The sequence below is a fragment of the Pecten maximus genome, chromosome 13 (assembly GCF_902652985.1).
Source record: "Pecten maximus chromosome 13, xPecMax1.1, whole genome shotgun sequence".
Classification (NCBI taxonomy): domain Eukaryota; kingdom Metazoa; phylum Mollusca; class Bivalvia; order Pectinida; family Pectinidae; genus Pecten; species Pecten maximus.
This window is the reverse complement of record NC_047027.1, coordinates 308,981-410,367: the sequence shown is the minus strand read 5'-3', so window position 1 is coordinate 410,367 and position 101,387 is coordinate 308,981. Positions and strand designations below refer to the sequence as shown.

The 101,387-nt window shown below is 41.0% G+C and overlaps 1 protein-coding gene and 1 pseudogene across 2 annotated transcripts; both read right to left on the bottom strand.

Moving 5' to 3' along the window:
- Positions 1 to 22,325: 22,325 nt before the first annotated feature.
- On the bottom strand, positions 22,326 to 38,756 carry LOC117341279 (annotated as a pseudogene).
- A 4,729-nt stretch (positions 38,757 to 43,485) lies between these two features.
- Positions 43,486 to 99,871, bottom strand: LOC117340339 (vascular endothelial growth factor receptor 1-like). 2 transcript variants are annotated; one of them, XR_004535440.1, is made up of 21 exons: positions 99,526 to 99,871; positions 80,748 to 80,935; positions 78,309 to 78,537; positions 77,393 to 77,543; positions 73,793 to 73,932; positions 72,931 to 73,085; positions 68,585 to 68,816; positions 68,298 to 68,445; positions 67,214 to 67,359; positions 65,592 to 65,711; positions 64,028 to 64,147; positions 63,127 to 63,281; positions 61,270 to 61,341; positions 60,608 to 60,791; positions 60,138 to 60,248; positions 56,177 to 56,355; positions 55,542 to 55,664; positions 52,619 to 52,730; positions 50,780 to 50,876; positions 44,987 to 45,218; positions 43,486 to 44,951 (listed from the first exon to the last, which is right to left on the bottom strand). XR_004535440.1 is itself a non-coding variant. In XM_033902101.1 (20 exons), the coding sequence occupies exons 1-20, from the start codon at positions 99,536 to 99,538 to the stop codon at positions 45,041 to 45,043; spliced, it is 2,853 nt and encodes a 950-aa protein (XP_033757992.1). In that variant the 5' UTR covers positions 99,539 to 99,870; the 3' UTR covers positions 43,486 to 45,040. The 2 variants fall into 2 exon arrangements, 1 of the variants encoding a protein (XP_033757992.1); XM_033902101.1 differs by having other exon boundaries at positions 43,486 to 45,218; positions 99,526 to 99,870.
- Positions 99,872 to 101,387: the final 1,516 nt, after the last annotated feature.

Genomic DNA, 101,387 nt, shown 5'->3' with positions numbered 1-101,387 from the left:
AATGATACCCGTTTTGTAACCAGGGAATTAAGACCATGTCTAGTTTACAAACATGACACAGTGAGACTATAATCATAGAGTAAATAAAACTACTGTCGATGTAACATAAAACAATTCTAAAAATGTAATTCATTAGCGAACACTTGTATACCACACAAGTGTTACTAAACGTAGTATTTAGTCTGTTCCTCTTAAAATGGTTGATTATTGCTGAATTAATAACTGAAATGAATAATACTAGCACTAGTTCAATAATACTAACACTAGTTCAATACTAACACTAGTTCAATAATACTAACACCAGTTCAATACTAATACTAGTTCAATAATACTAACTCTAGTTCAATAATACTAAACTATTTCAATAATACTAACACTAGTTCAATAATACTAACACTAGTTCAATAATACTAACACCAGTTCAATAATACTAACACTAGTTCAATACTAACACTAGTTCAATAATACTAACACTAGTTCAATACTAACACTAGTTCAATAATACTAACACCAGTTCAATAATACTAACACTAGTTCAATAATACTAACACTAGTTCAATAATACTAACACTAGTTCAATACTAACACCAGTTCAATAATACTAACACCAGTTCAATAATACTAACACTAGTTCAATAATACTAACACTAGTTCAATAATACTAACACTAGTTCAATACTAATACTATTTCAATAATACTAACACTAGTTCAATACTAACACCAGTTCAATAATACTAACACTAGTTCAATAATACTAACACTAGTTCAATAATACTAACACTAGTTCAATAATACTAACACTAGTTCAATACTAACACCAGTTCAATAATACTAACACCAGTTCAATAATACTAACACTAGTTCAATAATACTAACACCAGTTCAATAATACTAACACTAGTTCAATAATACTAACACTAGTTCAATAATACTAACACTAGTTCAATAATACTAACACCAGTTCAATAATACTAACACTAGTTCAATAATACTAACACTAGTTCAATAATACTAACACTAGTTCAATAATACTAACACTAGTTCAATACTAACACTAGTTCAATAATACTAACACTAGTTCAATACTAACACTAGTTCAATAATACTAACACTAGTTCAATAATACTAACACTAGTTCAATACTAACACTAGTTCAATACTAACACTAGTTCAATACTAACACTAGTTCAATAATACTAACACTAGTTCAATAATACTAACACCAGTTCAATAATACTAACACTAGTTCAATACTAACACTAGTTCAATAATACTAACACTAGTTCAATAATACTAACACTAGTTCAATAATACTAACACTAGTTCAATAATACTAACACCAGTTCAATAATACTAACACTAGTTCAATACTAACACTAGTTCAATAATACTAACACTAGTTCAATACTAACACTAGTTCAATAATACTAACACTAGTTCAATAATACTAACACTAGTTCAATAATACTAACACTAGTTCAATAATACTAACACTAGTTCAATACTAACACCAGTTCAATAATACTAACACTAGTTCAATACTAACTCTAGTTCAATAATACTAACACTAGTTCAATACTAACACTAGTTCAATAATACTAACACTAGTTCAATAATACTAACACTAGTTCAATAATACTAACACTAGTTCAATAATACTAACACTAGTTCAATAATACTAACACTAGTTCAATACTAACACCAGTTCAATAATACTAACACTAGTTCAATAATACTAACCTACTTTAAGTCTACTTAACTTTAATGATAAAATACTTGTCTATCCTCTTGACACCGCTACGGCCTTTAATTATTTCTTCACCTCGATTATATCTGACAATGCTCACTCCAATCTTCCCGAGTTACCTCCCCTTAGGCCTTATGAGTTTTCTGAAATAATCATTACTGAACAAGATATAAACCTGCTGGTCCTGATGGATTTTTACACCGATCATTAAAAATTATCAACGTCACTAATTTATCCTCTCACGTCATCATTGAATCTGATACTATATAAAGGCGAAATTCCTGACATTCTTCAGGCCGCTTATGTAAATGTTCTACATACAGGTAATGGTGATATTAAAGTTACAGACCCATAACGATTACTTCTACTTTATCAAAAGGTCAGAAAGAATATGTTTTAATATACTTATAAATATAAAATGAAATATGACATGTTAAGTGAAAACCAGTCTGGGTGTCAACCGGTAGACTCAACTGTCAATCAACGTGTTATTTACAATAGAATTCAAAAGAAATGTAAAAAAAAAAAAAAATGGCGTAAAAACAGAATTATTCGAGTAAAGCTTACTTATCTAACAGGAAACACAGAGTGATTACTGATGATGTTTTATTATATGGTGTCAGTGACTTGCCTACTGATATAAATATAATCATTCCTTCCAACACTAGTTCTTATATTTAAAAAAATGCTTTTCAATTTATAAATTATATACATTGTATGTCTAGATTAATTTACTTATATAAAAGTTCTATCCATACAAAACAGCAACCAACACAGAAACCCAACTATCGTGATTTTTAAAAAAACATGTCATTTTATTCGCAAATTAATATTCAAATAAACATACCAACAAAACAACAGTTCTGGATACTCTGGTTTGTGTGACAAGACGATACACACGTACAGTAAAGTTATGTATTGTATTATATAGATTCATAGTGTGATCTACAATAGACTTAATCTCTCCCGTATCAAAACCAGTGTTGGAACCTACAACGTACTTCTACAGATACAGATCAATTTTAAACAATTCTTCAAGTGGATTTCCAACGTATCCATTGCTGTTTTGGCTAGTAAGAATTCAAATTCTTCAGCATTTATTTCACATCATGTATGAATTGCATTTTAAACTTCTATTACTAGAAGTATTATAAGCGAAATAAATATTTGTGTGCAACAAACCTCATAATAGAGGATATAATATTAATGTAAGTCGTTACATATGTTGTAACGGCCCGTTATAATAGAACATTATTCTAACGTTATACATGTTATATACGACCCGTTATAATAGAACATTATTCTAACGTTATACATGCTATATACGGCCCGTTATAATAGAACATTATTCTAACGTTATACATGCTATATACGGCACGTTATAAGATGATACTCGTCGTATTTGGCCCGTTATAATAGAAAATAAGTAAGATGTTACAAGTTGTATACTGTCAGTTTTAAAAGAAAATTATGTCCCTGGTTTCGGTAGCACTTGTTATTAACTTATTCACAAATATTACTCAAAACGTTTATCCAGCACTTACAAGATTTTGGTCTAATTTTTTATAAATTGCAGGCACGTGTTCACGTTTGATTCTATATATTTTCTTTCTGGCGGCTCTGATTCCTTTAAACCTGTGACGTCACAGGTCATAGGTTACCGAAACGAGGTCAACGACTTTGGGCTTCAGGTGTGTTTTCGAGAAAAATCGCAATAACTCTAAAACTAAAGTCGTCATAAAAGTCGCACTTTCAGCATTTTTAGTTTCATCCTAAATTATAAGCTAAATATAGCAAATCGTTCCGGGTACACTAGCTTATTATGACGAACAACCTACTTAAAAGTTGTCTTCGCAACTTTTATATATCACACTAGCGACTTAAATGAAGCTTCTATATCATGATATCGTTTTCATTATATCAGTTAAGTTGTTATGTGACTTAATTATGTAAATTTGGTGATAACCGAATTTCCATATCGCGATAACGAGAAAAAAGAACTCGCAAGTTAGATAGTTCAAACCAGAAATAATCCCGTATATACGAGAAATAAAGTCGTATATACGAGAAATAATCTCGTATATACGAGAAATAAACTCGTATATACGAGAAAGAAACTGATATATACGAGAAATAAACTCGTATATACGAGAAATAAACTCGTATATACGAGAAAGAAACTCGTATATACGAGAAATAATCTCGTATATACGAGAAAGAAACTCGTATATACGAGAAATAAACTGGTATATACGAGAAATAAACTCGTATATACGAGAAAGAAACTCGTATATACGAGAAATAAACTCGTATATACGAGAAAGAAACTGGTATATACGAGAAATAAACTCGTATATACGAGAAATATTCTCGTATATACGAGAAATATTCTCGTATATACGAGAAATAAACTGGTATATACGAGAAATAAACTCGTATATACGAGAAACAAACTCGTATATACGAGAAAGAAACTGGTATATACGAGAAATAAACTCGTATATACGAGAAATATTCTCGTATATACGAGAAATAAACTCGTATATACGAGAAATAAACTCGTATATACGAGAAATAAACTTGTATATACGAGAAAGAAACTGGTATATACGAGAAATAAACTCGTATATACGAGAAATATTCTCGTTTATACGAGAAATAAACTGGTATATACGAGAAATAAACTCGTATATACGAGAAAGAAACTTGTATATACGAGAAATAAACTCGTATATATGAGAAAGAAACTCGTATATACGAGAAAGAAACTGGTATATACGAGAAATAAACTCGTATATACGAGAAAGAAACTCGTATATACGAGATTTTCTATTTATTTTTTAATGATACCAAGTAAGTTTAATTTTTTTCATTGGTCCTATTCGGCTTCCGTACTATTTTGTGAACAAAGGAAATTAAAAATAAAATACATACAGTATGTTTGATGTCGCATTGTAGCTGAAAATAAACCTGATCCTGAGTGCACATAAAACAAAATTCTATCCATTAAAATACATCATCGATACTTGGTAGTATGAGAGTAAGTGAGAATGTGGTTTCGTTGATTATATCCAATTTTAGATAATGAACTTATATCATTTTCCTACCACAAAATACTTTTGCTTTATATTTTATCAAACTGGAGAGGACTAATGAAGACTATGTCTATTTTCTATGTAAAACATATTTTGTTTTATATTGTTTGTGTTGACAATAACATTTTTTGAAATGGAGTATATAAAATAAATTGTTCTCCTTCTCGTAATGATATAAAATGTCTATATTACATTCGCTACAAAATACCAAACATATTACTGCTCTTATTTATTTATTGATAAAACCAAGTTATAACAAAATGATTTAAGAGCATTAATGTATACAATCTTAGATACGTTTATTAGGAAAACCAAAATCTTATTAAGAAGCTTGTAAATATATTTTAATATCGTCAGTCATTTTTGTGACGGAACTGTGGTTTTCCGTATTAAGAAGACATCTGTGATCGGGAGGTACGACGTATAACTGACCTTTGTCTACAGCGTGTATGTCTATTTCACTAAATTACCATAGTATGTCTCGTCAAATCATATCGTAGCATTCTACCTGACGGGTTAGATTTTCTAAAACAAGAAAAGAAATATGTTTATGATTTTAAGGTTTGGCACGGTGAACCAGGAAGTAGACCACAGTAATAAAATATTATCAAATGTGTACCTTACAACTATATATACGTATGATCAATGAATAGTTCATGGTAAAACTTTACTAAGCAGGAACAGGTCAAACAAACCTCACGCAATCGTATTTAGTGGAGAGTCAGTCCCATAGTTAATCGTTAGCTAATGTTGAATGGAGTGTAATTAGTCTAACAGAATGGTGATATTACTGAGGGATTTTTATTAAAAGCATGAAACTTGGCATGATTGTAAGTGGTATTAATTGATTTTTGATATGGAGCCAATAAAAAAATTCCAAGATGGCCGCCATTTTTGACAAATCCGTAAGATATTGACTGTTACATATTTATTATGTATGGTATATAGTAAAAACTTGTACACATCGTTACTAATTGTTGATTTTGTCTTTTATGTCGGGGCTGAATTATCTGTAATGACTGACAAAAGACAGTAAAAGGAAATCATTTATAGATGTGGATTCTTTTCAGTGGTAGATTAAAGCAGTACTCAAGCCATCATCAGTAATGAAAAATGACTCGGGTAAATGTTGTTTATGTCAACAAACAAGAGAGCCGCAAAGATGCATTATAAGCGTAAAGAGAAAATACATTGAAGCTAGTTATGTTTATAAGACAATAGCACAGCATGTAGAGGCATTTCAGGAACTGAACTCCTTGCCAGAAATCATAAATTTTGACAGGCTAGCGTATAAAAAGGAATAAAACAATACATAGAGCGAAATACAATTAAACATATACAGACCAGCTTAATGGCACAAAGCTCCAACCGATACAACTAAAGGACAATTAAAAAAAAATGAAAATGTTCAGGATAATACCCACAGAAACTGAGAAGGCTATAGAACCCTTTAACTCCAAAGCTGACAGAGAAATCACACATACAGGACCTTACATAGAAACATTCACTGTTGACGTATTCGACAGGTGGCTACTTTATTACAAGGCGCGTGGTGAAGCTTAGTTCGGCAGATTTGAGGCACAAGACTCAACACATCGTTTTAACTGCTCGGCAACATTTCATCGAAGAGCTGAAGACGTCAACAACAGTAAAAACACTGATGTGACAAAAACAGATTCCAGGGCATTGCCCCGGCAGAACATTTATAATGGAAACTTTAGGAGAAAACAACGACCTTGTTCCATGTTTAAGGCTATCCAAAGTTGTCTCCATACATGTATATACTTCACGACTTTTTAATAACTTGTAAAACGAGAGCAGCATACCTTCTACTGACTCAAAGAAAAGAAGTTTAGATCACTTTCCATCCATAAATGCTCACAAGTGTAGAGGTCTTGCTGTGTTTCAGATAGCACGCTGGAATAATTCTGATGAATAAGCCCTAATCTCGTCAAAGACAACTAACATCATACGAAGTGATGTTATGAGATCGAGGAGAAGGTTTCACGAGAAATGATCAGAAAATTCTGTGCCACAGTCACTTATGATATTATTTTAAATGATTCTTAAAGGTTCAAACATCAATAACCAGACGAGTAACAGGTCACAAGCCTCTCTCGCTATAACACAACTTTTGCTTTTCAACCTTTCAATTTGTCGTCGTGTTGGGTCAACTGCCAACTCCCATTCAACAGAAATAGTGCCACCGTTACCAGTGTATCTAGGTATGAAACAGCACGCAGAAACACGAAAAGGGGGAAAGTTGAAATAATTTTTAAAATGGGCATTTCAGTTTCATACGACAGAATTCTTACGTTGTAACATACATTGGGAATGCTGCCTATAATAGATTTGAAGAAAAAAATGTGCGACATTCGATGGTACGTAAATACCTGTTCACTACTGGAGTAGTATTGCATTGAATTCCGTACAAACACATATCATCCCTTGTAATAGGTGATACCATACAGGTACTGGTACTGTTTGTCATCATTATGTATGGCCGTACAGGTACTGGTACTGTTTGTCATCATTATGTATGGCCGTACAGGTACTGGTACTGTTTGTCATCATTATGTATGGCCGTACATGTACTGTTTGTCATCATTATGTATGGCCGTACAGGTACTGGTACTGTTTGTCATCATTATGTATGGCCGTACAGATACTGGTACTGTTTGTCATCATTATGTATGGCCGTACATGTACTGTTTGTCATCATTATGTATGGCCGTACAGGTACCGGTACTGTTTGTCGTCATTATGTATGGCCGTACATGTACTTGTACTGTTTGTCATCATTATGTATGGCCGTACAGGTACTGGTACTGTTTGTCATCATTATGTATGGCCGTACATGTACTTGTACTGTTTGTCATCATTATGTATGTCCGTACAAGTACTGGTACTGTTTGTCATCATTATGTATGGCCGTACAGGTACCGGTACTGTTTGTCATCATTATGTATGGCCGTACAGGTACTGGTACTGTTTGTCATCATTATGTATGGCCGTACATGTACTTGTACTGTTTGTCATCATTATGTATGGCCGTACAGGTACCGGTACTGTTTGTCATCATTATGTATGGCCGTACAGGTACCGGTACTGTTTGTCATCATTATGTATGGCCGTACAAGTACTGGTACTGTTTGTCATCATTATGTATGGCCGTACAGGTATTGGTACTGATTGTCATCATTATGTATGGCCGTACAGGTACTGGTACTGTTTGTCATCATTATGTATGGCCGTACAGGTACCGGTACTGTTTGTCATCATTATGTATGGCCGTACAGGAACCGGTACTGTTTGTCATCATTATGTATGTCCGTACAGGTACTGGTACTGTTTGTCATCATTATGTATGGTCGTACAGGAACCGGTACTGTTTGTCATCATTATGTATGTCCGTACAGGTACTGGTACTGTTTGTCATCATTATGTATGGCCGTACAGGTACCGGTACTGTTTGTCATCATTATGTATGGCCGTACAGGAACCGGTACTGTTTGTCATCATTATGTATGTCCGTACAGGTACTGGTACTGTTTGTCATCATTATGTATGGTCGTACAGGAACCGGTACTGTTTGTCATCATTATGTATGGCCGTACAGGTACTGGTACTGTTTGTCGTCATTATGTACGGCCGTACAGGTACTGGTACTGTTTGTCGTCATTATGTACGGCCGTACAGGTACCGGTACTGTTTGTCATCATTATGTATGGCCGTACAGGTACTGGTACTGTTTGTCATCATTATGTATGGCCGTACAGGTACTGGTACTGTTTGTCATCATTATGTATGGCCGTACAGGTACCGGTACTGTTTGTCATCATTATGTATGGCCGTACAAGTACTGGTACTGTTTGTCATAGTTATGTATGGCCGTACAGGTACCGGTACTGTTTGTCATCATTATGTACGGCCGTACAGGTACTGGTACTGTTTGTCGTCATTATGTATGGCCGTACAGGTACTGGTACTGTTTGTCATCATTATGTATGGCCGTACAGGTACTGGTACTGTTTGTCATCATTATGTATGGACGTACAGGTACTGGTACTGTTTGTGATCATTATGTATGGCCGTACAGGTACCGGTACTGTTTGTGATCATTATGTATGGCCGTACAGGTACTGGTACTGTTTGTCAACATTATGTATGGCCGTGCAAGTACTGGTACTGTTTGTCATCATTATGTATGGCCGTACAGGTACCGGTACTGTTTGTCATCATTATGTATGGCCGTACAGGTACTGGTACTGTTTGTCAACATTATGTATGGCCGTGCAAGTACTGGTACTGTTTGTCATCATTATGTATGGCCGTACAGGTACTGGTACTGTTTGTCATCATTATGTATGGCCGTACAAGTACTGTTTGTCATCATTATGTATGGCCGTACAAGTACTGTTTGTCATCATTATGTATGGCCGTACAGGTACCGGTACTGTTTGTCATCATTATGTATGTCCGTACAGGTACTGGTACTGTTTGTCATCATTATGTATGGCCGTACAGGTACCGGTACTGTTTGTCATCATTATGTATGGCCGTACAAGTACTGGTACTGTTTGTCATCATTATGTATGGCCGTACAGGTACCGGTACTGTTTGCCATCATTATGTATGGCCGTACAAGTACTGGTACTGTTTGTCATCATTATGTATGGCCGTACAGGTACCGGTACTGTTTGTCATCATTATGTATGGCCGTACAGGTACCGGTACTGTTTGTCATCATTATGTATGGCCGTACAGGTACTGGTACTGTTTGTCATCATTATGTATTGCCGTACAGGTACTGGTACTGTTTGTCATCATTATGTATGGCCGTACAGGTACCGGTACTGTTTGTCATCATTATGTATGGCCGTACAGGTACCGGTACTGTTTGTCATCATTATGTATGGCCGTACAAGTACTGGTACTGTTTGTCATCATTATGTATGGCCGTACAGGTACTAGTACTGTTTGTCATCATTATGTATGGCCGTACAGGTACTGGTACTGTTTGTCATCATTATGTATTGCCGTACAGGTACTGGTACTGTTTGTCATCATTATGTATGGCCGTACAGGTACCGGTACTGTTTGTCATCATTATGTATGGCCGTACAGGTACTGGTACTGTTTGTCATCATTATGTATGGCCGTACAAGTACTGGTACTGTTTGTCATCATTATGTATGGCCGTACAGGTACCGGTACTGTTTGTCATCATTATGTATGGCCGTACAAGTACTGGTACTGTTTGTCATCATTATGTATGGCCGTACAGGTACCGGTACTGTTTGTCATCATTATGTATGGCCGTACAGGTACTGGTACTGTTTGTCATCATTATGTATGGCCGTACAAGTACTGGTACTGTTTGTCATCATTATGTATGGCCGTACAGGTACTGTTTGTCATCATTATGTATGGCCGTACAGGTACTGTATGTCATTATTATGTATGGCCGTACAAGTACTGTTTGTCATCATTATGTATGGCCGTACAGGTACTGGTACTGTTTGTCATCATTATGTATGGCCGTACAGGTACTGGTACTGTTTGTCATCATTATGTATGGCCGTACAAGTACTGGTACTGTTTGTCATCATTATGTATGGCCGTACAGGTACTGGTACTGTTTGTCATCATTATGTATGGCCGTACAGGTACTGGTACTGTTTGTCATCATTATGTATGGCCGTACAGGTACCGGTACTGTTTGTCAACATTATGTATGGCCGTACAGGTACTGGTACTGTTTGTCATCATTATGTATGGCCGTACAAGTACTGGTACTGTTTGTCATCATTATGTATGGCCGTACAGGTACTGGTACTGTTTGTCATCATTATGTATGGCCGTACAGGTACCGGTACTGTTTGTCATCATTATGTATGTCCGTACAGGTACTGGTACTGTTTGTCATCATTATGTATGTCCGTACAAGTACTGGTACTGTTTGTCATCATTATGTATGGCCGTACAGGTACTGGTACTGTTTGTCATCATTATGTATGGCCGTACAGGTACCGGTACTGTTTGTCATCATTATGTATGGCCGTACAGGTACTTGTACTGTTTGTCATCATTATGTATGGCCGTACATGTACTTGTACTGTTTGTCATCATTATGTATGGCCGTACAAGTACTGTTTGTCATCATTATGTATGGCCGTACAGGTACTGGTACTGTTTGTCATCATTATGTATGGCCGTACAGGTACTGGTACTGTTTGTCATGAGTATGTATGGCCGTACAAGTACTGGTACTGTTTGTCATCAATATGTGTGGCCGTACAGGTACTGGTACTGTTTGTCATCATTATGTATGGCCGTACAGGTACCGGTACTGTTTGTCATCATTATGTATGGCCGTACAAGTACTGGTACTGTTTGTCATCATTATGTATGGCCGTACAGGTACCGGTACTGTTTGTCATCATTATGTATGGCCGTACAGGTACTGGTACTGATTGTCATCATTATGTATGCCGTACAGGTACCGGTACTGTTTGTCATCATTATGTATGGCCGTACAGGAACCGGTACTGTTTGTCATCATTATGTATGGCCGTACAGGTACTGGTACTGTTTGTCATCATTATGTATGGCCGTACAGGTACCGGTACTGTTTGTCATCATTATGTATGTCCGTACAGGTACTGGTACTGTTTGTCATCATTATGTATGGTCGTACAGGAACCGGTACTGTTTGTCATCATTATGTATGGCCGTACAGGTACTGGTACTGTTTGTCGTCATTATGTACGGCCGTACAGGTACTGGTACTGTTTGTCGTCATTATGTACGGCCGTACAGGTACCGGTACTGTTTGTCATCATTATGTATGGCCGTACAGGTACCGGTACTGTTTGTCATCATTATGTATGGCCGTACAGGTACCGGTACTGTTTGTCATCATTATGTATGTCCGTACAGGTACTGGTACTGTTTGTCATCATTATGTATGGCCGTACAGGTACCGGTACTGTTTGTCATCCTGATGTATGGCCGTACAAGTACTGGTACTGTTTGTCATCATTATGTATGGCCGTACAGGTACCGGTACTGTTTGTCATCATTATGTATGGCCGTACATGTACTGTTTGTCATCATTATGTATGGCCGTACATGTACTGTTTGTCATCATTATGTACGGCCGTACAGGTACTGTTTGTCATCATTATGTACGGCCGTACAAGTAAATATCAGTGTATCAATGAAGCACGTGAGGATTGATTTACCAAGAAAGACAAGACAAAGGAAAGGTTACCTTCAACATCTACAGATCTGATGGGGCATGCAAATAGAGCTGTGTACTAAGCAGGATATGCTTCAACTAATGAATAAAATACCAGACATAAGAATAGGAGAACTGTAGAAAATGAAAGTAAAATAAAGCCGAACTGTTTCATACAAGGAAGCCGATAGATGGTGTTCGTTATGTATTTACCATAGTATATTTATACAATCGTAAGAAAAGGAGGCCATCTTCGTTTTTGCATCAAGTAATTACTATTTAAACTATAATTAGCATGACTGTTTTATAATTAACTGTTAATTAATTTGATCAATTCCATTACTTAATATGCCAAAATTGTACAACTTGTAAAAATTGTATACCATTAACGAAATTCAAAATTTGGCAGGTATATGACAGCCATCTTGAATTTGGCAGCCATATTGTATATGGCGGCCATCTTGTCAGCATGATTGTTTGATTAAGAAATAACCTTGTTGGTTTCTGTTCATATATTGTTTAGAAAAAGTAAAATATATGCAAACTTTTGACGACATCTAAAACTCACCATATACATGGCAGCCATCCTGGATTTGATAGCTATATTGGTTTTGGCGGCAAATTTTGGAAAAAGGGCTTGGTCCCATATCTTATTCAATTCAGATGTCCTGCCTATATACACACTTTCATGATTTGACTAAAAGGCGCATAACTCCATTGATATATGAACCATCCTGCCGGACTTATTGACCATCAACAGTCGTGAGAAAATGTGTAGAACAATATGTTATTGTTGGTGTGTAATTAAATGTACACAGTGTGGCCACGCGTATTCTGCTGATAATAGTTTGTAATTTACAGAAAGTTTTATTTTTGACATTTTTCTTTTTATAACGGAGATGATTCACACCTTTTTACAGTAGAGTACCTGTTTCATTCACACCTTTTACAGTTTCTTTTACCTGTTTCTGGTGTTTTTTGTTTTATTCGACTTTCCCTCTAGATTTCCTCACTATGAATACCCCGAAGAGTCCTGGCCGACTAGACAGATGGTAGTTTTACTAACCAAAGTCTTGTGTGTAGTCTATCTATCACGTGATCTAGGGTGTTATTGCTTTGTCTTTACAGTCGTTTGTAGTTTTGTAGTTAAAGCTCCTTAATTTACAGGATATTGGTCCTAATGACCCTTTGTGTTGATGGGTCACAATGAATATTACCAGGAGTATTTGTTTACGTAGACAGAGAACACAAACATTGTAATGATCCTCACATGTACTACCACGAGTATGTTGTTATGATCCTCATATTTGTAATCTGATACCAGTGGAACACAGTGACAAGGCTGGAAATACAAGGGTCAAAAGTAGGTCATATTCATTACAAACGAGTAAGGTATTGATGAATGTCGATGAGTCGGAATAATCTTAGCCATATATAGGTACACTTTTATCTAGACACATGTTCAGCCACGTTTCAGGGTTTTATTAAAAAGCAATGATTCTAAAAATATCCTCGGTTGTCTCATTTTAAGGAAACACGCCCGTATTATATCGACAAAGCTAGTTAAGGAATGTTGTTTATTACGCAATATGAAATACCAGTAACGCTTGATTGATATAACGACAAAATACACAGTTACAATTTGATTTTATGAAACATCGAATAAAAACATACATTTAATGCGCGTTCTTTTAAGGATAAATTGTTCTTCAACTCGTTATCACGGCATCAGTACTTAAATAAACATGTCTTCAACAATAGTTCAACACCGAATTTTGCTGTTATCTTTTGCTGATGAAAATATGTTAATTGATCAACAAAATAGATTATTAACAACATTCGTAAAGAACAGAGTCGTGATATTGTGATATGTCAATAGATGAAATATCGACGACGGACGATTTTCTGTTTGTTTTTGCTCGATGGGTTTAACGCAACAGCCAAGGTCATATGTGGACGGCTGTCAAGGAGACACAAACAGCCAGGGTCATATGAGGATAGGTGTCAAGGAGACACCGACAGCCAGGGTCATATGTGGACGGCTGTCAAGGAGACACAAACAGCTAGGGTCATATGAGGATAGGTGTCAAGGAGACACCGACAGCCAGGGTCATATGAGAACGGTTGTCAAGGAGACACAAACAGCCAGGGTCATATGAGGACGGGAGTCAAGGAGACACAAACAGCCAGGGTCATATGAGGACAGGTATCAAGGAGACACCAACAGCTAGGGTCATATGAGGACGGGAGTCAAGGAGACACCAACAGCCAGGGTCATATGAGGACGGGAGTCAAGGAGACACAAACAGCCAGGGTCATATGAGGATAGGTGTCAAGGAGACACCGACAGCCAGGGTCATATGAGGACGGGAGTCAAGGAGACACAAACAGCCAGGGTTATATGAGGACAGGTATCAAGGAGACACCAACAGCTAGGGTCATATGAGGACGGGTGTCAAGGAGACACCAACAGCCAGGGTCATATGAGGACTGTTGTCAAGGAGACACCAACAGCTAGGGTCATATGAGGACGGGAGTCAAGGAGACACAAACAGCCAGGGTCATATGAGGACGGGAGTCAAGGAGACACCAACAGCCAGGGTCATATGAGGACGGGTGTCAAGGAGACACAAACAGCTAGGGTCATATGAGGACGGGAGTCAAGGAGACACAAACAGCCAGGGTCATATGAGGATAGGTGTCAAGGAGACACCGACAGCCAGGGTCATATGAGGACGGGAGCCAAGGAGACACAAACAGCCAGGGTCATATGAGGACGGGAGTCAAGGAGACACCGACAGCCAGGGTCATATGAGGATAGGTGTCAAGGAGACACCGACAGCCAGGGTCATATGAGGATAGGTGTCAAGGAGACACCGACAGCCAGGGTCATATGAGGACGGGAGTCAAGGAGACACAAACAGCCAGGGTCATATGAGGACGGGAGTCAAGGAGACACACACAGCCAGGGTCATATGAGGACGGGAGTCAAGGAGACAGACACAGCCAGTCATATGAGGACGGGAGTCAAGGAGACACACACAGCCAGGGTCATATGAGGACGGGAGCCAAGGAGACACAAACAGCCAGGGTCATATGAGGACGGGAGTCAAGGAGACACCGACAGCCAGGGTCATATGAAGACGGATATCTAGTAGACGCCTTATAACACAGAACGTAACAGGACTGTGTGTCCTTTACTCATGATAGAAATATCAAAAATGATAATTAAGTATTATAAAATGATAATTAAGTATTATATTTTCCCATCAATATGATGTCGGTATGTAAAAATATCGAGTTAACCAGGAAAAAAACCGACACTAACTTGTCAGGTGAGCACATTTTTTAAACCTAAACATTAGTACTTAGATAATGGCGATTCTCGTGCTTTGTAATTCTTTGTCTCATTGAAACTATTATTTCCCTGAGAATCTTTACAATGTGTCCAATGGAGGGAAACAATCGTCAAACGAAGTCATCAATGGCGACTTGGCAAAGGTTGGTGTGATTACAGACCAATTGGTAGGACGTGTGACATTCTGTTACTATATATAGAACAGAATATTTGGGAGTTGACCAGGAAGTTATTCATTAACAATAACAGATGTTTAAATGCACGTGATGATTTTTATAGAGATTCCCGAAACATTGGCACACGGCGGAACGTTCGTAATGTCGCCCTGAATGGTAGTCGGTCCTTAATGAATGGCTTTCTGTCATTAATAATATATGTTTAAATGAAAATTACATCGATCTTAAATAGGTCAAAATGCTGATCTGATAGTCTATTCATCACCAACTCCTAAACTCCTACAAGAAATCAAAATAAATATTGTTAATTCAGAATAATTAAGTCCGAGTTCTGTCTATTCTCAATTGAAACGAAGATGATGTAAAACTGAAAACGGGGAAATGTTAATTGAGAGGTCTGTACCAAGTCACATCATTCTACTGTGGTGGAGATAAAACACTTTATATGATGTTTAGTTTTCTCGACTCGTATCTATTCTCAATAATGTTTAACTGTGTTGTTTATATGACAGCATTGATATGACTACAGACAGAATGTTTTCTGTATTTAGGTAGTCAAGCTAACAAAAATGGACCTTTTGTAAATTTACACATGACTGGATTAGGAATGTTTTCTGTAATTAGTGAGTCAAGCTAACAATACCTGGACCATTGTATATTCAGTCACGTCCCCGAAATCCAGATGTTTATCGTAATGAAGAGGACCAAACACGAGTGGATATATTTTTTGGAAAGAAACAATTTAATACGTCACGTGTCTATAGGTCACGTGCCTATCGAGTTACTTAACGAGACAGTGTCACGAATGTAAGATTCCGTTGATCACAAAACTGATATCTATGATACATTTATTGTAATTGAAAACTCAAAAAAAAATAAAAAAGACAGGAATTTCCTCTCCGGTGGTATGTTTTTCTCGTGTTTTTTTTTTTTTTTTTTGTAACTCTTGAAAAACATTTACTCGAGAAACGAAAATTTATACAACAACCACTCGTTGTGTCACCTCTATATACAACAACCACTCATTGTGTAACCTCTATACACAACAACCACTCGTTGTGTAACTTCTATATACAACAACCACTCCTGTAAACTCTTTATACAACAACCACTCGTTGTGTAACCTCTATATACAACAACCACTCGTTGTGTAACCTCTATATACAACAACCACTCGTTGTGTAACCTCTATATACAACAACCACTCGTTGTGTAACCTCTATATACAACAACCACTCGTTGTGTAACCTCTATATACAACAACCACTCGTGTATATATATATACAACAACCACTCATTGTGTAACCTCTATATACAGCCACTCGTTATGTAACGACTATATACAACAACCACTCATTGTGTAACCTCTACATACAACAACCACTCATTGTGTAACCTCTATATATAACAACCACTCGTTGTGTAACCTCTATATAACAACCACTCGTTGTGTAACCTCTATATAACAACCACTCATTGTGTAACCTCTATATACAACAACCACTCGTTGTGTAACTTCTATATACAACAACCACTCGTTGTGTAACCTCTATATATAACAACCACTCGTTGTGTAACCTCTATATAACAACCACTCATTGTGTAACCTCTATATACAACAACCACCCGTTGTGTAACATCTCTATACAACAACCACTCGTTGTGTATTCTCTATATACAACAACCACTCATTGTGTAACCCCTATATACAACAACCACTCGTTGTGTAACCTCTATATACAACAACCACTCGTTGGGTAACCTCTATATACAACAACCAACCGTTGTGTAACCTCTATATAACAACCACTCGTTGTGTAACCTCTATATACAACAACCAATCGTTGTGTAACCTCTATATAACAACCACTCGTTGTGTAACCTCTATATAACAACCACTCGTTGTGTAACCTCTATATACAACAACCACTCGTTGTGTAACCTCTATATACAACAACCAATCGTTGTGTAACCTCTATATAACAACCACTCGTTGTGTAACTTCTATATACAACAACCACTCGTTGTGTAACCTCTATATACAACAACCACTCGTTGTGTAACCTCTATATACAACAACCACTCGTTGTGTAACCTCTATATACAACAACCACTCGTTGTGTAACCTCTATATACAACAACCAATCGTTGTGTAACCTCTATATAACAACCACTCGTTGTGTAACCTCTATATAACAACCACTCGTTGTGTAACCTCTATATACTACAACCACTCGTTGTGTAACCTCTATATACAACAACCAATCGTTGTGTAACCTCTATATAACAACCACTCGTTGTGTAACTTCTATATACAACAACCACTCGTTGTGTAACCTCTATATACAACAACCACTCGTTGTGTAACCTCTATATAACAACCACTCGTTGTATAACCTCTATATACAACAACCACTTATTGTGTAACCTCTATATACAACCACTCGTTGTGTAACCTCTATCTACAACAACCACTCGTTGTGTAACCTCTACATACAACAACCACTCAATGTGTAACCTCTATATACAACAACCACTTCTTGTGTAACCTCTATATACAACAACCAATCGTTGTGTAACCTCTATATAACAACCACTCGTTGTGTAACCTCTATATAACAACCACTCGTTGTGTAACCTCTATATACAACAACCACTCGTTGTGTAACCTCTATATACAACAACCAATCGTTGTGTAACCTCTATATACAACAACCAATCGTTGTGTAACCTCTATATAACAACCACTCGTTGTATAACCTCTATATACAACAACCACTCGTTGTGTAACCTCTATATACAACAACCACTTATTGTGTAACCTCTATATACAACAACCACTCGTTGTGTAACCTCTATATACAACAACCACTCGTTGTGTAACCTCTATATACAACAACCACTCGTTGTGTAACCTCTATATACAACAACCACTCGTTGTGTAACCTCTATATACAACAACCACTCGTTGTGTAACCTCTATATACAACAACCACTCGTTGTGTAACCTCTATATATAACAACCACCCGTTGTGTAACCTCTATATATAACAACCACTCGTTGTGTAACCTCTATATACAACAACCAATCGTTGTGTAACCTCTATATACAACAACCACTCGTTGTGTAACCTCTATATACAACAACCACTCCTTGTGTAACCTCTATATACAACAACCACTCGTTGTGTAACCTCTATATACAACAACCACTCGTTGTGTAACTTCTATATACAACAACCACTCCTGTAAACTCTTTATACAACAACCACTCGTTGTGTAACCTCTATATACAACAACCACTCGTTGTGTAACCTCTATATACAACAACCACTCGTTGTGTAACCTCTATATACAACAACCACTCGTTGTGTAACCTCTATATACAACAACCACTCGTTGTGTAACCTCTATATACAACAACCACTCGTGTATATATATATACAACAACCACTCATTGTGTAACCTCTATATACAGCCACTCGTTATGTAACGACTATATACAACAACCACTCATTGTGTAACCTCTACATACAACAACCACTCATTGTGTAACCTCTATATATAACAACCACTCGTTGTGTAACCTCTATATAACAACCACTCGTTGTGTAACCTCTATATAACAACCACTCATTGTGTAACCTCTATATACAACAACCACTCGTTGTGTAACTTCTATATACAACAACCACTCGTTGTGTAACCTCTATATATAACAACCACTCGTTGTGTAACCTCTATATAACAACCACTCATTGTGTAACCTCTATATACAACAACCACCCGTTGTGTAACATCTCTATACAACAACCACTCGTTGTGTATTCTCTATATACAACAACCACTCATTGTGTAACCCCTATATACAACAACCACTCGTTGTGTAACCTCTATATACAACAACCACTCGTTGTGTAACCTCTATATACAACAACCAACCGTTGTGTAACCTCTATATAACAACCACTCGTTGTGTAACCTCTATATACAACAACCAATCGTTGTGTAACCTCTATATAACAACCACTCGTTGTGTAACCTCTATATAACAACCACTCGTTGTGTAACCTCTATATACAACAACCACTCGTTGTGTAACCTCTATATACAACAACCAATCGTTGTGTAACCTCTATATAACAACCACTCGTTGTGTAACTTCTATATACAACAACCACTCGTTGTGTAACCTCTATATACAACAACCACTCGTTGTGTAACCTCTATATACAACAACCACTCGTTGTGTAACCTCTATATACAACAACCACTCGTTGTGTAACCTCTATATACAACAACCAATCGTTGTGTAACCTCTATATAACAACCACTCGTTGTGTAACCTCTATATAACAACCACTCGTTGTGTAACCTCTATATACTACAACCACTCGTTGTGTAACCTCTATATACAACAACCAATCGTTGTGTAACCTCTATATAACAACCACTCGTTGTGTAACTTCTATATACAACAACCACTCGTTGTGTAACCTCTATATACAACAACCAATCGTTGTGTAACCTCTATATAACAACCACTCGTTGTATAACCTCTATATACAACAACCACTTATTGTGTAACCTCTATATACAACCACTCGTTGTGTAACCTCTATCTACAACAACCACTCGTTGTGTAACCTCTACATACAACAACCACTCAATGTGTAACCTCTATATACAACAACCACTTCTTGTGTAACCTCTATATACAACAACCAATCGTTGTGTAACCTCTATATAACAACCACTCGTTGTGTAACCTCTATATAACAACCACTCGTTGTGTAACCTCTATATACAACAACCACTCGTTGTGTAACCTCTATATACAACAACCAATCGTTGTGTAACCTCTATATACAACAACCAATCGTTGTGTAACCTCTATATAACAACCACTCGTTGTATAACCTCTATATACAACAACCACTCGTTGTGTAACCTCTATATAACAACCACTCGTTGTATAACCTCTATATACAACAACCACTCGTTGTGTAACCTCTATATACAACAACCACTTATTGTGTAACCTCTATATACAACAACCACTCGTTGTGTAACCTCTATATACAACAACCACTTATTGTGTAACCTCTATATACAACAACCACTCGTTGTGTAACCTCTATATACAACAACCACTCGTTGTGTAACCTCTATATACAACAACCACTCGTTGTGTAACCTCTATATACAACAACCACTCGTTGTGTAACCTCTATATACAACAACCACTCGTTGTGTAACCTCTATATACAACAACCACTCGTTGTGTAACCTCTATATATAACAACCACCCGTTGTGTAACCTCTATATATAACAACCACTCGTTGTGTAACCTCTATATACAACAACCAATCGTTGTGTAACCTCTATATACAACAACCACTCGTTGTGTAACCTCTATATACAACAACCACTCCTTGTGTAACCTCTATATACAACAACCACTCGTTGTGTAACCTCTATATACAACAACCAATCGTTGTGTAACCTCTATATACAACAACCACTCGTTGTGTAACCTCTATATACAACAACCACTCATTCTGTAACCTCTATATATAACAACCACTCGTTGTGTAACCTCTATATATAACAACCACTCATTCTGTAACCTCTATATATAACAACCACTCGTTGTGTAACTTCTATATACAACAACCACTCGTTGTGTAACTTCTACATACAACAACCACTCGTTGTGTAACCTCTATATATAACAACCACTCGTTGTGTAACCTCTATATACATCAACCACTCGTTGTGTAACCTCTATATACAACAACCACTCGTTGTGTAACCTCTACATACAACAACCACTCATTGTGTAACCTCTATATACAACAACCACTCGTTGTGTAGCCTCTATATATAACAACCACTCGTTGTGTAACCTCTATATACAACAACCACTCATTGTGTAACCTCTATATACAACAACCACTTATTGTGTAACCTCTATATACAACAACCAATCGTTGTGTAACCCCTATATACAACAACCACTCGTTGTGTAACCTCTATATACAACAACCACTTATTGTGTAACCTCTATATACAACAACCAATCGTTGTGTAACCCCTATATACAACAACCACTCGTTGTGTAACCTCTATATACAACAACCAATCGTTGTGTAACCTCTATATATAACAACCACTCGTTGTGTAACCTCTATATACAACAACCACTCCTTGTGTAACCTCTATATACAACAACCACTCGTTGTGTAACCTCTATACAACAACCACTCCTTGTGTAACCTCTATATACAACAACCACTCGTTGTGTAACCTCTATATACAACAACCACTCATTGTGTAACCTCTATATACAACAACCACTTGTTGTGTAACCTCTATATACAACAACCACTCATTGTGTAACCTTTATATACAACAACCACTTGTTGTGTAACCTCTATATACAACAACCACTCGTTGTGTAAACTCTATATACAACAACCACTCGTTGTGTAACCTCTATATATAACAACCACTCGTTGTGTAACCTCTATATACAACAACCACTCGTTGTGTAACCTCTATATAAGAACAACCACTCGTTGTGTAACCTCTATATACAACAACCACTTATTCTGTAACCTCTATATACCTGTAATACAAATCCAAATTTCTTACAATGGCGGCTAGAAGGATAAAATGAAAATAAAAAACTTTACAAAAAGTACAGCTCGTTAATTTTATTATACAACCATGAAAACAGCCACAGATAAATATAAAATGTTAATGGTTAGTATGACCTTCCTCAAAAGTCTGATATATCATTAAATTTTCAAATTAGCAATTAATTAACTCTCTTAGGTCTTTTAATAAATAACCTTTTCATTAAGTCATTAACTGCCATGGCAACGTTAATAATTCAAAAACACAATTTTCATTATTTCATTTGAAACATATATATAAGATACCAGAAATGTTGATGCAAAAGGAGGAAAACCATGATATAACAAAATGTCGAATGTGTTTTTTAACTCCAATGCAATATCATGGGATTTAAGGGTTAAAAGACATTTGATTTCTGGAGACTTGCTACCTCTAACTCCAGCTACACATGTGACTCCTTGATGTTTGAAGGAAACAATACTACTCATTTGTTTGCTGTGTCTGTCGGCCGGACAGCAGCCAGGGTCTCATAGAGGCGGGGTTTTATAGTAGTTGGTGACTACCTCACTGAGCAGCATACGGGAGGCCCGCCGCATGTCATCTAGAGCAATAAAGGGTAGAGTGTCCTGCCCACTATAACACGGGTAAGGAGCGTCGAACGACACATCTCACAAAATGTAAAATGGAGTATAATCGGAATCACCGTTACGGTTCTGAAGTCAGGCCTCTGTTTCAATAAGAGTATCTACAGATAGCACTACTCCAGTATCGTCATGCTCAGTTCTGTTATCAGCGATGGAACCACAATCACCGATTCCATCGCCGACGGAATGTTTGATGTCGTTTTTATTGTTAACATATTCTGTTTCCCCTACAGGGTCATCGCCAGAGTTACTGGACATCGTGTCTTTACTGATATAATCACACTGACTCCTGAGGGAGTTACACTCGTCTGTACCTTCATACTGACTCCTAATGGAGCTACACTCGTCTGTACCTTCACACTCACTCCTGATGGAGTTACATTCGTCTGTACCTTCAGCATTCTTGATGATTTCCGTGGTAGACGTTACAGATATATTACATGGGAAGGACGCCGACCTGTTGGGCGACATTGCGTCGTCATTGTCGGAATCAAAGCCTTCATTCTGGAAGGTTTCCCTGGCAGTGTTCCTTGACGTTACCCTAGTCGAGGACGAATATGTTGTCGTCCGACTTCGTGAAGAACTCCCCGTGTACATCGATCCAGGTCGGCGTCTGTTTTTCCTTCTTTTGAAATTTGTCTTGTTCAAGTATAGAACCAAACCACCCTGGGAAGCATTTACGAACGTGACAATGAATGAAAAAACTGACAATGGGAAAAATCCATCGACGATCTGTAAACTCCACGATAATCCGCTGAGAATGAAGAGTTTGGAAAACAATCCGAGAGAGAATTGACTGTCTTTTTTCACTGAACTGTCGTTAATGACGTTTCTGGTGTTGTGTGTCTCCTTGCTGATGTACCGGTAAGTGACGACAAAGAACAGTGTATTCCAGACACAGATCAGAATCACGGGAACAATGAAGGCCAGCACCTTCCCGGTCAGGGAGGACATGAAGCAACCTTTCCCGCCATAGCCGATAGATGTCGCCCCGGTAATGGCCGGCGGTTAGTCCGATATTTACTATCACTAAAATCAGAGCAAAACATCCGGCAAACATAACATAACGGCGGAACTGTCCGTACCTCCGGGAATCGTCTGAACAGTAGTCATCGGATACGAATACTCTGTACATGTGGAATGTCCCTACACCTGTCATGGCGAAATACGCGAGCCACAGCACGTGCATCACTATACCTAATACGGTACAGGCGGCTACGTTGTCTGCCGATGTTAATGTTTGGACTATGAACATAAACTGTACCAAAAACAATGACACCATGAGACCGACGGTGTTCAATCCGGGCAGAGTTCTAAGGTAGGGGAACCGTATGTACGGAATGAATGTTACCAGTAGACAGAACAGGGACAAACATACAAACACCAGCGTGAAAATACGTAAAGCATTCTCCATGTCGTTACCAACACTGTCCACGGCGATTCTAGTCGGCAGTTTACTCTCACATATTCCTACGCTGCCATTTGTCATCAATTCAAATTCAGGATATTTCACCACTTCCTCGCTGTCTGCAAAGGTCAAGGTCATTCCATCGTCATCGATCACGTATTCGTCCACGTCCAGATGAACTTGTCTGCACTGAAGAAGTTGATTTACCTGTGACCGTCTATACGACCTAAGTGGTCTGGACCGAGATGCTGCAGTCTGCCCTACATGACACTGGACATGGCGACTGGTTTTATGTATAAGAATCGGTAATGTGAAAGCTTTCTGGTTTTCCGAAATTTTGAAATGAAATAGTTTTCTTCAAAAACGTGACGTCCATCATCTGACCCGGAAGTTGTATAAGTTTGTTTTCTGTATCAAATCGATTGACATATTCCGACTTGATTTCAAAATGAGTGGAAAAAATGATATCAAGGAGCGCCCCGCGCTGGATGACTGACGATCGGTGTGGACACGCGATATTAGAGAGTGTAAGAAATGAGGACACTGTTATGCTCCCGTAACTGATGTTGAGGATGCGCGCGAGGTACTCCTGTACGAGGTGGGCCATCCCCTCCAGTAGATCAGTCATCCGTATCTCGGTGTGGCTGACCCGGCCCTGTAGACCTAGTGATAGCGAGTAGAATAGATTGGTGGTTGTCTTCAGCAGTGGTAGACAGGTACTGTTGTAAATATGGCGGCCAGGGCTACATTTCACCTCCCGACATTTATTCTGTGGAGAGAAAAACAAAACAACAATATTACACTGTATTGATCCAAACAAATACATGATGGTAGAACAGTTTTTTTGTATTTCCATTTGGCAAAAGAGAATGATTAACCGTTTTAATAAAGATACAGTGAGAGTGATACTAGGTGTTCCAAGGGAGTAAACGTCTTCTGCGTCGACGACAACCGCAGATCAAATCAAGGTCGAATCCAGGGTACGTAACACCCTAACAATTGGACCAGAGTGACGACAACTTAGCTATCAGAGGGGACGACACCCTAACAATTGGACCAGAGTGACGATAACTTAGCTATCAGAGGGGACGACACCCATCTAACATGTCTCCCTAAACATATAGGAAAACGTTACTATAGATAGGCTTACTGGTCACTTTAATTGTACGTCTATTGACGGTCTGACTACTTCTCCTGTTATTGACGGTCTGGTTACTTCTCCTGTTATTGACGGTCTGACTACTTCTCCTGTTATTGACGGTCTGACTACTTCTCCTGTTATTGACGGTCTGACTACTTCTCCTGTTATTGACGGTCTGACTATTTCTCCTGTTATTGACGGTCTGGCTACTTCTCCTGTTATTGACGGTCTGACTATTTCTCCTGTTATTGACGGTCTGACTACTTCTCCTGTTATTGACGGTCTGGCTACTTCTCCTGTTATTGACGGTCTGACTACTTCTCCTGTTATTGACGGTCTGACTACTTCTCCTGTTATTGACGGTCTGACTATTTCTCCTGTTATTGACGGTCTGACTATTTCTCCTGTTATTGACGGTCTGACTACTTCTCCTGTTATTGACTGTCTGACTACTTCTCCTGTTATTGACGGTCTGACTATTTCTCCTGTTATTGACTGTCTGACTACTTCTCCTGTTATTGACGGTCTGGCTAATTCTCCTGTTATTGACGGTCTGGCTACTTCTCCTGTTATTGACGGTCTGGCTACTTCTCCTGTTATTGACGGTCTGGCTACTTCTCCTGTTATTGACGGTCTGGCTACTTCTCCTGTTATTGACGGTCTGACTACTTCTCCTGTTATTGACGGTCTGACTACTTCTCCTGTTATTGACGGTCTGACTACTTCTCCTGTTATTGACGGTCTGACTACTTCTCCTGTTATTGACGGTCTGACTACTTCTCCTGTTATTGACGGTCTGACTACTTCTCCTGTTATTGACGGTCTGGCTACTTCTCCTGTTATTGACGGTCTGACTACTTCTCCTGTTATTGACGGTCTGACTACTTCTCCTGTTATTGACGGTCTGGCTACTTCTCCTGTTATTGACGGTCTGACTACTTCTCCTGTTATTGACGGTCTGGCTACTTCTCCTGTTATTGACGGTCTGACTACTTCTCCTGTTATTGACGGTCTGACTACTTCTCCTGTTATTGACGGTCTGGCTACTTCTCCTGTTATTGACGGTCTGACTACTTCTCCTGTTATTGACGGTCTGGCTACTTCTCCTGTTATTGACGGTCTGACTACTTCTCCTGTTATTGACGGTCTGGTTACTTCTCCTGTTATTGACGGTCTGACTACTTCTCCTGTTATTGACGGTCTGACTACTTCTCCTGTTATTGACGGTCTGACTATTTCTCCTGTTATTGACGGTCTGACTACTTCTCCTGTTATTGACGGTCTGGCTACTTCTCCTGTTATTGACGGTCTGACTATTTCTCCTGTTATTGACGGTCTGACTATTTCTCCTGTTATTGACGGTCTGACTACTTCTCCTGTTATTGACGGTCTGACTACTTCTCCTGTTATTGACGGTCTGACTACTTCTCCTGTTATTGACGGTCTGGCTACTTCTCCTGTTATTGACGGTCTGACTATTTCTCCTGTTATTGACGGTCTGACTACTTCTCCTGTTATTGACGGTCTGACTACTTCTCCTGTTATTGACGGTCTGACTACTTCTCCTGTTATTGACGGTCTGACTACTTCTCCTGTTATTGACGGTCTGGCTACTTCTCCTGTTATTGACGGTCTGACTACTTCTCCTGTTATTGACGGTCTGACTACTTCTCCTGTTATTGACGGTCTGACTATTTCTCCTGTTATTGACGGTCTGACTACTTCTCCTGTTATTGACGGTCTGACTACTTCTCCTGTTATTGACGGTCTGACTACTTCTCCTGTTATTGACGGTCTGACTACTTCTCCTGTTATTGACTGTCTGACTATTTCTCCTGTTATTGACGGTCTGACTATTTCTCCTGTTATTGACGGTCTGACTACTTCTCCTGTTATTGACGGTCTGACTACTTCTCCTGTTATTGACGGTCTGACTACTTCTCCTGTTATTGACGGTCTGACTACTTCTCCTGTTATTGACGGTCTGGCTACTTCTCCTGTTATTGACGGTCTGACTATTTCTCCTGTTATTGACGGTCTGACTATTTCTCCTGTTATTGACGGTCTGGCTACTTCTCCTGTTATTGACGGTCTGACTATTTCTCCTGTTATTGACGGTCTGACTACTTCTCCTGTTATTGACGGTCTGACTACTTCTCCTGTTATTGACGGTCTGGTTACTTCTCCTGTTATTGACGGTCTGACTATTTCTCCTGTTATTGACGGTCTGACTATTTCTCCTGTTATTGACGGTCTGACTACTTCTCCTGTTATTGACGGTCTGGCTACTTCTCCTGTTATTGACGGTCTGACTACTTCTCCTGTTATTGACGGTCTGACTACTTCTCCTGTTATTGACGGTCTGGCTACTTCTCCTGTTATTGACGGTCTGACTACTTCTCCTGTTATTGACGGTCTGACTACTTCTCCTGTTATTGACGGTCTGACTACTTCTCCTGTTATTGACGGTCTGACTACTTCTCCTGTTATTGACGGTCTGACTACTTCTCCTGTTATTGACGGTCTGGCTACTTCTCCTGTTATTGACGGTCTGGCTACTTCTCCTGTTATCGGTTTATAAGCGTTTGACTTTACAGACAAACCAGCCTTTGTTAATGATCACCAGAATTAAGTGACACCCTCCCACACGTGACGTCCACTTCCAATGTTTACTATACAATTTACCTGAACATGGATAAAGAGACCACGTGTCATGTGTGACCTATTTATTGCCTCCCCTGGAAGGTCACGTGTGACAGGTTTAACTGTATAGTTTTCTATGACATGTACTGTAAACCTCATCGTTACTCACATCTGTTATAACTTTATTATCCGCTACAATTTGAGTTCGCCAAAAGTAATGTTTTATTAGTAGTCATGTGTTAGATATGATAAATACGTTTATATTGTACAGATAAATATGTATAACAATTAGTTACAGGGATTCGGTTACAAAACTATAGAGTTATCGCACTAGACAGACATAGATACAGAGAAATATATAGCCTACCTTCCAGGTGTCATATATCTGGTGTTGTTGACATTTCTCGCGGACTCCATCTTTGTCAGGCGGCTGTTCGTAATACGTGGTGAAGAAACTTCGAATGGTATTCTTAGGTGATAAGTGACTCACTAATGACGGAAACTCGCTCACAGATCCCACTGTCATAGAGTTAGTCGTGAAACCTCGGGACCATGTAGGATCATTACATCTCTGGCAGAGTCCGTTTTTATACGGTAATGTTTTTTGGATGGCAGGGTAGGACCTACAGGCGCTGGCTAAACCCTGCTGTGGGTGTCTCCACTCACCTGTCCTGTTGCACACCGTATACAGTAATGGAAATGTGTGCAGGGGAGTACAGATATCACAGAATATATTCCCAATGTCTTGATAGCGCGGGAAAAAATCCATGCTCTCGCAAGCCCACTGAACATCCGGGTCTTTTTCTGTCCACAACTTAACTTTGTCGCATTGCCCTTTCTGTGCGTCACACTTGACCGGAAGTCCCGCGGGTACGTATTGGATGACACAGCCTTCTGTTTTAGCACGTGACACGATACGATCTATTGATATTTCATTCTGAAATGGAATCGGCAACAGACACACAAGTCTCAGCGTGAAGAACACAAACTGTGTCAGCAGCTCGTCATAGGAACCAGTGGTGACGTCACTGTTTAAGTGACAAATTGCACAAAAAATGTTTTTGAAGACTAATTTTGATTTGTTACTTTCAACAGGTATGGACCCGTAAGTAGAATCATTGTTTTGGCAGAGATGAACCATGACGTCATCAGCATAGTCTGTCGGACATTCGCTGATTACTAGCAGTTTCGTGGAGTTCTTTTCAGGGGGGTTTGTAGAAAGTTCGAATTGGTCGATACATTTGGTGTATAGAAACGCAATATCCGGGCAACAGACATTTGTGTCGCTAAATATACACGTGATGTCACACGAACAATTTGACCTCTCGGTAAATGTTACGTTCAGGAGTGAGGAGGTACATATCTCGTACGAACCTGTCCTCAAATACACATTAAACAACAGGTTGGTGATGTTTACTGTCACCCCGTTAATATCTATCTCACCATTGTTCGCCAAGATTTTCTCTTCCCTGCTTTTCACCTCCATGTTTGTCGTGGTTTTTAGTTTGCCCTGTAGCTGAAGTGATTTCACAATGTTGTCGATGTCCAAACTCTGGACCGTGACGTCATACTGTTGAGCAGGGTTTCAGATTCCAGTCAGCGACCGTTTTGTACTCCAGAGTGATACTTCCCGTCCAGTAAACCGAGCGAGGACGGGTCGGAACTATCTACATTACACATACGGCAGAACCAGTTTTTGTACGGCTGTTCACTGTGAACAAGAGGGTAGTGTTCACAAGCTTCTCTCAGACCCTGATCCACCACGTGCCATTTCCCTGTCACATTACACGTCGATATCACGCCTGTAATTATAGGCTCGCTAGGATTACACATATAACAAAAGACATTGGAGTGAGTCAGAGAATGCCTTCCCATTTCCGGGCCTATATTCGCACAGAGTTTGTCAACGTCAGCATCATACGTATCCCAGAATCCCGTGACGTTGCACGTGCTAATAACAGCGTCAGTTGTTGGTGTGTAGCTCGTCACTGTGTCTTGCGTATACGTCACAGTGCAATTCGCGGCGTGTAATGTAGCCGAAATTTCCTCAAAGGAAGAGCAAAAGTTCAGGTCGTAAAAGGAAGTACAGTTGATATCGAGGTACCACTCCTCTGTGACGTCATATCCGTTACATTTCGCATAACACCCACTCCGAAATGGTAGACTATATGGTCCAGCGAATACTGGAGCATTAGAGACCAAGTCGGTTAGCGTAGTCCCTACTTCACAGGAAGTATCTTCAGACGGACACGTAGTAACCATCGGCTGGGATATATATGTCGTAGACCCGTTCATAGGTACGACTTTGTTTGTTTTGACCTTCACAAAGTCCGGAAATGATAGGTACACATCCGGACAACAGTTCTTTTTTATCCAACAGTTGATATCACACTCACAGTCCGGACAGCTGGAGCTAGATGTGTAATTCAGTTCCGGTTTGATGGCGAGTATTGATGTATTACACAACATCATACCACATACACTGACATACTGCTCCAGTATTCTCCTTTGGTCCCGAATTTTAACCGCAGATACGGTAGTTATGAATGCCAGACAGAAAACCATCACTTTAGCTACAGACATCGTCGATTGTCTGGTGACAGTCAGTGTCTGAAAAATTAAACACTCGAGTAAATTAAAATCTGAAAACAGTGAAGGTATTATTAATGTTGTTCAATAAAATCTGAAAACGTATTTCTAACTAACAGGTATCAGGTAACATCTACACGTCCGTCTCTCTATCATTGACAGGTAACATCTACACGTCCGTCTCTCTATCATTGACAGGTAACATCTACACGTCCGTCTCTATCATTGACAGGTAACATCTACACGTCCGTCTCTATCATTGACAGGTAACATCTACACGTCCGTCTCTCTATCATTGACAGGTAACATCTACACGTCCGTCTCTATCATTGACAGGTAACATCTACACGTCCGTCTCTATCATTGACAGGTAACATCTACACGTCCGTCTCTCTATCATTGACAGGTAACATCTACACGTCCATCTCTATCATTGACAGGTAACATCTACACGTCCGTCTCTCTATCATTGACAGGTAACATCTACACGTCCGTCTCTATCATTGACAGGTAACATCTACACGTCCGTCTCTATCATTGACAGGTAACACCTACACGTCCGTCTCTCTATCATTGACAGGTAACATCTACACGTCTCTATCATTGACAGGTAACATCTACACGTCCGTCTCTATCATTGACAGGTAACATCTACACGTCTCTATCATTGACAGGTAACATCTACACGTCCATCTCTCTATCATTTACAGGTAACATATACACGTCCGTCTCTCTATCATTGACAGGTAACATCTACACGTCCGTCTCTATCATTGACAGGTAACATCTACACGTCCGTCTCTATCATTGACAGGTAACATCTACACGTCCGTCTCTATCATTGACAGGTAACATCTACACGTCCGTCTCTCTATCATTGACAGGTAACATCTACACGTCTCTATCATTGACAGGTACCATCTACACGTCCGTCTCTCTATCATTGACAGGTACCATCTACACGTCCGTCTCTCTATCATTGACAGGTAACATCTACACGTCCGTCTCACTATCATTGACAGTTAACATCTACACGTCCGTCTCTATCATTGACAGGTAACATCTACACGTCCGTCTCTCTATCATTGACAGGTAACATCTACACGTCCGTCACTCTATCATTGACAGGTAACATCTACACGTCCGTCTCTATCATTGACAGGTAACATCTACACGTCTCCATCATTGACAGGTAACACCTACACGTCCGTCTCTCTATCATTGACTGGTAACATCTACACGTCTCTATCATTGACAGGTAACATCTACACGTCTGTCTCTCTATCATTGACAGGTAACATCTACACGTCTGTCTCTCTATCATTGACAGGTAACATCTACACGTCCGTCTCTCTATCATTGACTGGTAACATCTACACGTCTCTATCATTGACAGGTAACATCTACACGTCCGTCTCTATCATTGACAGGTAACATCTACACGTCCGTCTCTCTATCATTGACAGGTAACATCTACACGTCCGTCTCTCTATCATTGACAGGTAACATCTACACGTCTGTCTCTCTATCATTGACAGGTAACACCTACACGTCCGTCTCTCTATCATTGACAGGTAACATCTACACGTCCGTCTCTATCACTGACAGGTAACATCTACACGTCCGTCTCTATCATTGACAGGTAACATCTACACGTCTCTATCAATGACAGGTAACATCTACACGTCCGTCTCTCTATCATTGACAGGTAACATCTACACGTCTCTATCATTGACAGGTAACATCTACACGTCCATCTCTCTATCATTGACAGGTAACATCTACACGTCCGTCTCTCTATCATTGACAGGTAACATCTACACGTCTGTCTCTCTATCATTGACAGGTAACACCTACACGTCCGTCTCTCTATCATTGACAGGTAACATCTACACGTCCGTCTCTATCACTGACAGGTAACATCTACACGTCCGTCTCTATTATTGACAGGTAACATCTACACGTCTCTATCAATGACAGGTAACATCTACACGTCCGTCTCTCTATCATTGACAGGTAACATCTACACGTCTCTATCATTGACAGGTAACATCTACACGTCCGTCTCTCTATCATTGACAGGTAACATCTACACGTCCGTCTCTATCATTGACAGGTAACATCTACACGTCCGTCTCTATCATTGACAGGTAACATCTACACGTCCGTCTCTCTATCATTGACAGGTAACATCTACACGTCTCTATCATTGACAGGTAACATCTACACGTCCGTCTCTATCACTGACAGGTAACATCTACACGTCCGTCTCTCTATCATTGACAGGTAACATCTACACGTCTCTATCATTGACAGGTAACATCTACACGTCCGTCTCTATCACTGACAGGTAACATCTACACGTCCGTCTCTCTATCATTGACAGGTAACATCTACACGTCTCTATCACTGACAGGTAACATCTACACGTCCGTCTCTCTATCATTGACAGGTAACATCTACACGTCTCTATCATTGACAGGTAACACCTACACGTCCGTCTCTATCATTGACAGGTAACATCTACACGTCCGTCTCTATCATTGACAGGTAACATCTACACGCCCGTCTCTCTATCATTGACAGGTAACATCTACACGTCCGTCTCTATCATTGACAGGTAACATCTACACGTCCATCTCTATCATTGACAGGTAACATCTACACGCCTCTATCATTGACAGGTAACATCTACACGTCCGTCTCTATCATTGACAGGTAACATCTACACGTCCGTCTCTATCATTGACAGGTTCCATCTACACGTCCGTCTCTCTATCATTGACAGGTAACATATACACGTCCGTCTCTCTATCATTGACAGGTAACATCTACACGTCCGTCTCTATCATTGACAGGTAACATCTACACGTCCGTCTCTATCATTGACAGGTAACATCTACACGTCCATCTCTATCATTGACTGGTAACATCTACACGTCCGTCTCTATCATTGACAGGTAACATCTACACGTCCGTCTCTCTATCATTGACAGGTAACATCTACACGTCCGTCTCTCTATCATTGACAGGTAACATCTACACGTCCGTCTCTCTATCATTGAGAGGTAACATCTACACGTCCGTCTCTCTATCATTGACAGGTAACATCTACACGTCCGTCTCTATCATTGACAGGTAACATCTACACGTCCGTCTCTATCATTGACAGGTAACATCTACACGTCCGTCTCTCTATCATTGACAGGTAACATCTACACGTCCGTCTCTATCATTGACAGGTAACATCTACACGTCCGTCTCTCTATCATTGACAGGTAACATCTACACGTCCGTCTCTATCATTGACAGGTAACATCTACACGTCCGTCTCTCTATCATTGACAGGTAACATCTACACGTCCGTCTCTCTATCATTGACAGGTAACATCTACACGTCCGTCTCTATCATTGACAGGTAACACCTACACGTCCGTCTCTATCATTGACAGGTAACATCTACACGTCCGTCTCTATCATTGACAGGTAACATCTACACGTCCGTCTCTATCATTGACAGGTAACATCTACACGTCCATCTCTATCATTGACTGGTAACATCTACACGTCTCTATCATTGACAGGTAACATCTACACGTCCGTCTCTATCATTGACAGGTAACATCTACACGTCCGTCTCTCTATCATTGACAGGTAACATCTACACGTCCGTCTCTATCATTGACAGGTAACATCTACACGTCGGTCTCTCTATCATTGACAGGTAACATCTACACGTCCATCTCTATCATTGACTGGTAACATCTACACGTCTCTATCATTGACAGGTAACATCTACACGTCCGTCTCTATCATTGACAGGTAACATCTACACGTCCGTCTCTCTATCATTGACAGGTAACATCTACACGTCCATCTCTCTATCATTGACAGGTAACATCTACACGTCCGTCTCTATCATTGACAGGTAACACCTACACGTCCGTCTCTATCATTGACAGGTAACATCTACACGTCCGTCTCTCTATCATTGACAGGTAACATCTACACGTCTCTATCATTGACAGGTAACATCTACACGTCTGTCTCTCTATCATTGACAGGTAACATCTACACGTCCGTCTCTCTATCATTGACAGGTAACATCTACACGTCCGTCTCTATCATTGACAGGTAACATCTACACGTCCATCTCTATCATTGACAGGTAACATCTACACGTCCGTCTCTATCATTGACAGGTAACATCTACACGTCCGTCTCTCTATCATTGACAGGTAACATCTACACGTCCGTCTCTATCATTGACAGGTAACATCTACACGTCTCTATCAATGACAGGTAACATCTACACGTCCGTCTCTCTATCATTGACAGGTAACATCTACACGTCTCTATCATTGACAGGTAACATCTACACGTCTCTATCAATGACAGGTAACATCTACACGTCCGTCTCTATCATTGACAGGTAACATCTACACGTCTCTATCAATGACAGGTAACATCTACACGTCCGTCTCTCTATCATTGACAGGTAACATCTACACGTCCGTCTCTATCATTGACAGGTAACATCTACACGTCTCTATCATTGACAGGTAACATCTACACGTCCGTCTCTATCATTGACAGGTAACATCTACACGTCCGTCTCTCTATCATTGACAGGTAACATCTACACGTCTCTATCATTGACAGGTAACATCTACACGTCTGTCTCTATCATTGACAGGTAACATCTACACGTCTCTATCATTGACAGGTAACATCTACACGTCCGTCTCTATCATTGACAGGTAACATCTACACGTCCGTCTCTCTATCATTGACAGGTAACATCTACACGTCTCTATCAATGACAGGTAACATCTACACGTCTGTCTCTCTATCATTGACTGGTAACATCTACACGTCTCTATCATTGACAGGTAACATCTACACGTCCGTCTCTCTATCATTGACAGGTAACATCTACACGTCCGTCTCTCTATCATTGACAGGTAACATCTACACGTCCGTCTCTATCATTGACAGGTAACATCTACACGTCCGTCTCTCTATCATTGACAGGTAACATCTACACGTCCGTCTCTATCATTGACAGGTAACATCTACACGTCCGTCTCTATCATTGACAGGTAACATCTACACGTCCGTCTCTATCATTGACAGGTAACATCTACACGTCCGTCTCTATCATTGACAGGTAACACCTACATGTCCGTCTCTATCATTGACAGGTAACATCTACACGTCCGTCTCTCTATCATTGACAGGTAACATCTACACGTCCGTCTCTCTATCATTGACAGGTAACATCTACACGTCCGTCTCTATCATTGACAGGTAACATCTACACGTCCGTCTCTATCATTGACAGGTAACATCTACACGTCCGTCTCTATCATTGACAGGTAACACCTACATGTCCGTCTCTATCATTGACAGGTAACATCTACACGTCTGTCTCTCTATCATTGACAGGTAACATCTACACGTCCGTCTCTCTATCATTGACAGGTAACATCTACACGTCCGTCTCTATCATTGACAGGTAACATCTACACGTCCGTCTCTCTATCATTGACAGGTAACACCTACACGTCCGTCTCTATCATTGACAGGTAACATCTACACGTCCGTCTCTATCATTGACAGGTAACATCTACACGTCTCTATCATTGACAGGTAACATCTACACGTCCGTCTCTCTATCATTGACAGGTAACATCTACACGTCCGTCTCTATCATTGACAGGTAACATCTACACGTCCGTCTCTCTATCATTGACAGGTAACATCTACACGTCCGTCTCTCTATCATTGACAGGTAACATCTACACGTCCGTCTCTATCATTGACAGGTAACATCTACACGTCTCTATCATTGACAGGTAACATCTACACGTCCGTCTCTCTATCATTGACAGGTAACATCTACACGTCCGTCTCCCTATCATTGACAGGTAACATCTACACGTCTCTATCATTGACAGGTAACATCTACACGTCCGTCTCTCTATCATTGACAGGTAACATCTACACGTCCGTCTCTCTATCATTGACAGGTAACATCTACACGTCCGTCTCTATCATTGACAGGTAACATCTACACGTCCGTCTCTATAATTGACAGGTAACACCTACACGTCCGTCTCTCTATCATTGACAGGTAACATCTACACGTCCGTCTCTCTATCATTGACAGGTAACATCTACACGTCCGTCTCTCTATCATTGACAGGTAACATCTACACGTCTCTATCACTGACAGGTAACATCTACACGTCTCTATCATTGACAGGTACCATCTACACGTCCATCTCTCTATCATTGACAGGTAACATCTACACGTCCGTCTCTATCATTGACAGGTAACATCTACACGTCCGTCTCTATCATTGACAGGTAACATCTACACGTCCATCTCTCTATCATTGACAGGTACGTGTATCAGCTATTGTCACCTACCGCGTTCCTCCGATTTTCAGATATTTTAATTTCAGTCTTCATCTCTATGTAACGCACGTTCGATAACCGGATTACCTTGGTTCTGGCTATGAGATAATTCTATAGAGACACTACTGGTTGTTAGTGTAATCCTCTGATCAATCTGGCACTCTAACACGGGTAATGTTTTATCTCGTCAGCATCTAATCGACACCCATTAAATTGAGTGTTAATGGAACTAGAAATCATCAACAGGCAGAAAAATACAGTGTAGATAGGTACAATGTGTCTAGTAGATTAACTGGATGTCTCCTGCCCTCTCTGTTGTGGGACAACCATGGCAAAGCCTGTATAACTTGTCCACTAAAACATGTTTATTTGTAGTGTTTTAATTTCAGTACTGGTTTGCTGGGATAATCATAACTTGTCCACTAAAACATGTTTATTTGTAGTGTTTTAATTTCAGTACTGGTTTGCTGGGATAATCATAACTTGTCCACTGAAACATGTTTATTTGTTGTGTTTTAATTTCAGTACTGGTTTGCTGGGATAATCATAATTTCTGTCAATATTTTACAACATTTGTAAAGTGTCATCCTCGACATTCACACAGAGTACAGTGACGTACCCGATCATATTATAATCCGATTAATATACCATACGATAATCTCATAAAGGATTATAAATCACTTGTTAAATAATCGTGAAGTATATTAACATTATAGAGATAATCTATATTTGTCTGTTTCTTCATTAAAACCCCACATATCTATATAGTTAATACTATTTATGACGTCTCCTGTTTTGACGAACGATTTATTTGTAACTTAGCAATCGCGGTAATAACTGACGTAATTCATCTATTTCTTTATTTATACATTTATTTATTTTTATGTATTTATTTGTTTTTATATATTTATTCATTTTCATTTATTCATTAGACAATCGAATATATGAATATTATATTGTTGTTGTATGGTAAGTAATACATATTGTAAGTAGTTTGTAGGATGAATACATTCCTATTGTTTAATATAAACCTTTACGGTAAGCCGACGTTTATCCGGACATAAAACAATAGATAACATGAGCCCCCAGTACATATCGAGAACATGTAAAAGTAAACCGTCCAAAGCACGCAACAAACACGACAGGTTTAAACCTTGTTTAAAGCCAAAATATGAACAAATTGGACATTTGTAGAACCGATCCGAATTCAAAACCACATTACAAAGGAAAAATCCTCATCAAAGACATTCAATATCGATTGGTGAAGGAATATTTGTCACAGAGATCGACGTTTGTACCTGTATGACGGAGACACGTGACTTGTTACGGCTACATTCACTAACTAGAAACTTACCTTACTGCTCCAATGTTGAATCGTGAAAAATGTCCCTGTATACCAGGAAAAGTCGTGAATATGTGTCCCTGTATACCAGGAAAAGTCGTGAATATGTGTCCCAGTATACCAGGAAAAGTCGTGAATAGGTGTCCAATGATATCTGGAAACTTCACTGTAAGCCGGGTAGTGTCGCTAACCAGGCCAATCTCCCAAGTGTATGTTTCTTTCTCATGGTGTTTTCAAAAACTCTGTACGGTACAGGTGATCAAAAGTTAATAAATCGATATAGTATATAAAGATAGTTGTCACTGGTCGTACTGTCGGGGATAGGATTGGGGAGCGAGGCACAAACATGCCTTATAACAATGGTTTGTGTGTAAGACTGCATGTCAGAGCCAAACTTCCTTGTCGAGAGACAATGGCGAGGTACACGGACTAGGTTTGTAATTACACCGATAATAATCTCGGTGTCCTCGCCTTACATAACAAAACCGAGGAGCTACCGCAGAATATGTCTCAATACCCCGACCGACAACTAACAATACACATATTACCCGTCATACATCAACATACCCCGACCGATATAACAGTCAGTACCGATATAACAGTCAGTACCGATATAACAGTCAGTACCGATATAACAGTCAGTACCGATATAACAGTACCGATATAACAGTCAGTACTGGTATAACAGTCAGTACCGATATAACAGTCAGTACCGATATAACAGTCAGTACCGATATAACAGTCAGTACTGATATAACAGTCAGTACCGATATAACAGTCAGTACCGATATAACAGTCAGTACTGGTATAACAGTCAGTACCGATATAACAGTCAGTACCGATATAACAGTCAGTACTGATATAACAGTCAGTACCGATATAACAGTCAGTACTGATATAACAGTCAGTACCGATATAACAGTCAGTACCTGATATAACAGTCAGTACCGATATAACAGTCAGTACCGATATAACAGTCAGTACCTGATATAACAGTCAGTACTGATATAACAGTCAGTACCGATATAACAGTCAGTACCTGATATAACAGTCAGTACCGATATAACAGTCAGTACCGATATAACAGTCAGTACCGATATAACAGTCAGTACCGATATAACAGTCAGTACTGATATAACAGTCAGTACCGATATAACAGTCAGTACCGATATAACAGTCAGTACCGATATAACAGTCAGTACCGATATAACAGTCAGTACCGATATAACAGTCAGTACTGATATAACAGTCAGTACTGATATAACAGTCAGTACCGATATAACAGTCAGTACTGATATAACAGTCAGTACCGATATAACAGTCAGTACCGATATAACAGTCAGTACCGATATAACAGTCAGTACCGATATAACAGTCAGTACTGATATAACAGTCAGTACCGATATAACAGTCAGTACTGATATAACAGTCAGTACTGATATAACAGTCAGTACTGATATAACAGTCAGTACTGATATAACAGTCAGTACCGATATAACAGTCAGTACTGATATAACAGTCAGTACTGATATAACAGTCAGTACTGATATAACAGTCAGTACCTGATATAACAGTCAGTACTGATATAACAGTCAGTACTGATATAACAGTCAGTACTGATATAACAGTCAGTACCGATATAACAGTCAGTACTGATATAACAGTCAGTACCGATATAACAGTCAGTACCGATATAACAGTCAGTACTGATATAACAGTCAGTACCTGATATAACAGTCAGTACCGATATAACAGTCAGTACTGATATAACAGTCAGTACCTGATATAACAGTCAGTACTGATATAACAGTCAGTACTGATATAACAGTCAGTACCGATATAACAGTCAGTACCGATATAACAGTCAGTACTGATATAACAGTCAGTACCGATATAACAGTCAGTACTGATATAACAGTCAGTACCGATATAACAGTCAGTACCGATATAACAGTCAGTACCGATATAACAGTCAGTACCGATATAACAGTCCGATATACAGTCAGTACCGATATAACAGTCAGTACCGATATAACAGTCAGTACCGATATAACAGTCAGTACCTGATATAACAGTCAGTACCGATATAACAGTCAGTACTGATATAACAGTCAGTACCGATATAACAGTCAGTACCGATATAACAGTCAGTACCGATATAACAGTCAGTACCGATATAACAGTCAGTACCGATATAACAGTCAGTACTGATATAACAGTCAGTACCGATATAACAGTCAGTACCGATATAACAGTCAGTACTGATATAACAGTCAGTACCGATATAACAGTCAGTACCGATATAACAGTCAGTACTGATATAACAGTCAGTACCGATATAACAGTCAGTACCGATATAACAGTCAGTACCGATATAACAGTCAGTACTGATATAACAGTCAGTACTGATATAACAGTCAGTACCGATATAACAGTCAGTACCGATATAACAGTCAGTACCGATATAACAGTCAGTACCGATATAACAGTCAGTACCGATATAACAGTCAGTACCGATATAACAGTCAGTACCGATATAACAGTCAGTACCGATATAACAGTCAGTACTGATATAACAGTCAGTACCGATATAACAGTCAGTACCGATATAACAGTACATACTGATATAACAGTCAGTACCGATATAACAGTCAGTACTGATATAACAGTCATATAACAGTCAGTACCGATATAACAGTCAGTACCGATATAACAGTCAGTACCGATATAACAGTCAGTACCGATATAACAGTCAGTACCGATATAACAGTCAGTACCGATATAACAGTCAGTACTGATATAACAGTCAGTACCGATATAACAGTCAGTACTGATGCCACGGTTCTTTTACATTTAGGTCAGTCACTTCCGGAAAACGATATGTTCAATCAATAGTTGTGTGTTCTTAATAACAATAAAATTCAATTTATTTTTGCCGGTCTTTTCTTTTAGTTTAAAAATATCACAGTGCAGCATTAACACCAACTAACGAGCTGCCTTTCTGACTCATCACTGATCTAAACATGTCAATCATTGATATAGGTGTACCAGGATAGGAGAAAATGTAGCGGCCAGACCGGGGTTCGAACCCGGGACCTCCGAACACTAGCCGGATGCTCTACCAATTGAGCTACCTGGTCACCGATGATCGACCCAGTCCAGTGCCGCTACACATCTCCCTCCTTTTTTCCAAGTCTTTGCCCTCAAAGACACACGAGACCCTTATACCACCATCGTGGGTATTTTAGTTGGGCGCCAATTTTGTAGCAGGAGAGGAGAAAATGTAGCGGCCAGACCGGGGTTCGTACCCGGGACCTCCGAACACTAGCCGGATGCTCTATCAATTGAGCTACCTGGTCACCGATGATCGACCCAGTCCAGTCCCGCAACATAGGTAGGTCGTGACAACCAATGAAATGGCTGACGGGATTTCCACTTGCTGTACCAATACGTGTAGAAACAAGGTGGGAGATATTCTTTGTTGTATTTACCCGAGGGGAGATAGTCTTTGTTGTATTTACCCGAGGGGAGATAGTCTTTGTTGTATCAACTCGAGGGGAGATAGTCTTTGTTGTATTAACTCGAGGGGAGATAGTCTTTGCTGTATTTACCCGAGGGGAGATAGTCTTTGTTGTATTTACCCGAGGGGAGATAGTCTTTGTTGTATTAACCCGAGGGGAGATAGTCTTTGTTGTATTTACTCGAGGGGAGATAGTCTTTGTTGTATTTACGCGAGGGGAGATAGTCTTTGTTGTATCAACTCGAGGGGAGATAGTCTTTGTTGTATTAACCCGAGGGGAGATAGTCTTTGTTGTATTTACCCGAGGGGAGATAGTCTTTGTTGTATTTACCCGAGGGGAGATAGTCTTTGTTGTATTTACCCGAGGGGAGATAGTCTTTGTTGTATTTACCCGAGGGGAGATAGTCTTTGTTGTATTTACCCGAGGGGAGATAGTCTTTGTTGTACCAACTCGAGGGGAGATAGTCTTTGTTGTATTTACCCGAGGGGAGATAGTCTTTGTTGTATTAACCCGAGGGGAGATAGTCTTTGTTGTATTTACCCGAGGGGAGATAGTCTTTGTTGTATTTACCCGAGGGGAGATAGTCTTTGTTGTATCAACTCGAGGGGAGATAGTCTTTGTTGTATCAACTCGAGGGGAGATAGTCTTTGTTGTATCAACTCGAGGGGAGAGGAGGACAGGTTATAAAGGTCCCTTATTGTAGAGTGAGAGATTAGGGGAGGTAATAGAGGTCTCTAATTGTTGAGTGAGAGAGGAGGGGAGGTAATAGAGGTCTCTGATTGTAGAATGAGAGAGGAGGGGAGGTAATAAATGTCTCTAATTGTAGAGTGAGAGAGGAGGGGAGGTAATAAATGTCTCTGATTGAAGAGTGAGAGAGGAGGGGAGGTAATAGATTTCTCTAATTGTAGAGTGAGAGAATTGGGGAGCCAATTAAGGTTTCTAATTGTAGAATGAGAGGGGAGGGAAACAATTAAGGAGAGGTGATGTAATAAAGGTGACTCGTGTGGGAAAAGGGTGAAAAGTGTTTGGACATTCATTCTCTGCTACACGTGTGTCTGGTCACTTCGGACATTCGGTCTACACGTGTGTCTGGTCACTTCGGACATTCGGTCTACACGTGTGTCTGGTCACTTCGGACATTCGGTCTACACGTGTGTCTGGTCACTTCGGACATTTGGTCTACACGTGTGTCTGGTCACTTAGGACATTCGGTCTACACGTGTGTCTGGTCACTTAGGACATTCGGTCTACACGTGTGTCTGGTCACTTCGGACATTCGGTCTACACGTGTGTCTGGTCACTTCGGACATTCGGTCTACACGTGTGTCTGGTCACTTAGGACATTCGGTCTTCATGTGTGACTGGTCATTTATGTATGTAAATGTAAATACGATCTTATCGCTTTACTTTAATTAGAATCACACACACTGTCAGTGACGCATACTTCTTCACTTTTATCTTTAGAATTCGTGATATATTGAATTTAAAAGTGAAAACAAACATGTATGATCGAAAGTAAAATTAACTTTTTATTCACGGTATTAATGCGTTTATCCCAGAAATTTCATTCTCGACGTTAAAGACTTTACACAAAGTACATTATATGCTGGATTTATTATGGTAAATTCATACAAGTGTTGGTACTCCACAGCAGATAACTGATACCGCTACTATCCCTTCACGCGGCAGTATACTACAATTACTACAGGTATAATTACTACAAACATTCACACAACCTCACACTCACACCGATAACCCTGTACACACCAGCACTTTAATGTCATAAATATAGCGTACTACATGTCCAGATATCACTCATGATTTCAAAATATACGCCACATTTTACCGGAATTATTAGATCTCACTGTAGCCACTGAGCACACTGATATATATATATTGTTTGTTTGATGACTGAATTGTATTTGTTTTCTAACGCGCTGTTTAGGTAGTTTTATCCCAGCAGGAGTTATGTCCCCTCTCTAGAGGAGTTATATACACTTTCTCAGAGTGACACCCCTTCTCAGGAGGAGTTATGTCCCCTCTCTAGAGGAGTTATGTCCCCTCTCTAGAGGAGTTATGTCCCCTCTCTAGAGGAGTTATGTCCCCTCTCTCTAGAGGAGTTATGTCCCCTCTCTAGAGGAGTTATATACACTTTCTCAGAGTGACACCCCTTCTCAGGAGGAGTTATGCCCCCTATCGGGAGGGGTCACGCCCCCTTCATAGAAGAGGTAAATGTCTCGTTATAAGGCTGTGAGTCGATCACTACCTACCACACGTCACTAATCTATAATGGTTGATGACACACATAACAGATTGAGAATCACAAATCTCTCGATAGTTACACACCAATAGTCTATAAATGGTGTGGTATATAAAATATCACAGTTAGAGAGCCCACTCCTACAGTACCATGTCTCCTGATTGTGTTTCCGCCTATGTTGTTTCCTTGTCTGTGTATAACAATAGATATAACACTGTCTAGTAGTCAGACAGATCAAACATCTCACTCTACATCAAGTATAAATAACAGAACACAAATTTACAAATGTTCAACAACATTGTTTCCGGTGAGTCTTTAGTACTGTTCTAAATCTCCCGTAGACGGAAGTGGTAACGCTGTTCTAAATCTCCCGTAGACGGAAGTGGTAACGCTGTTCTAAATCTCCCGTAGACGGAAGTGGTTACGCTGTTCTAAATCTCCCGTAGACGGAAGTGGTAACGCTGTCCTAAATCTCCCGTAGACGGAAGTGGTAACGCTGTCCTAAATCTCCCGTAGACGGAAGTGGTAACGCTGTCCTAAATCTCCCGTAGACGGAAGTGGTAACGCTGTCCTAAATCTCCCGTAGACGGAAGTGGTAACGCTGTCCTAAATCTCCCGTAGACGGAAGTGGTTACGCTGTCCGGAATCTCACGTGAACGAAAGTTATTACACTGTCCTAAATCTCACGTGAACGGAAGTTATTACACTGTCCTAAATCTCACGTGAACGGAAGTTATTACACTGTCCTAAATCTCACGTGAACGGAAGTTATTAAACTGTCCGGAGTTCCATGAAGACGGAAGTGGTTACACTCGTTCGTCGACCTTGTCCGGATCTAAGACGCCGTACTCAGATTCCTCTAGATTATCAAACGATAAATAGTCTGTTTCACTCTCGATAAAAACTTCCAACTCTTTGGCGATCTCACTGAAACTTGGTCTCTCCTTGGGCTCCATATCCCAACATCGAGTCATAAGGCTGTACCTGGAAAATCACCACAATGTCCGTTAAACCTTACACAGTGACTCTTCACAAGATCTAACTTTACAGGCTATCTCAATACATCGTGATGGTGTGGCTACATGTCAGACTAGTTTATTTAATTAAAGTGTGTTTGATGATCACACTCAAACATCAATGAATAGAATAGGTCTGTCTCAATATAACTAGTAGATGACACTGCAGAAGACAATCAAATGTGTATCTCTCAACGTTACAGGTGAGAGGTTTACTGTAGGTAAGGTGTGTGTATCTCTCAACCTTACAGGTATGTGTATCTCTCAACCTTACAGGTGAGAGGTTTACTGTAGGTAAGGTATGTGTATCTCTCAACCTTACAGGTGAGAGGTTTACTGTAGGTAAGGTATGTGTATCTCTCAACCTTACAGGTGAGAGGTTGTACTGTAGTTAAGGTATGTGTATCTCTCAACGTTACAGGTGAGAGGTTGTACTGTAGTTAAGGTATGTGTATCTCTCAACCTTACAGGTGAGAGGTTTACTGTAGTTAAAGTATGTGTATCTCTCAACCTTACAGGTGAGAGGTTTACTGTAGTTAAGGCATGTGTATCTCTCAACCTTACAGGTGAGAGGTTGTACTGTAGTTAAGGTATGTGTATCTCTCAACGTTACAGGTGAGAGGTTGTACTGTAGTTAAGGTGTGTGTATCTCTCAACGTTACAGGTGAGAGGTTTACTGTAGTTAAGGCGTGTGTATCTCTCAACCTTACAGGTGAGATGTTGTACTGTAGTTAAGGTATGTGTATCTCTCAACCTCACAGGTGAGATGTTGTACTGTAGTTAAGGTATGTGTATCTCTCAACCTTACAGGTGAGATGTTTACTGTAGTTAAGTTATGTGTATCTCTCAACGTTACAGGTGAGAGGTTTACTGTAGTTAAGGTGTGTGTATCTCTCAACCTTACAGGTGAGATGTTGTACTGTAGTTAAGGTATGTGTATCTCTCAATGTTACAGGTGAGATGTTGTACTGTAGTTAAGGTATGTGTATCTCTCAATGTTACAGGTGAGAGGTTGTACTGTAGGTAAGGTGTGTGTATCTCTCAACCTTACAGGTATGTGTATCTCTCAATGTTACAGGTGAGAGGTTTACTGTAGGTAAGGTATGTGTATCTCTCAACGTTACAGGTGAGAAGTACTGTAGTTAAGGTGTGTGTATCTCTCAACGTTAAATGTGAGAGGTTTACTGTAGGTAAGGTGTGTGTATCTCTCAACGTTACAGGTATGTGTATCTCTCAACCTTACAGGTGAGAGGTTTACTGTAGGTAAGGTATGTGTATCTCTCAACGTTACAGGTGAGAAGTACTGTAGTTAAGGTATGTGTATCTCTCAACGTTACAGGTGAGAGGTTGTACTGTAGGTAAGGTATGTGTATCTCTCAACCTTACAGGTGAGAGGTTTACTGTAGTTAAGGTATGTGTATCTCTCAACGTTACAGGTGAGAGGTTGTACTGTAGTTAAGGTATGTGTATCTCTCAACGTTACAGGTGAGAGGTTTACTGTAGTTAAGGCATGTGTATCTCTCAACGTTACAGGTGAGAGGTTGTACTGTAGTTAAGGTATGTGTATCTCTCAACCTTACAGGTGAGAGGTTGTACTGTAGTTAAGGTATGTGTATCTCTCAACGTTACAGGTGAGAGGTTGTACTGTAGTTAAGGTGTGTGTATCTCTCAACGTTACAGGTGAGAGGTTGTACTGTAGTTAAGGTATGTGTATCTCTCAACCTTACAGGTGAGAGGTTTACTGTAGTTAAAGTATGTGTATCTCTCAACCTTACAGGTGAGATGTTGTACTGTAGTTAAGGTATGTGTATCTCTCAATGTTACAGGTGAGAGGTTGTACTGTAGGTAAGGTGTGTGTATCTCTCAACCTTACAGGTATGTGTATTTCTCAATGTTACAGGTGAGAGGTTTACTGTAGGTAAGGTATGTGTATCTCTCAGCCTTACAGGTATGTGTATCTCTCAATGTTACAGGTGAGAGGTTGTACTGTAGTTCAGGTATGTGTATCTCTCAACGTTACAGGTGAGATGTTTACTGTAGTTAAGGTATGTGTATCTCTCAACCTTACAGGTAAGAGGTTTACTGTAGTTAAGGTATGTGTATCTCTCAATGTTACAGGTGAGAGGTTGTACTGTAGTTAAGGTGTGTGTATCTTTCAACGTTAGATGTGAGAGGTTTACTGTAGGTAAGGTATGTGTATCTCTCAACCTTACAGGTGAGAGGTTTACTGTAGGTAAGGTATGTGTATTTCTCAACGTTACAGGTGAGAAGTACTGTAGTTAAGGTATGTGTATCTCTCAACCTTACAGGTGAGAGGTTGTACTGTAGTTAAGGTATGTGTATCTCTCAACGTTACAGGTGAGAGGTTGTACTGTAGTTAAGGTGTGTGTATCTCTCAACGTTACAGGTGAGAGGTTGTACTGTAGTTAAGGTATGTGTATCTCTCAACCTTACAGGTGAGAGGTTTACTGTAGTTAAAGTATGTGTATCTCTCAACCTTACAGGTGAGAGGTTTACTGTAGTTAAGGTAAGTGTATCTCTCAACGTTACAGGTGAGAGGTTTACTGTAGTTAAGGTGTGTGTATCTCTCAACCTTACAGGTGAGATGTTGTACTGTAGTTAAGGTATGTGTATCTCTCAATGTTACAGGTGAGAGGTTGTACTGTAGGTAAGGTGTGTGTATCTCTCAACCTTACAGGTATGTGTATCTCTCAATGTTACAGGTGAGAGGTTTACTGTAGGTAAGGTATGTGTATCTCTCAGCCTTACAGGTATGTGTATCTCTCAATGTTACAGGTGAGAGGTTGTACTGTAGTTAAGGTATGTGTATCTCTCAACGTTACAGGTGAGATGTTTACTGTAGTTAAGGTATGTGTATCTCTCAACCTTACAGGTAAGAGGTTTACTGTAGTTAAGGTATGTGTATCTCTCAATGTTACAGGTGAGAGGTTGTACTGTAGTTAAGGTGTGTGTATCTTTCAACGTTATATGTGAGAGGTTTACTGTAGGTAAGGTATGTGTATCTCTCAACCTTACAGGTGAGAGGTTTACTGTAGGTAAGGTATGTGTATTTCTCAACGTTACAGGTGAGAAGTACTGTAGTTAAGGTATGTGTATCTCTCAACGTTACAGGTGAGAGGTTGTACTGTAGTTAAGGTATGTGTATCTCTCAACCTAACAGGTGAGAGGTTGTACTGTAGTTAAGGTATGTGTATCTCTCAACCTTACAGGTATGTGTATCTCTCAACTTTACAGGTGAGAGGTTGTACTGTAGTTAAGGTATGTGTATCTCTCAACCTTACAGGTGAGAGGTTTACTGTAGGTAAGGTGTGTGTATCTCTCAACGTTAAAGGTGAGAGGTTGTACTGTAGTTAAGGTGTGTGTATCTCTCAACGTTACAGGAAATTGTGGATAAGTTTTGTTACCTGGGTTTGGTTTTTAATTTTAACGGCAGATTTTCTGTAGCGCAAGATACTTTAGCTTCTCAAGGCAGGAAAGCATATTTTCAATTAAAAAGAAAAATGAAACACTTTAACCTTAACACGGAAACAAAACTCTCCTTATTTGATACATATGTTACATGTATTTTGAATTATGGGTGTGAAGTTTGGGGACAAGATGTTTCGCCACAAGTAGAAAAAATTCACCTCCTTTTTCTTAAGGATTTACTTAACGTTAGAAAAACAGTCAATACCTCTATGGTATTTTTTGAAACCGGTAGATATTCATTGTATGTGCAACGTAAAACATCTGTTATGAAATATTGGTTAAAAATATTGAAATCAAAAAATTGTATTTTGAAATCATGCTATGATGCTCTAGTCGAATTGAATTGCAGAAAACCTAATTGTAAAACTAATTGGGTCTATCATATTAAGTATGAACTTTGTAGTTTAGGATTTGGATATGTTTGGAAAAATCAATGTGTTTTAAATGAAAATAATTTTTTGCAAATATACAACCAACGTATTCATGATGTTTTTGTTCAAGAATTGTATAATGCTTTTGATGTATCCCCCAAATGTTATTTGTATAAACATATTGTGGATTCCTTCTGTACTCAGTTCTATCTAATTAAACCTATCAATCATATATTTAAGAAGTTATTAAGCCAATTTCGTATGCAGTGTCACAGTCTCAATATCGAGTCTGGGCGTTATAATAACATCCCTAGAAATCAGAGGATTTGTACTGTCTGTGATAAAAATGACGTAGAGGATGAAGTGCATTTTGTACTTCTCTGTCCGGCATATTCCGAATTAAGGGCGACATACATCAAAAAGCATTTTTATTGTCGACCAAGTGTGTATAAGTATATTGAATTATTCTCGAGTAAAAGTGTTAAAATTTTGAATATGTTGGGTAAGTATTTGTTTCGTGCTACAGCGAAAAGAAAAGCCCTGCTTGCAAGTAATTAAATTGATCTTAGTTTGTTGCTATTATTGATTCATCATTTTTCATCAGTGTCACTGTTGCTTCTGTAGCTTTTTATATAGTATGACGTCATCCGTTATGACGTGTCGTTACTATGTATGACGTCACGGTTTTGTCGTATTAATTCAATTAGTTGAAACTGGTGAGTTTACAGTGTATATTGATAACACAATGTAGATACAACATGTCTTGTACATCTCATTACAGTAGTATTGATGGTAATATTGTCCTCCGCCATCTTATGCTTGTCTATGTCATGATAATTATGAAAATGTTTGTACTGTTCCCTATATGCTTGTTTTGCATTTGGATGAAATAAAAACTTGTGTCTACAAGTGTATTTATAACAGGTGAGATGTTGTACTGTAGTTAAGGTATGTGTATCTCTCAACGTTACAGGTGAGAGATTTACTGTAAGTAAGGTATGTGTATCTCTCAACCTTACAGGTGAGAGGTTTACTGTAGTTAAGGTATGTGTATCTCTCAACGTTACAGGTGAGAGGTTTACTGTAGTTAAGGTGTGTGTATCTCTCAACCTTACAGGTGAGAGGTTGTACTGTAGTTAAGGTATGTGTATCTCTCAACGTTACAGGTATGTGTATCTCTCAACTTTACAGGTGAGATGTTGTACTGTAGTTAAGGTATGTGTATCTCTCAACGTTACAGGTGAGAGGTTTACTGTAGGTAAGGTATGTGTATCTCTCAACCTTACAGGTGAGAGGTTTACTGTAGTTAAGGTATGTGTATCTCTCAACCTTACAGGTGAGAGGTTGTACTGTAGTTAATGCATGTGTATCTCAACTTTACAGGTGAGAGGTTGTACTGTAGTTAAGGTATGTGTATCTCTCAACGTTACAGGTGAGAGGTTGTACTGTAGTTAAGGTATGTGTATCTCTCAGCCTTACAGGTATGTGTATCTCTCAACCTTACAGGTGAGAGGTTGTACTGAAGTTAAGGTATGTGTATCTCTCAACCTTACAGGTATGTGTATCTCTCAACTTTACAGGTGAGAGGTTGTACTGTAGTAATGGTACAAATAGAGCTAGCCTTAATCACTATATATATACTTTATACATATTATCCAGTTGTACTCACTGTTCCTGTTGACAGTGGAGTGGACACTGTAACCATTTCCCGATTAGTACTGACTTGATTACCTCCCTTGCTGTCATACCAGGGTAGGGCGTGGCACCTGTGTACAAAAGTTTTTATTGTTTGAACACAACATTTTTTGTTACATATTTCTGACAATAACATATACTTTTAGTAAAATTCTATTAGATAGTATGATTGGTGGACACTTCCGTACCACTACCGGAACTTACCCAGGGCAAGGATTACAAACTTATAGAATATGCTATTGGCCTACTTAACCACACAACTACAATGTTAGCTACCTGATATCGCTATTGGCCTACTTAACCACACAACTACAATGTTAGCTACCTGATATCGCTATAATCTTACTTTACAGACAACTACAATGTTAGCTACCTATTATCGCTATTAGCTTACTTTACACACAAGTACAATGTTAGCTACCTGATATCGCTATTAGCTTACTTTACAGACAACTACAATGTTAGCTACCTAATATCGCTATTAGCTTACTTTAAACACAAGTACAATGTTAGCTACCTGATATCGCTGTTAGCTTACTTTACACACAAGTACAATGTTAGCTACCTAATATCGCTATTAGCTTACTTTACACACAAGTACAATGTTAGCTACCTGATATCGCTATTCACTTACTTTACACACAAGTACAATGTTAGCTACCTGATATCGCTATTAACTTACTTTACACACAAGTACAATGTTAGCTACCTGATATCGCTATTAGCGCACTTTACACACAAGTACAATGTTAGCTACCTGATATCGCTATTAGCTTACTTTACACACAAGTACAATGTTAGCTACCTGATATCGCTATTAGCTTAATTTACACACAAGTACAATGTTAGCTACCTGATATCGTTATTAACTTACTTTACACACAAGTACAATGTTAGCTACCTGATATCGCTATTAGCTTACTTTACACACAAGTACAATGTTAGCTACCTGATATCGCTATTAGCTTAATTTACACACAAGTACAATGTTAGCTACCTGATATCGCTATTAACTTACTTTACACACAAGTACAATGTTAGCTACCTGATATCGCTATTAGCTTACTTTACACACAAGTACAATGTTAGCTACCTAATATCGCTATTAACTTACTTTACACACAAGTACAATGTTAGCTACCTGATATCGCTATTAGCTTACTTTACACACAAGTACAATGTTAGCTACCTAATATCGCTATTAGCTTAATTTACACACAAGTACAATGTTAGCTACCTGATATCGCTATTAGCTTACTTTACACACAAGTACAATGTTAGCTACCTGATATCGCTATTAGCTTAATTTACACACAAGTACAATGTTAGCTACCTGATATCGCTATTAGCTTACTTTACACACAAGTACAATGTTAGCTACCTGATATCGCTATTAGCTTAATTTACACACAAGTACAATGTTAGCTACCTGATATCGCTATTAGCTTACTTTACACACAAGTACAATGTTAGCTACCTGATATCGCTATTAGCTTACTTTACACACAAGTACAATGTTAGCTACCTGATATCGCTATTAACTTACTTTACACACAAGTACAATGTTAGCTACCTGATATCGCTATTAGCTTACTTTACACACAAGTACAATGTTAGCTACCTGATATCGCTATTAGCTTAATTTACACACGAGTACAATGTTAGCTACCTGATATCGCTATTAGCTTAATTTACACACAAGTACAATGTTAGCTACCTGATATCGCTATTAGCGCACTTTACACACAAGTACAATGTTAGCTACCTGATATCGCTATAATCTTACTTTACACACAAGTACAATGTTAGCTACCTAATGTAACGATCTCCCACAGGAGAACTCCGAACGACCAGACGTCGCTCTTCCGAGTGAAACATTGGTCCGAAAGTGACTCTGGTGCCATCCAACGGATAGGAGACGGGCCCTGTAAACATACGAGAACGTGTAAATATAACAGTACATGTTTGGGGTGTAACAATGTTAAACGTTATCGACACAGTGATCATCTTACTGCGCATGCTTTATATCAACCATTATAGGAAAATCTGTATGACTTAATACAATAATGTTAGATGTTGATCAGAATTTGCTGTAGTAATATACATCTGTATAACATACTAACAGGGTTACGGTATAATGTGACCGGTAGGGGTGTCCTGTTGGGTGTATTCGGTAGTATAGTTCAGTGTCATGGCACTATAAAATCAGATATCACATGGAGACAAACATAACAAACCGCAGCCTTTCAAAGCACATACCCTACACAAATACACTACACACATACACTACACACATACCCTACACACATACACTACACACATACCCTACACACATATCCTACACACATACACTACACAAATACCCTACACACATACACTACACACATACACTACACACATATCCTACACATACACTACACACATACCCTACACATAATACCCTACACACATACCCTACACACATACACTACACACATACCCTACACACATACCCTACACACATACACTACACACATACCCTACAAACATACTCTACACACATACCCTACACACATACCATACACATATACCCTACACACATACACTACACACATACACTACACACGTACACTACACACATACACTACACACATACACTACACACGTACACTACACACATACACTACACACATACACTACACACGTACACTACACACATAGCCTACACACATATCCTACACACATACACTACACACATACCCTACACACATACACTACACACATATCCTACACACATACCCTACACAAATACACTACACACATACACTACACACATACCCTACACACATACACAACACACATACCCTACACACATACCATACACACATACCCTACACACATACACTACACACATACACTACACACATATCCTACACACATACCCTACTCACATACACTACACACATACCCTACACACATACACTACACACATACACTACACACATACCCTACACACATACACTACACACATACCATACACACATACCCTACACACATACCCTACACACATACACTACACACATACCCTACACACATACCATACACACATACACTACACACATACACTACACACATACCCTACACACATACCATACACACATACCCTACACACATACCCTACACACATACACTACACACATACCCTACACACATACACTACACACATACACTACACACATACACAACACTACACATACACTACACACGTACACTACACACATACACAACACTACACATACACTACACACATACAATACACACATACCCTACACACATATCCTACACACATACACTACACACATACACTACACACATACCCTACACAATCACTAAACACAACCCATACACTACACACTACACACACATACACTACACCACACACATACAACACACACATACACCACACCCATACACCACACACCAACACTACACACATACACTACACACTACACACACACACTACACACACACTACACACACATACACTACACACATACACCACACAACACCACACAGACACACTACACACATACTACACACACACACTACACACATACACCACACACACATACACACACACATACACTACACACATACACACAACACACACACACAACACACACACACAACCATACACACATACGCCTAACACACATACACTACACCACCATACACACTACACACACAATCCGACACAAACCACAACCCTACCACATACACTACACACATACCCAACTACACACCATACACTACACCACATACACTACACAACACATACCCTACTCACGACACACATACCATACACACATACACTACACAACAAATACACTACACACATACACTACACACATACACTACACACATACCCTACACACATACCATACACACATACCCTACACACATACCCTACACACATACACTACACACATACCCTACACACATACACTACACACATACACTACACACATACACAACACTACACATACACTACACACGTACACTACACACATACACAACACTACACATACACTACACACATACAATACACACATACCCTACACACATATCCTACACACATACACTACACACATACACTACACACATACCCTACACACATACACTACACACATACCCTACACACATACACTACACAAATACACTACACACATACACTACACACATACACTACACACATACCCTACACACATACCATACACATATACCCTACACACATACACTACACACATACACTACACACGTACACTACACACGTACACTACACACGTACACTACACACATACACTACACACATACACTACACACATATACTACACACATACCCTACACACATACATTGCACACATACAATACACACATACAATGCACACATACACTACACACATAAGCTACACACATTATCTAAAATTGATATTGAAGATATAACAGCAGTAGCCGAGTGGTTAAGGTGTCCCGACACTTTATCACTGGCCCTCCACCTCTGGGTTGCGAGTTCGAAACCTACGTGGGGCAGTTGCCAGGTACTGATCGTAGGCTGGTCGTTTTTCTCTGGGTACCCGGCTTTCCTCTACCTCCAAACCTGGCACGTACTTAAATGACCCTTTCTGTTAATACGACGTTAAACAAAAACAAACCAAACAAACCAAATAACAACAAAAGAAACAATTGTTAAGGAATACCTTGGATGTACGTTCGTACATATCAGAGCCCTCCACATCCCGCGCCAGTCCAAAGTCACAGATCTTAGCAATTCTGTTTGGACCGACTAAAATATTCCTCGCCGCCAGGTCACGATGGATTATCTGGTAAAGTAAATACTACAGTTAAAAGTCGATGTAACATAAAGTTTTAAACCAACAAAAGTGACAACATAGTCATTATTATATAAGGCGAGGTCTCAATTCAAACCATTATAGGATTTAATATGGAAATCAGCAGTTTGGTCCACAGTTGTCACGTGATATTTTCAAATTCATGCGCGATGCACAGGAATGTTTAGTCCATTATGTTTAATGATGAATCGGTTATGGAAAGTGCGATCAACACCCTTTAGGGATGGTAAGATAAACACCCTTTAGGGATGGTAAGATAAACACCCTTTATGGATGGTAAGATACACACCCTTTAGGGATGGTAAGATAAACACCCTTTACGGATGGTAAGATAAACACCCTTTATGGATGGTAAGATAAACACCCTTTATGGATGGTAAGATAAACACCCTTTAGGGATGGTAAGATAAACACCCTTTAGGGATGGTAAGATAAACACCCTTTATGGATGGTAAGATAAACACCCTTTATGTTACACTCACCCCTATAGAAGACAGGTACACCATTCCCTTGGCCACGTGGAGGGCGTGGGTCTCCAGCTCCTTCACTGTGGGCGTGTTAATGTCCTCACCGGATGACGCCAGCTGACTTGGGCGGCACTTCCGGAGTTGGGACTGAAGATTGCCACCAGGGACGTACTCCATCAGTATATATAGCGGGTCTGTGAGAGAACAAGATCGTGGGTTTATATATAGATAGCAGGTCTGTGTGAGAACGAGGTCGTGGGTTTATATATAGATAGCAGGTCTGTGTGAGAACGAGGTCGTGGGTTTATATATAGACAGCAGGTCTGCGTGAGAACGAGGTCGTGGGTTTATATATACATGTAGATAGCAGGTCTGTGTGAGAACGAGGTCGTGAGTTTATATATATATAGCAGGTCTGTGTGAGAACGAGGTCGTGGGTTTATATATAGATAGCGGGTCTGTGTGAGAATGAGGTCATGGGTTTATATATATATATATATATATATAGCGGGTCTATGTGAGAACGAGGTCGTGGGTTTATATATAGATAGCGGGTCTGTGTGAGAACGAGGTCGTGGGTTTATATATAGATAGCGGGTCTGTGTGAGAATGAGGTCGTGGGTTTATATATAGATAGCAGGTCTATGTGAGAACGAGGTCGTGGGTTTATATATAGACAGCAGGTCTGTGTGAGAACGAGGTCGTGGGTTTATATATAGACAGCAGGTCTATGTGAGAACGAGGTCGTGGGTTTATATATAGACAGCAGGTCTGTGTGAGAACGAGGTCGTGGGTTTATATATAGATAGCGGGTCTGTGTGAGAATGAGGTCGTGGGTTTATATATATATAGAAGGTCTGTGTGAGAACGAGGTCGTGAGTTTATATATATATAGCAGGTCTGTGTGAGAATGAGGTCGTGGGTTTATATATAGACAGCAGGTCTGTGTGAGAACGAGGTCGTGAGTTTATATATATATAGCAGGTCTGTGTGAGAATGAGGTCGTGGGTTTATATATAGATAGCGGGTCTGTGTGAGAATGAGGTCATGGTTTATATATAGATAGCATTATTACGGTAATAAACCTATACAAATATACATATAATACAAAGGGAGTACATTTATAGCTTGTATATATATATTGACATGTTAACGAGTTATACAATATATTGGTATATATCTAATATATATTGACATGTTAACGAGTTATACAATGTATTGGTATATATAATATATATTGACATGTTAACGTGTCATACAATGTATTGGTATATATAATATATATTGACATGTTAACGAGTTATACAATGTATTGGTATATATATAATATATATTGACATGTTAACGAGTTATACAATATATTGGTAAATATATAATATATATTGACATGTTAACGAGTTATACAATGTATTGGTATATACAATATATATTGACATGTTAACGAGTCATACAATGTATTGGTATATATACAATATATATTGACATGTTAACGAGTTATACAATGTATTGGTATATATATCAATATATGGACATGTTCAACGAGTTTGTTATACCAATGTATTGGTATATATATAATATATATTGACATGTTAACGAGTTATACAATGTATTGGTATATATATAATATATATTGACATGTTAACGAGTTATACAATGTATTGGTATATATATAATATATATTGACATGTTAGCGAGTTATACAATATATTGGTATATATATGATATATATTGACATGTTAACGAGTTATACAATATATTGGTATATATATAATATATATTGACATGTTAACGAGTCATACAATATATTGGTAAATATATAATATATATTGACATGTTAACGAGTCATACAATGTATTGGTATATATAATATATATTGACATGTTAACGAGTTATACAATGTATTGGTATATATAATATATATTGACATGTTAACGAGTTATACAATGTATTGGTATATACAATATATATTGACATGTTAACGAGTTATACAATATATTGGTATATACAATATATATTGACATGTTAACGAGTCATACAATATATTGGTATATATATAATATATATTGACATGTTAACGTGTCATACAATGTATTGGTATATATAATATATATTGACATGTTAACGAGTTATACAATATATTGGTATATACAATCTATATTGACATGTTAACGAGTTATACAATGTATGGTAAGGATAGTGCCTGCTAGAATCAACTATATTGAAGGCTCACATTATCATATTTGCAATTTATTTTCAGGACCATGTCGTAGTCACATTGGCATGATATCCTCCTTTAGGTAGGACCACTATAACACTGTAGGTAGGGTCACTATAACCATGTAGGTAGGGCCACTATAACACTGTAGGTAGGGCCACTATAACACTGTAGGTAGGGCCACTATAACCCTGTAGGTATGGCCACTATAACCCTGTAGGTAGGGCCACTGTAACCCTGTAGGTATGGCCACTATAACCCTGTAGGTAGGGCCACTATAACCCTGTAGGTATGGCCACTATAACCCTGTAGGTATGGCCACTATAACCCTGTAGGTATGGCCACTATAACCCTGTAGGTATGGCCACTATAACCCTGTAGGTAGGGCCACTATAACCCTGTAGGTAGGGCCACTGTAACCCTGTAGGTATGGCCACTATAACCCTGTAGGTAGGGCCACTATAACCCTGTAGGTAGGGCCACTATAACCCTGTAGGTAGGGCCACTGTAACCCTGTAGGTAGGGCCACTGTAACCCTGTAGGTAGGGCCACTATAACCCTGTAGGTATGGCCACTATAACCCTGTAGGTAGGACCACTGTAACCCTGTAGGTAGGGCCACTATAACCCTGTAGGTAGGGCCACTGTAACCCTGTAGGTAGGGCCACTATAACCCTGTAGGTAGGGCCACTGTAACCCTGTAGGTAGGGCCACTGTAACCCTGTAGGTAGGGCCACTATAACCCTGTAGGTATGGCCACTATAACCCTGTAGGTAGGGCCACTATAACCCTGTAGGTAGGGCCACTGTAACCCTGTAGGTAGGGCCACTATAACCCTGTAGGTAGGGCCACTATAACCCTGTAGGTAGGGCCACTGTAACCCTGTAGGTAGGGTCACTATAACCCTGTAGGTAGGACCACTATAACACTGTAGGTAGGGTCACTATAACCCTGTAGGTAGGGCCACTGTAACCCTGTAGGTAGGACCACTATAATCCTGTAGGTATGGCCACTATAACACTGTAGGTAGGGTCACTATAACCCTGTAGGTATGGCCACTATAACCCTGTAGGTAGGGCCACTATAACCCTGTAGGTAGGGCCACTATAACCCTGTAGGTAGGGCCACTATAACACTGTTGGTAGGACCACTATAACACTGTAGGTAGGGTCACTATAACCCTGTAGGTAGGGCCACTATAACCCTGTAGGTAGGGCCACTATAACCCTGTAGGTAGGACCACTATAACACTGTAGGTAGGGTCACTATAACCCTGTAGGTAGGGCCACTATAACCCTGTAGGTAGGGCCACTATAACCCTGTAGGTAGGGCCACTATAACCCTGTAGGTAGGACCACTATAACACTGTAGGTAGGGTCACTATAACCCTGTAGGTAGGGCCACTATAACCCTGTAGGTAGGGCCACTATAACACTGTAGGTAGGGCCACTATAACCCTGTAGGTAGGGCCACTATAACCCTGTAGGTAGGGCCACTATAACACTGTTGGTAGGACCACTATAACACTGTAGGTAGGGTCACTATAACCCTTTGAGTTATATCCCCTGTGAGTTATATCCTTTGAGAAAGCCTTTGAGTTATATCCCCTGTGAGTTATATCCTTTGAGAAAGCCTTTGAGTTATATCCCCTGGCCAATAGATTTCAATATGATAATGTATAAGTTGATCTCACCTTGTTTTGTACAACACCCCAGGTAGCTGACGATGTTTGGATGTTTGTGGATGTAGAAGTTAATCTTACCTTGTTTTGTACAACACCCCAGGTAGCTGACGATGTTTGGATGTTTGTCGATACTCCTCATGATTTCTAACTCCTGGTACAGATCCTCTTTCTCAAGGTCTGACGCACTGTCTGTTTTTGGTAAGAAACATGTAATATACATATGTATCATAAAACATATTATATATATATATTATACAATCTTATCTACATATTATTAGTTACACTCTTTTGATGCTGGCAATATTTGAAAATAAAGTAATAGTCTGATTTAAAAATAATGATAAAATAAAAACTAGTAAGTATCTGAATACGTATGTCTCGCGCCGTTATAGAGATGTCTATCTACTGTTTATGTTCAAATGATTATTTATGAGTTGTTTTTTTCTAGCGTTAATATTCATCTAGACGCCCATACCCTAACCTTACTGTAATCAATAAAACATGATAATTGAACATTTCACAATTATAACGAAATAACAATAACTTACCTCTACACGTTTTCACAGCGACCATTTCCCACTTGCCGAAACCGGAAACATTCAAAGCTCGTGCCATCATGACTTTTCCGAAGCGACCTTGACCCAGATCGATACCGAGCTGAAGCCGCTGGCGCGGGAATTCATCGGCTGGGGATATCTTTGTGTCCTTAGTGTTTGTGGAGTGGTACTTTGTCTGTAATGTGTAATGACAATAAGAGAATTACCATTGTTTAACCATGGTCGGTAGTAAAACGTTCTTCACTTTCAGTTTAAGTATGAAATATTATCACACGGAGGTAAGAAAAACAACGCAGTTAGTAAAACACGGACCTAATTACAAAGTTAGTAAAACACGGACCTAATTACAAAGTTAGTAAAACACGGACCTAATTACAAAGTTAGTAAAACACGGACCTAATTACAAAGTTAGTAAAACACGGACCTAATTACAAAGTTAGTAAAACACGGACCTAATTACAAAGTTAGTAAAACACGGACCTAATTACAAAGTTAGTAAAACACGGACCTAATTACAAAGTTAGTAAAACACGGACCTAATTACAAAGCCGTCATTCTAACTAAAACTGGATAAAACGAAGGCGGGAAATGAACAAAATATAAAGATTTGCATTGAAACCTTCTATTTAACCAAGTGTTAAGTAACAACTTACCATATTCATTTCGGAGCTTGATCCACTATACCCAGTGTTGACAGAATACACGGCTTTCATCGGCATCTCCTCCTGGGGATAAAACAGAATCAGTACAGGCCACGTCTATAATATCACAACCAGGCCACGTCTATATCACAACCAGGCCACGTCTATAATATCACAACCAGGCCACGTCTATATCACAACCAGGCCACGTCTATATAATATCACAACCAGGCCACGTCTATATCACAACCAGGACACGTCTATATCACAACCAGGCCACGTCTATAATATCACAACCAGGCCACGTCTATAATATCCTAACCAGGCCACGTCTATATCACAACCAGGCCACGTCTATATCACAACCAGGCCACGTCTATATCACAACCAGGCCACGTCTATAATATCACAACCAGGCCACGTCTATAATATCACAACCAGGCCACGTCTATAATATCACAATCAGGCCACGTCTATAATATCACAACCAGGCCGCGTCTATAATATCACAACCAGGTCACGTCTATAATATCACAACCAGGCCACGTCTATAATATCACAACCAGGCCACGTCTATAATATCACAACCTGGTCACGTCTATAATATCACACCAGGCCACGTCTATAATATCACAACCAGGCCACGTCTATAATATCACAACTAGGCCACGTCTATAATATCACAACCAGGCCACGTCTATAATATCACAACCAGGCCACGTCTATAATATCATAACCTGGCCACGTCTATAATATCACAACCTGGCCATGTCTATACTATCACAACCAGGCCAAGTCTATATCACAACCTGGCCCCGTCTATAGTATCACAACCAGGCCACGTCTATATCACAACCAGGCCACGTCTATATCACAACCTGGTCACGTCTATAATATCACAACCAGGCCACGTCTATAATATCACAACCTGGTCACGTCTATAATATCACAACCTGGCCACGTCTATATCACGACCAGGCCACGTCTATATCACAACCTGGCCACGTCTATAATATCACAACCAGGCCACGTCTATAATATCACAACCAGGCCACGTCTATAATATCACAACCAGGCCACGTCTATAATATCACAACCAGGTCACGTCTATAATATCACAACCTGGTCACGTCTATAATATCACAACCTGGCCACGTCTATATCACGACCAGGCCACGTCTATATCACAACCAGGCCACGTCTATAATATCACAACCTGACCACGTCTATAATATCACAACCAGGCCACGTCTATAATATCACAACCAGACCACGTCTATAATATCACAACCAGGCCACGTCTATAATATCACAACCAGGCCACGTCTATATCACAACCAGGTCACGTCTATATCACAACCAGGCCACGTCTATATCACAACCAGGCCACGTCTTTATCACAACCAGGCCACGTCTATAATATCACAACCAGGCCACGTCTATAATATCACAACCTGGCCACGTCTATAATATCACAACCAGGCCAAGTCTATATCACAACCTGGCCCCGTCTATAGTATCACAACCAGGTCACGTCTATAATATCAGAACCAGGCCAAGTCTATATCACAACCTGGCCACGTCTATAATATCACAACCAGGTCACGTCTATAATATCACAACCAGGCCACGTCTATAATATAACAACCAGGCCACGTCTATAATATCACAACCAGGCCACGTCTATAATATCACAACCAGGCCACGTCTTTATCACAACCAGGCCACGTCTATAATATCACAACCAGGCCACGTCTATAATATCACGACTTCCGTTAGACCATTTCTCTATGTTATATAAACACTAAGATTGTGTAGTCCCTGTTTGATGACGTGTTAGTATGTACACTAAGGTTGTGTTGGCCTCACCTCGTCTTTCTTCCGTCGACACCAAACGATACATAATATCAGGAGTATGATGATGAGTAGGGCCCCGGATGTAGCTCCAACGATGGAGTAGATCTCTTCTGCCTGAATGGCTTCGTCGTCTGGACTCTCGCCGGAGTTATCGTTCGTGTTGGTACCTGTCGTAATAAACATCGTGTAATTTAATCTATCGGACAAAGTCCTGTCACGTGTATCGAAAAAAAATAATACATTTGGTTTTCATAGACAACGTCATGATAGATATACCGGAAGTCCACAAAGTCAACCCATATGTACCGAAAAAATATAACTCTTGATTGTCATAGACAACGTCATGATAATTATACCGGAAGTCCACAAATTCCTACCACACATAGAATTACTACCTTCTGTTGAAGTGAGCCTCATCACTCTAAATCCAGTGTCAGTCTGATGTCTGTTACAACTACCTACGTAGTCCTAACTCATGGGAGGATATCGACACCGTGGACAACAGTAGGATGTTTATAACACAACCTCCATTACCTGGACTCTCTGACGCTATATTCACTTGTTAAAACATCGGTCTTTAACATCGGCTGTCGTGATTGACAGATTGACCTATGTTTTAAGGAAACCCATGTTCTAATTGAATAAGGTATATTGGATTATTAAGGCTCCCTGTGTTATTTTCGTTTCCACGATTCTCTAATACGTGTCACGTGCTTACTTAATTAAAATTTTTCCAATAGATTAACTTTTAAGCTGATGACGTCACCTAAAAAACCTAAACAACAATTGTTAACACCTGTTTTGTACAAAATTTTGCATTTGCATGCAAAGACAATTACAATAATAACTCTTAAGTCATTAACAGAAATCATAACATTTAAAATAAAAACGTAACATGTGTAGTGTTACTGACATGTTTTCCCGTTGTCGTCGAGGACCCAGCCATCATGACAGGAACAAAGAAAGCTACCATTGTAGTTAGTACACTGCTGTTCACAGGCCACCTTCTCCGTCAACTGACACTCGTTCACATCTGTCGAGATAAATAAGGAAAGTGTCGAGATAAACAAGGAAAGTGTCGAGATAAAAGGAAAGTTTCGAGATAAACATGGAAAGTGTCGAGATAAACAAGGAAAGTGTCGAGATAAATAAGGAAAGTGTCGAGATAAACAAGGAAAGTGTCGAGATAAACATGGAAAGTGTCGAGATAAACAAGGAAAGTGTCGAGATAAACAAGGGATGTGTATAAAAAGGCAGTGTCGAGAAAACATGGTAAAGGTCGAGATAACATGGAAAGTGCAGATTAACAAGGAAAGGTCGAGATAAACAAGAAATGTCGAATAAACAGAAAGTCGTAATAAAAATGCATAAAAGTGTCGTAACAGGAATGTCTTCCGGTGTCGGTCGAGGACCCAGGTCAGACAGGAACAAGAAAGCGTACAGGGTAGTTAGAAACGATCTGATTCAACAGGTCCACCTAAACATGGGAAGTGTCGAGATCAACCAGGAAAGTGTCGAGATAAACAAGGAAAGTGTCGAGATAAACAAGGAAAGTGTCGAGATAAATAAGGAAAGTATCGAGATAAACAGGGAAAGTGTCGAGATAAACAGAGAAAGTGTCGAGATAAACAAGGAAAGTGTCGAGATAACAAGGAAAGTGTCGAGATAAACAAGGAAAGTGTCGAGATAAACAAGGAAAGTGTCGAGATGAATAAGGAAAGTGTCCAGATAAACATGGGAAGTGTCGAGATCAACCAGGAAAGTGTCCAGATAAATAAGGAAAGTGTCGAGATAAATAAGGAAAGTGTCGAGATCAACATGGAAAGTGTCGAGATAAACAAGGAAAGTGTCGAGATAAACAGGGAAAGTGTCGAGATAAACAAGAAAAGTGTCGAGATAAACAAGGAAAGTGTCGAGATAAACATGGAAAGTGTCGAGATAAACAAGGAAAGTGTCGAGATAAATAAGGAAAGTGTCGAGATAAACATGGAAAGTGTCGAGATAAATAAGGAAAGTGTCGAGATAAACAAGGAAAGTGTCGAGATAAATAACGATAGATATACAATGTATAAGAAGAGATCGAGATTAACAAGGAAAGTATCAATCAAACAAGAGAAGGTTCGATATTAACGAGTGGAGATTCGAGATAAACGAGGAAAAAGTCGAAATATACAAGGAAACATAGAGTAATATATTTCGTCAGAACAGACAGGATATAAATTTGTTTTGATATTAGCATATTTCATTTTCAAATATACAAATTGGATCGGACACAAGTGCAAAACTTATAATCTGTATAATTCCATAAACATCAATGGTTAACTATACATGTACATATGACCGTAACTTTTTAAGAAACAATGGTGATGAAAATTTTCAAAAGTAACTGTACCCGTAAGTAAATAGCATGTATCGCTCTGTAGTGCTCCACTGCGCATGATCATATTTAATGTGTCTGGTGACGTTTCCTGTCTTACCTTGACACGTTTTACTGTCAGCCTGTAGTTTGTACCCGTTGTCACACGTACACGTGTATGTACCTAGTCCGTTCTCACAGCCGTGGTCACAATCGTGATCAAAACTGCATTCGTCAACATCTGTAAATAATTCAATATATTACGTATGTACCAATGGTAAATTGTATGTTACAACAACGAGTTTGATGTTTAGGTTTATCTTTAAACTATCTATTCTGATCTTGTATGACTTATACTAACCTTGTATGTCTTGTAATGACCTTGTATGACATACACTGACCTTGTATGTCTTGTAATGACCTTGTATGTCTTGTAATGACCTTGTATGACATACACTGACCTTGTATGACTTATACTAACCTTGTATGTCTTGTAATGACCTTGTATGTCTTGTAATGACCTTGTATGTCTTGTAATGACCTTGTATGACATACACTGACCTTGTATGACTTATACTAACCTTGTATGACGTATACTCTCCTTGTATGACCTACACTGACCATGTGTGATATACACTGACCTTGTATGTCTTGTAATGACCTTGTATGACTTATACTAACCTTGTATGACTTATACTAACCTTGTATGTCTTGTAATGACCTTGTATGACTTATACTAACCTTGTATGTCTTGTAATGACCTTGTATGACCTATACTGACCTTGTATGACCTATACTGACCTTGTATGACCTATACTGACCTTGTATGACCTATACTGACCTTGCATGACCTTGTATGACTTATACTAACCTTGTATGTCTTGTAATGACCTTGTATGTCTTGTAATGACCTTGTATGACATACACTGACCTTGTATGACATACACTGACCTTGTATGACTTATACTAACCTTGTATGTCTTGTAATGACCTTGTATGACATACACTGACCTTGTATGACATACACTGACCTTGTATGTCTTATACTAACCTTGTATGACATACACTGACCTTGTATGACATACACTGACCTTGTATGACATACACTGACCTTGTATGACATACACTGACCTTGTATGACTTATACTAACCTTGTATGACTTATACTAACCTTGTATGTCTTGTAATGACCTTGTATGACATACACTGACCTTGTGTGATATACACTGACCTTGTATGACATATCCTGAGTATGACCTATACTGAGTATGACCTATACTGAGTATGACCTATACTGAGTATGACCTATACTGACCATGTGTGACATATCCTGACCTTGTATGACCTATACTGACCTTGTATGATCTATACTGACCTTGTATGACCTATACTGACCTTGTATGACCTATACTGACCTTGTATGACCTATACAGAGTATGACCTATACTGACCTTGTATGACCTATACTGACCTTGTATGACCTATACTGACCTTGTATGACCTATACTAAGTATGACCTATACTGTCCTTGTATGACCTATACTGACCTTGTATGACCTATACTGACCTTGTATGATCTATACTGACCTTGTATGACCTATACTGACCTTGTATGACCTATACTGACCTTGTATGACCTATACTGAGTATGACCTATACTGTCCTTGTATGACCTATACTGACCTTGTATGACCTATACTGACCTTGTATGACCTATACTGACCTTGTATGACCTATACTGACCTTGTATGACCTGTACTGCCATTCCATGGGCGATACTGTTGTAGGCCTTACAGGTATATGTACCAAAGTCATTTTCAGTGATTGTGTTGATTGTTAGTGTGGCGTTCAGCTCTACAGAATTCACTTTGGTGAGGCTTTGATTTATCCTGAAACAATAAAAGTCGATTAAATCAAATATATCTTTTACATCCTCTCTGCTCGAAATCAATAAAATATCGCCCTGCTTACATTTATATAATGACGAACTAATTACATTCTGATCAGAAACCACGACGTCATAGTATCCAAAATATGAACGTAGTACACACGGCCAAAAACTACGACGTCATATTATACAACACATGAACGTAGTACACACGACCAGAAACTACGACGTCATAGTACACATGAACGTAGTACACACGACCAGAAACTACGACGTCATATTATACAACACATGAACGTAGTACACACGACCAGAAACTACGACGTCATAATACACAAGAACGTAGTACACACGGCCAAAAACTACGACGTCATATTATACAACACATGCACGTAGTACACACGACCAGAAACTACGACGTCATATTATACAACACATGAACGTAGTACACACGACCAGAAACTACGACGTCATAATACACATGAACGTAGTACACACGGCCAAAAACTACGACGTCATATTATACAACACATGCACGTAGTACACATGACCAGAAACTACGACGTCATAGTACACATGAACGTAGTACACACGACCAAAAACCACGACGTCATAGTACACAACAAATAAACGTAGTACACATGGCCGAAAACGACGTCAGAATACACAACACATGAACTTAACATTTAGCGATTCATGGTAAATATATCCAGAAAGCCAATATTGTTATTACCTCATGAGTGTTGAAAAATAAATTTCATTTCTCCTATTTTTACTTTATCTGTAAAAGTACCCAGCGATAAAAAACAACACATTTTTATGTTTTTGACCTGGGAGTGACGTCGGAAAGAGAACAGCCGTTTTCGCGGGAAAGTGTTGTACAATAGACACACACAATGTTAGTAGGTAATCTATATCATACACTCTGGTTAAACATACCTTGATGACGCCGATATCAACAGGTCATTAAAATACCACAACACCAGAGTTGGGGCGGGGTTAGCACAAATTGAGCAGCTGAGAACAACCTTGTGATGGCCGAGAAGTCCATATGTCGACAACTGGGACGCCACGACCATCGGAGCGCCTACAATAGACATATTAAATCGATCATATAGTTTAATTAACAGTACAATAATCCTGAGATAAGTAATTATGTCCAAAAGAGCATTGCTGCAACATCCCTATCAAAGATGACGCGCGTTAACATCGCCTACGTTCCGTACCTGATACAGTAATGTTGATGGTGTCCTTGTCGACGCCTGCGTGATGAGGAACCAGACACGTGTAACTTCCGGTGTTGTTATACATTACAGGGTAGTACATGAGATTATAATAAAACCCGGTAGCGTTCTCCATGACGTAGGTTGTGATCGTGACGTCATCATAATGCCTCTCTTCGGAATCCATTAGCTGCAACATCGGTCCTGTTCCGAAACTTACAATTTCCCAGTACATCTGCAAAATCGACAGGCTTTCATTTTGTTTTTGTTTTCATGATTTTGATATTGGTTACAAAATAGTTTACGAGTTCTTCAGGATATAACCCAGAAGGCACATCATATCACCTGTCACGAGTCACCAATCCTCAAATCATATCACCTGTCACAAGTCACCAATCCACAAATCAGATCACCTGTCACCTGTCACAAGTCACCAATCCTCAAATCATATCACCTGTCACAAGTCACCAATCCTCAAATCATATCACCTGTCACGAGTCACCAATCCTCAAATCCTATCATCTGTCACGAGTCACCAATCCTCAAATAATATCACCTGTCACGAGTCACCAATCCTCAAATCAGATCACCTGTCACATGTCACCGACCCTCAAATCAGATCACCTGTCACGAGTCACCAATCCTCAAATCCTATCACCTGTCACAAGTCACAAGTCACCAATCCTCAAATCCTATCACCTGTCACGAGTCACCAATCCTCAAATCATATCACCTGTCACGAGTCACCAATCCTCAAATCATATCACCTGTCACGAGTCACCAATCCTCAAATCATATCACCTGTCACATGTCACCAATCCTCAAATCATATCACCTGTCACAAGTCACCAATCCTCAAATCATATCACCTGTCACATGTCACCAATCCTCAAATCAGACCACCTGTCACGAGTCACCAATCCTCAAATCATATCACCTGTCACGAGTCACCAATCCTCAAATCATATCACCTGTCACAAGTCACCAATCCTCAAATCATATCACCTGTCACAAGTCACCAATCCTCAAATCCTATCATCTGTCACGAGTCACCAATCCTCAAATAATATCACCTGTCACGAGTCACCAATCCTCAAATCAGATCACCTGTCACATGTCACCAATCCTCAAATCAGATCACCTGTCACGAGTCACCAATCCTCAAATCCTATCACCTGTCACAAGTCACAAGTCACCAATCCTCAAATCCTATCACCTGTCACGAGTCACCAATCCTCAAATCATATCACCTGTCACGAGTCACCAATCCTCAAATCATATCACCTGTCACGAGTCACCAATCCTCAAATCATATCACCTGTCACATGTCACCAATCCTCAAATCATATCACCTGTCACAAGTCACCAATCCTCAAATCATATCACCTGTCACATGTCACCAATCCTCAAATCAGACCACCTGTCACGAGTCACCAATCCTCAAATCATATCACCTGTCACGAGTCACCAATCCTCAAATCATATCACCTGTCACATGTCACCAATCCTCAAATCCTATCACCTGTCACGAGTCACAAATCCTCAGATCATATCACCTGTCACGAGTCACCAATCCTCAAATAATATCACCTGTCACAAGTCACCAATCCTCAAATCATATCACCTGTCACGAGTCACCAATCCTCAAATCATATCACCTGTCACCTGTCACCAATCCTCAAATCATATCACCTGTCACGAGTCACCAATCCTCAAATCATATCACCTGTCACGAGTCACCAATCCTCAAATCATATCACCTGTCACATGTCACCAATCCTCAAATCCTATCACCTGTCACGAGTCACCAATCCTCAAATCATATCACCTGTCACCTGTCACCAATCCTAAAATTCTATCACCTATTACCTGTCACGAGTCACCAATCCTCAAATCATATCACCTGTCACGAGTCACCAATCCTCAAATAATATCACCTGTCACGAGTCACCAATCCTCAAATCATATCACCTGTCACGAGTCACCAATCCTCAAATCATATCACCTGTCACGAGTCACCAATCCTCAAATCATATCACCTGTCACATGTCACCAATCCTCAAATCATATCACCTGTCACAAGTCACCAATCCTCAAATCATATCACCTGTCACATGTCACCAATCCTCAAATCAGACCACCTGTCACGAGTCACCAATCCTCAAATCATATCACCTGTCACGAGTCACCAATCCTCAAATCATATCACCTGTCACAAGTCACCAATCCTCAAATCATATCACCTGTCACAAGTCACCAATCCTCAAATCCTATCATCTGTCACGAGTCACCAATCCTCAAATAATATCACCTGTCACGAGTCACCAATCCTCAAATCAGATCACCTGTCACATGTCACCAATCCTCAAATCAGATCACCTGTCACGAGTCACCAATCCTCAAATCCTATCACCTGTCACAAGTCACAAGTCACCAATCCTCAAATCCTATCACCTGTCACGAGTCACCAATCCTCAAATCATATCACCTGTCACGAGTCACCAATCCTCAAATCATATCACCTGTCACGAGTCACCAATCCTCAAATCATATCACCTGTCACATGTCACCAATCCTCAAATCATATCACCTGTCACAAGTCACCAATCCTCAAATCATATCACCTGTCACATGTCACCAATCCTCAAATCAGACCACCTGTCACGAGTCACCAATCCTCAAATCATATCACCTGTCACGAGTCACCAATCCTCAAATCATATCACCTGTCACATGTCACCAATCCTCAAATCCTATCACCTGTCACGAGTCACAAATCCTCAGATCATATCACCTGTCACGAGTCACCAATCCTCAAATAATATCACCTGTCACAAGTCACCAATCCTCAAATCATATCACCTGTCACGAGTCACCAATCCTCAAATCATATCACCTGTCACCTGTCACCAATCCTCAAATCATATCACCTGTCACGAGTCACCAATCCTCAAATCATATCACCTGTCACGAGTCACCAATCCTCAAATCATATCACCTGTCACATGTCACCAATCCTCAAATCCTATCACCTGTCACGAGTCACCAATCCTCAAATCATATCACCTGTCACCTGTCACCAATCCTAAAATTCTATCACCTATTACCTGTCACGAGTCACCAATCCTCAAATCATATCACCTGTCACGAGTCACCAATCCTCAAATAATATCACCTGTCACAAGTCACCAATCCTCAAATCATATCACCTGTCACAAGTCACCAATCCTCAAATCCTATCACCCGTCACAAGTCACCAATCCTCAAAACCTATCACCTGTCACGAGTCACCAATCCTCAAATCCTATCACCTGTCACATGTCACCAATCCTCAAATCCTATCACCTGTCACATGTCACCAATCCTCAAATCCTATCACCTGTCACGAGTCACCAATCCTCAAATCATATCACCTGTCACATGTCACCAATCCTCAAATCCTATCAGCTTTGTCAGAGTATCTCTATAATACCTTAGGTTGGTAAGTACACTAATCCTGTAGGGACCACAGAACCAAATCAAAAATAGATTGTGGGTTTTCCCCGTTTGGGCAGAAGATTTAAGAGGAAGGTGAATGCATCGTGGCCTACTGATTGGATATTTAGGTGAGAGAAGTTTCCAAAGTTTTATGTGTGGCTGGGCAATACATGTAGATGTAAAATATATAGAAAACAGGAAATATCTTTAAAAAAGATAAACGGCATATTTTTAATGCTGGTGTTTATAATGTAAAACTGCTGGTGAAATACATTAAGGAACTAATTGATAAATGCGTTTTAGCCCGGATAACAAAATTATGTCAGTTTGAATCATTTTTGGTGATAGTAAGACTGCATTTGAATCAGGAATATAATTTCATTAATATGTCATTTGAATAGATACATCCACTTATTCAGTTTGCATTCAATCTTAATTTTGTTTCGTCTTTAACTGCATATCTGCATTTTGCATTTACCGCTACATTGACCAATCACATATACTTCATCTTGACCAATAACGCCACTTGTCGCGTCATATCCGGGACCAAAAGAATATTATACGGCTATGCTGCAAAAGTTATTTTTTTCCTAGCCTGTTTTTGTCAGGGGGAGTTAATTTAGTGTGTATTTTGTTGTAAATTTAGATGAATTTTTGGTGCTGAATTCAAAACAAAATGGTGGCCCCCATATAAAAAAAGTTAAAATTGGTAGAATTTGTAATCATTCTATTTAGAGGTTTCCGAGATGACATTCTTCAAAATTATGGCTACTGGACCAGTGTTGAAAACTCCACTTAGGCAGCATAGTGGTAAACGTTAACATTACCGTCTATGGGAAATCATTTGGTTCCGTGGTTCCTATATATAATACCTTAGGTTGGTAAGGGAATCCTGTGACGAGGCACGTGACCCTCAGGGTACCCATCACCACAACATTGGACTTATAGTGGCTCGGTTCTACGATCTTCACCATCTCCTGATACAGAGCTTCGTCCTTCGCGGCATCGCTGTAGTTCGTGATGATAGCTGTAACAGAGAGACGAGGGTAATTAGCTTAGAACAGAACCGTTTGACTCGACACCGATCAAACCAGGACAACAGCATCAGCCGATTAAATAAGGGCAATCATGTGAAGGTCATCGCGATACACGATCGAGTGTTCCGGTTATCACAGTAATATACACATCGTGATATCAGATCGTGTGTTATCACGGTAATATACACATCGTGATATCAGATCGTGTGTTATCACGGTAATATACACATCGTGATATCAGATCGTGTGTTATCACGGTAATATACACATCGTGATATCAGATCGTGTGTTATCACGGTAATATACACATCGTGATATCAGATCGTGTGTTATCACAGTAATATACACATCGTGATATCAGATCGTGTGTTATCACGGTAATATACACATCGTGATATCAGATCGTGTGTTATCACGGTAATATACACATCGTGATCATGTTGGTGTCGGTCCTACTACATCGCTGATTACGAACCCTTGCTCTGTCATTCACGTTCCTTTACCCTGTAGGACGTAATGGCCACTGTACAGACTCTTCAGCACCAGTACCTCGACCTTTACATACAACTAAGCTGTAAGGTGATGATTTCAATTTCGCTTTTGTAAATTGACCATTTCTAGATAGTAACATACCACCTTCCCCTACCTTACAGACGTAGCGATGCCATTTTTTTTGATGTTATATAAGGTGACTTACTATTTAGCGCCACCTTGCGGCTTGACCAGCCCTTGTCGTTCGTGGCTATACACGTGTAAACTCCTTCGTCGTCACTGGTCACATTTAAAATCACCAGTTTAGTGAAAATCATCTCACTCCCGCGATTAAAGATGTAAAATCTGAAATACAAAACAAAGACATACGAGTAATGGATTGAATTCGTGAGAAATGTTCTGACGCTGTAGATAAAGAATAACGTCAATATTCTATAGTGTATCCCACCACTCTGTTATGCAACGCCAGTTTTGATTGGTTTAAAACCGTGTGGCCTTCGTTATTAATTTAATTGCAAAATATCCTCGTCCTCGTTGTATATCCTGCAACAATACACGAATCATCGTTAATTATTTCTTGAGTAATCATTTGTTGGTAATATCACATAACCCTGAATAATTTAAAGTAACTAATTTGTATATCCTGTTTCCTCACAAGCATTACCAACAAACCTCCAATGTCGTATGTCACAATGTTACAGTATTGTAATGTAACAAACCTCCAATGTCGTACGTCACAATGTTACAGTATTGTAATGTAACAAACCTCCAATGTCGTATGTCACAATGTTACAGTATTGTAATGTAACAAACCTCCAATGTCGTATGTCACAATGTTATCAGTATTATAATGTAACAAACCTCCAATGTCGTATGTCACAATGTTATCAGTATTATAATGTAACAAACCTCCAATGTCGTATGTCACAATGTTATCAGTATTATAATGTAACAAACCTCCAATGTCGTATGTCACAATGTTACAGTATTGTAATGTAACAAACCTCCAATGTCGTATGTCACAATGTTACAGTATTGTAATGTAACAAACCTCCAATGTCGTATGTCACAATGTTACAGTATTGTAATGTAACAAACCTCCAATGTCGTATGTCACAATGTTACAGTATTGTAATGTAACAAACCTCCAATGTCGTATGTCACAATGTTATCAGTATTATAATGTAACAAACCTCCAATGTCGTATGTCACAATGTTATCAGTATTATAATGTAACAAACCTCCAATGTCATATGTCACAATGTTATCAGTATTATAATGTAACAAACCTCCAATGTCGTATGTCACAATGTTATCAGTATTATAATGTAACAAACCTCCAATGTCGTATGTCACAATGTTATCAGTATTATAATGTAACAAACCTCCAATGTCGTATGTCACAATGTTACAGTATTGTAATGTAACAAACCTCCAATGTCGTACGTCACAATGTTACAGTATTGTAATGTAACAAACCTCCAATGTCGTACGTCACAATGTTACAGTATTATAATGTAACAAACCTCCAATGTCGTATGTCACAATGTTACAGTATTGTAATGTAACAAACCTCCAATGTCGTACGTCACAATGTTACAGTATTGTAATGTAACAAACCTCCAATGTCGTATGTCACAATGTTACAGTATTGTAATGTAACAAACCTCCAATGTCGTATGTCACAATGTTACAGTATTGTAATGTAACAAACCTCCAATGTCGTATGTCACAATGTTACAGTATTGTAATGTAACAAACCTCCAATGTCGTATGTCACAATGTTACAGTATTGTAATGTAACAAACCTCCAATGTCGTATGTCACAATGTTACAGTATTGTAATGTATTACAAATCATTCTTATCCTAGACCATAGAGGTGTAGTGATTTACAAAGTAGTCTTCAGTGAATCTACCCTCAGGATTCTTCCTCTTTGGTGTCAGAAGCCTAATTTGATGTTCACCTGTAACACGAGTGATGACTGACCTTTATCAGGAGTGATGACTGACCTTTACCTGGAGTGATGACTGACCTTTACCTGGAGTGGTGACTGACCTTTATCAGGAGTGGTGACAGACCTTTACCTGGAGTGGTGACTGACCTTTACCTGGAGTGGTGACTGACCTTGATCAGGAGTGGTGACTGACCTTTATCTCGAGTGGTGACTGACCTTTACCTGGAGTGGTGACTGACCTTGATCAGGAGTGGTGACTGACCTTTAACTGGAGTGGTGACTGACCTTTACCTGGAGTGGTGACTGACCTTTACCTGGAGTGGTGACTGACCTTTATCAGGAGTTGTGACTGACCTTTACCTGGAGTGATGACTGACCTTTACCGGGAGTAGTGACTGACCTTTATCAGGAGTGGTGACTGACCTTTACCTGGAGTGATGACTGACCTTTACCTGGAGTAGTGACTGACCTTTACCTGGAGTAATGACTGACCTTTACCAGGAGTGGTGACAGACCTTTACCTGGAGTGGTGACTGACCTTTATCTGGAGTGGTGACTGACCTTTACCTGGAGTGGTGACTGACCTTGATCAGGAGTGGTGACTGACCTTTACCTGGAGTGGTGACTGACCTTTACCTGGAGTGGTGACTGACCTTTACCTGGAGTGGTGACTGACCTTTACCAGGAGTGGTGACTGAACTTTACCTGGACTGGTGACTGACCTTTACCTGGAGTGATGACAGACCTTTACCTGGAATGGTGACTGACTTTTACCTGGAGTGGTGACTGACCTTTACCTGGAGTGGTGACTGACCTTTATCAGGAGTGGTGACTGACGTTTATCAGGAGTGGTGACTGACCTTTACCTGGAGTGATGACTGACCTTTACCTGGAGTGGTGACTGACCTTTATCAAGAGTGGTGACTGACGTTTATCAGGAGTGGTGACTGACCTTTACCTGGAGTGATGACTGACCTTTACCTGGAGTGATGACTGACCTTTACCTGGAGTAGTGACTGACCTTTACCTGGAGTGATGACTGACCTTTACCTGGAGTAATGACTGACCTTTACCAGGAGTGGTGACAGACCTTTACCTGGAGTGGTGACTGACCTTTACCTGGAGTGGTGACTGACCTTTATCAGGAGTGGTGACTGACCTTTATCTCGAGTGGTGACTGACCTTTACCTGGAGTGGTGACTGACCTTGATCAGGAGTGGTGACTGACCTTTAACTGGAGTGGTGACTGACCTTTACCTGGAGTGGTGACTGACCTTTACCTGGAGTGGTGACTGACCTTTATCAGGAGTTGTGACTGACCTTTACCTGGAGTGATGACTGACCTTTACCGGGAGTAGTGACTGACCTTTATCAGGAGTGGTGACTGACCTTTACCTGGAGTGATGACTGACCTTTACCTGGAGTAGTGACTGACCTTTACCTGGAGTAATGACTGACCTTTACCAGGAGTGGTGACAGACCTTTACCTGGAGTGGTGACTGACCTTTACCTGGAGTGGTGACTGACGTTTATCAGGAGTGATGACTGACCTTTACCTGGAGTGGTGACTGACCTTTACCTGGAGTGGTGACTGACCTTTACCTGGAGTGGTGACTGATCTTTACCTGGAGTGGTGACTGACCTTGATCAGGAGTGGTGACTGACCTTTACCTGGAGTGGTGACTGACCTTTACCTGGAGTGATGACTGACCTTTACCTGGAGTGATGACTGACCTTTACCTGGAGTGATGACTGACCTTTACCTGGAGTGGTGACTGACCTTTACCAGGGGTTGTGACTGACCTTTACCTGGAGCGATGACTGACCTTGACCAGGAGAAGCGACTTACCTTTCGTCCGTTCCGTTGTTGATGGTCTCGCCATTCCTTTGCCAGATGATGTCTTGTATCGGTGGTACGGCAGAGGCCTCACAGGAAAGTCCGGCCATCCCGCCGATAGACGCTGATATATTGTTAGCGAATACGTGTAAAAACGGAACATCTGTAATTACAAAGTCATGACGTAATAATGGGTTTAGTTTTTAATTTGGTATTGTTTAAGGTAGATAAGGTTATTAAGAGTGACCTCCCCTGCGTGAGAAATCAATTCGTGATGTCAGTTTGTGTTGTCTCCTTGTCATAGTGCAGAACTGATGCCGACTTTATAGTGCTACCTCTCTGAATCATACTGCCGAAGACACCCAGCAGCACACCCCACCCGGTCACATAATACTGACAACGAGCGAACCTGTCGTCCCACTCCAAAAACTGCTGAGCGTTAAGCAGGAGTACCAAATACCATTTTTAAAGACTCTGGTATGTCTCGGCCAGGGGACAGAACCCGAAGCCTTCCTCACAGGGGCGAACGCTCTCATTACGTTATTAGAAAATAACAAAATTAATATTACAAATCTATTCATTCTTTTTATTTTTTCGTTATAAATCCCTGCTGATTACCATTACAATATTACGTCGTTTAGAAAAGCAGAAACAAAAAGACAAAATAACAAAAAATATTGAAATCAGAAGCATTCATGGCACCCTGTTTGAATACGAGTAAGTATTTGATTGAACAACTGTTCGGTAGATCTCCACTGTAAAAAGCCTGTACCCTTCCGAAGATTACCAACACTGGACTTGGTGATATTGTTACTTATGTTTATGACAATATATCGGTTTCTAGGGTCATGTAGGCGGTAACAAAACCGTTACTGATTCCAACAAGTGATGATCAATTTGTAACACGTGATTGTGACGTAATTCTCACCCTCCACCCGGACCTCGACAGCGCCCTCTATCGACCGGCCACTGTAGTAGGTAGAACAGATATAGAGACCCTTGTCCTGTTGGGTGATCGATGTCACATTCAGCTGAAACTTGTCCTCCTCGTTAGAGTAAGATCGGGACACCTGGTACTTAGCCGGCTCTGATGGGGTCTTCTCGGCGGCGCTGGTGATGGTCTTGGGCGGGATTCGCTTCCGTATGGACCAATAAACCTAACAACGGAGAGAATCTTTAATATACATATGTATCTACAACAAGGAAACAGGCCATTCATTCACAAAACACGGGGTCAGACCAGGTCAACAATACTACGTCCCAGTCAATCTGTACAGGTAACATTTCAATGATTGACCCTACCCCATATAAGGTAATATTACAATGTTTGACCCTACCCCGTATAAGGTAATATTTCAATGTTTGACCCTACCCCATATAAGGTAATATTTCAATGTTTGACCCTCCCCCGTATAAGGTAATATTTCAATGTTTGACCCTACCACGTATCAGGTAATATTTCAATGTTTGACCCTACCCCGTATAAGGTATTATTTCAATGTTTGACCCTACCCCATATAAGGTAATATTTCAATGTTTGACCTTACCCCGTATAAGGTAATATTTCAATGTTTGACCCTACCCCATATAAGGTAATATTTCAATGTTTGACCCTCCCCCGTATAAGGTAATATTTCAATGTTTGACCCTACCCCGTATCAGGTAATATTTCAATGTTTGACCCTACCCCGTATAACGTAATATTTCAATGATTGACCCTACCCCGTATAAGGTAATATTTCAATGTTTGACCCTACCCCGTATAAGGTATTATTTCAATGTTTGACCCTACCCCATATAAGGTAATATTTCAATGTTTGACCCTCCCCCGTATAAGGTAATATTTCAATGTTTGACCCTACCCCGTATCAGGTAATATTTCAATGTTTGACCCTACCCCGTATAAGGTAATATTTCAATGTTTGACCCTCCCCCGTATAAGGTAATATTACAATGTTTGACCCTACCCCGTATAACGTAATATTTCAATGTTTGACCCTACCCCGTATCGGGTAATATTTCAATGTTTCACCCTACCCCGTATAACGTAATATTTCAATGTTTGACCCTACCCCATATAAGGTAATATTTCAATGATTGACCCTACCCCGTATAAGGTATCATTTCAATGTTTGACCCTACCCCGTATAAGGTAATATTACAATGATTGACTCTACCCCGTATAAGGTAATATTACAATGATTGACCCTACCCCGTATAAGGTAATATTTCAATGTTTGACCCTACCCCGTATAAGGTAATATTACAATGTTTGACCCTACCCCGTATAAGGTAATATTTCAATGATTGACCCTACCCCGTATAAGGTAATATTACAATGATTGACTCTACCCCGTATAAGGTAATATTACAATGATTGACCCTACCCCGTATAAGGTAATATTTCAATGTTTGACCCTACCCCGTATAAGGTAATATTACAATGTTTGACCCTACCCCGTATAAGGTAATATTTCAATGATTGACCCTACCCCGTATAAGGTAATATTACAATGTTTGACCCTACCCCGTATAACGTAATATTTCAATGTTTGACCCTACCCCGTATAACGTAATATTTCAATGATTGACCCTACCCCATATAAGGTAATATTTCAATGATTGACCCTACCCCGTATAACGTAATATTTCAATGATTGACCCTACCCCGTATAAGGTAATATTACAATGTCTGACCCTCCCCCGTATAAGGTAATATTTCAATGATTGACCCTACCCCGTATAAGGTTATATTTCAATGTTTGACCCTACCCCGTATAAGGTAATATTTCAATGATTGACCCTACCCCGTATAAGGTAATATTTCAATGTTTGACCCTACCCCGTATAAGGTAATATTACAATGATTGACCCTACCCCGTATAAGGTAATATTTCAATGTTTGACCCTCCCCCGTATAAGGTAATATTTCAATGTTTGACCCTACCCCGTATAAGGTAATATTTCAATGATTGACCCTACCCCATATAAGGTAATATTTCAATGATTGACCCTCCCCCGTATAAGGTAATATTTCAATGTTTGACCCTCCCCCGTATAAGGTAATATTACAATGATTGACCCTACCCCGTATAAGGTAATATTTCAATGTTTGACCCTACCCCATATAAGGTAATATTTCAATGTTTGACCCTACCCCGTATAAGGTATTATTTCAATGTTTGACCCTACCCCGTATAAGGTATTATTTCAATGTTTGACCCTACCCCATATAAGGTAATATTTCAATGTCTGACCCTACCCCATATAAGGTATTATTTCAATGTTTGACCCTACCCCGTATAAGGTAATATTACAATGTTTGACCCTATCCTGTAAAAGTTTACTTTCCCTGATGTCCACTTACTTGATAGTCCTTGGCGAAGTTCACCCCCGTACACGTGATGGTGATGTTAGATCCATTACTGGTTACGTACACGCCCTCGTCCGGATCTGACACCCTCAGACTCGGCCTGTCATCTCCATCTAGTCCGGGCGAACCACCGGCCCGACGTCGTGCGCATACCAACACGATGGCTAGTCCAATGACAACAACTGTAAAAACGAAATGAAAATCTATGGTAGAGAATAGGCGTGGTTTACTGACGAGTTTGACGTGGTACATGTTTGGTTTACTGACGAGGTTTGACGTGGTATATGTTGGTTTACTGACGAGGTTTGACGTGGTACATGTTTGGTTTACTGACGAGGTTTGACGTGGTATATGTTGGTTTACTGACTAGTTTGACGTGGTACATTTTTGGTTTACTGACGAGGTTTGACGTGGTATATGTTTGGTTTACTGACGAGGTTTGACGTGGTATATGTTTGGTTTACTGACGAGGTTTGACGTGGTACATGTTTGGTTTACTGACGAGGTTTGACGTGGTATATGTTGGTTTACTGACGAGGTTTGACGTGGTACATGTTTGGTTTACTGACGAGGTTTGACGTGGTATATGTTTGGTTTACTGACGAGGTTTGACGTGGTACATGTTTGGTTTACTGACGAGGTTTGACGTGGTATATGTTTGGTTTACTGACGAGGTTTGACGTGGTACATGTTTGGTTTACTGACGAGGTTTGACGTGGTATATGTTTGGTTTACTGACGAGGTTTGACGTGGTATATGTTTGGTTTACTGACGAGGTTTGACGTGGTATATGTTTAGTTTACTGACGAGGTTTGACGTGGTATATGTTTGGTTTACTGACGAGGTTTGACGTGGTATATGTTTGGTTTACTGACGAGGTTTGACGTGGTATATGTTTGGTTTACTGACGAGGTTTGACGTGGTACATGTTTGGTTTACTGACGAGGTTTGACGTGGTACATGTTTGGTTTACTGACGAGGTTTGACGTGGTATATGTTTGGTTTACTGACGAGGTTTGACGTGGTATATGTTTAGTTTACTGACGAGGTGTGACGTGGTACATGTTTGGTTTACTGACGAGGTTTGACGTGGTATATGTTTGGTTTACTGACGAGGTTTGACGTGGTATATGTTTGGTTTACTGACGAGGTTTGACGTGGTACATGTTTGGTTTACTGACGAGGTGTGACGTGGTATATGTTTGGTTTACTGACGAGGTTTGACGTGGTATATGTTGGTTTACTGACGAGGTGTGACGTGGTACATGTTTGGTTTACTGACGAGGTTTGACGTGGTATATGTTTGGTTTACTGACGAGGTTTGACGTGGTATATGTTTGGTTTACTGACGAGGTTTGACGTGGTATATGTTTAGTTTACTGACGAGGTGTGACGTGGTACATGTTTGGTTTACTGACGAGGTTTGACGTGGTATATGTTTAGTTTACTGACGAGGTGTGACGTGGTATATGTTTGGTTTACTGACGAGGTTTGACGTGGTATATGTTTGGTTTACTGACGAGGTTTGACGTGGTACATGTTTGGTTTACTGACGAGGTTTGACGTGGTATATGTTTGGTTTACTGACGAGGTTTTGACGTGGTACAGTTTTTGGTTTACTGACGAGGTTTGACGTGGGTATATGTTTGGTTTACTGACGAGGTTTGACGTGGTATATGTTTGGTTTACTGACGAGGTTTGACGTGGTATAGTTTGGTTTACTGACGAGGTTTGACCGTGGTACTATGTTTGGTTTACCTGACGAGGTTTGACGTGGTATATGTTTGGTTTACTGACGAGGTTTGACGTGGTATATGTTTGGTTTACTGACGAGGTTTGACGTGGTACATGTTTGGTTTACTGACGAGGTTTGACGTGGTACATGTTTGGTTTACTGACGAGGTTTGACGTGGTATATGTTTGGTTTACCTGACGAGGTTTGACGTGGTATATGTTTGGTTTTACTGACGAGGTTTGACGTGGTACTATGTTTGGTTTACTGACGAGGTTTGACGTGGTATATGTTGGTTTACTGACGAGGTTTGACGTGGTATATGTTTGGTTTACTGACGAGGGTTTGACGTGGTATATGTTTGGTTTACTGACGAGGTGTGACGTGGTACTATGTTTGGTTTACTGACGAGGTTTGACGTGGTATATGTTGGTTTACTGACGAGGTGTGGACGTGGTACATGTTTGGTTTACTGACGAGGTTTGACGTGGTATATGTTTAGTTTACTGACGAGGGTTGACGTGGTACATGTTTGGTTTACTGACGAGGTTTGACGTGGTATATGTTTGGTTTACTGACGAGGTTTGACGTGGTACATGTTTGGTTTACTGACGAGGTTTGACGTGGTATATGTTGGTTTACTGACGAGGTTGACGTGGTATATGTTTGGTTTACTGACGAGGTTTGGACGTGGTATATGTTTGGTTTACTGACGAGGTTTGACGTGGTATATGTTTGGTTTACTGACGAGGTTTGACGTGGTATATGTTTGGTTTACTGACGAGGTTTGACGTGGTATATGTTTGGTTTACTGACGAGGTTTGACGTGGTATATGTTTGGTTTACTGACGAGGTTTGACGTGGTACATGTTTGGTTTACTGACGAGGTTTGACGTGGTATATGTTTGGTTTACTGACGAGGTTTGACGTGGTATATGTTTAGTTTACTGACGAGGTTTGACGTGGTATATAGTTTGGTTTACTGACGAGGTTTGACGTGGTATATGTTTGGTTTACTGACGAGGTTTGACGTGGTACATGTTTGGTTTACTGACGAGGTTTGACGTGTACATTTGTGTTTACTGACGAGGTTGACGTGGTATATGTTTGGTTTACTGACGAGGTTGACGTGGTATATGTTTGGTTTACTGACGAGGTTGACGTGGTATATGTTTAGTTTACTGACGAGGTTTGACGTGGTACATGTTTGGTTTACTGACGAGGTTTGACGTGGTATATGTTTAGTTTACTGACGAGGTTTGACGTGGTATATGTTTAGTTTACTGACGAGGTGTGACGTGGTACATGTTTGGTTTACTGACGAGGTTTGACGTGGTACATGTTTGGTTTACTGACGAGGTGTGACGTGGTATATGTTTAGTTTACTGACGAGGTTTGACGTGGTATATGTTTAGTTTACTGACGAGGTTTGACGTGGTATATGTTTAGTTTACTGACGAGGTTTGACGTGGTACATGTTTGGTTTACTGACGAGGTTTGACGTGGTACATGTTTGGTTTACTGACGAGGTGTGACGTGGTATATGTTTAGTTTACTGACGAGGTTTGACGTGGTAGATGTTTGGTTTACTGACGAGGTTTGACGTGGTATATGTTTGGTTTACTGACGAGGTTTGACGTGGTATATGTTTAGTTTACTGACGAGGTTTGACGTGGTATATGTTTGGTTTACTGACGAGGTTTGACGTGGTATATGTTTGGTTTACTGACGAGGTTTGACGTGGTATATGTTTGGTTTACTGACGAGGTTTGACGTGGTACATGTTTGGTTACTGACGAGGTTTGACGTGGTACATGTTTGGTTTACTGACGAGGTTTGACGTGGTATATGTTGGTTTACTGACGAGGTTTGACGTGGTATATGTTTGGTTTACTGACGAGGTTTGACGTGGTACATGTTTGGTTTACTGACGAGGTTTGACGTGGTATATGTTGGTTTACTGACGAGGTTTGACGTGGTATATGTTTGGTTTACTGACGAGGTTTGACGTGGGATATGTTTAGTTTACTGACGAGGTTTGACGTGGTATATGTTTGGTTTACTGACGAGGTTTGACGTGGTATATGTTTGGTTTACTGACGAGGTTTGACGTGGTATATGTTTGGTTTACTGACGAGGTTTGACGTGGTATATGTTTGGTTTACTGACGAGGTTTGACGTGGTATATGTTTAGTTTACTGACGAGGTGTGACGTGGTATATATTTGGTTTACTGACGAGGTTTGACGTGGTATATGTTTGGTTTACTGACGAGGTTTGACGTGGTATATGTTTGGTTTACTGACGAGGTGTGACGTGGTATATGTTTGGTTTACTGACGAGGTTTGACGTGGTATATGTTTGGTTTACTGACGAGGTTTGACGTGGTATATGTTTGGTTTACTGACGAGGTTTGACGTGGTACATGTTTGGTTTACTGACGAGGTTTGACGTGGTATATGTTTAGTTTACTGACGAGGTGTGACGTGGTATATGTTTGGTTTACTGACGAGGTTTGACGTGGTATATGTTTGGTTTACTGACGAGGTTTGACGTGGTACATGTTTGGTTTACTGACGAGGTGTGACGTGGTATATGTTTGGTTTACTGACGAGGTTTGACGTGGTATATGATGGTTTACTGACGAGGTGTGACGTGGTACATGTTTGGTTTACTGACGAGGTTTGACGTGGTATATGTTTGGTTTACTGACGAGGTTTGACGTGGTACATGTTTGGTTTACTGACGAGGTTTGACGTGGTATATGTTTGGTTTACTGACGAGGTTTGACGTGGTATATGTTGGTTTACTGACGAGGTTTGACGTGGTATATGTTGGTTTACTGACGAGGTGTGACGTGGTACATGTTTGGTTTACTGACGAGGTTTGACGTGGTACATGTTTGGTTTACTGACGAGGTGTGACGTGGTATATGTTTGGTTTACTGACGAGGTTTGATGTGGTATATGTTTGGTTTACTGACGAGGTTTGACGTGGTACATGTTTGGTTTACTGACGAGGTTTGACGTGGTATATGTTGGGTTTACTGACGAGGTGTGACGTGGTATATGTTTGGTTTACTGACGAGGTTTGACGTGGTACATGTTTGGTTTACTGACGAGGTGTGACGTGGTATATGTTTGGTTTACTGACGAGGTTTGACGTGGTATGTTTGGTTTACTGACGAGGTGTGACGTGGTATATGTTTGGTTTACTGAGGAGGTTTGACGTGGTATATGTTTAGTTTAGTTGAAGCAATGATACAGAATGTAGTTTAATTGAAATTAAACAAAGAGCAAAAACGACATCGTTCGGATATCAAACTTTGAACGCTATGGCTCGGACTTTTACAAAAAGGAGCCAAAACTTGATCTGAACTTTCAGAACACCGAATCTGCTATACCTAAAACGGTGTAAGGTGTTTGCCCTCATTTTCTCTTTAAGAAAGCCGCGAGATGTGTCACTAGTGTGAAGGACGATACAAGTGTCGGGAGATGTGTCACGAGGGTGAAGGACCATACAAGTGTCGGGAGATGTGTCACGAGGGTGAAGGACGATACAAGTGTCGGGGGATGTGTCACTAGTGTGAAGGACGATACAAGTGTCGGGAGATGTGTCACTAGTGTGAAGGACGATACAAGTGTCGGGAGATGTGTCACGAGGGTGAAGGACGATACAAGTGTCGGGGGATGTGTCACGAGGGTGAAGGACCATACAAGTGTCGGGAGATGTGTCACTAGTGTGAAGGACGATACAAGTGTCGGGAGATGTGTCACGAGGGTGAAGGACCATACAAGTGTCGGGAGATGTGTCACGAGGGTGAAGGACGATACAAGTGTCGGGAGATGTGTCAGTAGGGTGAATGACCATACAAGTGTCGGGAGATGTGTCACGAGGGTGAAGGACGATACAAGTGTCGGGGGATGTGTCACGAGGGTGAAGGACGATACAAGTGTCGGGGGATGTGTCACGAGGGTGAAGGACCATACAAGTGTCGGGGGATGTGTCACGAGGGTGAAGGACCATACAAGTGTCGGGAGATGTGTCACGAGGGTGAAGGACGATACAATTGTCGGGGGATGTGTCAGTAGGGTGAAGGACCACACAAGTGTCGGGGGATGTGTCAGTAGGGTGAAGGACCACACAAGTGTCGGGGGATGTGTCAGTAGGGTGAAGGACCACACAAGTGTCGGGAGATGTGTCACGAGGGTGAAGGACCATACAAGTGTCGGGGGATGTGTCAGTAGGGTGAAGGACCACACAAGTGTCGGGAGATGTGTCACGAGGGTGAAGGACCATACAAGTGTCGGGGGATGTGTCACGAGGGTGAAGGACCATACAAGTGTCGGGGGATGTGTCAGTAGGGTGAAGGACCACACAAGTGTCGGGAGATGTGTCACGAGGGTGAAGGACCATACAAGTGTCGGGGGATGTGTCACGAGGGTGAAGGACGATACAAGTGTCGGGAGATGTGTCACGAGGGTGAAGGACGATACAAGTGTCGGGGGATGTGTCACGAGGGTGAAGGACGATACAAGTGTCGGGAGATGTGTCACGAGGGTGAAGGACGATACAAGTGTCGGGAGATGTGTCACGAGGGTGAAGGACTATACAAGTGTCAGGAGATGTGTCACGAGGGTGAAGGACGATACAAGTGTCAGGAGTGTCAAGTTAGTCCTGATGTGAGAGGGAAATGGATTCAAAGTTAAGTGTTCCTAAAGCCATTTGAAGTTTTAGGAAAATTCGCAATTGAAAGATTACCTATGACAAGGAGCTCACAAACGTCATCGGTACACAACATGAACGAATACTTTACCCATGACAAGGAGCTCACAAACGTCATCAGTACAAAACATGAACGAATACTTTACCTATCGCATAAAGGAGGCATTTCACTTGATAAAAAATCCTATATCATACTTTTTAGACATCTGATCATCGTACGAAGGAACATTTTAAGTAAAATTGTTAAACTGGTGAGTTTGGGACCTTTTTTCAGAAATATGCATATTTCACCCCAAACTCAATGGTTGAACACTTTTTTTCTGAAACAGTCTTCTTGCCATGTCTAGAGTTCTTTATAGTGTCTAATAAGAGTATTTTTGATGTTTAAAATACCTCCTTATATGCCATATTTGAGCGATATCATTCATAACCGCCATTTGCATTTCAAGGTCAAAATAAAAAGTGTTAATACAATGTTCATATTATAAAATCAAATCTGGTCAAACCAATGCTCCTATTTTGATCTTTAGACTCTTGTGAGCAAATCGACCTGGCTATTGTGTGCAATATATGCGACACAAATGAGTTAATTATGTCCCCCTGAAATATGCATTTGGAAATGTTTTGTTGAAATCTACAAACAGCTTAGCAAATGACATGTCAACAGCAAGACTCCTGGTTAGCCATGATACATACTAACAGTTAAACAAGTTACTTCGGTCAAACTGCACCATAGTAGGAATTTATAGGCTTGTAAAATATCAATGTTTTGACAGGATTTGCTGTTTAGATGCCCCTTAACTAACCCATACCGTATGGGAGGTCTGATTTTGTCAACACAATATAATCTTCTGTTGGGTAAAATCGTAGTCTTTAGAAATGGCGGTCGGTTAAAAGATAATGAAGCTTGGACATATAATGGTAATGTAGTAGAAATTGTAGCACGAGACATGTCACCTGTATTTTATAATTTTTGTGTGGTTCAGTAATAGTCAGAATGAATTCGGCCATGTTCTCCGCCATTTTGTATGCATGAATTGTTATATAAATATGTATCTTGGAATCCTATATGCTATGTAGCATTTGGAAATAACTTCAATTGAATTGAATTGAGTATTGCTATGAAGGACCTTAACGAACGCGCCAGCATCCTTAATTAGTAATAATGTACCCGGAGTAGATAGTAGACTGCCCCCCGTGTTTACCTCGGTGGTGACGTCATAGCTAATACCTGCATATTAATTTATTTAGTAGTGAATTCATACGATTTTAGTTTATAGCGCAAGTATTATCTGAGGTGTGGGTCTATATGACTTTTTTCGGGTGAATAGGTTTGTCGGAATGTCTCTGGCCTTTACCTTAATAGTGTATAGGAAGTAAACGTTCATGTAAACTCGTTCAATTCTATTGTTGGGTACATACACCGACAGAATCACAGTGTTACCAGTCCAACATGGCCGTCCATTAAGTATAATCAGGCCGACAGCGGGTACCTGTCGTCAGAGTAGATCGAGCGGAACGTCACGGGTTCATTACGTACTGTTGGTTCTATACTGATACTATAAATAGACCAGACAAAAAAGGCCGCACTGTTTACCTGGTTATGTACATAATAACTTGATCTCAATGCAGAGTTTCTATAGGATTTGATGCACAGGAGATTAACCTACTTTTAGAAAAGGATATAACCAGTGTCACGTTAGGACGGGCGTCTATAGGACACCAACAGTCAGGGTTATATGAGGACGGGTGTCTAAGGGACACCAACAGTCAGTGTTATATGAGGACGGGTATCTAAGGGACACCAACAGTCAGGGTTATATGAGGACGGGTGTCTAAGGGACACCAACAGTCAGGGTTATATGAGGACGGGTGTCTATAGGACACCAACAGTCAGGGTTATATGAGGACGGGTGTCTAAGGGACACCAACAGTCAGGGTTATATGAGGACGGGTGTCTAAGGGACACCAACAGTCAGGGTTATATGAGGACGGGTATCTATAGGACACCAACAGTCAGGGTTATATGAGGACGGGTGTCTATAGGACACCAACAGTCAGGGTTATATGAGGACGGGTGTCTATAGGACACCAACAGTCAGGGTTATATGAGGACGGGTGTCTAAGGGACACCAATAGTCAGGGTTATATAAGGACGGGTGTCTATAGGACACCAACAGTCAGGGTTATATGAGGACGGGTGTCTAAGGGACACCAACAGTCAGGGTTATATGAGGACGGGTTTACAGGACACCAACAGTTAGGGTTATATGAGGACGGGTGTCTATAGGACAGTCAGGGTTATATGAGGACGGGTGTCTAAGGGACACCAACAGTCAGGGTTATATGAGGACGGGTGTCTAAGGGACACCAACAGTCAGGGTTATATGAGGACGGGTGTCTATAGGACACTAATAGTCAGGGTTATATGAGGACGGGTGTCTAAGGGACACCAACAGTCAGGGTTATATGAGGACGGGTATCTATAGGACACCAACAGTCAGGGTTATATGAGGACGGGTGTCTAGGGGACACCAACAGTCAGGGTTATATGAGGACGGGTGTCTATAGGACACCAACAGTCAGGGTTATATGAGGACGGGTGTCTAAGGGACACCGACAGTCAGGGTTATATGAGGACGGGTGTCTATAGGACACCAACAGTCAGGGTTATATGAGGACGGGTGTCTAAGGGACACCAACAGTCAGGGTTATATGAGGACGGGTGTCTATAGGACACCAACAGACAGGGTTATATGAGGACGGGTGTCTATAGGACACCAACAGTCAGGGTTATATGAGGACGGGTGTCTATAGGACAGTCAGGGTTATATGGGGACGGGTGTCTAAGGGACACCAACAGTCAGGGTTATATGAGGACGGGTATCTAAGGGACACCTACAGTCAGGGTTATATGAGGACGGGTGTCTAAGGGACACCAACAGTCAGGGTTATATGAGGACGGGTATCTAAGGGACACCTACAGTCAGGGTTATATGAGGACGAGTGTCTAAGGGACACCAACAGTCAGGGTTATATGAGGACGGGTATCTAAGGGACACCAACAGTCAGGGTTATATGAGGACGGGTATCTAAGGGACACCAACAGTCAGGGTTATATGAGGACGGGTGTCTAAGGGACACCAACAGTCAGGGTTATATGAGGACAGGTGTCTAAGGGACACCAACAGTCAGGGTTATATGAGGACGGGTGTCTATAGGACACCAACAGTCAGGGTCATATGAGGACTGGTGTCTGAGGGACACCAACAGTCAGGGTGATGTGTGGACGGGTGTCTATAGGGACAGTCAGGGTTATATGAGGACGGGTGTCTAAGGGACACCAACAGTCAGGGTTATATGAGGACGGGTGTCTATAGGACACCAACAGTCAGGGTTATATGAGGACGGGTGTCTAAGAGACACCATCAGTCCGGGTTATATGAGGACTGGTGTCTGAGGGACACCAACAGTCAGGGTGATGTGTGGACGGGTGTCTATAGGGACAGTCAGGGTTATATGAGGACGGGTGTCTAAGGGACACCAACAGTCAGGGTTATATGAGGACGGGTGTCTATAGGACACCAACAGTCAGGGTTATATGAGGACGGGTGTCTAAGAGACACCATCAGTCCGGGTTATATGAGGACGGGTATCTAAGGGACACCAACAGCCAGGGTTATATGAGGACGGGTGTCTAAGGGACACCAACAGTCAGGGTTATATGAGGACTGGTGTCTAAGGGACACCAACAGCCAGGGTTATATGAGGACGGGTGTCTAAGGGACACCGACAGTCAGGGTTATATGAGGACGGGTGTCTAAGGGACACCAACAGTCAGGGTTATATGAGGACGGGTGTCTATAGGACACCAACAGTCAGGGTCATATGAGGACTGGTGTCTGAGGGACACCAACAGTCAGGGTGATGTGTGGACGGGTGTCTATAGGGACAGTCAGGGTTATATGAGGACGGGTGTCTAAGGGACACCAACAGTCAGGGTTATATGAGGACGGGCGTCTAAGGGACACCAACAGTCAGGGTTATATGAGGACGGGCGTCTAAGGGACACCAACAGTCAGGGTCATATGAGGATGGGTGTCTAGGGGACACCAACAGTCAGGGTCATATGAGGACGGGTGTCTAAGGGACACCAACAGTCAGGGTCATATGAGGACGGGTGTCTAAGGGACACCAACAGTCAGGGTTATATGAGGACGGGTGTCTAAGGGACACCAACAGTCAGGGTCATATGAGGACGGGTGTCTAAGGGACACCAACAGTCAGGGTCATATGAGGACGGGTGTCTAAGGGACACCAACAGTCAGGGTTATATGAGGACGGGTATCTAAGGGACACCTACAGTCAGGGTTATATGAGGACGGGTGTCTAAGGGACGCCAACAGTCAGGGTTATATGAGGACGGGTGTCTAAGGGACACCAACAGTCAGGGTTATATGAGGACGGGTGTCTATAGGACACCAACAGTCAGGGTTATATGAGGACGGGCGTCTAAGGGACACCAACAGTCAGGGTCATATGAGGACGGGTGTCTATAGGACACCAACAGTCAGGGTTATATGAGGACGGGCGTCTAAGGGACACCAACAGTCAGGGTTATATGAGGACGGGTATCTAAGGGACACCTACAGTCAGGGTTATATGAGGACGGGTGTCTAAGGGACACCAACAGTCAGGGTCATATGAGGACGGGTGTCTAAGGGACACCAACAGTCAGGGTTATATGAGGACGGGTGTCTAAGGGACACCAACAGTCAGGGTCATATGAGGACGGGTGTCTATAGGACACCAACAGTCAGGGTTATATGAGGACGGGCGTCTAAGGGACACCAACAGTCAGGGTTATATGAGGACGGGTGTCTAAGGGACACCATCAGTCCGGGTTATATGAGGACGGGTATCTAAGGGACACCAACAGTCAGGGTCATATGAGGACGGGTGTCTAAGGGACACCAACAGTCAGGGTTATATGAGGACGGGTATCTAAGGGACACCTACAGTCAGGGTTATATGAGGACGGGTGTCTAAGGGACGCCAACAGTCAGGGTTATATGAGGACGGGTGTCTATAGGACACCAACAGTCAGGGTTATATGAGGACGGGTATCTAAGGGACACCAACAGTCAGGGTTATATGAGGACGGGTGTCTAAGGGACACCAACAGTCAGGGTTATATGAGGACGGGTGTCTAAGGGACACCGACAGTCAGGGTTATGTGATTATTATTATATTATCAAGTTATTTATTATTAACAGGGAGTGTTAGCATTTGATATACAATCTACTACAAACCCCCGAAAATACAAATTACAAAACAAATCTGTCATGTTTTCCAGATCTACGGTAGACGCCATTACGTGACGTCATCCCGGGGTTAGGAGCCGTAACTCGGTCACACACCGACACCGAGTGTAGTCATTGTGTAATTTATAAACTTGTGATCGTGACTCACAAAATACCCGGATGCCATTGTTCAATTGTTTTGTTTTAGACACGATTTGTGTGTAGATATAAAGTAAACAAATAAAAAAGGAGAATAAATAAAAAATCTAAAAGATGTTAAGTTTTTTCGTTGTTAAATTATAGGGAGGCGAGGGAGTTTCATATTCCCTAGAATGGTGTAAACAGGTTACATTGTGTACGACAGTATCTTATTGGTTTGTTATATAACGTACTAGAATGGTGTACCATTGAGGTGCCCCCCCCCCCCCCCCCCCCCAAAAAAAAAACCCGTCACAACAATACACAACAATGAACCAGTTAATTATAAAATCCACAAATCTGGTTGTCATGGATACAAATTTGAAAATTTAAGAGAGTGTTACTCAGGTGAGAGTGTAACTCAGGTGAGAGTGTAACTCGGGCGAGAGTGTAACTCGGGTGAGAGTGTAACTCGGGCGAGACTGTAACTCGGGTGAGAGTGTAACTCGGGCGAGACTGTAACTCGGGTGAGAGTGTAACTCGGGCGAGACTGTAACTCGGGTGAGAGTGTAACTCGGACGAGAGTGTAACTCGGGTGAGTGTGTAACTCGGGCGAGACTGTCACTCGGGTGAGAGTGTAACTCGGGTGAGAGTGTAACTCGGACGAGAGTGTAACTCGGGTGAGAGTGTAACTCGGGTGAGAGTGTAACTCGGACGAGACTGTAACTCGGGTGAGAGTGTAACTCGGGCGAGACTTAACTCGGGCGAGACTGTAACTCGGGTGAGAGTGTAACTCGGGCGAGACTGTAACTCGGGTGAGAGTGTAACTCGGGTGAGAGTGTAACTCGGGTGAGAGTGTAACTCGGGTGAGAGTGTAACTCGGGTGAGAGTGTAACTCGGGCGAGACTGTCACTCGGGTGAGAGTGTAACTCGGGTGAGAGTGTAACTCGGACGAGAGTGTAACTCGGGTGAGAGTGTAACTCGGGTGAGAGTGTAACTCGGACGAGACTGTAACTCGGGTGAGAGTGTAACTCGGGCGAGACTTAACTCGGGCGAGACTGTAACTCGGGCGAGAGTGTAACTCGGGTGAGAGTGTAACTCAGGCGAGACTGTCACTCGGGTGAGAGTGTAACTCGGGCGAGACTTAACTCGGGCGAGACTTAACTCGGGCGAGACTGTAACTCGGGTGAGAGTGTAACTCGGGCGAGACTGTAACTCGGGTGAGAGTGTAACTCGGGTGAGAGTGTAACTGGGGTGAGACTGTAACTCGGGTGAGAGTGTAACTCGGGCGAGACTGTAACTCGGGCGAGAGTGTAACTCGGGTGAGAGTGTAACTCGGGTGAGAGTGTAACTCGGGTGAGAGTGTAACTCGGGTGAGTGTGTAACTCGGACGGGAGTATAACTCGGGTGAGAGTGTAACTCGGGTGAGAGTGTAACTCGGGTGAGAGTATAACTCGGACGAGACTGTAAATCGGGCGGGAGTGTAACTCGGGCGAGACTGTAACTCGGGTGAGAGTGTAACTCGGGTCAGAGTGTAACTCGGGTGAGAGTGTAACTCGGACGAGACTGTAACTCGGGTGAGAGTGTAACTCGGGCGAGACTGTAACTCGGGTGAGAGTGTAACTCGGACGAGACTGTAACTCGGGTGAGAGTGTAACTCGGGCGAGACTTAACTCGGGTGAGACTGTAACTCGGGTGAAACTGTAACTCGGGTGAGAGTGTAACTCGGGTGAGAGTGTAACTCGGGTGAGAGTGTAACTCGGGTGAGTGTGTAACTCGGACGGGAGTATAACTCGGGTGAGAGTGTAACTCGGGTGAGAGTGTAACTCGGGTGAGAGTATAACTCGGACGAGACTGTAAATCGGGCGGGAGTGTAACTCGGGCGAGACTGTGACAATACACAGAAAGGTTTGTGTAACATTAATTACCTCGAACTTACATATTTTAGTAGTTATCTATTCACACCTATCGGGAAACCACGTCATGATTAAGATGTTATATTTATTATTTCTATCATATTTGTGGGGATTGTACAACACGCTCAGTACGTTAACGGGTAGTTGTACCTCCGCTCTCTACGACACAGGTTGATGGCACTGGAGAATGTTAATTGTGGAATTAAGATGAGTTTTATTGTTTGGCCCCTGAAACATTTGATTTCAACTACCAAGTCTGTGACCTTAGATGACTGATCACTGACCCTTACAGATGGCCATTACTGACCCTTACAGATGACCATTACTGACCAGGTAAAGCTGTCCGACATTGTTCTACGTTAGCCCGGGGTGGTAGTGTGACAGCGGTACAGGAACATATGGTTATATACATTACGTACATCCGTGGTAGGTATAGACAGACATATATAGATCTGTATATATGTCTCTGGTATAGACCTGTCAGGTAGACACTATACATATATATACATTGTATATCTGTGGTAGGTATAGACCTGTCAGGTAGACACTATACATATATATACATTGTATATCTGTGGTAGGTATAGACGTGTCAGGTAGACACTATACATATATATACATTGTATATCTGTGGTAGGTATAGACGTGTCAGGTAGACACTATACATATATATACATTGTATATCTGTGGTAGGTATAGACCTGTCAGGTAGACACTATACATATATATACATTGTATATCTGTGGTAGGTATAGACGTGTCAGGTAGACACTATACATATATATACATTGTATATCTGTGGTAGGTATAGACGTGTCAGGTAGACACTATACATATATATACATTGTATATCTGTGGTAGGTATAGACAGACATATATACATTGTATATCTGTGGTAGGTATAGACCTGTCAGGTAGACACTATACATATATATACATTGTATATCTGTGGTAGGTATAGACCTGTCAGGTAGACACTATACATATATATACATTGTATATCTGTGGTAGGTATAGACCTGTCAGGTAGACACTATACATATATATACATTGTATATCTGTGGTAGGTATAGACGTGTCAGGTAGACACTATACATATATATACATTGTATATCTGTGGTAGGTATAGACCTGTCAGGTAGACACTATACATATATATACATTGTATATCTGTGGTAGGTATAGACCTGTCAGGTAGACACTATACATATATATACATTGTATATCTGTGGTAGGTATAGACCTGTCAGGTAGACACTATACATATATATACATTGTATATCTGTGGTAGGTATAGACCTGTCAGGTAGACACTATACATATATATACATTGTATATCTGTGGTAGGTATAGACCTGTCAGGTAGACACTATACATATATATACATTGTATATCTGTGGTAGGTATAGACAGACATATATACATCGGGGCGAAAAGACGAGAATTAAGGTTTGTTAAATTTCGTGTTTTCGGGGCGAAAAGACGAGAATTAAGGTTGTTAAATTTCGTGTTTTCGGGGCAAAAAGACGAAATTTTTAAACCCGAAAAGACGAGAATTAAGGTCGCTAATTAGCGTGCATTAATTTCGTCTTTTCGCGTATGACTTGTCGTTTCGGGGCGAAAAGACGAAATAACGAAATGGCACGAATCAGCCACCGTACATTACGGAGGGGTGGTGTGACTGGGGGGATGGTGTCACTGAGGGGTGGTGTCACTGAGGGATGGTGTCACTGGGGGGTGGTGTCACTGAGGGGGTGATGGTCACAGAGGGATGGTGGTCACTGGGGATTGGTGTCACTGGGGGGTGGTGTCACTGGGGGATGGTGTCACTGGGGTGATGTCACAGAGGGATGGTGTCACTGGGGGATGGTGTCACTGGGGGGTGGTGTCACTGGGGGATGGTGTCACTGAGGGGTGATGTCACAGAGGGATGGTGTCACAGAGGGATGGTGTCACTGAGGGGGATGTCACTGAGGGATGGTGTCACTGGGGATGGTGTCACTGGGGGGTGGTGTCACAGAGGGATGGTGTCACTGAGGGGTGATGTCACAGAGGGGTGGTGTGACTGAGGGGTGGTGTGACTGAGGGATGGTGTCACTGAGGGATGGTGTCACTGGGGGTGGTGTCACTGGGGTGGTTGTCCGAGGGTGGAGTGTCAAAGAGGTGTGGTGTCACAGGGTGGTGTCATGAGGTGGTGTCAAGGGATGGTTCACGAGGTGGGCATGGGGATGGCCTGGTGTCATGAGGGATGGTGTCACTGAGGTGGTGTATGAGGGGTGTCACTGGGGGATGTGTTCACACTGGGGGGATGGTGTCACGGAGGGATGGGTTGTCACTGGGGGGTTTGATGTCACTGAGGGTGGTGTCCAAATGTGGGGGATGGTGTCACTGAGGATGATGTCATGGGGGATGGTGTCACTGAGGGTGGTGTCACTGAGGGATGGTGTCACTGAGGGATGGTGTCACTGAGGGGTGGTGTCACTGAGGGATGGTGTCACTGAGGGATGGTGTCACTGAGGGGTGGTGTCACAGAGGGATGGGTCAACTGAGGCTGATGTGACAGAGGGGTGGTGTGACTGAGGGGTGGTGTGACTGAGGGATGGTGTCACTGAGGGATGGTGTCACTGGGGGATGGTGTCACTGAGGGGTGGTGTCACAGAGGGATGGTGTCAATGAGGGGTGGTGTCACTGAGGGGTGGTGTCACTGAGGGATGGTGTCACTGAGGGATGGTGTCACTGGGGGATGGTGTCACTGGGGGATGGTGTCAATGAGGGATGGTGTCACTGAGGGATGGTGTCACTGGGGGATGGTGTCACTGAGCGATGGTGTCACTAGGGGATGGTGTCACTGAGGGATGATGTCACTGAGGGGTAGTGTAACAGAGGGATGGTGTCACTGAGGGGTGGTGTCACTGGGGGTGGTGTCACTGGGGGATGGTGTCAATGAGGGGTGGTGTCACTGGGGTAGGTGTCACTGGGGGATGGTGTCACTGAGAGATGGTGTCACTGAGGGGTGGTGTCACTGGGGATGGTGTCACTGAGGGGTGATGTCACTGAGGGATGGTGTCACTGAGGGGTGGTGTCACAGGGTTGGTGTCACTGAGGGATGGTGTCAATGAGGGATGGTGTCACTGAGGGATGGTGTCAATGAGGGATGGTGTCACTGGGGGTGGTGTCACTGAGGGGTGGTGTCACTGAGGGGTGATGTCACTGAGGGGTGGTGTCACTGAGGGATGATGTCACTGAGGGGTGGTGTAACAGAGGGATGGTGTCACTGAGGGGTGGTGTCACTGGGGGTGGTGTCACTGGGGGATGGTGTCAATGAGGAGTGGTGTCACTGGGGTATGTGTCACTGGGGGATGGTGTCACTGAGAGATGGTGTCACTGAGGGGTGGTGTCACTGGGGGATGGTGTCACTGAGGGGTGATGTCACTGAGGGATGGTGTCACTGAGGGGTGGTGTCACAGGGTTGGTGTCACTGAGGGATGGTGTCAATGAGGGATGGTGTCACTGAGGGATGGTGTCAATGAGGGATGGTGTCACTGGGGGTGGTGTCACTGAGGGGTGGTGTCACTGAGGGGTGATGTCACTGAGGGGTGGTGTCACTGAGGGATGGTGTCACTGAGGGAAAATGTGACTGAGGGATGGTGTCCCTGGGGGATGGTGTCACTGAGGGGTGGTGTCACTGAGGGATGGTGTCACTGAGGGATGATGTCACTGAGGGATGATGTCACTGAGAGATGGTGTGATGGAGGGGTGGTGTCACTGAGGGATGGTGTCACTGGGGGATGGTGTCACTGAGGAATGGTGTCAATGAGGGGTGGTGTCACTGAGGGATGGTGTCACTGGAGGATGGTGTCACTGAGGAATGGTTTCACTGAGGGATGGTGTCACTGAGGGATGGTGTCACTGAGGGATGGTGTCACTGAGGGGTGGTGTCACTGAGGGATGGTGTCACTGAGGGATGGTGTCACTGAGGGTTGGTGTCACTGAGGGGTGGTGTCACTGGGGGATGGTGTCACTGATGGTTGGTGTGACTGGGGGATGATGTCACTGGGGGATGGTGTCACTGGGGGATGGTGTCACTGAGGGTTGGTGTCACTGAGGGGTGGTGTCACTGGGGGATGGTGTCACTGAGGGATGGTGTCACTGGGGGATGGTGTCACTGGGGGATGATGTCACTGAGGGATGATGTCACTGGGGGATGGTGTCACTGGGGGATGGTGTCACTGGGGGATGGTGTCACTGAGGGATGGTGTCACTGAGGGATGGTGTCACTGGGGGATGGTGTCACTGGGGGATGGTGTCACTGAGGGATGGTGTCACTGGGGGATGGTGTCACTGGGGGGTGGTGTCACTGGGGGATGGTGTCACTGAGGGATGGTGTCACTGGGGGATGGTGTCACTGAGGGATGGTGTCACTGGGGGGGGGGGGGGGGGGGGGGGGGGGGGGGGGGGGGGGGGGGGGGGGGGTCACTGAGGGATGGTGTCACTGAGGGGTGGTGTCACGTGTAAAATACCCGACACAACTTACGTTAGATGCCCACTAAAACAGACGCACACAGCTATTTAATCAAACTCATGGGGAGCTACATTGAAGAATACCTACCACCATACACCAACTCTGTAGTTGTTTTGTTTATACTGAATGGTTTACCTTAAGGCACAAGCTCGTGCTCTCTGTCTCCAGGACAATCGACACTACGTACACGAGAAATTTCAGTTTTAATTTCAGGTAAAAACCTCAGGAATGCACTATAAATTGTTGCCAGTAGCGGTATACGACTGGTACAGATCTATATACTGTTTTACCTGGTGTATGTAATTAACAGGTAAGTAATACTGACAATAGGCCCCTGATACAGGTCGTACGTGTTTGGTTGTAGATGTTTCCACGGTAGATAAACAATACCACATTGTTTATAAACTTAATTCGTAATAAACACAGTGTTTACTTACCACGACTGGTCATAATGCTACCGCTTTACACAAGTAAGATAATCCATTATAACAGAATTATACACAAAATCACACTGGTTATCACGGGGGATCAGTCAGGCCCCGGACTGTTGTCAGTATCAAATATCCATGGTTTATGATTCCACAGGCAGGACTCCCGGACCAGGACACAGTGCGTGGTGTGGACAGTGACCACTATCCGCCAGTCCAGATTTATGTTTTAAGGTTCAGCTATTTCCTATTTTTCTTTCCAATATGGCCACTCGATGGCCCTCTGTTTACACTAGAGAGACACCATGAATGCCCAGTCAAGTGTGAAGGGTATTGCGACACCCGATTGTATTTTTATGTATATTGTAAATGAATATGGTCCATGGAGTTCCGAAAGACTGAGTGTATATGGTACCATAAAGTACGAGAGTTCCAGCTGTGGTGTGTAATGGCCTGTGTATATGTGTACCTTCTCTCTCACACACGTGTGCTGTCAACCGTGACGCCAGTTAAACACACATAAAAATGTCAGTCAACATGTACTTTATTGTAACACTACCGTGCCCAGTATTGAGAGCTAGTCTTTATAGCGACTTATTCTGACTTTAAAACATATTTCTTTGGGAACGCAAATGTTTAAATATGCAAATTAGTCTAAATTTTAGATTGCCATTTAAAGATTTTCCCCTCGATGACGTTTGTGCGTTAAAGGTCAGAGTGGTGCGGTTGAGGTCGAGGCTATAATGATAGGACTAGTAAGGCTGTCAGTATTCTACTGTTCTATTGATATGACCCCCACACAATGGCACCTCAATAATCCGAACGCTGTGATTGGACTCCGGATCTGAGAGGGAGGCGCCCCAGGTTTCATCCTAATTATGGTGATCAATGATCAGTTTATCTTTTAAAAGTCAAACTCCCGTTCGTCCAGTAGTTGTATACTTTAAAGCTCTTCGTTTGTAAAATGGCGGAGTATTCAAACCGCGTACTGTCTGGGCCTTGAGCATGCGCAGTCTCCTCCAAAAGACGGCTTCTAAGAAGTCGGCAAGTTTGCTTCGCCGATTTCAAATGTATACTAGATAAGTTTTATAAACATATTTAAAGATACATTTATCTTAACCTTTTCTATGCAACTTATATAAAATGGATTGACCTCTAATCTATCACTCGAGATTTCCCTCCTTTATTTTCCAGTTTTCTAACAACTGAACAAGTTTGAAACAGAGATCTGTACTCTGTTAGAGCCTGGGGTTGATTAAGTCAGGGCCACGGGCTATATTGATTAAGTCAGGGCCACGGGCTATATTGATTAAGTCAGGGCCACGGGCTATATTGATTAAGTCAGGGCCACGGGTTATATTGATTAAGTCAGGGCCACGGGCTATATTGATTAAGTCAGGGCCACGGGTTATATTGATTAAGTCAGGGCCACGGGCTATATTGATTAAGTCAGGGCCACGGGTTATATTGATTAAGTCAGGGCCACGGGCTATATTGATTAAGTCAGGGCCACGGGCTATATTGATTAAGTCAGGGCCACGGGCTATATTGATTAAGTCAGGGCCACGGGCTATATTGATATGGAAAAGTTTGAATTTAAAATCGGCAAGTCAACGCCAACATATATGAACAAACGACAAAATCCACAAAGATTTCCGAAAACTCCTAAATAGTCAAGGACGCTTACTGATCACAAGAGAGAAGGCGTCTATATACAATATCGGTGTACAGACACGTTAAATGACCCACCTGTAGAAATGACAGTAATAACACACGTCTCTGGTAACGTTATATAATACACAGCTACAGGTCTACTGACTAAGATATGGCTAATAATGGGGAGGTATAAATGGGGAGGCATTAATGGGGAG

What these genes read in the sequence shown, in the direction of transcription:
- LOC117340339 (XM_033902101.1), bottom strand. An exon ending in TTGATATCGGCGTCATCAAG is followed by an intron (nt 67,360 to 68,297) that starts GTATGTTTAACC and finishes TTATTGTTTCAG; the next exon opens with GATAAATCAAAGCCTCACCA. An exon ending in CGACGACAACGGGAAAACAT is followed by an intron (nt 63,282 to 64,027) that starts GTCAGTAACACT and finishes TTATTACGACAG; the next exon opens with GTACCAACACGAACGATAAC.